The sequence below is a fragment of the Pinus tabuliformis genome, chromosome J (assembly GCF_031772625.1).
Source record: "Pinus tabuliformis cultivar Carrire ecotype Pingquan chromosome J, CPIR1, whole genome shotgun sequence".
Classification (NCBI taxonomy): Eukaryota; Viridiplantae; Streptophyta; class Pinopsida; order Pinales; family Pinaceae; genus Pinus; species Pinus tabuliformis.
The window spans coordinates 898,856,792-899,000,970 of NC_142295.1; the positions used below are offsets into that span (position 1 = coordinate 898,856,792).

Genomic DNA, 144,179 nt, shown 5'->3' on the forward strand with positions numbered 1-144,179 from the left:
CATAAATATCTGGATTCCTTATAGATTATTTAAGTAGAGAAATATTACAAACATTTTGTCTCGTTACATAAAGTAGTAGATCCACAATTGTATCAGTTAAAAAAAAAAAGACCTTGGTAAATTTAGATATTTTTTCTTAATTGCCTTACAACTAGCTTTATCGCCCTTGTTTCAAACATGTTGTTTCCAACTTCTTTTTTTTGTTTATCTTTTTCTTCATTTCATTCTTATTTTCTTATTCTGAGCATTTTTTTTATCTTGCTCATTCTCATGCTTTCTCTTCTTACCTTGAGTAGTTTCATTTGTAGTTTTCTCTTCTTCAATTTCCTTGCCCCTATCCCTACTTCATTTTTCTCAACTTTTTGGACAACTTTTTCTTCTACAACATTTCTCTCTTCTTCTATTATTCCTTCACTTCAAGCTTTGCTTCTATTTTGGTGTTGTTTCTTTCACCTCTTTCTCTTCCTTCTCCTCCTTGTCCACCTTATTTTCCTCAATCCTTGTTTATTTAAAGTCTTGTTCACATTTTTCTTATGTGATTTCTCCACCATTGTTGAGCAAAAGCAGGTTGAGTGGGGTGCTTAGGAGGGTCCGTTTAAATCAAAACCTCCATTATGTGTTGGAATTATGTTATTTCTCATTTGAAAGAGACACAAGTATACTAGAAATCTCCTTTCTCAGTTTTGAGTAACAAGTAGACTAGAAATCTCCTTTCTCAGTTTTGAGTAAGTTGTTAAGAAAAACTAGACAAGTATACGGTAAAGCCTCATTTTCAATTTTGAATAAAATGTTTAAGATAATTTTTTATTTATTTTCTATATTTATTTTATTTGATTTGAAAATCTAATTTCAAAAATAATTTAATTTTTTCAAATATATATCAATATAATTTATGATTCTCATATAATTTATATGATTTTTTATTATATATATATATATATATATATAACTTTATTTCTTTGTTTTTAAATAATTTTTTTTTTATTTGTTCAGATTATTTAATATTTTAAAATATATATCAATAATGTGAGAATGATCATTCTCGTTGTCCCTTATAATAAATTTGGCTAATAAAAAAATATTATTTTTTTAAATTAATAAACTTCTAAAAATATTTAAAATTTATATGTAAAATATAAATATTAAAAGAATATTAAAATGTAGAAGTGTTTCAATTTAACTAGTTGCTTCCATCCCTTTCGCTTATTAGTGACTTGGAAGAGGGCATGGTAAATTCAATGCTACAAAGGGAATTGATTGCAATCAATCAATTTATATTATATAAATAATTAAATATAAAATTAGAGAAAACTAAATATTATATTAACATATAAAGGAAAAATAAATAAAATTAATTTTCCAAATTTTTATTTATTTTATATTTTAAAATTAAATTAATATTATGTATTTCATTAAGGTTTTGGAAACAAAATAACATTATTCTATTATGCCAGTGTTCTGTGCAAGTTACAGTAGTTTGCAGGAGTTCGCAGGTGGTTGCAGTAATTTTTGCCGAATCCAAGCCGCAAAGCCATGTGAGATGTCATCATCCTCCATTCTAGTCACCTCATGAGCAACCCACAATAGGGGGAAGGGTTCTCCTCCTAGCGCCATATAGTTAATGAATCAAATAATGGAACGAGAGGAGCTTCTAGCTCAACCACTAGAGGAAAGGAAAATGAGGAGTCACCTATGATGGGGGCTTTCGAAAGCCACCCAAAATAAAAATAAAAATTGATTTTGAAACCCCATTTGGAAAAGACTTGAAAATTCATGAAATACCATGTCCTCATTTGTAAGCTCATGGGAATCTGGCCGAAATAATAGTAAATTATTCAATGGATCCAAACAAAATGGAACCCCAATGGGCCAATCAAGCTTCGGTTAAGAGAATAAGGTTTTTTTACAGTGATTTTCATATATCTAATAGATTGGAAAAGAGTCTTTGATAACGTGCCCTATTTCATGAACAATGTGGTGCTATTCATTTTTTTATGAGAAGAATGTTATAATTCATAGAACGAGCATTTCCTGGTGGCCACGGTATGGGTGTGTCTCTTCTCATTTCTAGAATACTTCTGGGAACTCGATATTTTAAAGGAGATTGGTAATTTTATAGGAGAATTTATGAATATCTTGAAGATTACAAAGAGAAGGAGACATGCATGATACACCCAGATCTATGTCCATGTGAACATTTCACAACCCTTGCTAGATTCAATTGAATTGGAATATAATGACACAATTTGGACCCAGCCTTTGGATTATGAACATGTGTTGTTCAAAGGTAAAGGAGAAGAAAGACAAGGAATACTTTCAATCAATCGACCCAAGAGGGGGTACATTAGCTAGAAATCAATAAACCCAATAGGATAATAAATCAGCTCAAACTTCTACGAATATGTCTATTCAAAATGCATCTCAAGGTCAACCTCAGAAGACCTCAGATACCAATACGTTTTCCGTTCTAGAGAACATGGATAAAATTTATAATGTAGAAAGCTTGGAAAAACAATTGGCAATTCAAATTATGGAGGCTGATGAACCGAAAGGCAAGGGTTAGGAGAAGATCACCCCCAAAAGGAAATCACCTAAAGACATGGAAGAGGACCACAAACTAAAGGAAATTTTAATCCAAACCAAAAAAATATTGGAAATTGAAGAGAAACACAATAGACTAAATGCAGATGAAAAGACAATGCTGGAATTATTTTGAGTGTTTGTTAAGGGAGACATTAAAGACATCCCATCAAATTAGCTAGCCCATTTTCAACCATGGTCAACCATATTTATTTTAGGGTTTATAATATTCATGCTAGGGTTTATATACCTTGGGTTTATAATTTTTATCCCTTAGGTTTATTATTCCCTTGGGTTTATAATATCAATCCCTTGGGTTTATAGATGTAAGCGTTCATATTCCTAGCATTAAATATTATTCAACAATGGTCAACCATAATTAACAATGTTCAACCATGGTCAATTATGGTTCAATGTCGCATTGTGACAAGGATTGTCTCAATATGAAAATCAATCATGCTAGACCATGTTTATTTTAGTATTTTTAATATTTATCTTAGGGTTTTTATACCTTGGCTTTATAATCTTAGTTGCTTGGGTTTAATATTATTCCCTTAGGTTCATAATCCCTTGGTGTTTTAGTATTAATCCCTTGGGTTTATTATTGCTTTGGGTTTATAATATAAATCGCTTGGGTTTATTATTCCCCGGTTAACCATGGTTTATTATGATGTCAACCATGATCCAACATTGAATTGTGATAATGATTGTCTCAATATGAAAATCAACGATGGTCAATCATGTTTATTTTAGTGTTTATAATATTTATCTTAGGGTTTATATATGTCGAGTTTATAATATTAGTCCCTTGGGTTTAATATTATTGCCTTGGGGTTTTAGTATTAATCCATTGGGTTTATAATATTAATCATTGTCAACCATGGTCGAAAAACGATTGATGTGGAAATCAACCATGGTCAACCATGGTCTAGCCTTGCGTTCTGACAAATATTATCTTAATATGAAAATCAATCATGGTCAACCATGGTTAACCATGGTCCAATGTTGCATTGTGACAAGGATTGTCTCTGTATGGAAATCAACCATGGTCAACCATGTTTATTTTAGGATTTATAATATTGATGTTAGGGTTTATATACCTTGGTTTTATAATTGCTATCCCTTAGGTTTATTATTCCCTTGGGTCTATAATAAAAATCCCTTGGGTTTATTGATCTAAGGGTTCATATTCCTAGGGTTTAATATTATTCAATAATGGTTAACCATGGTCAACAATGGTCCAATGTTGCATTGTGACAAGGATTGTCTCAATATGAAAATCAATCTTGCTCAACCATGTTTATTTTAGTATTTTTAATATTTATCTTAGGGTTTTATACCTTGGGTTTATAATATTAGTACCTTCGGTTTAGTATTATTCCCTTGGGTTCATATCCCTTGGGGTTTTAGTATTAATCCCTTGGGGGTTTATAATATCAATCCCTTGGGTAGGTTTATAATATCAATCATGGTACCATGGTCCCATTGGGTTTATTATTCCCTTGGGTTCATAATATCAATCCCTTGGGTTTATTATTAACTTGGTTTTATAATATCAATCATGGTCAACCCTCATCAACCATAACTAACCATGGTCAACGATGGTCATGGCATGGTTGATGATGGTCAACCATGTTTTATAGAATCAAACATTGTCAACCATGGTCAATCGTGGACAACCATGGTCAATCTTTAGTTTTTTGTATTAATCTCAATCGTTTGTTATTCATTTGGGTCAAACATGGTGAATCGTAGTCAACCATGGTCAACCATGTTCAAATTTCGCTCTGTGACAAAGATTGTCTCAATGTGAAATTCAACCATGGCCAACCATGATCAACCATGGTCCAACATCACATTGTGACAAAGAATTAATTATTATTATTATTATTTAATTAATTGATAATCATATTATTATTATTATTATTATTATTATTATTATTATAAAATAAAATAAAATAAAAATATTTATATTTTTTCTATAAACAATATTAAAATTTATTTTTTTTTAATAAAATAAGCAATTATTTAGTTACATTTTATAAAAAATGAGTAATAAATTATTATTATTATTGTTATTTTTATGATATATTTATCAATTGTTTCTTTCATAGATAGAAATGAAGCCTTATGGGTATATCAACCACATTTACTAAAATAATTATTGTTATTAAGAGTGACACATGTCTCCCTTGTGACCTGCTCCCCAAGTATAGGCTCACTGATGAACGATATGCCACCCCTACAACTGATCACATCATCCCCCAACCTGTGGTTGTCAACTCGTGCACCAAGCCAATGCCGCCACTAAGAAGTCTTTCCCCCTAGTGCATTGAGTGTCATCCCAATATCTCGGGTGAGGTCACTGTCCCCAGCTACTCGTACCCAGAGTGTCAAAGGAAAAAATACAAATTGTTTGTGCTTGTAAGTGATGTATAAGAGGTAGAGACATGTGAGTCCCCATGGATACCATCGAGTATCCCTCATCTGCGTCCCCGTCGATCTTGGGTGAAGTAGACCCAAAGGTATGCCCGGTGTCTCCGCCCATAAGTCTCCTTGGAGGCAACCCTCCAAGACCTCGTTGTACAACACCATATGCCCCTGCATCCCATCGAGTATCCATGTAGTCCTCGACCTGACACTGTACCCTACAGCCTATCCCTGTACACCACTAGATATCCCATGCTACTGTTATACCATCCTGTATTGTTTCGTATCCTGCCTATGTCACTCTATCTGGCTATCCCCACGTATACTCGATGTGATGTGAGTCGCTCAATGAAAACCAACATGCTACATCAAGCAACCATGCATCTCCATGCTCCTCTGCAAGCCACTACCCATCACTACATACCTCTATACAAAAATGGATGCTAGGTTCTAAAATTGGGTTTGTATGCATTAGGTCGCATCCCTCTACATAAGACTGTACTCTGCGGCATATCCTTGTGCACCCCTGGGCACCAATGCCTACTGTCGTACCACCCTATATCATATGCCATCATGCATGTGTCAATGCATCCACCACTCTGCTAGTAATCATTCCATGATGTGGGCTACATCTCCCCATCTTCCTTGAAATACCTTGGGGGTTTGACTCCTCACATGCCAATGGGAATGCCACTATTGTGTCTATCCTCAGTAGATTTAGTGTCCAATATACCAATGAGAGAGCACCGTCTCCATGTAATGCCCTATTCGATGGTCTATCGATGCCACCTCCTCCTACCAGCTTCTGCCAGAGTAGGCTAATCAGCCTGTGACTCCATGTACAATCAATATGCCATGACAACTCATCAAATTTGCCTAATCCTCTGCCAATCCATCTTGTCACTAGTGTTGTCAGGAACTCTAAAGGGGATATGAAAAGGTGTGTGCAAACAACTACTCAATCCATCACGTAGCTGCTACCATGACCTACCGACTCCACGATGTGATGTAGAATCCCACTTGGATCCCAACAACAGTCTAGCCCTCAAGCCCCTCTGGTAATCCATAGCCTCCCCTGAGATGTGGCCATGGATGCATCTAACTTCCTAGCCAACTCCACCAGATACCAACTCAATATCTCTCGCCATCCAACCCCAATGGAATGATCGAGAGCATAAACTCCCGTACATGGAACTGACCTTCCATCCTACCAAGGATGCCCCTTGCGCAACTCATGTTGCCTCATCTAACCATCCTGGCCAACACATAAAATATGTAGAGGTGACTCTCCCTCTCCCTCTCCAATGTGTAGTGGTAACCTACTAGTGTTACCGGCCTGTAATGTCTAAGTATGGTTGCCCCATTGCTATAATGTGCACTCCAACTAAACCATTAGGGAACCCAACCGTTCCCTAATGCGAGTCAGTTTGGCCGTTGACTTAGCACAAACCACTCTCATGCCCTCCAAATCTTCATTTTTTTGTAGAATGGCCTCTTTCACTATCGTGACCTTCTTTCTCAATGCTAGAAGGCTAGCTCGGAGCTGATGAAACTATGGAGGGTGACTATCCTCTATAAACTCGGTCACTACTCTAAACCCCTCTATCTCTTTTGGTACCTCCTCAATGACAAATATGCCTCTAGACACCTCATCAACCTGCTATGGGTGGTCATCGTCTAGAAACTAGGTCATAGGACTGGGTACCTCATCAACTATTGGCTTCTCATCAATAGATGGCCCTCCGAGTGTATGCTCTTCTCCCTCAACTGAGGTGTCGGATGGAGCTACCAAATAGGCCTCCAACAATGGTGATTCCTGCGCCACACCAGGAATATTGATGTGCCCCTCATCATCCTATGTGTCCTCCTACTCAACCTCCTCCTTAAGCTTCTAACATCTAAAGCTTGGTCTCCACTAGTAGAAATGCCTCCTGGTCTCATCCTCTAGCTTTCCTCATCCTATGCACTCCCTTTGAGGGGGTCTAGTGTCCTTTCATTCAAAACTATCCACAAGCCTCTGTGTGAACTCATTGTAGGATGTGATACGTACATGACCCAAAGGGATTAGCCCTTGGTACCACCATTCCATAGCATCTCCATCCAAGTGTAAAGTGGTATGTCTAATAGCATCTGCCTCCCTCATGGGGTTTAGCCAGAAATATGTGTCCAATTCTTGTACCCATTTTCTGACAGAACTCCTATTTGAGCCACCAAAGTGGGCGAGGGTCATTTTTCCCTCAATGATACTCACTCTCCCTTGAGCCATGGGTTTGTCTATAGTTCACACATCACGGTGCATACATGGCCAAATATCTCATGATCTTACTGGCTACTCCACAACAGAACAAGATCATGCTCTGATACCATTATAATGATCCCAAATAGGAATACAAGTGACAAACAAGCAAATAATATATGCAACAAATTACAAAAATGAAATATTCAACAAACACCCATATAAAAGTTGCAAAGCGGAGAACTTCTAAGCCATTTTATTTAATTTCTGCAAGCCAAATACAATAGATGATGGAATGGTTCACCTGGGCTTTTCACAACGGACAAGAAGGACCAAACCAAGGTAGGAAATGGTTGAGCTGAAGGTGCCCAGCTGCTGCACCAGTTTGCACTGCGTTGCCGAGAAAACTACTTCTCTATTGAAGTTCGAATGGCTCGAAAGTGCACTAAAACTGCCCAAATATGTGTTTAAGCCCGGACTCCTTCGACAAAACCCAGAAAAACCCAGAAGGGATTTTAGCTGGTTTTGAATTATGATTTTCGACCCCCTTGGAGCCTCCCCTCAACTGTAGCTGCAAAACTCGGCCTGCAAGAAACTGCCTGTAAATCCACTTGAAAACTCCTTCAAAATGTTGATTTCACCCCTGCTATCCAATCCTTAACTTCCCGGATGATCTCTTGGCCCAAATCAGCTGCTCCCAAGCACCACGAAAATTTGTTGAGTGGCCTTTGTGCTGTCCCTCAGCTCAACAGTATGACTTGCTAGAATGTTGGCTCAACTGGTTGTAAAACCTAGCAAGAATGCTAGTTTAATGTTGCAACCTCAGCTCCCCAACTCCCGGACAAGAAATCAGATCTCTGCTTGCCTCAATCTTCCTCTGCGTGTTTCGTAGCTGCCCAGAAATATGTACTCCTTGCTCTGCGCTAGCTACTGGTGTATGTCACTACTATGGAACTCCTGAAAACTCTTGTGGAACAGCCTCCCTAGGGCGGGCATGGATGGTCCCCTGAAGTAGAGGTTGAATCTCCCACTTGACAGATTTGTGGCTAAACAATGGTAGACTCGCTAAACAAGAGAGTGAATGGATGAGTAGTTGTTTGCAAATGTTAAAGGTACCAAATGGAAGCCTCTAAGCTCTATTTATAATTGTTAGTCCTCTCCCTTGGTGGTCCCCACCTTCCACTAATAAAATATTACTTTTCTGCCATTATTCATTAAAATAATAATTTCCACTTTTCTCCCACAAAATAATATTTTCTCCCTTTTATTTAATATCACCAAAAATTGGCAAAAATCCTTAGTGAATTTTGCACTCACAAAAATTGGAAACATTACAATAAACAACCATGTTCAACCATGGTCCAACGTCGCATTGTGACAAGGATTGTCTCAATATGAAAATCAACCATGTTTATTTTAGTATTTTTAATATTTATCTAAGGGTTTTTATACCCTGGGTTTATGATATTACTCCCTTGGGTTTATTATTCCTTTGGTTTTATAATATCAATCCCTTGGGTTTATTATTCCCTTAGGTTCATAATATCAATCATGGTTAACCATTTTCAATCATAGCCAACCATGGTTGATGTCACATTGTGACAAGGATTGTCTTACCATGAAAATAAACCATGTCTATTTTAGTGTTTATAATATTTATATTTGGGTTTACTAATGTTGGGTTTATAATATTAGTCCCTTGGGTTTAATATTATTCCCTTTGGTTCATAATCCCTTGGGATTGGTATTAATCCCTTTGGTTCATAATATCTATCCCTTGGGTTTATTATTAACTTGGGTTTATAATATCAATCATGGTCAATCATGGTCAACCATGGTCAATTATGGTCGGATCTCGCATTATGACAAAAATTGTCTACATATAAAAAGCATGGACAATCATGGTCAACCATGGTCAGCCATGGTTGATGATGGTCAACCATGTATTATAGAATCAAACATGGTCAACCATGGTCAATCATGGTCAAACATGTTTGAATGTTGTGTTGTGACAAAAATTGTCTTGATATGAAAATCAACCATGGTCGAATGTTGCATTGTGACAAAGATTGTCTGGATATGAAAATTAACCATAGTCAAGCATGCTCCAACATGGCATTGTGATAAGGATTGTCTCAATATGAAAATCAACAATGATCAACCATGGTCCAACGTTGCATTTTGACAAAGATTGTATGGATATGAAAATTAAACATGGTCAACCACGGTCCAACGTGGCATTGTGATAAGGATTGTCTCAATATGAAAATCAACCATGGTCAATCATGTTTATTTTAGTGTTTATAATATTTATCTTAGGTTCTATATACGTTGGGTTTATAATATTAGTCCCTTGGGTTTAATCTTATTCCCTTGGGGTTTTAGTATACCTTGGGTTTGTTATTCCCTTGTGTTTATAATATAAATCCATTGGGTTTATAATATTAATCATGGCAAACCATGGTCAATCATAGCCAACCATGTTCAACCATGGTCAAACCATATGGATATGGAAATCAACCATGGTCAACCATGGTCCAACGTTGTGTTCTAAGAAAGATTATCTCGATATGAAAATCAATCATGATCAACCATGGTCCAACGTTGCATTGTGACAAGAATAGTCTCTATATGGATATCAACCATGGGAACCATGGTCAACCATGTTTATTTAGGGTTTATAATATTTGTGTTAGGGTATATATACCTTGGGTTTATAATTTTTATCTCTTAGGTTTATTATTCCCTTGGGTTTATAATATCAAGCCCTTTAGTTTATTGATGTAAGAGTTCATATTCATAGGCTTTAATATTATTTAACAATGGTCAACCATAATCAACCATGTTCAACCATGGTCAACCATGGTCCAATGTCAAATTGCGACAAGGATTGTCTCAATATGAAAAGCAACCATGCTCAACCATGTTTATTCTAGTATTTTTAATATTTATCTTAGGGTTTTTATACCTTGGGTTTATAATATTAGTCGTTTAGGTTTAATAATATTCCCTTAGATTCATAATCCCTTGGGGTTTTAGTATTAATTCCTTGGGTTTATTGTTCCTTTGGGTTTATAATATCAATCACTTGGTTTTATTATTCCCTGGTCAACCACGGTTTATTATGATGTCAACCATGGTCCAACATCGAATTGTGATAAGGATTGTCTCAATATGTTCAAAATCAATGATGGCCAATCATGTTTATTTTAGTGTTTATAATATTTATCTTAGGGTTTATATATGTTGGGTTTATAATAATAGTCCATAGGGTTTAATATTATTCCTTTGGGTTCATAATCCCTTGGGGCTTTAGTATTTATCCCTTGGGTTTATAATATCAATCATTAGGTTTATAATATTAATCACTGTCAACCATGGTCAATCATAACCAACCATGCTCAACAATGCTCATACAACGATGGATATGGAAATCAACCATGGTCTAATGTTGCGTTCTCACAAATATTGTTTTAATATGAAAATGAATCATGGTCAACCATGGTTAACCATGGTCCAATGTTACATTGTGACAAGGATTGTCTCTATATGGAAATCAACCATGTTTATTTTAGGGTTTATAATATTGATGGTAGCATTGATATACATTGGTTTTATAATTGTTATCCCTTAGGTTTATTATTCCATTGGGTTTATAATATAAATCCCTTGGGTTTATTGATCTAAGCGTTCATATTCCTAGGGTTTAATATTATTCAATAATGTTCAACCATGGTCAATCATGGGGTTTTAGTATTAATCCATTGGGTTTATTTTTCCCTTGGGTTCATAATATCAATCCCTTGGGTTTATTATTAACTTGGTTTTATAATATCAATCATGGTCAACCATGGACAACCATAACCAACCATGGTCATGGCATGGTTGATCATGGCCAACCATGTTTTATAGAATCAAACATGGTCAACCATGGTCAATCGTGGACAACCATGGTCAATTTTTGGTTTTTTGTATTAATCCCAATCGTTTGTTATTCATTTGGGTCAAACATGGTGAATCATAGTCAACCATGGTCAACCATGCTCAAATGTCGCTTTGTGACAAAGATTGTCTCAATATGAAATTCAATCATGGCGAACCATGGTCCAACATCACATTGTGACAAAGAATTAATTATTATTATTGTTATTTAATTAATTTATATTCATATTATTATTATTATTTACCAATATTTAATTAAAAAATATTATTATTATTTAACAATAATTAACTATTTAACTATTATTTATTAATTATTATTATGAAATAAAATAAAATACAAATATTTATATTTTTTCTAAAAACAATAGTAATTTTTTTTAATAAAATAAATAGTTATTTATTTACATTTTATAAAAAAATAAGTAATAAATAATAATAATAATAATAATAATAATTATTATTATTATTATAATAATATATTTATAAATTATTCTGTAATAAATAGAAATGAAGCAAATAGAATGCTACATCCATAACAAAAAAAAAACAACATTAAACATTTCCATTTACCTATAACATTAAACATAAAGCAAATAGAATGCTACATCCATAATATAGGGATTTTGATAAACTTTTTGATCTTTTCCATTTACATATAACATTAAACATAAGGCAAATAGACTGCTACATCCATAATATAGGGATTTTGATGGGGATTTTGATAGGGATTCTGTAACGATAAATCAATGGTCAACTCTAGATCGCAACCATAAAAATGATTGGTCACTTAATTATTCTCATAACGATTCTCATTGTGATCTTAGGCTATGATTGATAAACAATTTGTTTTTAACGTAAAATGAAATTTAATTTGCCTTAACGAAGGGGGGAAAAGCAAAAACACGTTGGCAACCATGAATTTCATAGCCGGCTTGAGAAAGAGAAAAAAAGAAAAGAAATTTGTTATAACAGCCGCTGATCAGCAAGCGCATGCGTTACTACACCGTGAACAGAACACCACGCACCTTGATTCGAATAACTTATCCTACGCAACTGGTTCTAACGGGATAGATTAATTAATTGCCGTATTTTGTGAAAGTGTTAAACCGTCCCCTTCCACGTAAAACAGCTGCATTGATCTGGCACTGTCAAAAACCATTCTCCTGCAATTGTCCGGCACGTCTTTTGTGTTCAGGAATTCACATTTCAAATCTGCGAGGGCGTTTTCCATGAGACTATAAATATGTTCGAGAGCTTCTTCCTCTGACAATTCGGGATGGTCTTTCATGTAACACTGTATGGCAGAAGCCACCTCTCCCCGACCTCTCTCCGCCTGCACATAATTAGCAACCGTTCAAATAAATTACAAGCGCCTAGGGACAGAGACCCTACATTGGATTAGAAGAGATTGAGTAGCCTGCCTGGTAACTTTTGGTATCGTTTACCAAACGCCCTGTCAAGCACATGAGATATACCAATTTGGATCGGTAACCAACTTGGGAGAGTATGTGGTCTGTAAGAACCTCTCCAGTGAAAAGAACACCAATCAGAATGACAGTTGCCAGTGCTATTGACACATTAGCGGTCTCTATGTATTCATCGAAGGACGGCACATATTCAGCTTCAGACCATCCTGCTTCTTTCGTGTATGCTTCAAGCTGGATCTCCCACTGCCATATATTATATGACCCATAAATCCATAATCAGTATTTAATTGTATCTTTGTAGAAAATAAAAATTTGTGTAACATAATAAGTACGTACTAAGTGCCGAATGTAGCCTAGCACGTCATGCCCCTGTCTCTTGCAGCCTTCTTCCGCTATTTCATTTACCAGATTGTACAGACCCAGGAAGCATATTTTAATGTGTTCTGGCATTCGGTCTAACAGAGAGTGATCCCATCTATAACAAAGACGAAGAATAGGCATGAATACATAGTTTAGCAGCCACAATAATTGCAGAAACTTTCATCTATTTTCAGATCAAAAGAGATTTAAATCTCCACCTTTTAACTGCTTCTGTCAACAGCCTAATGTCTTCTATAGATCCATGAGCGTCATATAGGTCGTCTAAAATGATAGCGCACGCGGTAGATTTGGTAAAAGCGGCTCTGCACGAAGCTAGCACTGGTTGAAACATAGAAGAGGAGATTGATGAAACATTGAATTGAAGTTTGATGCCGATGCCGGTGAGCAGAGGAATGAACCATCCTTGCATTGAAGTTTGATGATTTTGTGCCACTCTACTATTTCTTGCAGGCCTTCCAGATAATACGAGAATATTGTTGGAACCGTATAGAGAAAATCAGTAGGAATCCTGATCCAAACACCACAACGAACAGCGGCTGAGAGTGCTAACCTTCTTCGATGACAGTATAGAATCAATAATATCATCCTTCCAAACTGCCGGAGGGAATTGTGGTGTCGCTAGTGTCTGAGCAGAAAGCGAATCTGAAGGTATCCCATAAATATGAAAAAAATAATAGTGCAATTAATCACTTGGCAGGATGTTGTGAACATTTAAATTATTTTCTGCCCAGGGCATGAAAATAAGGGCACCAGTATTCTTTTTATCGGAGTGATTGGAAAGGGAAGTTGAGTCTTCGCCAACACAAGCAATGATCTTGCTTGAGCCTGCATATTCAATAATACGAGATAAATATACAAATAAACGCGAGATAAATATATAAAGAAGCTTAGGTAGATGCTTCTGTGCGTACCCGATCGTAGGTAGATGCTTCTGTGCTTTCTGGCAGGCTTCTGTTATTAAACGTGCTGAAGAGACCTGGAATGCATTGTGTATTCACATGGGCGTCAAGAGTGAGATGATGAGGTCCACCCAGTGTCGCAGTAACGAGAATATGGGATGACAATGAAGACAAGAGCATTGCCATTTTGCCAAATGCGCCACTGGATTACCAGAGGTAGAGAAGGAGCTTAATTACATGGAATGTCAAATTGGAGGAGATCACTATCAAGAACCAAGGTCAAGGAGAACTTCTGTGACCAAAACCAAAATTTCGTATCCGCGTTGAAAATAGATCTCCTCTCGACAACACTAGAGATGCCGAAATTTGTCTATTGCCCATAAATTTTCGTTGGCATATGACGGATCTATTAGTACTAATTGATGAAGTTGAATAATTTAATAAGGCAAAGATTTTTTCAATGTCTTTTTCATAATTTCATTTTCAAAACGTAATGGACAGCAAGGTTTTAATGTACAATGTAAAAACCTAGTGGACTTTCAATTCAAAGTAACAGGTTTGATAGATCAATGTATTCGTACAAACAGGTCAAAAATTTATTTCAATTCAAACTATTGGTGAGACATTAATCTCTAACTCTCATTCTTGTCGGCTAGATGCCATATCTAGTTCGAGTTAATTGACTTTCAATTCAAAATATTGTTGAGAGCATTAATCCCCGCTGTCATTTTTGTCTATGGGGTGTCATACTCGGTTTGAGTTCAATTTCCTTAATTGAGTTATATTGTTGACAGCATTAATCTCTCATTCTCATTTTTGTCTATGGGCGGTCATACTTAGTTTGTTTTCAATTCAGTTAGTTGAGTTGTAGTTGAGTCTATTCGATTGATTTATTGCTAGTTAGTTGAGTTGTAGTTGAGTCTTAGTCCATTGATTTATTGCTATTGTTACTTTGTTCCTTTCTCTGTCAGGTAATTTATTTAGATGTTACTCAATGATGAAAAGAGTTAGAGCTAGTTCACTCTATTTCTATGTTCATGTTTTCAACTTTGCAATCTTTATCATGGTATCAAAGTTCCAAGTTACATAAAATTCCTTGAGAGCATTTGAAAACACAGAGAACAAGGAGAACCAAGAAGCAAGCCAAAGCCAAGGTGAGATGGAACCATCACTATGCGAAAAGTCATGTGTTTTTGGCTTAAAAAATTGTGAGGAGCCATAGGGGATACCAATTGTTGTGTGCCCTCCCTTCCACATCATCAAAGTGCATGCATTCGTTCACATGGACCGTACAATAGGTGTCATACATGGAAGGTGAGGTGTCACCAACCTTTCAGCATTGCTCACAATCATTTTTGAGGTTGTTTAGGGTTTGTTCTTGCTCAAATGTAGGTGGTATTATGTCCTTGCTTATGTTTCTCATGCGTGATGTGTGGGCGTTATGCTGCCTCGAATCCGATGATAGAAGCCTTCATTTCCTGGCCTCTAATGGTTGTCATTTTCTTCATGTGAGGTTGTTTCGATGAGATTGTGGGGGCTTTGCCATTTACATGGTTGTTGAACGCCATTTATCCCTTGGCGGATTGTTGTAAGTTGCCCATGGTGCACGAGATCATGGTAAATTTGTCCCTGCACAGACTTATTGCAAATTTCATTAGCTCGAATTGTTGATATGGAGGTTTCATGCTTGACTCCTATCTCATGAAGGCAACCCTTCAAATTCTGCAATTGTTTTTACATGGATTTCTCTTGGGTTTTCTTAGAGTGTAACACCATTGTCTTTTAGTTATAGGAGTTTGATATAAGTAAGATTTGTTCAGTTGTTCGAGTCTTCATCATTGTTGCAACGGTGTGCGGGCATGGCTCACAATTTTTTTTTTTAAACACATTCCTGCTAGAAATTGTAGTCAAGTGTTATGGCTCTGTTTTTTTTGGTTTTGTGGAGGTAAATTGATGTTATGGCTTTGATTTTGGTTTTGGTTTTGTGGAGGGTAAATTATTGCTATGGCCATTATCACTACTACACGAAGGGCACTTTTAAGACATTTTTTTAAGACAAAAGAAATCTTTTGTCTCAAAAAATTACTTTTTATTTTAGTTATTTTACATTAAAATCTAATATCAATTGAATTGTCTTAAATATAAACTTTAAGACAAAAACATATTTTAAGACAAAACATTATATTTAAGACAAAAATAGTTTAAGACAAAAATATTTTAAGACAAAATCAGTTTGAGACAAAAAATATTTTAAAACAATACTTTATATTTAAGACAAAAATAATTTAAGACGAAAATATTTTGAGACAAAACTTTATATTTAAGACAAAAGTAGTTTGAGACAAACATTTAAAGACAGAACTTTATATTTAAGAGAAAATCAATTTAAGACAAAATTATTTTAAGACAAAACTTTATATTTAAGACAAAAACAGTTTGAGACAAAAATATTTTAAGACAAAACTTTATATTTAAGACAATGGCCACTTTATATGAAACCTATTTAATACAATTAACAATTAATACACAAACATATCAATTTAAGACAATATTATCTAACAACTACGAAATTGACTCTGAGAGTGCGCCCTAAGTCCGCCAGCTTGCAGGAAACTAATGTATTGCGCCTATACCGAGCTTGTTATTTTACTTACCATTCACATTATCTTATATAAAGACAACGAGTTTTTGGGCTCTTTGTTTTGTGGTGGTAGTCGACTAAGAAGAACGCGACAACTTTTATTGACAAGATTTCTCGGACATCAATTCCCCTTTTGTCCCTTTCGTATCTGCTGATATGATTAGAGATAACTTGTCTATCATTGCATTCAAAACTGCTACACGGAGGGGGCTTTTAAGACAATTTTTTAAGAGAAAATAAATATTTTGTCTTCAAATTTTCAATACAAGGCACTAGTAAAAAAGGTAAAGGTAAAGGATTAAGGGTCCTTCTACTAGCATTCACAAAGTGGTTGGTTTACCATGGTTGTGAAGTGATATTCAACAAAGGAAAAGCATTCCTGAGACACATAGCCACGGGACAGGTGAAACAGATCAGGGTTCATGTGAAGAACCTGTATAAGCTAGATGTGGAAGACTATGCTGCATTAAGCACTAAGGCAGAGAAAGTGCAGGTCGCGATGTCGATGAACTTTGGCACAAAATACTTGGTCATTTGCACCATGGTACCTCGAATATTATACAACAAATAACCACTAGCCTCCCTAAAGGAGCACTTCAGCAGTAGGACGTATGGAAAGGATGTACATTGCGGAAGTACATAAAATCCACAAATTTCCATGATTGGGACAACAAAGCACATGCAGTCCTAGAAAGGATCCACTATGATGTTTATGGACATTTTTGGACAACCTACACTGTCAAACACAAATATTTTGTCAGTTTTATTGATGACTATTCACCGAAGTGTTGGATCTTCTTCATGTGGAAGAAAGATGAGACATTCTTCAAGTTCATAGAATTCAAGACACTGGTTGAAAAAGAAGCTAGCAAGAAGGTGAAGGTTCTGTTGTAGTTGCTGCAACACCCTCCAAAATTTTGGACTGCACTTAAATTTCACAGCCTACTATGGATATTGTGAGTGATCGTTCCTTAGTCACTTATTGGTAAGTTGATGATCTCAAGCTCCCCTTTTCAATCTGAAGAGTCGTTCATGCTTTTATCTTTACATAGAATGTGTCATCTTTGGGCATAAGGGTTATCCATTATCATGAAAAGGGAGGTTTGTTTTGCTTCAAGGGGAAATATTTATGAGAATGGATTGTCCTCACCACATAGACATGTTTCACACTCATTTCACACACTCTTACACAAATGTCGCCTTTATCCTCCCAAAGTCTATCATCGGAGCCGCACTTGCCATAAGCTGCCACAAAGGTTGTTGCATTAAACGAAGTATGTGTTATATGTTATGGATGGTCTATGTTGTATTGCTAAGTTTTCAAGTGTGTGATCATAGTCAAGTTTTATCACTATTCACATCAGTTCCATTGATCCCATACTTAGCCAAATTTCAGAGTTTCCTTAGCAACCTAGCCTCATCCAACTTTCCTAAACTACGCACTTCACATATGTAACCCTCAAGATTTTCCCTTGCCTATTGGAACTGTGCAATGCGTAGAAATCCCAACCTCCCTTAGCATTCAAAAAAGTGCAGTGGTTTCCTCCAATGTCCTTCCCTTAGCCAAAATGCATTGTCTCCAGAAATTGTGCAGTTTTGTCCCTTGACTACTCAGTCTGCCTTGCATCCTAAAATTGCGTAGATGTGTCCTCCCAGAGCCTCATCCCATAGCAGTGCCTTGCATCCTAAAACTGTGTAAATGTGTCCTCCCAGGGCCTCATCCCACAACAATCATTCCCCACTGAAAGTACACAATTATGTCTCTCAGGGACCATGAAGAAAGATGACATGATAGATGAATCTCAAGGAGCTGAGGAGAAAAATAAGCAGACCAAGGAACCGAAGGTATGATAGAATATCGGGACTACATGAAGACTCCATCTGATACACAACTCTTTGGAGTATAGGTATGGAAAACAAAGAACATCTTTTGAAATACACCTCTTACTATAGCTTAAAAGTTTGCTCATCGTTGTCGTATCATTCTGTCTTTAATGACATGCATGGTTGAAAGAACTGAAAGTCATTCCATGTGTTTCCTCTACGTGTCTTTCTCCCTTTTACTTGTTTATTGCATAACTTAGAAGATGAAGAGTATTACCACTTGTTTATTTAAGCTACGTAGGTTGTGACCAACATGAACTTATGACTAACCAGGCACGATGCAAGGCATCCTAAGTGGGATGAAAGATGTTTGATGATATGTATATAGTCAATACACTTCTTTTCATTAATCCTTGCTTTGTAACTTGCATGTACCCTCACTGCTTGTCAGATTTGACTACCTGTTGCCAGTAGTCTCTTAGCTATTTCCTGAAAAAGCAGGGGAAGGAATTTCCTTCAACCTGATTTCTTCGAGGCTCTTCATAGAAATTATATACCTAAGAGAAGGAGATGTGGAATCTCATTATCAAACTCTTGAAAATAGTTTGCATGTTCGAATATATCCAGACGATTAAGCTACCACTCAACAACATTGTCAATCTTGGAAGACTCAATAAAGATCACATCTCTATATATTATAAACTTCATATTCACTTCATCATAGAGATGGTATTCTTTGGTGGTATGAGTACACAAAGAAGATACATTTGTGACTCCTTGCACTGAGTTTTTTTATCTGTTCCTTAGGTATCAAGGCTTAACAGGAGGAACTAAAAACCCTGAGATGCCTCACCGAAGGAATGTGGCCATACCACATTTCATAGGGAGTCCTGTTTCTAATAGCAAGATATGGACACCTATTCTTAATATACACAACACATATAACCACATAAGCCCAAAACCTTATGAACTTAACATGTGAACTATGCCAAGTTCATAGTGAAAGTAATACATTCCAGTGAACTGTGTGTTGAAAAATGCAGCAAGAAATTCTCAATTTGATTTTTCCTTGATTAAATTGAAAAAAATTGAATTTCCACAGACAACTTGGGTGATGTTAACTTGTGTGAAATGGCTTATGTCACCTAGTTTACTTAGTAAATTCGAGTTGGAGGAGTTAGAGTTCAGTTCTGCATATGCGATTGAATTTGTAGCAATAAAGGTCAATTATCTCAAGTTGTTGTGAGTTAAACTAGTTCTAACTTTTGGAGGAACTATTGGAAGGTCATTTAAGCAGTTGGACTTCAATCAATCTCAATGATCATCCAGTTAACTAATCAATCAACCAAAAATAGATGGGTTGTGTAGAGAAGTTAAGTTCCCTAAGATTGGTGGAGATTCCAAGGAAGTTTTAATTTCTTGTAGCTCACACAGTTGCAAGAACTTACTATAACCATAGTGGAGGAGGTAGCTTGAGTAGGAGCTTCTTTTGAAATTGGAGGGGGAATGATTTCTGGTAGCATTAATATCTTACCAACAATTTGTTTTGCACCACACTTCAATGTTTTGGGTAGGGTTTTTGAGGGTGGATAATTTTTTCTGATGCTTTTTCGTCATGCACGTCCTCACTAAGTATCTTGGGAGGTTTGTAATAGTTCCTTGCATGCATGTCCTCACTAAATATGTTTTGGGATGTTTGTACTTGTTCCTTGCAAATTTCCATTTGTCAAGGCTTAACTGCTTATGATCTTAGGTTCTCACAACAGTTTAACAGTTTATGTCACTCTCCAAATCACCATTCCCGAAAGGACCCCACAAAATGACTTGAGAGGAAGATGAGAAGGGCACACTCTTATTGGAACTAGCCTAGAACTAGTGGAATTGGTTGGTCCCAATGGTTTCAGAGTTGTACTTGTCTAGTTTGGTGGTTCAAATTGGCTAAGGTTGGTCTTGTATTGAACTGACCTTAAAACACCAAAGCGACTAGTTCTCTACTAAACCGACCAATTCTGAAGAATGTAGTGCAACATAGCTAATGGCCACAAAATATTAATTTTTTAATAAAAAATACGTAAAAGGAAAAAAAATATATCTTAACCCTAGGGCCCTACAAAACCTAACCCTAGTGATTAATGGTAATATTTAATTTTTAAAGTTAAAGTAAAAGTTGACATTCTCCTTATCTTTCCTTTTTGAAGAGGAAAGACAAGGATAATGTCAAATTTTACTTATTAACATTAATTGTTTCAGGTTGTTTCACAATGGTTCCAACTTCATGCAATTTTGAGAAAGTCAAATTTTAGATCCCATTCAAAACTTAGTGGTGATTGTTTGAGCGGCTTCTTTGTAATGAGTCCTAGACTTTGACTTCCAATTTTTCATGTGCATTTATTGCATAATCATATTCGTCGTAAGACTTTGTAGCAAAATTTGATCTTTAATCCATTGCAAGCACTTGACCTAGCTTAGGGAACCATCAACTACCCCTCCCAAGTTGCTCCTCAACATTGAAATTTTCTTTGGAAGCAGGCATTCATTTTATCCATTAGATCATTTTTCCACTGTGACAGTGCAACAACACCCCTGCCAGCATATGCTTGACAATCCTATCTTATAAACACTCTTAAATCTTGTGTCTCCAATATAAAAGAGGAAGAACCAAAAAGGGCCTTCTTGGCCCTCTTCTCAACCCACAATATGTTTAGCTTCTCTCTTGTGCTTACACTCTAGTCTTCTCGCAACTTCACAATGGAAAATCTTAAACACAATCTCATGATGTGCATTTAGGGAGGCATAATTCACCCTTTCTTTGCATCAAATTACCTCCCTAACATTCCCTTTGCCTTTACATGCAAGCATATATTTTCCTTGTGGAGGACTGGTAAACTTCCCACCCCTATTTCGCCTCTCTCTCCTACCCTCATGAACCTGATAAGCTGATTTTAACCAATCCCACTGTATCTGAGATAAACAACCCATCCAACAAGGTAGATTGAGTTAAGACCCTTTTAGAAACTCCACAATGATATGTCCCTCTCCAACAACATCATCATGTTGTCTTCGAGATCTATCATTCCCATGATCACCATAAATTTCCCATTCATTCACTTACATCTTTAGTAACATCATCATTCAGATCACTTATACTTTGTTGTATTGTTGCTTTTGTTATGATTTCCTTTAATGGAAATATCTCCCTAGTAGGCAAGAGTAACCAAAATCAAGTTCTTATTGAACTCTTGTGTTAACATACTTAATTTTCATTTTGACCTATTCAGTTTCAAATTCTAGTGTGGTTGGTTTACTGGTTGACTACTAGCATTCACCAAGTGGTTATTGATGATCATAGTTAGTTTAGAGTGAACGTTGGACTTTGCCTTGAAAACCAAGCCCCAAGAATATGAAATTATCATGGAACATTTCAGAGCTCATACTTTTCTACAAAGGAATACACTATTTTCATTCATCAAGAAAAGTTATATGAGAAAGAACCAAGTGGTTATGCTTTTCAACATTTTCACCTACATTTCCTATCTATCGTTTTCTTATTGAATGGGAAAGTTGGGTTTTTGGGATTTTCAAATTAAAGTTCTACGCTGGTGGTGTTCATCTCGCATTTTGGTCTCCTTCTAAAATCTTGTTTGGTATGTGCAAAACAAGCATTGGTGCAACTTTTAGTGGTGAAATTTTTAAAGATATGCAAATTCTATATTGATTTAAGACATGCAATGTTCAATATCTACATGATACCTTTTCTTGACATTCCATTCATAAATTTGAAATTTGTAACAAGTATAAATTTTACTAATTAATTATTATATTGATTATTACAAAATTGAAGACAAAGGAAGAATAATATATAATGTAGGTTTATGTGAATGGAAAATGTTAAGACAAAGGAATAATTATATAATGATAGGTGGACCATAGGGGTTGGGTTCCTTACCATCAATGTATTCTATATAAGGAGGGAGAAGAAGGAGAAGATGGCATCACTTTTGCTTGTGTAATTGAGGACAAGGCTAAGAAGAGACAACATAGTAATGGATTGATGGCTCATGCGTGACTTGTTTTTGAAATATCTAGAGCAATAAGTTCTATGGCTAGGTGAAGAGTAGAACTCCAAATATTTTTTGCAATAATCAATCTTGAGTGAATAGAATGTCATATCTACATAGACCTTTGTGAGAGTACTCTATTCTAGGTGACAATAGAGTACATCATTTCCTTATTGGAGGTAATTAAACTTTTATCATGGTATAATTTAATTATAAATATGTAAAATACTAGATGTTTACAATCAATTTTATAAAGGGTTCGGGGCTTCTTAATTTTTTTGCTCTAATTTTAAATATTGAGATAGAAATTTGTAACGAGAATATAATGACCTCAATTCCTTGTGAATGCTATAAGTATATACCATGTGTATTTTCTTCATATCGAATAGAAATATGATCAACTTTGTTTTTGCTAACGAAAAAACACACAAATATATTCTATTATATAAGATTTTTTGTTATTGTTAACAAAATTATTATCAACCATGTGTTATTTAGAAAATAAAATATATTAAACTATATAATGAATTATTAAATTGATAACTATTTAATATGGGTTGACTTTTAGTGATGTTTCTATGGATCATCTTGATGTTGTGGACTATTTAGAAGTTACGTCACTATTAAGTCAAGTTTTCATGTATCCTTCTCATGTTTATACAAAATAAAGTAGAGAATGGATGGGAATATTTAATTCATGATACTAAAAATGGGATCCAAATTATCTTAAGTTTACACACAATATATTGACAACTTATCCATGTGAGAAGTACTGGAGTAGAGGGATTGGATAAACCAAGCCTTTTCAATATATGAAAATACTAGGCTTCAAGAGTTCATGTGTTGTAGTGATGGATGCATTAAAGAGGGACAATCAAATTAACTCAAACTACTAGAATGGGATATTGATGGGTGGAGGTTAAGTTGTACCTATTATGGGAGCCTCATCTTTAGTATCTCCTTCATCTATATGTTCTCCTTAGGTGATGGAAATTTTTCACAAAACTATTTTGAGCGTTAACATTTGTTGATTACATAGTCATCTTGTTTCATTAATACAATTATATCTCTTGATAAAAACAAGTAGAAAAAATCCTATTGGTGTGTTAGGATTCAAAGTAATTTTTCCTTCCCCTAATATTATTTTTTAACTTGAGGAGGTGGAGGATTTTGAGGATGGCATATTATGTTCTTCTAAGCAATGTGAGTAGGCCTCGACAAAATTTAGGGCCTCAATCGAGAAACCTGGTGAAAGAGATAGTTGTTCGGTAAAATCTGTTGATATTGCTGTCAGGATCTCAGATGGCGCCTCCTACCTAACCTAGTCACAGTAAAACAAATTAAACTTTGAAGTTCCACTTTAATTCTTCCCACTAAGTTTTTACCACAATCTTAAGGGACCTTGGTAAAATAAGTTCGCTGATGATTATTTGTGACATTCTAGTGTAATAATAATGGTACATACCATAGAGTACATAAATCTGTATCAACAACTAACCTTTTGTATCTATGTGGATGATATTTTGGTTATGGATGACATAGTATCTTGGTGGAAAGATGTTTGGATCCATATGACCATGGTGATAATATTCAACAAAATCCTCATGTCTATTCATCAATTTCATGTGTGATTAGCCGAGACCCAACATGCAAATTGTACCTAGGATATAAGATTATGTAATCCTTTCTTGGATGGATTCATTGTCAACATTGAAGGAAACATTTATACTTGATAGTTGGATTTTTGGATGCATTGCTTGGATGAATTCATTCTTAGTGTGGAGTGTAGTACTTGTACATGGGGCCTTGGTTTATGGATGATCCCTTTATGGACAAACTTCTTGGACTACTTCACTCTTAGGGTTGGGGGCAATGCCCATACACAGGAAGTTGGCTTATGGAGATACATCACAAATACAAAATTTAAGAGCAATGTGTTTCAAAGGGGATGAAATGGTGGGATCCCCCCTAGTGATGTAATAGGGTCCATAATGGATAATAATGTTATAAGTATGGTGGTCATTTAATGTAATGTATACAAAGTATGTTATGTTAGTTATTATTAAATAATTCATACTAGGTAGTTTTCATGCGATAAATGTAATATGGCCTATTCATTAGCATAGTCACCAATAGTGGTTAAAATTTAGGTTTTATAAATGAATAATATTTGAGTCCTCCTTATTGGATTTGTTAAGTATAATGATTGTATTTGAGCATTAGTTAATTGGGAGGTTTCCCTTGAAGAGGAAAATGAACAAGAGTTTATCTTTCCATAAAATGATTACCATAGTTAACTTACCTTACCTTGATGGTTTTGGATTCAATGAAGTAAATTTTTTTTTTTTTTTATCATATTCTTAGAGACATTACCCCACAGTGAATTCATGCACTGGAAAATTATGGAGACCTTTTATAATCCTTACACCTGTCTTTATCTCGGGAGTTGGATCTCATCAACGGTCCAGGACGCAGATGCCCATCCGACGGTGAAGGTTTTCTTGAGCTTGGTCATGGTAACTACCCGCCCGATCCATGCTAGCCAAGGTTCATTCACATTGTTTTTGGAAGGGTTTCCAAACATCTTATCCCTCGCAGGTTCCATAGGTTTGGCAAGGTAACCTCTACACCCTTCCCTGTGAAATTTTACAACTGGTTTCCATAATGACGATGTAAGGTTTGCTAACGAACCTAATACTATTTCTGTGCTAAGTTTTCAGCTTTCATTTTTTTTTTACTTGGGGTTCTGATACTGATATGCAACCAGAAAAAGTGGCTTGGTTCCAATTGACGTGGGCGATGGCTCCAGCAAAAAGTGTTCGAAATCAGGTATTCACTGTTAACCCTCACTGGGTTACCCAATACTCCATTATGGTTCGGTATTATCTATGAAATTGATGGAATGGTTATGATATGTTACCTATAGTAAAATCCCTCACTTTTTAAATGCTTTTGGGTCTACGCATGTGTTCCACCTCTCATTTCTCTTATGGTCAACAAATTTCTAGTAGTCATGCTCAAGATTATATTACTCTGCGTTTTCCAAGTATTTCATAGACTTATAGTGACATGAACAATGAGGGTTTGCTTGTCTTGTTTCCTTAAAAGTGTAAATGGTCGTAATGGCCACTTGAGCCTGAGAGGCTATTCCAGTTTTTGGTCTCCATTGACACATATATTATACTTGGTTAATAATTTTGGGTCTGTAATGTAATTTCCTTAAATTTCGCTCCTTCTCAGCTAGTTAGGGTTTTAGAAGGAAAATTAACTTAGGTCAAAACCTTTTTTTCAATATAATTGTGCCAGAATTTGGCGTTATCGCTTCAACACAATTAGAGTGTCTCTATATGGTTAAGAGTACTACAATCCTAATTGTTTAATGGTTAAAGTAGTTTCTATATTGTGAATGATGCTACCACAATAATCATTAGAGGGATTGAAACTGAGAATTTGATTGACTGTCCTTTGCTAAGATTATGAATGTGTTTCTTATTATTATTTGTTACCTCTTGCAATTGTCTCATTCTTTATAGTATCGTAGAATTGTTCCTCCTGAATTTCTGGGCCATATCACCTCTCCAATCCCCAAGACTCTTGAGCCATATTTCCAGTTCGTTTCGGTTCCCATTTGTTGTTCAATTTTTTTTTTATCTCTAGTAACATAGGCAACTCCAACATTTCTCTGTCAAGTAATGGGAATAACCTACATATTAATATGAACATAACCTTTCATTTTACCCAAATAGATGGCATGAAACTCCATATTCTGAAGATAAAGTATACTACGTCTATTAAGAACATACTACATTTGCAGTCTATATTTGTCGCTTAAGACAACCATAAGAGAACGTGGTCATATTAATTGTGTTCAAAATTGGTTACATCTATTTGCAGCTTTGCAAGCACAGAATGATCCTCATATGAAGGGAAAGGAGTCCATCTCGCTTTTGTCATAAGCTATATGGACTTGTTTTAGGAGATGCCATGGCACTCCCATGTTGTATGGACACTGGATATTATAGATATTATTGTTAAGCCATAGGTGTGTTTTATAGGGTGGTGAGGAATTTTGATTTTTTAATAATTGAATGGATAAAATTTGATTCCACAACAACAACTAATCAATATTCCACATCTCAAACACCCTGACAAGATCTAAACAACAACAAACCCACCAGAAAAGTATGAGTTCAAAAGAAATGAGAAAAATTTCAAATCCAAACCACAACACCTAGACAAGATCCTACTTCAAAGCACTCGGACCAAATCTCAAAAATCATGCATCTACCTGAAAACATCTATTAAAAAATAGCAAGCAACAAATAAATGAGGCAAGAATCCAAATCCAAATCACAACATATAAGCAAGATCCCATTTTAAAAACTCTGGGCCATATCACCTCTCCAATCCCCAAGACTCTTGAGCCATATTTCCAGTTCGTTTCGGTTCCCATTTGTCGTTCAGTTTTTTTTTTTTTAATCTCTAGTAACATAGGCAACTCCAACGTTTCTTTGTCAGGTAGTGGGAATGACCTACATCTTAATATGAACATAGCCTTTCATTTTACCCAAATAGATGGCATGAAACTCCATATTCTAAAGATAAAGTATACTACCGTTTGCTGAGAACATACTACATTTGCAATCTATATTTGTCACTTAAGACAACCATCAGAGAATGTGGTCACATTAATTGTGTTCAAAATTAGTTACATCTATTTGCAGCTTTGCAAGGACATAATGATCCTCGTATGAAGGGAAAGGAGTCCATCTCGCTTTTGCCATAAGCTATATGGATTTGTTTTAGGAGATGCCATGGCACTCCCATGTTGTATGGACACTAGATATTATAGATATTATTATTAAGCCATAGGTGTGTTTTATAGGGCGGTGAGGAATTTTGTTTTTTTTAATAATTGAATGGATAAAATTTGATTCCACAACAACAGCTAATCAATATTCCACATCTCAAACACCCTGACAAGATCTAAACAACAACAAACCCACCAGAAAAATGCCAGTTCAAAAGAAATGAGAACAAATTTCAAATCCAAACCACAACACCTAGACAAGATCCTACTTCAAAGCACCCTGACCAAATCTCAAAAATCACGCATCTACCTGAAAAAAATCTATTAAAAAATAGCAAGAGACAAATAAATGATGCAAGAATCCAAATCCAAATCACAACATATAAGCAAGATCCCATTTCAAAAACTCTAGACAAGATCTCAACATCCCCACCATGCCCACCTGAAAACATCTATTAAAAAAAAACATAATGTTTATGAAAAAGCACAGAGAGCATGGCTATGACATTGATTGTTGAAATTGGACATTGCTATGACATGCATGACCCAATCCACCATATGTTGCATGAGTTTTAATGTAACGGGGCTAGGTATAGGGAATGGGGACTTCTGGCAAATAGAAATGGATCATACACAACAATATAATCAAGGGATTGGTATGCCTGAGAAATCAAGTATGTACAAGAAATGGTTGTAGGGCATTAGAAATATTTACTTGGTTTATAAAGGAGAAAGACATGACAAAACTTGGGTGGCCAGTTGCACAACCCAAGTTCATTAGACGTCCCTCTACAAGAACAATGATGCCACTGTTAGTGTCAGGGAACACCCACCTATTAGTCTGAGGTTTGATGGTAATCTTCTTAACGACAGGGAAAGTTTCAAGGCATTGAATATCAATCTCGTTTTCGAAGTGACCAATGTTACAAACAATGTCATCATTCTTAATTTTCCTCATGTGATCTACCATGATGATGTCCTTGTTGCCAGTGGTTGTCACAAAGATATCAGCAATGCTAACTACATCCTCAAGGGTGAGAAATGGAAGGCCTTCCATAAGCACTATCAGGGCACAGATAGGATCAATCTCTGTAACAATGACCGTCGCTCCAATGACTTTCAAGGCTACATCACAACCCTTGCCAACATCTCCAAACCCACAAACAACAACAACCTTACCAACAATCATGGCATCTGTGGATATCATAAGACCATCTCAGAGAGAGTGCCTACATCCATACAAGTTGTCAAACTGAAAAACAAGAAAGAGAATCAGGATCAACACAAACTGCATCTCAAATAGAAAAATTTTGAAAAAAAAAAGATCTAAGAAATCTGGCCCTGGATCTATAATTCACAATAATTTGAGACTTCAATAGAAGTCCAATCAACTTTCAAAACCTTAGCTAATATTAAACCATCATAACCAGATAATTGAATATATGTAAAGGTCCTTGATTTTAAATATGAAGATGCTTCTACACCCACCATGAACTCACATTGATTCAGCACCCTAAAAATTGATTTTTTTAACGTAGTGGAAACTAGTGAATCCTAAAATGTAATGCAATGCAAGCTAACTATACGAAAAGAATCATGATGTGATCTCAATGACATCGAAGAATAAAGGCAACTAACAAGAGCAGTGCAACTCATAACATCATGAATGAGACCAAAATGCCCCCAAGGCCATATCAGATCCAACTTCAGGACGCTGGTATCACATGATTAAGATTAGCATTAAGATTAATATACTTCTTAATTCTCTAAACATATATAAGATAATACTATCGAAACTGATAAATAGCAGTCTGAAATTTACCATATTATACTATAAATTATGTATAATAGTTTGATGATGAGATCCTAACTGCTTTAAAACAACCACAAAACTCATTACTAGAACCAAAAACACAATAGCTAATCAATATTCCACATATCAAACACCTTGACAAGATCTAAACAACAATAAACCCACCATAAAAGTGTGAGTTCAAAAGAAATTTGAACAAATTTCAAATCCAAACCATAACACCTAGACAGGGTCCTACTTCAAAGCACCCTGACCAGATCTCAAAAATCACGCATCTACCTAAAAACACTATTAAAAAATAGCAAGTGAGGACAAAGAAATGAGGCAAGAATCCAAATCCAAGTCACAACATATAAGCAAGATTCCATTTCAAAAACTCTAGATGAGATCTCAACATCCCCACCACACCCACTTGAAAACATCTATTAAAAAACAACAGAATGTTTATGAAAAGGCACAGAGAGCATGGCTATGACATTAATTGGTGAAATTGGACATTGTTATGACATGCATGGCCCACTCCACCATATGTTGCATGAGTTTTAATGTAATAAGGCTAGGTACATGGAATGGGGATTTCTCGTAAATAGCAATGCATCATACACAACAAAATAATCAAGGGATTGGTATGCCTGAGAAATTTAGTATGTACAAGCAATGGTTGCAGAGCATTAGAAATATTTACCTGGTTTGTAAAGGAGAAAGACATGACAAAACTTGGGTGTCCAGTTGCACAACCCAAGTTCATTAGACATCCCTCTGCAAGAACAATGATGCCACTGTTGATGTCAAGGAACACCTGCCTATCAGTCTGAGGTTTGTTATTAGGAATAAATAATAATTTTAGGGAAAAAATAATGTTAGCTCAAGAATAAAGAAATTTCTAAAATTTAAATAGAACTCACATTTGTTTAGGGGTTGAACAAATAAAGGGAGGTTGCATCAATAGAGTGGTGACCGACCACCTGAGTGAGTTAAGCATGAAGATGTGTGCAATTGGGCATGGTTTGATGGGAGCCACATGTAACATATCCCCATAAAAAGAACTTTATTTTGACAATAATTTACTGATATTATAAGTATTACGATAACTCATAGCGATGTCACTTACCATTTCACATAAATATACATATATCACTTACCATTTAACATAAATATACAAATATCACATAATATTTTGTTTTAAAGTCATGGTTCGAAATATTATTTGCATCACGATGAAGTTCATAATATTGTTGGCTTATGATCTAACCCTCACCCAGCCAACCTTGGGTTTCTGTAACCCAGGCTCCGCGAACGTTCTAGGCTCCCTTGAGTGCTGGTCACCTGGCTTGCTCTCCTATGAAGGATCAACAACAAACTTATGCCATCCGATCACCTTGGGATTACCCTTCAATCGACGACTGCAGTGTTTTGGGTCTCCATCATCGGCTGAGGAGGTTTGTAGGTCGGTAGAGAGTAATTACCCTCGGTGGTTGTGTGAACCAAACCCTCATTCTACCAATTCACATATTGCTCCACCCCGCTCTGCAACTCTGAGGAGGTTTGTGGGTTGGTAGAGAGTAATTACACTCGGCGCCTGTGCCAACCAAACCCTCATTCTATGAATTCGCATCTTGCTCCACCCCGCTCTGCAACTCTGGCTAGTTTGTGGTTTTGTTTGCTGGTTTGCTGGGTAGAGTGTATCACTATGGTGTTTTGGGTCTCCATCATTGGCTGAGGAGGTTTGTAGGTTGGTAGAGATTAATTACCCTCAACGACTGTGCGAACCAAGCCCTCATTCTACCAATTCACATCTTGCTCCACCCCGCTCTGCAACTCTGAGGAGGTTTGTGGGTCGGTAGAGAGTAATTACCCTCAGCAGCTGTGTGAACCAAAACTTCATTCTACAAATTGGCATCTTGCTCCAACCCACTCTGCAACTCTGGTTAGTTTGTGGTTTTATCTACTGGTTTAATAGGTAGAGTGTATCACTGTTACCTTCTGACATCCACAACATGCTAGGCAATGCCCAGATTCACACTCTCCCTCCAGAAATGCCTCGGTACAACCTTGTTCTCAGAATTTTTAGTTAGCATTACATCATTTAGGCTTAGTTTAATTACTCCACATATTTTATTAACTTATTTTGTGTACATATGCAAGGTAATTCCATTGTGGAGGTCTCTATCAACGGAAAACCATCAGAGTCAGGGTACCCATTTTCCCCTTTCAACAATCAGTCAACGACGTGGCTTGTAATGTTTCTCTTCCTATTTCAAGGTAACTGTCATGATTTTTTTTTTCTTTCTTGCATCACTACTAATTCCCTATTTTTGTTTATTACCCATTTCTCTCTCGTGTTGCAGGGAACCCATTGTGCATTTCAACCCTTCATGGGAGCCATTTCGCCGAGGTTCCTTCGAATGCGTTGGCTCTAGTTTCCAAGTTTTAGTTCTATTAAAAAATTAAACTCCACAAGGGTAATGTTAAACCTTTATTAGCACGAGGAAGAGGTATTGATGCAAGTTGAGGGTTTCTCCTCCAAGTTGAATCCCTGGAAGTTTTGTATAGTTTATGAGCAAAAAAAAAACTTACTTATCTCGCTACAGGAGGGTATGTGTTAAGTTATGGTTTGAAGCTATTTGTTTTTCCAGCATTGTGTTTACTGATGCTGAGTGTGGTTTTAACCCTCCTCCTTGATTTTACTATTAAAGGCTTGAGATTTGAGCATTTCAGTTGTCGACTGTGATAATGGCTTAACTTATTTTCTTTATACTAGAATTTTCAACCTATGGGGTGTATCTTGTACAATGACGGATCCAAACAACGATTTAATGAAGTACATGATTTGTGTTGATTTCTGTAGGTTTTGATGATGATACTCTAAACTAATGAAATGAAGGTTCCTTTCTTCTATGTCAATGGTTATGTTTCTAGCGTTTTATTTTAGTTCTCTTGATTGTTCTTTTTATTAAATAAACTACCCATGAAATTCCTGGGTTATCTATGGATAGACTCTGTCTTTACAGGATGAACTCGAGACTATTCGTCAGGTATTTAAACTTCAGGTAAATTAACGTAACTCTTAAGTATGATGGACAAAATAATTTAACATGTACAAGGGTAGTGGTTCAGGGCTTCTTTAGCGAGTTGAGCTAAAAAAATTAGCTGACTTCAGCTTGTCATTTCCATTTTTTCTTAATCCCATCAAGAAAAGTTAATTTCTGTGCAAGGTTACAAGACTTGTGGGTGTGGCAGCCCCGTCCTGAATTTAGGAATCAAGGTAATTTTAGGATATATATATATATATATTGGAAATTTGGTAAAAAATTCAGGAAATTGAGAATTGTACATTTTTTCTAGATATGATTAAATGATGTCACATTCTAAAAGAAAGAAAATTTTAGTTATTGGAAGTTAGAAACTATTCAACTAATATATATTTTCTGAAGTATTCTTCATGTTAACAACATCAAAATGACTTTCTTTTTCTCTACATATATTTTTCTTTTGATCATCTCTATTAGCAGCATTTAATTATTTTCTTGTGGTTTCATTACCAAGAGGCTTTATTAATTTCCTGTTTGAGAAGGTATGTATTAAAAATATTTTACAAGTACCATTTCTGGTGTATTCTATTTTCTTTTTTTCTTTTCCTTATAACATGGCATCCATCTCTGACAACGACAGAACATATGTATGTATCAAAAATAATTTCCAAGTATTTTTCTTTTGATCATCTCTATTAGCAACAATTAATTATTTTGTTGCAATTTCATTACCAAGAGGCTTTATTGTTTTCCTGTTTGAGAAGGTATGTATAAAAAATAATTTACAAGTACCATTTCCGATGTATTCAATTCTCTTTTTTACTTTTTCTTAGAACATGGCATCCATCTCTGAAAATGGCAGAACATCTCTATGTATCAAAAATAATTTCCAAGTACCATTTTTGATGTATTCTCTTTGTTTTTTTTTTTGCTTGGAGCATGGCATCCAACTCTGACAACAAGTAGAAACTGTGTTTTTTGGTTAGAAGTGACTCTCTCAAATATATTACCTTAAGTCAAATATGTGTTCTTAACATGCATATAAGCTTTGGCAATGTGATTATGTGTTTGTTTTTATGCCTATAAATTTGTTGAGGGCATTCATTAGTTGGCCCAGGGAACTAACTCAGCTTCCCTGTATCACTATACAAATTCGAATTTGTTAATTAAATATGAAATTCCTATGCCAATTTCATAGCTAGTTCGTCTTTCTAAATGGGTCTAAATTCTATTCAATTTGTTATGTAGGAAATGTATGATTATAGAGACTTTTCAAGTATATACTTTCCAATTTGTATTCCTGTTTATGTGCTCTTGTTACTATTCAATGCTACAACAGTAATTATCGACACAATAAAAGGGTTGCAATATTGTTTCCTTGCGAATGCATAGATTATAATGCTACTTATATTGATGTAGTGAAGAGCCTTCTATATGGAATGGGTAGAATTGGAAAGAAAGATACGGTATGTGTGCCTGTTTAATTATTTTTACATTTAGATCATAAACATTCAAGAGCCTTCTATATGGAATGGGTAGAATTGGAAAGAAATATATGGTATGTGTGCCTGTTTAATTATTTTTACATTTAGATGTTAAATATTCAAGTTTAGTACAACTTATTACATTTAGATCTTAAATATTCAAGTTTAGTACAACTTGTTTTAGAAATGAAGCCAATGAATTTTCGTCATAAATTTTTCATAATTTCAGTCATAATCTTTTTATAATTTTAATGTTTGTAGTGGAGCTACCATGTCAAAATAACACGTTTTTAGAAAAGCTCTATAGGAGAAGATTAATTTTGCAAACCATATTGCAAATGATGTAAAAAGTAGTATAAATTAACACATTTTTATTTTGACAAGTTTTTAGAAAAGCTTTATAGGAGAAGATTAATTTTGCAAACCATATTGCAAACCATGTAAAAGTAGTATAAATTAACACGTTTTTAGAAAAGCTCTATAGGAGAAGCTTAATTTTGCAAACCATGTAAAAGTAGTTTAAATCAACCATTCTGTCAATACTTATGTTGTGAATAGTTATGGTGTGTTATGCTCTATAGAAAAATTTAAATTCTCTGCATATGCATCTTCAGAGTTGTGAAATTGTATTTACACCAAAAAGGAAAAAGTAATGTAATTGTCATTTCAAAATTGTAGCACTGTCATATACCAGCATGGCATTTATTAATCAACCATTTTGTGAATAGTTATGGTGTGTTATGCTTTATAGAAAAATTTGAACTCCCTGCATGAACATCTTTAAAGTTCTAAAATTGTATTTACCAAAAAAAGAAAAAAAATAATGTAATTGTCATTTCAAAACTGTAGGACTGTAATATACCAGCATGGCATGTGGTCATATACTCCCATTACATGTTTCATATTTCATTGATGTCACCCATGGCTTTGTAAGTTCGCTATATCTAGAAACCCCCTTCGTGTCTGTTGACATAATTTGCGGGTTTGTAAGTTGGCTATATCTAGAAACTAGAAACCCCCTTCCTGTCTATTGACATAATATGCGGGTTGGCCATATCCAGAAACCCCCTTCTTGTCTGTTGAAATAATCTTTGGGTTTGTAAGTTGGATATATCTAGAAAGCCCCTTCCTCTCTGTTGATATAATCTACGAGTTGGCCATATCTAGAAAGTCATTTCCTCTCTATCGACATAATATGGGGTTTACAACACGGGTGGGACTACTTGCAAATCCAAAACAAGAATTTTGTTGATTTCAGGGGTTTAGAGCATTTCCAGAAGCATTTTGTTGATCTTGAGACTATTAAATCGATTTCAAACACCAAAACTTAGAGACATTTAGTTGATTTTGGGGTTTAGAGCATTTTGTGGATTTTGCCTGGCTGAGTAATTTTTCAGAGGCGGTTGTCGAAATTTTCACCACTAAGTTGCAGTCATCTACTCCACATATATGTGAAATGTGCAGAAGACCTAGACCTAGCAGGGAACTGACCATAAAATCATCACATAATATCCATACCGTTTGATCCCCAATACTCTTCTTAGACTCAACTGAATCCATTAAACTGCCCTGCAAGACATTTAACAGTCATGAATTTCTACTAATATTATGTCATTTTTCACCTTTTATGGTTGGGATTTAACCTTATCCACTCTCTTTTTTCTTATTGTTGGGGATTTAACCTTAACCACTTTTTTTAATGGTTGGGATTTAACTTTAGCCAAATATTCTATTTGGTTTTTTTTTGTTCTTTTTAAATTAAATAATATTAGTTTCTTATGCTCTTCCTCAGAGCACTTCCTTGGAGCATGTGTGCTTCTTCATGTGTTTATTTTTAAGCGCGCACGCACACACACACACACACATATATGATTAAATTATAAAAAAAATGGAGATTAAATTATATATAAAAAATGTTAAATTAACCAAATACCTTTTTATGGTTGGGATTTAACTTTAACCAAATATTTTCTCTTTTCATTTTTCTTTAATTTTTCATTTTTCCCATTTTTAATTTCTAATTTTTCACTTTTTAATTTTTCACCTTTTTATGGTGGTTTGTGTTGAAAATATTCTTCCAATTTCCTTCCATAATAAGAAGATATGGAATGATCCGAGAATTGCTGCACACGTAGATCTCCTTCCTTGCTTACTGCCATTCCCCCAGAGAAAGAGGGAGGTCAATTAGATATCCTTCCTTGCTTACTGCCATTCCACCAGAGAAAGAGGGAGGTCACGCATTTAACTTCAACCAAATATTTTTTTTCTTTCTTTCTTATTTTTAATTAAATTAGTCTCTTATTCTCTTCCTAAAAAAACATGTGCATCTCTTTTTCTCTTCCTGAAAAAACATGTGTGCTTCCTCTCACAACATTGTATGTTTTTTATTTTTCAATTAAATTAGTCTCTTATCCTCTACATGAAAATTAGTCTGTTTTTCTATTCTTTCTTTACTAGTCCCACTTTTTATTCCTTAACCACATTTTTTTTTTACTAGCCCCCTTTTCATGATTGTTGGTAAGGTAAGGTTGCTGTTGTTTGTGGGTTTGGAGATATTGGAAAGGGTTGTGCTACACCCTTGAAAGTCACTGGAGCTAGGGTCATTGTTACAAATTGATCCTATATGTGCCTTGCAAGCGCTTCTAGAAGGCCATTCTATTCTCACCCTTGAGGATGTAGTTAGCACTTCTGATATCTTTGTGACAACTAGTGGCAACAAGGGAATCATCATGGTAGATCACATGAGGAAAATGAGCAATGCCATTGTTTGTAACATCGGTCACTTTGACAATGAGATTGATATGCAAGGCCTTGAAATTTTCCCAGGTGTTAAGAAGACTACCATCAAGCCTTAGACTTATAGGTGGGTGTTAATTACCATCAAGCCTCAGACTGATAGGTGGGTATTCCCTGACACCAACAGTGGCATCATTGTTCTTGCAGAGGGACGTCTGATGAACTTGGGTTGTGCAACTGGCCACCCAAGTTTTTTCATGTCTTTCTCCTTTACAAACTAGGGAAATATTTCTAATGCCCTACAACCATTGCTTGTACATACTAGATTTCTCAAACATACCAATCCCTTGATTATATTGTTATGTATGATCCATTGCTACATAGGTGGATGTTCCATTGATGGTGCATAATCTCTACTTTTTACTGCAGGTCATTGCTCAGTTAGAGCTCTAGAATGAGAAGAATTCAGGGAAGTATGAGAATAAGGTCTATGCGCTGCCTAAGCATCTAGATGAGAAGGTGGCTGCTCTGCACTTGCCCAAGTTGGGTGCCAATCTAACAAAGCTTTCTCCTGACCAGGCTGAGTATATCAATGTGCCTGTTGAGGGACCTTACAAGCCTTCTCACTACCGACACTAAAAATATCTGACATTTGGGATGGCTTGTTGGATGAGTAGCATATGTCCTCTTTTTTTTGCAAATAAAAGAAACTCTAGCATTTATTTTTGGCATCTCTGTTGTTTTAAGGGACCTTACAAGCCTCCTGACTACATACTGAAGAGATGACATTTTGGGTGAGACCTGGTCGGTGAGTATCAAGTAGCAATGCTCCTTGACATATAAAGATTTGGCCCATCTTTGTCGACATTTCCATTATTCGAGTAGAATTATAATAAAATTTTTTCATAACTCTTCATTTAATTCTTTAAAGTGTGCTAGCTCAATGGAAGAGTGCCTGCCTTACAAGCAGGAGGTTGTTGGTTCGATTCCACTATGCGCTAACATGAATTAATCAACTATTTTTGTAGTTTATTTTTAATTAAATGTTTTTTATATTGATTTATTTCAATGGTGAGATATTTCTGGATTCATTGTTTTATATTGTCTCTAGAGAGACAAAATGGATCTTTAAATGAAAATTTTAGTGTCTTTAGAGAGACAATATCTAGTATTAAAGACATATTGTCTCTAATCCGAGTGTTGTCTCTAGAGAGACAAAAATGAAATTGTCTCAAGAGAGACAAAAATGAAATTGTCTCCTAAGAGACAATAATGTTTGTGTTATATATTATCTTTATAGAGAATTTTTTAAGACAATAATCTTTAAGACAATAATTTTTGAGAGACATGCTTAAAGACAATATTTAAGACAATACACAAGTTTTTTTTTGTCTCAAATTAAGACAATTTAACCAAAAATTGTCTCAAATATTGTCTTAAAACCCCCTTTATTTAGTAGTGCATGGCTATGATTTTAGCGTTATAGCTCTCATTTTAGGGTTATATGTGGTGAGTTATGGCTCTGATTTTAAGGTTGAACAAGTAATTTATTAAATATTGATTAATTTGACTTGAGAGTAATGTGTTCAAGTAGGAAAAAAGCTAACCTTGCCTAATTTTTAAAATTTGACTCAATTCTGGGAATTTCAAGTCTTTAGCGTTAGGGTTTTATATGGGGTTGGGGTTTTTGAAGCACCAATTGGGAAGGTCTCTGTGTGATTCTTATTTTATTCTATCGCCTCATAATTTTTGTGGATTTTAACACTTTCTATCATACTATACTACTAGGAATTCACATTACATATTTTACAAGGAGATTTAAACCTTTGCGCACTATATACAGATTTAAACCTTTGTAATACATTAAAACAATCAAATGTTATAAGAATTTGGTCATTGCTTGGGGAACTTTAAAATTTAAAGACGTGATATGAACTCCATTTCACATTATTAAAAAACTTTTCATATTGGCAATACAATAGTCCATCTCCCATGGTTCAAAAACTTTAAAACTTGCAATATAGTTGCTCATGTCCTCCATCCAAACTTGTTTACATTACAGAGAGCCTAGATGATTATATTACACTTTTGACCTTTGTCCAAACTTTGCATCGCAAAGAGCCTGGGTGATGGTATTACAACTTCATTTGCACTCACACCATGGGTATCTTATTTAGAAGTTGTTGGTCGGTCATTTATGGGTATAAACTATAATAATTTTCTTTTATTCATTATATTTTTTAAGTATTCATATTTATAAAATATTTCAAAATATACAATAGAAATAGGAATTTCAAATAGGGAGTCATAACATTAAAGACAAGATAAAAACCCTGCCTTTCCAATACTTATATGCATCTTAAAATCTATGCTACCATCTTTACAAAAGCCATTAAAAAGGGTATTGTGTGTGACAGTATCCACAGGTTTTCCCATATTCTATGGTGTTCTTATGAACCATAAGTTACCATCATGACGAAGTTGTTAACTTTAGATAATTGTAATGTAGATGCAACGTTGGGTCCCTATAATACTAGTGATTACCCCATTACTATTGCAGTTATACCCCTTATTAATATTTTTGTGCCCCTATTGCCCCCATATTGTTATTATTGTGCCCCATAGAATTCCTCTATTGTTATTTTTGTGGCTTTATATTATTATTGTTAGGTCGGCTGGATTATATTGTGACTCCTTAGACTCCTATATATAGAAAGGAGGTTTTGTCATTTGAATCATCCAAGAATTGTTCATTTATGTAATGTAAAGGAGGTTGCCCCCTCGAAGAGGCTGAATTCTAAGGCGTTGATCTATATTTTCTATCTTTTCTTGAGCTGGTTTCATAACATTTGGTATCAGAGCTTTGGATTCTAGGGTTTCGCTGCTCCAAACAAGTCATCGTGGCATTTTCGCTATAACTTTTTTTCTGCGACGTTTCAGAAGTTGCAAAAAAACCCATTTGATAAGAAATTTCTCTAAACCTTAGGTCCGAATTTCAGAGCTTTTCACAATATATTTGCGGAGATATGATTTGAGGAAGTTGGTCTTTTTGCAGACTCCTAAATTACATTCCAAACAGGTGACCTGGGGAAAATAGTCATAACTTTCTCTTTGGGCATCAGATTGAAATTTCGTAAGAAGTTACAGAAAGAGGACGAACTGTAGTTTCTTGAATGCATTTTTCAGATCCAAAGGTCGAAACAGTAACTCCTGGCACGTCGCACAAGTTTGCTCTACTGAACTAGTCTATAATCAAGTCACTATGGGAGACTTCGCATAACTCTTCCTTGGAGAATCCAATTTGGGTAAGAATTGTGGCATTGGAAAGAGGACACAGAGAGCTAATACAGATCACAAATTCAAAACTAGATGATTGAAAAGTATAGAGATACATCAGAGGCAATATCGAGCTCCTACAAAGTGAAAAAAGTTGTGTAGATTTTTTTTAATTTTTGCTTAAGCTTGGTTTGAAAATTTATTATGAAGGAATTTGATCTAGATTTAAACAGGAACACAATAAAATATAGAGACAACCATAAAGATAGATATGCAGTGGAAATAATACTTCATTTCATTACTGTAAAATACTGGAATATGCCTACAAATAGAGATAGAAATAACCCAGCTAGGGCGATGGTAGCTTATCTCTGAGAAGAGATGTGTCGGCTACATGCCTCTGAACTGTCCTACAATGAGGCTCGAAGGCCTATTTATTGTTGAGAAACAATGGAAAACCCTTCATTCCAAAACCTAACCCTAGAAGATGAAACGCCAAATTGTGGGCCCCGTTTTTGGGTAAGTTGGTACATCAACTTCTCGGGGTCACGAATTGGTCGTATTATCTCCGTTTGACATGCATGATAGACCGTTGGAAAGATCTCTCCAAGGGCTACAACAAAAAAGATGATTTCTATCAGAAAAATCGCTGACGGTGGATTTCCCAAAAAACGTCGTTTAGGGCCTCAAAACGGCTCCAGAAGTTTAGGACCCGAAAAACTGCTAAAAATAGTAAACTGTGCTACAATTAAGGAAACTGAAAACGCTGAGAGAAACAATGGTAGGGGTCCAGGTGGACTTGGTAGGTGGCCACCAATATCCACCTGGATCATTCCTCCCCCCTTAGGAAGCAATGGTCCCCATTGCGTTGAGTTCCTCCATGAGATGGGGAAACTTTTGCTGAACTTGGTCCCTGGTGAAGGAGTTGGCCTACTTTGACAACTCGATACAATTGGATATTCTGTTGGCGATTGTTCTTGATCTGTGTGTCCACGATCCGATCAGTTGTAGCTTGTTCTGGATTTAATTCTGTGGGTGTGAGTTGTTCTGCAATGTTGGATGTGTCTAGCAATGGTGGAAAGTATGGCCAAAGGCTGTCCACATTGAACACTGGGTGCAGGCCAAGGAATGGGGGAATGCTGAGCTCAAATGCATTGTCTCCCACAGCCTTAGTAATGGTGTAAGGACCATTTCGGAGTGGTCTAATTTTCCGATAGGCTCCAGTAAGGCGTTCCTTTTGCAAATGCAACCAAACTTTGTCGCCCACCTGAAACTTGTGTGGCACACGATGTTGATCATGTCGCTGCTTGTACTTGGCATTTGATTTCTCTAGAATGTCATGGACTTGCTCGCGAATATGTTGGATGTGTTCAATGAAGCTAGTTTCCTTGTCTGTTTCGGACTGGACATGAGCTGAATCTGTGTGAGTAGCTGCAAGTGGCATGGCCACATCAATGGGGCATAGTGGCTGGAATCCCAAGCCCACCTGAAAAGGGCTGTGGCCAGTCGGGCTATGAAGAACTTGGTTGTAGCTGTGCTGAACATAAGTGAGGCTCTCGTCCCATGTGCGTGGATTCTTTGAGTTGTACATGCGCAGAATGTGTACAATCATCCTATTGACAACCTCTGTCTGGCCATCATTTTGAGGATGGAAGGCTGTGGACTTAGTGAGTTTGGTGTCTAGCATTGACCAGAGACTGGACCAAAATGTACTGAGGAACCGACTGTCCCGATCTGAGATTATAGACTGTGGGATGCCAAAGTGCACCCATACTTGTTCAAAGAAGAGTTTAGCAGTGGCTTCTGCTGTGATATTCTTCTTGTAGGCTGCCATAATGGCCATCTTCGAGAACCTGTCGACGACCACAAAAACATAGTCATTTCCATGCTTAGTGGAAGGAAGGCCTGACATGTAATCCATGGAGATGGATTCCCAAGGTCGACTAGGGGTAGGCAGCGGGTTATAGAGGCCTTGCTTCTTGATGGTCGGTTTGGCAATGACACAGGCAATACATGATCTGATATACTTCCCGACATCTTGTCGAAGATTCGGCCAATAGAAATACGTTTTCAGTACTGCCACCATTTTCTCGACCCCGAAATGCCCAGCAGTTCGACTATAGTGTGCTTCCTAAATCATCTTGGCATGCTCGCTTGAAGGAACAAAAAGGTGACCCAGGTGGCATAACAGGGCATCCTGGAGGTGAAAGTCTTGAACATGCCGACCCTCCAAGAGTGTCTGGTATGTGTGGCCAAATTCTGGGTCGCTTTTGTAGAGAAGTGGCCAATTAGAAGTCTCGTGCCCACAAGAGTTGAGCACAGTGGTTAACGCCATGATCGGTGGTCGACTGAGGCAATCTGCAACATTATTGGTGCTACCCTTCTTATATTTGATATTCAAATGAAACTGCTGCAGGTATGTAGACCACTTCTGATGGTGATTGTTCTGTAATTTCCCTTGGGTTTGTATGAACTACAGGGGTCGGTGGTCTGTGTGGATGACCGTTTCCTTCCCCAAAATGTAATGCTTCCATTGTCGGCATGCCTGCACAATGGAATACATCTCTTTATCATAAGTGGGATACTTCCGGACTGTGTCTGAAAGTGTTTCACTGTGATATGCCACTGGATGCCCATGTTGAGTAAGGACTAGCCCAATAGCATAGTCAGAGGCATCTGTCTCGACCTCAAATGGTTGTTGTAAATCTGGTAATGCGAGCACTGGTGCCGTGCAGAGGCGATCTTTCAACTCTATGACTTCCTTCTATTGAGATTCAGTCCAAAAGAACTTTGCTTTCTCTCCTCCCTTGGTGACTTGACTCAAGGGCCAAGTGATATGAGAGAACCCCAACGCGAATCTGCGATAGAAGTTGGCAAGACCTAGAAAGCTGCAGAGCTCTGTCAGAGTGGTTGGAGATGGCCAATCCCGAATGACTTTGATCTTGGATGGATCCACATGCACCCCCTGTTCATCAATAATGTATCCCAGATACTGAACCTGGGTCATGCCAAAAGTGCATTTCTCCAAATTGGCACATAGCTTGTGTTGCCGCAGTGTTTGGAGAACCTATCGGATGTGGTGGAGGTGCTCTTCCCAACTCTGGCTGAAGATCAGAATGTCATCCAAGTATACCTCTAAAAATGAGTTGGTGAATGGCCGCAAGATGTCATCCATTAGCCTCATGAAGGTTGCAGGAGCATTCGTCAATCCAAAAGACATAACCAACCATTCAAAGAGGTCCTCCTTGGCTTTGAAGGCAGTCTTCCACACATCAGAGGGTTTGATTGGTACCTGGTGATATCCTAACTTTAGATCGATCTTGCTAAAATATTTTGCCCCCTTTAGTTTGTCCAGGAGGTCATCAATCCTTGGGATCGGGTACCTATTACGGACAGTGATCTTGTTCAGCGCCCGATAGTCAATACAGAGTCTCCAAGTCCCATCCTTCTTCTGTACCAACACGATCGGGCTCCCACAAGGTGATGAACTCGGATGGATGTGACCTTTCTGAAGAAGCTCCTGAATCTGCCTCTTGATTTCATCGTTCTCTAGAACGGAGCGGCGATAAATTGGTCCATTGGGTAGCGGTGCACCTGGGGTCAGATTGATGGAGTGCTTGACCTGACAGTGCAGAGGGACCCTTGCAGGGGAGGTCAAGATGTCCTCGTATTCCTCCATGACCTTGTCCATCTATAGTTGTCTTGCAGAAGGGCCCTGTCTGGAGGCTGTGGCCACCGTCTTCTTCTTTCCTTGAGGGCGTATCATCAGGAAAACAAATTTCCCGGTTTTGGAAATGAGCTTACTGCATTGTTTTGCAGTAATCAAAGAGATGGCGGTAGATGGTGCTACCTCTAGTATCCTGTACAACTTGTTTCCCAATGTAATAATAACAGCACGAGGCCTTGATTCATACATAGCATGTCACTTCCACAAGTATGGTTGCCCTAATAATACATCACAAACTTCAAGGGGAGCAATGTCACACAATACCTCATCCGTGAAGGGCTTGATGTTGTATGGAAGGCGACACTGCTGGCCCAACCGATTGTCCCGATCCGAGATGATAGACTGTGGGATCCCAAAGTGCACCCATACTTGTTCAAAGAAGAGTTTAGCAGTGGCTTCTGCTGTGATATTCTTCTTGCAAGCTGCCATAATGGCCATCTTCGAGAACCTATCGACGACCACAAAAGCACAGTCATTTCCATGCTTAGTGGAAGGAAGGCCTGACATGTAATCCATGGAGATGGATTCCCAAGGTCGACTAGGGGTAGGCAGCGGGTTATAGAGGCCTTGCTTCTTGATGGTCGGTTTGGCAATGGCACAGGCAGTACATGATCTGATATACTTCCTGACATCTTGTCGAAGATTCAGCCAATAGAAATACGTTTGTAGTACTGCCACCGTTTTCTCGACCCCGAAATGCCCAGCAGTTCGACTATAGTGTGCTTCCTAAATCATCTTGGCACGCTCGCTTGAAGGAACACAAAGGTGACACAGGCAGCATAACAGGGCATCCTGGAGGTGAAAATCTGGAACATGCCGACCCTCCAAGAGTGTCTGGTATGTGTGGCCAAATTATGGGTCGCTTTTGTAGAGAAGTGGCCAATCAGAAGTCTCGTGCCCACAAGAGTTGAGCACAGTGGTTAACGCCATGATCGGTGGTCGACTGAGGTAATCTGCAACATTATTGGTGCTACCCTTCTTATATTTGATATTCAAATGAAACTGCTGCAGGTATGTAGACCACTTCTGATGGCGATCATTTTGAAATTTCCCTTGGGTCTGTATGAACTAGAGGGGTCGGTGGTCTGTGTGGATGACCGTTTCCTTGCCCAAAATGTAATGCTTCCATTGTCGGCATGCCTGCACAATGGAATACATCTCTTTATCATAAGTGGGATACTTTCGGACTGTGTCTGAAAGTGTTTCACTGTGATATGCCACTGGATGCCCATGTTGAGTAAGGACTAGCCCAATAGCATAGTCAGAGGCATCTGTCTCGACCTCAAATGGTTGTTGTAAATCTGGTAACGCGAGCACTGGTGCCATGCAGAGGCGATCTTTCAACTCTATGAATGCCTTCTATTGAGATTCAGACCAAAAGAACTTTGCTTTCATTCCTCCCTTGGTGACTTGACTTAAGGGCCAAGTGATATGAGAGAACCCTAACACGAATCTGCGATAGAAGTTGGCAAGACCTAGAAAGCTGCGGAGCTCTGTCAGAGTGGTTGGAGATGGCTAATCCCAAATGACTTGGATCTTGGTTGGATCCACATGCACCCCCTGTTCATCAATAATGTATCCCAGATACTGAACCTGGGTCATGCCAAAAGTGCATTTCTCCAAATTGGCACATAGCTTGTGTTGCTGCAGTGTTTGGAGAACCTGTCGGATGTGGTGGAGGTGCTCTTCCCAACTCTGGCTGAAGATCAGAATGTCATCCAAGTATACCACTACAAATGAGCTGGTGAATGGCCGCAAGATGTCATCCATTAGCCTCATGAAGGTTGCAGGAGGATTCGTCAATCCAAAAGGCATAACCAACCATTCGAAAAGGCCCTCCTTGCCTTTGAAGGCAGTCTTCCACACATCAGAGGGTTCGATTGGTACCTGGTGATATCCTGACTTTAGATTGATCTTGCTAAAATATTTTTCCCCCTTTAGTTGGTCCAGGAGGTCATCAATCCGTGGGATCGGGTACCTATTACGGACAGTGATCTTGTTCAGCGCCCGATAGTCAATACAGAGTCTCCAAGTCCCATCCTTCTTCTGTACCAACACGATCGGGCTCCCACAAGGCGATGAACGCGGACGGATGTGACCTTTCTGAAGCAGCTCCTGAATCTGCCTCTTGATTTCATCGTTCTTTAGAACGGAGCACCGATAAATTGGTCCATTGGGTAGCGGCGCACCTGGGGTCAGATCGATGGAGTGCTTGACCTGACAGTGCAGAGGGACCCTTGCGGAGGAGGTCAAGATGTCCTCATATTCCTCCACGACCTTGTCCATCTGAAGTTGTCTTGTAGAAGGGCCCTGTCTGGATGCTGTGGCCACCGCCTTCTTCTTTCCTTGAGGGCGTATCATCAGGAAAACAAATTTCTCGGTTTTGGAAATGAGCTTACTCCATTGTTTTGCAGTAATCAAAGAGATGGCGGTAGATGGTGCTACCTCTGGTATCCTGTACAACTTGTTTCCCAATGTAATAATAACAGCACGGGGCCTTGATTCATACACAGCATGTCGCTTCCACAAGTATGGTTGCCCTAATAATACATCACAAACTTCAAGGGGAGCAATGTCACACAATACCTCATACGTGAAGGGCTTGATGTTGTATGGAAGGCGACACTGCTGGCTCACACGAAGATCCCGTCCTTGGTGAAGCCACCCGATGGTGTACGGTTGTGGATGTGCTGTGGTTGGTAAGCCCAACCGCTTCACGACCTCTACCGAAATGAGGTTATTTTGGCTCCCGCTATCGACAATGAACTGTAGCGGGGAGCCCTTTACCCACATCTGGGAGTGGAAGAGACGCTCCTCCTCCTCTGGATCTTCGGGTTCATTTTTCTGGACCTTAGCGGTAGAAACAGTGGCGTTGGGATCTGCATCAATGATCTGCTTCCCTTTTTCATTCCCCTTGTCAGGTTCTGACTCGGAGTCGGAACATGCATCTGATTCTGAAACCTTTAGCTCAACCACCAGTGACTGCTTGGCCTGACACTCACTTGTGTTGTGAGTGGAGCTCTTATGGAACTCACACCATTTTCCCGTGTCCTTTTTCGGCTTCGCAGCACTATTCTTTGCTTGCAGCTTTGGCGGGTTGTCTTGGGCTGCCCCGCCTTGGCTTTGTCCTCTGTTCTATCGTTTAGGGGCACCTTTCCCTTACTTCTGATTCGCAGATCCAAAGTCTCGCTTCCTTTGTTTAAACTTCTGCTCGACCTTGACGGCATACCGATATGCTGTGCCAAGCGAGGAGATGTTCAGAAATTCTATTTCTTCCTGGATGTATTTATGCAGGCAGCCGTGGTATTTGAGTATCAAATGCTGCTCCGTATCCTTGATTCCCAACTTTGTGTGAAGGGTATGGAAAATATTGGTGAACTCCGGCACGTCTTGGTCCCTTCCCTGCCGCAGCGTGGTCCACTTTATGTATTCATCCTCATAGCTTCCGATAGGGTAGTACTACTCCTTGATGGCATCCCGGAATGAATTCCAGGTGGGTGCGGCTGAAAATAGTGAGCCGGTATTTTCATCCTTCTGCTCGCAGTAGGTTTCCCACTAGTCTTTGACGTGGGGGGCTGATTTGAGAAGAGCAAAAACAATCTTTTCCCGATTCGAAAATTCATGAACAGAAAACAAACCCTCTAGTAGATTTAACCATTTATCTACGGCATTCGTGTCTATCTGACCCTCGAATATGGGGATTTCAAAATTAACTTGTACCTTAAAGGGCGTGGCATTTCCAGAGTAGCTGCTGGAAGCCGATGCGTCACCTCTAGGTAGCCGTTGAAGGATCTGGGCAAAACTATCCATCATCGCGTTCCGTTGTCGCTCGAGGGCTTCTTCGAGCAAGATTTTGGTAGGATCTCCTGCCCCCTCATCTTTCTTCTCATCCGCCATGGGAGGTCGTCGGGATTTGCGAGGCTGGTCTCGTAAACGTTCGACCAGTTCAAGCCCTAACTCCTTATATCCCGACCTCGTTGGGGACATGCAAAGAAAAACAGAGAAAAAAACAGACCGCTCTGATACCACTGATCCGGATTTAAACAGGAACGCAATAAAATAAAGAGACAACCATAAAGACAGATATGCAGTGGAAATAATACTTCATTTCATTACTCTAAAATACTGGAATATGCTTACAAATAGAGATAGAAATAACCCAGCTAGGGCGATGGTAGCTTATCTCTGAGAAGAGATGTGTCGGCTACATGCCTCTGAACTGTCGTACAATGAGGCTCGAACGCCTATTTATTGTTGAGAAACAATGGAAAACCCTTCACATTCCAAAACCTAACCCTAGAAGATGAAACGCCAAATTGTGGGCCCCGTTTTTGGGTAAGTTGGTACATCAACTTCCCGGGGTCGCGAAATGGTCGTATTATCTCCGTTTGATGCGCATGATAGCCCATTGGAAAGATCTCTCCGAGGACTACAATGGAAAAGATGATTTTTAGCAAAAAAATTGCTGGCAGTGGATTTCCAAAAAAATGTATTTTAGGGCCTCAAAACGGCTCCGGAAGTTTAGGACCCGAAAAACTGCTAAAAATAGTAAATTGTGCTACAATTAAGGAAACTGAAAACGCTGAGAGAAACAATGGTGGGGGTCCAGGTGGACTTGGTAGGTGGCCACCAATATCCACCTGGATCAGAATTCAAAGGGCATAGTAGAGCATTATTATCGGTAACTGATGTGCCGAGGAAAGAAAATGCAAACACCTAGTAAGGAACCTGAAAGCTCTAGCATGACTCATGAAGAATAGGAAGAAATGCTACATGATATATCAAAATTACAAGAAGAAGTGCAAAAAATGTCACGCTCACAAAAGTTAACAGAAGCTAAGATAAATGGCATGGAAGCTAAGATGAATGGCATGGAAGCTAAGATGGACAATTTGAAGATAGATTTGAACACAAATTTGAAGACAGGCATGGCAGATTTGAAGACAAATTTGACAAATTTTCTACAAGAAATACTTACTAATGGTGAAAAGGTAGTAAAGTAAACTCATGACGAGAACAAAAGAAATGTTAATCATGATTCCTTTAGACGCTAATGTTGGATCGAAGACTCACCCTATTCCAAAAATCGATATGAGGAAGTTTGATGGCAAGGATCCCGCCACATGGATATTACAGATGGAGCAATTCTTCGATCTCTATAATGTGCAAAACACACAAGAGGTACGTATGGAAACTTTATATTTGGAACCAAATCAGTTTGTATGGTATCAATGGCTTTGCTCTCATAAACAATTTATCACTTGGGCAATTTTTACGGAAGAATTGGTAGCACATTATGAGGATACAAAAAGCAACAATTCTTTTAGCCAATTGATAAGTCTCAAACAAAAGGGTTCAATAATGGAGCACATTGAGGAGTTCCAAAAATTGAACATAAGGGTAAAAGATATTCCAGAGGAGCATAGGATTGATGTGTTCATAGGGTCTTTAAAGGATAATATCCAACATGATGTTCACCTTTGGGAACCTGATTCATTAGAGAAGGCATTCAGGTTAGCAAGAAAAATGGAAAGAAAAATTATGGCAACCAGGAAGCATACCACTCACAACTATAAAGACGGAAGTGTTGTTGCCTCTAGTCTTCCACAACCTATAAGGTTGACACCACAACAATTGGAAGAAAAAAGAGCAAAAGGGCTTTGTTACATTTGTGATAGTAAATACACTAAAGGTCATAAGTGTGATGAGAAGAAATTATTCTACATAGATTGTGAAGAGGAAGAAGAAAAGGAGCAAGAAAGGTCAAAAGAAGAGGATATACTCCAGGAACAAAGCCTAGATGAAGAACAAATAAATATGACCATATCTTGTAATGCATTGGCGGGAATTACCACTCCTCAAACCATCAAGATAGAAGGACAAATCAAGAAGAAAAGGGTAATAGTGTTGATTGATTCAGGAAGCACCCACAATTTTATTCATTGTAAGGTAGCAAAAGAATTGAATTGCTTCTTATATCCAGCACCAGAGTGTCAAGTGATGATTGCAAATGGAGGAACAATAAATTGCTCTGGAAAGTGCCATAATATCAAGCTATCCATGGGAGAATATGTATTGACTAGCTCAATGCTTTCCATTCCAATGGGAGGTGCTGATGTTGTACTAGGAGTCCAATGGCTACAATCCTTGGGTACAATAGCTTTTAATTTTCAAGAACTTTTCGTCAAATTTCCTACGGAAGGAAAGGAAGGTTAATTAAGGGGTATTGCAGGGAAACCGGGAAAGATAATCAGCTCTAATGGTATGACAAAGCTTCTAAAAAAGGAGCAAAGAGGTGTAATTGCACAATTATGCTCGCTAGATGTTTCCACATCGGAATCATCTATTTCTCCAGATCTCCAAAAAGTCCTGGACAAGAATTCCAAGGTATTTGAGACTCCCAAAGGTCTCCCACCTATGCGTGATCATGATCATGCTATTCATCTGATTCCAGGAAGTGTTCCTCCAAACATCAGGTCGTACAAATATCCCTATGTCCAAAAGAGTGAAATTGAACGTATGGTTGCAGAAATGCTAGAGGCTGGTATAATTCAACCAAGTCAAAGTTCTTTCTTTGCTCCAATAGTATTGGTGCACAAGAAGGATGGATCATGGTGCATGTGTCCGGATTATAGGGAGCTCAACAAGCTCACTATTAAAGATAAGTTCCCCATTCTTGTCATTGATGAATTACTGGATGAATTGCATGGATCAATTTACTTCACCAAGTTGGATCTTCGTTTAGGATATCATCAAATTAGAATGAAGACTGAAGACATTCCGAAAACAACATTTAGAACTCATGAGGGTCATTATGAATTTTTGGTCATGCCTTTTGGCCTTACCAATGCACCTTCAACATTTCAAGGTTTGATGAATTCATTTTTCAAACCATTTCTTAGAAAATTTGTGTTAGTATTTTTTGATGATATACTAATCTACAGCAAGTCTTGGAAGGATCATGTTGAACATGTTGACAGGGTGCTACAACTATTGGAGGAGAAACAATTATATGCAAAAAGATCCAAATGTTTCTTTGGAGTCCAGGAGGTGGAATATTTGGGTCATATTGTATCTCATGAAGGAGTTAAGGTAGACCCTAGCAAAATTAAAAACATTAAGGAATGGAAAATCCCCACATCCATAAAGCATCTGCGAGGATTTCTTGGGTTGACAGGGTATTATCGCAAGTTTGTTAAGAATTATGGGAGAATAGCAGCACCTCTAACAACATTATTGAAGAAAGATGCATTTTCATGGACTCTGGAAGCAACAAAGGCCTTTGAACATCTTAAAGAGGCAATGTGCCAAGCACCGGTCTTAGCTACACCGGACTTCACAAAAACCTTTATTGTGGAATGTGATGCTTCAGGAAATGGAATTGGTGTTGTTCTAATGCAAGATGAAAGACCCATTGCTTTTGAAAGTCGTCCAATCAAGGGAAAGTTTTTAAGCAAAGCTATTTATGAGAAGGAAATGTTGGCAATACTCCATGCACTTAAGAAATGGCGACCCTACCTAATGGGAAGACACTTCAAGGTAAAAACGGATCATGATAGCCTTAAATACTTTTTAGAACAAAGATTATCCTCTGAAGAGCAACAAAAGTGGGTCACAAAGATGTTGGGTTATGACTTTGAAATCATCTACAAAAAAGGGAAGCAAAATGTGGTGGCAGATGCACTCTCAAGAAAGGATGAGGATGTGGAAGCATTGTTGTGCGCCATTTCTATTATCCAACCAGATTGGATAAACGAAGCAAGGGAGGAATGGAAGAATGACGAAGAAGTGTGGGCACTTATTCAAAAGTTACAACAAGATTCCAGTATGTCTGATACATTTAGTTGGCAAAATGATTCGTTATGGTACAAAGATCGCTTATACCTCTGTAAGAATTCCCAGCTAAAACAAAAGATTCTTATGGAATTGCACACTTCTCCCTTAGGAGGGCACTCAGGATTTTTAAAAACTTACCACAGGGTTAAGAAGGAATTTTTTTGGGATGGCCTTAAATCAGATATTCAAAATTTTGTGGCGGAATGTTTGGTTTGCCAACAAAATAAAGTTGAAACAATTAAGACACCGGGTCTATTACAACCTTTATCCATTCCAAGCCAATGTTGGGAGGAGGTTTCAATGGATTTTATCACAGGTTTACCCAAGTCTGAGGGAAAGAGTGTCATCATGGTGGTAGTTGACAGACTTACCAAGTATGCACACTTTTGTGCATTATCACATCCATTTAAAGCCAGTACACTTTCTACTGCATTTATGGAAACAATTCAAAAGCTACATGGAAACCCAAAGATTATTGTAAGTGACAGAGATCCCATTTTCACTGGAAATTTTTGGACAGAATTATTTTCTTGTCTTGGTACTCAGTTAGCTCATAGCTCATCTTATCATCCTCAATCTGATGGGCAAACTGAGATAGTAAACAAATGTTTGGAAGGATATCTTCGTTGCTTTGTATCTAATAAATAGACATAATGGGTCAAATGGTTGCCTCTGGCTGAATGGTGGTATAACACTTCCTTCCATACAGCAACAAAAATGACCCCATTTATGGCACTTTATGGGTATCAACCACCATCCATCACATCATATTTAAGAGAAAATTCTAAGGTTCAGGCAATGGAACATCACATCGAACATCAACAACAAGTCCTCCAACTCTTAAAGGATAACCTCGTGTTGGCACAGAATAGAATGAAACAACAGGCAGATCAACATCGCAGTGAAAGAAGTTTTGATGTAGATGATTGGGTATTCCTACGGCTACAACCATATAAGCAAATGTCCCTCAAGCAAGCTAAGAAGGATAATAAATTATCACCAAAGTATTATGGTCCGTACAAGGTGTTGCAAAAGATTGGTACTATGGCATACAAATTGGAGCTTCCTGCAGCTTCTCGATTGCACCCAGTTTTCCATGTTTCATGTTTAAAGAAGGTTATAGGTGACAAGCTCCCAGTTCAAACAATATTGCCAGAACTTGACGAGGAAGGAAAAATTATATTGGAACCGGAAGCAGTCACAGAAACAAGAACTCGACAGCTACGAAATCGATCAATTTGAGAGTATCTTATCAAGTGGAAGAACTTATCTGCTGAAGATTCCACATGAGAGGATGAGAATTTTATGTAGAAGTACCCAGAACTACTCAAGCATTGAGGAAAACACTTTTTTGAAGGAGAGGGGCATGTTGGGTCCCTATAATACTAGTGATTACCCCATTACTATTGCAGTTATACCCCTTATTAATATTGTTGTGCCCCTATTGCCCCCATATTGTTATTATTGTGCCCCATAGAATCCCTCTGTTGTTATTTTTGTGGCTTTATATTATTATTGTTAGGTCGGCTGGATTATATTGTGACTCCTTAGACTCCTATATATAGAAAGGAGGTTTTGTCATTTGAATCATCCAATAATTTTTCATTTATGTAATGTAAAGGAGGTTGCCCCCTCGAAGAGGCTGAATTCTAAGGCGTTGATCTATATTTTCTATCTTTTCTTGAGCTGGTTTCATAACATGCAACTCCTTAAGTTTATGGCAAATTCCATTCCAAAACTTATATACATCTTGAATTGTACTCTACCATCTTTATAAATCCCATCAAGAAGGGTATTGTGTGTGACATTATCAAGTCCATGACTTTTACCATATTCCAGGATTTTCTTATGCACCATATGTTACTACCATCATGACGAAGTTGTTAACTTTAGATAGGTGTAACATAGATAAAAATGCTTCACTTTATGGCATAGACCATTGAAACATAAGGGTAGCATGAGACATCTATCATAAAAAGACAAATTGATTCCAGAAACAATGTGCACATTATATAGCAATACACCACCCATGGTGAGTATCAGGGAAGTCGAGATGATTTTTTGAAATGAATTTTATTAAAATTAAAAAACATTAGCTGTATTGTCAAACCTTTTTTATTTAGAGTTATGCTAAGTATAAGAAGCTAGATAGAATAGATCCGAACAAAGAATACTTGACTACGTTGGTCTTGCAATGGTGAATTGCAAACATTGCAATGAACATGTCTGCTACATTTCCAAACGTGGAAGTTTATGAATGGAACCACACCATCTTCGAATAAAATTAATACATTAGTGTCAATAAATTATGTGATGAGAGTATATTATTCTTTATAAAGTTTATCTGTGATGAGAGTAGTTTTTTTCTTTATAAAGTTTATCTGTGAAGAGAGTATATTTAAGATATATTTTTCATGTGATCTATGATGAAATTGCAGGGTTTTTTTTTTTGTTTATTATAATCCGTTGTCAGTGCTGGAAATCCGTCAACTAAGGGGGTCTCCCTGATGTGAAGTCACAATTAGACCTCACACTATACGGAGTAGGAGCCCCATCCAGAGTAGCAACCTAACTACCATGTATGTTGTAGATTTTACTTGGCTCGAAAGTTTATCACAAGAGAGTAATATACATGTATCTTAGCAAGTGAGTATGCCTTGTGAAATGTTGAACTGCGGAAAGTATCAAGGTACTTCTACCGAAATGGGAGAGAAAAGTGGGACCTTCAAAGACAAGTAATAATACAAATATAGAAAAGGAATAGAAGCACATACATACGAATGAATTGTTGATCAACTAGCAAAATATTTCACAAGGAAGAAACAATTATTAAAGCAAATATAACACACTTTTAACAAGATAAGTACCAAAGCAACTGAAATAGTTAAATTTCCTTAGTACATATGAGAAACAACATCCATTGTAAACATTCAAAGAACAATCTTACAATATTCATGACATATCCATGAAAGTGCGTCATCTCAACGAGCTTCTGAATTAAGTAAAAGTTCCAAGATACATCAAAAAATGGAGCATTATAGAAATCACTTGCTCCTCCAAAATAACTATCTTCCTCTTTAATGCTTGGTAGGAGGAGCCAAGGTGAAAATCCCTTTGCATGTACAATGTGGGTGTATATATAAAAACTGGGGTGATCATTCACCTCCCATGTAACTCTTGGACTACCCTCATGACTGTTTGACTTCTCTATGACCTTTCAACTCCCACATGACTTTTCACATTACATAGATGACTCTTGGATTTCCATTTTACGTTACATTTTCCAATATAGTATTTGCATAATGCACAAATGATGTGGCACATGATGACTCTTAACATGACATGACACTAATGACATGGCAATGTCAAGCCACTCTTTACTACTGCTTTGTCTTCAATAAGAGATGTGCAATAATTCATCTTCATGAGAGATATGCTTTGTTCTTCATATTCACCCTCCAAAGGGTTGTGAATCAGATGGAGCCTTCATGCAGTCTTGATCTTTGATCTTCTATTGCAATTTGGTGTTCCTTGGTCTTCTCGCATGATGATCATCTTATATCTTTAGCATCAAATCATTTGATTGCAAGGTTGAGGTCACAAAAGCATCAAATCACTCACTTTTCATGACTAGGATAGAAGAAGAAAGACTAATGAAGCTACAATGAACCTCTGCTCATGCACAAAACTTTTTGGACAATTCTCACTATGATGAAGGTACACTTTCATCAAGTCTTTTATGGCATGCTTGATTTGGACATTTGAACTATGACAACCTTCATTTGTTGAAGAAAACTGGTATTACTAGTTAGCCTACAATTCCTAGGAAACTTAAGCAATGTGATGCTTGTATCTTAGCAAAGCACAAAAAATAGTCTTTTCATGATTCTCATTCTAGAGCACATAGAAATCTTGAACTTATAATTCATTCTATTTTATGAGGACCAATGCCCGTTCCTTCTACAAATGGTAGTAAATATATGATGACATTTATTGATGACTACAACAGAATGTGTTGGGTTTATTTATTGAAGAACAAATCTGGAGCTTTTGAAACATACAAGAACATTCATATATGGATTGAAAATGATGCACAATCTCATATTGTTTGTATTTGTACTAATAATGGAAAAGAATATACTTCAAATGAATTTGAAAACTATCTTCGCCAGCATGGGATCAAACATCAAACAACTATGCCTTATAATCCCCAACATAATGAAGTAGTTGAAAGAATGAACAAGATAGTCTTAAATATGGTACGTTCGATGGTGTTTTTCAAGAATGTTAAGCTGATGTTTTGGGATGATGTGGTTATATGTTTTGTGTATATAAAGAATAAGTGTCCATCTCATGATATAAAAAACAAGACTCCCTATGAAATGTGGTATGGGCACATTTCTTCGGTGAGGCATCTTAGGGTTTTTGGTTCCACCTATTATGCCTTGATGCCTGAGGAACAACGAAACAAACTCAGAGCAAGAATTTGAAAATGTTTCTTGTTGGGGTACTCAAATACCTCCAAAGTGTATTATCTCTATAACGAAGTTAATACGGAGTTTATAATATCTAGAGATGTGATCTTTCTTGAATCTTCCAAGACTGACAATGTTGTTGAGCAACAATTTGATCACTCTGATAAATTCGAACATGAAAAATCTTTTTAATAGTTTGATAATGAGATTCCACATCTTGAAACAGGGATCCCTATACTGGATCAATCTATGGAATCTCCTTCTGAAGTACTCTCTCACCCACATGAACCTCCATCCACTTATCAAGATGACACTTTGAGTGATGTGATTGACATAATTGGGAGGTGAAATATGGATTCATCCCCATCTTAGTCAACTGAGTAGCACAGGTCATCTCAGAAAGGTTCTCCAAAATGGTGGACAAAAACACTTGAAAGTGTTCTTCCTGATGAGGTTGGAAGGACAGGAACAAGGAGCTATGTTAGAAAAAATGGATGTGATGTAGATAATCCTGATTCACCTATTGATATGGATGTCTCATATGATTGAGAACCAAATTTGTCTACATATTTTGAACCAACATCCTTCAAAGAAGTCGCTTCTCATGATGAATGGAAATAAGAGATGCAAAAAGAATATGATGCTTTGGTAAAGAATGGCACCTAGAATTTGGTTGATCCTCCACTAGGAACCAAACCAATAGGTTGCAAGTGGGTTTTCGAGAATAATTATAAAGTAGGTGGCTCACTTGACAAGCACAAAGCGAGGCTTATGGAAAAAGGTTTTTCATGGAAGGAAGGGATTGATTATGAGGATAATTTGCCCCCCACAGTAAAATGGTCTACCCTTGGGACACTCTTTTCCTTAACAGCTTAGAATAGTTGGAAAGTCCATCAAATGGATGTAAAAACTAATTTCTTGAATGGAGATATGAAAGATAATGTTTTTATATCCCAACTAGAAGGATTTGTTGTGAAGGGCCAGGAACACAAAGTATGCAAGCTTATAAAATCCTTGTATGACCTCATGTAAGCATCGTGAGCCTAGTATGAGAAGTTAACTGAGCAACTTCTGATGACACAAAACAATGAGAACTACATTGCATCCATAAAGAAAGAACTAAGGAAAGGATTTGAAATGACAAATTTGGGCTATGTTCACTACTATCTTGGTATTGAAGTAACCCAACATCCAAAGTTTATATTCCTCTCTCAGAAGAAGTACATTCGAGATTTGTTGAATAGGTTTGGCATGGCATAGTGAAATCCTTTGACTACTCCAATGGAACAGAATTTAAAGCTCACATCCACCGAAGGAAAATAATTTGAGGATGCAACAAAGTATAGACAACTCAGAGGAAGTCTGCACTAACTAACTACTACTAGGCTAGAAATTTCATTTACTGTTGGAATCCTCTCTAGGTTTATGCAAAAGCTTTGTGAGGGTCATTGGTTTCCTGTAAAAAGAGTTCTAAAGTAGTTGAAGTGAACTCAAGACTTTGACTCAAGTATACACAGGTGGGTGACTTCAGCTTGATTATATACTCTAATTCACATTTTGAATGAGATAACAAAACTGCAGTTTCTACTTCAGATTTTGTTATGAGTATTGGATCAGGAGCTGTCTCATGGAGGTCATGCAAACAATCAGTTCCAAAAGAAAACACAACTGAGGAAGAATATGTGGTAGAAGTTGAAGCAAAGAAGGAAATTGTGTGGCTCAGTAAAATTATGGAAGATTTGTTAGAGAAACAAGTGCATTAAACTCCTTTCTTGATTGACAAAATTTCTGCAATAAACTTGGCCAAGAACCCAAAATTCCATGATCAAACGAAGCACATCGATACAAAATACCATGTGATTCGAGATCATGTTGAGGCCAAAACAATCCACCCATGACATTTTTCAACAAATGAGAAGATTGCAGACATCTTCATCAAAGTGCTTAGAATGGGAAAATTTGAAAGATTCAGAATGAGTGCTTGGACTCACCAACATCCCTTAAGATTAAGGGGCGAATGTTGACACCTAACCTTTGGGATTTGGAAAACCTATGTAAATATTGTAAATAGAAAAATAAAGGAGGTTGGAAGATGAAGAGACATTAGGAGATGAAACCAAATAGTCTCCCATTCCTTGTATATATCCATGATATATCTTAATGCAAAAAAGCAATTAAATTCATGGAGTTACTCCTCGCAGACAAGTTTAAGGAAAATATTGATCTCCTCAATGATTTGCAGGAGGCTGAGCCATCATTTGACTAAGGGAATGCAATTTAAAGAAGAAATTTTGCAATATGGAGTCCTCAATGCAATTTCTTTGTGAAGAAGAAAGACTTCTTTAAGTAGAGAACAATAGATTGTTGGATAAATATCAAATTCCTAAACAAGATTATGATGCCTTGTCACAATAACTGATTGGAAAAGATGAGGTCAATCAATACTTGCAAGAGTTCAAGTAGCACCTTGACTTGGAAGTCAGGTTCCTTCAAACTGATGAGAAGGAGAATATTATTATTAAATTATCATGGTCACATGCTAATGTTGATAATGGTGCCTTTTGTTTCACATAGCTTTGAAAAATACACCATTGGTATTGGATCTCTATTGCTAAGAAAAATGAAACATACCCCATAGCTTTGAAAAATACACCATTGGTATTGGATCTCTATTGCTAAGCAAAATGAAACATACTGGAGGAGGACTTGGAAAGAGTGGACAAGGCATCATTTTTCCTATTAACTCTATAGTGTGGACATTAAGAGCGGGACTTGGATTTAATCTTGTTGTTTCCTCATTACCTTTATCTAGCTCTCTTGAGAAAAGAGAGGTGTTGTTTGTTGTCAAAAGGAATTCAGACTAAGGTATTGGAAGAACATGCTCCTAGAAATTATGATAAGAAAATTGATGACATGGATACTAATGTCATTCTTGAATCTTGTTGTTTCTTCATTACCTATATCTAGCTCTCTTGAGAAAAGAGAGGTGTTGTTTGTTGTCAAAAGGAATTCAGACTAAGGTATTGGAAGAACATGCTCCTAACAATTATGATAAGAAAATTGATGACATGGATACTAATGTCATTCTTGGTGAAAGTAATGTTGTACCCAACTTTGAGTCTGTAGGATTAAAATATGAGCCATATCAACATCCTCATTAGAGGAAATGACCCAAGCATCAACATTCTTTGTAACATAGTAGCCCTACATTTAGAACATTGTAGAAGGGATGTGGAAGGATGAATTGTGGACCAATGTTGACCATCATTATTTCTTGTGGTTGGATCAATGGATGGTCATGACATCATTTGAATAAATGTTTGCAAAATTCATGTAAATTTCATGGCTTGACATTATTCAAGGCAACCATTGATATTAGCGTGCCAAATCATTAGTAGATTTAGGCATGTCACCTTTATTCTGTTTTAAATGTTATGAAAAAACTCAAGATAGTGTACTCTTTACATTGAGAAAGAAAGAAAAACACATTGAATGCTTTGTTAATATAACCCTTTGAAAATCTTCTGAAATCAATAAATTTTCCAAAATGCAATAAGTTATCTATATATTTCCATATTTGAATGCATTTCATAATTATGTGCTATGTACGACATGTCTTTGTCTCCATGAGTTATGAATTTCTCTTCTTCTTTAGTTCATATTGTTTTTCAATTACAATTTATTTCTCAATATATTTACAACATAGATAAATTTAAGAGAGAGGCAAAATATGGAGGAATTGAGCAACTCTCAAGTGAGCCAAGCTCAACCTGAAAAGTGCCTACACAGAACTTCATATCATTCACCAAATAATTTGTACAAAAATAAGATTAGAAATATGTTGAGGAAATTGAACAAATTCCTCAAAATAGGATCTAATCTACCTAATCACAACCAATAGCTAATAATAAAATAATTTGTAGAATTCTACATTTCTCCATTATTCCAAGTATCCCCCTTAATGGAGAAATTCACCCATAGTCATGTTTTTCTTTCCTTTTAGTGTGAGATGATAAAATACCATAAACCTTGTGATCTAGTTTGTCCTCATCACAATATGGTTTACCATGATCGCTGGTAGTTGATAACACTTTAGAGGGTGCAAGCTTGGTAGGAGCATCTTTCCTCCTTTTAGTGTCCAACATTTGAGCACCAAATTCTTTGTGCCCATAGATAATTTTATTTGCATCCATTTGCTCCTTGTGAGTCACCTCACGAGGGCTCATTCCCATGATTGTTGAGGATGTGCAATATGAACTGCTTTGTCCTCCATAGGTTACTTTGGAGCTTTGAGATGATGATTGCCTTAAATAAGAATTGTTAGCTTACTTGAACACATCTTGGTTTCATTTCTTGTTTTGCTATGTTTTTATTCTTGTATTGCCTCGGTCATCATCTATATTTTCAATAATAAGTTCCTTAGACCTTTCCTCATGATTAACTAGTCTTCAACCCTAACATCCTATGGAGGAGACTGCAACTCATGATACTTATGGCCATCAATAAAATTGTTTTGTTTACCATATAATTCTTCCGGCTAAAAAATGCCACCGGGATAAAAAAAAATGTTGCCAAATGGCATCATGAAAAAATACTAGTATGCATAACACTTTTTTTTATCACTTGGAACCTTGTTATCTTGTTGTTTAAACAAGGATATGCAATAATAGCTGATTAATACATTAACCCGATGAGAATCAAAGTGAAACCCAAATTGTCAGGCTTCAATACAGGAAATACATAAATATGTTTGAAATATGATAGTTATATGTCCACATAGCGGCTATTATTATTTTATGCTTCAAACTTGCTTACTATTTTTAACACTCCATACTGCATGAATCAAATCCTATTATAATGCGATTAATCATCCGTTCCTTCAAACTTATTTGCCTATTTTTAATAGTCCATACTGCATGAATCAAATCCACTATAATGCGATTAATCATCCATTCGTTCTTGAAGATGATGTAGACGGATCGGAAAGCCTTTAGTCAAGTGAGAAACAGGAAAGTAGGAGATCTTATCATCCTCCAGTGCCTCCCAACTGCAAACATTAGGTACACGTAAAACACAATTTTAGCGCAGTAAACGAATATGACACTGTGTACATGCAGAGCGTAAATGAGTTCATAAACCATGTTGCCACACTATGTTGCGTAAGTGACTTAGAAGAGGGCATGCTAAAATCAATCCTAGAGAGGAATTGATTGTAATCAATCACTTTTATAATATTAGAATTATTCAATTATAAAATGAAAGAAAAGTAAATACTATATTATTATTAGTATTATTAATAGTATTATTAATAAAGGGAAAAAAATATTTTCAAATTTTTATTTATTTTAAATTTTAAAATGAAATTAATATTATATATTTTACTTAAATTTATTTTTTATATTTTTTTTCTGATTAGGGTGATGAACAATGTTGGGGCAAGCTCACCACACAACCATCTCACATAAAATTTATGAGGGGTGGAGTGGCCATCCTCCCACATACAGATTGATGTGAACTCTTCTTATTTAAGTTATGCATATATCAAGATTTTATTTTGAAGTTAGCTCCATATACATAACACTCCTAATGTGAGTTATATGTTGTAAATTAGTCCCTACCCTGGTGCAGGTGGGATTTCCTCTGCAACAATGTCGCATCAAGGGGCTTTTGTACACTAATTCACTTTCCTTCTCTGAGAATTTCCTTGTATTTTTTCTAGAATTGGACATGCATGCTCAAGACAATTGAGCTGTAGTGGTTTGGATCTATCCACAATTTGCATTAGGAAATTACTATTGCTCAACTAAGCAATTAAGGAGAGAGTGTAATGGTAATTTACTGGGCACATGTCGTTGTGTTGTTGAATTTCTCCTTAAGAGGTTGTGGCTTCCTTTGCAGCTAGGTTTTCCTCTAGTTGTGGATTCTACACCATATTTCATCATCCACCATTTGAAGGTTGGGTCATCACGGGTTGTGATATTTGGGATACTCACTGTGACTCTTAGCTTTGTTCATTTTTCCTTTGCCCATATCTTTGTTGGTTGTAGCTCAAATTGGTATTCTATAGTTGTTGGATTTTGGATTGGAGAATTATGGTGGGATGTGGTTCAATCTATTGTCATGTTAGATGTCCTCTTCGTCCTCTCTTTCCTATCTCCCTTCTATTTCTATTCAAGCCTCCTTCCTATTCTTGCCTTTTCATTTTGCTGGATATCCTCTACCTTTGATTCCCTTCCCTTGGAATTATGATCCCCAATATTTTCACACGGCATTCCTTTTTTTCAAGGTGCATGCCTCGGAAGCACATGCATAACCACCAAGGAGATGGTTTGGGGCGGGGGGCGGGGGGATAGAGGGGTGCCATGGACCTAAGGGGTAGAAATTAAGCCCATAAATAGGCTTAGGAGGATGCAACCATCTACCAATCTTGTCCCCTCTAATGTCTGCGGTGATATCCCTCATATTAATTCCATTTTTATTGATGATTTTCAAAATTTATCTAACTCTAACATCCTTGAGGAGGTATCCCATCAGGTTCCTCACCCTGGTGACACTAGAGGAAGGTTGAAAAGGTGTCTCAACTCTATTACTCTTCATTAGTAGTTATGAAGGAGAACCAAGAGGAGGAATATGGCATATTTTCTACCTTGAATGATATCAATTGTCCCCAGAAATTCCAACGATCATGCTTAGAGACTTTGAATTCTCATAATTGACCTGCAAACCCATCTCTTGTGTGAGGTAAAACTTCCATCTCTACGCTCCAGTGCTAAAGATCCTTCTCTAGTGACTTATTGGGACACTTGATTTTCTACTATATACCTCAACGACATTTCTCTTTATAGTTTCATACTTGATAGACATTTTTCCATATAATAAAGATCCTTCTCTAGTGACTTCTTGGGACACTTTGATTTTCTATTATGTACCTCAATGACATTTCTCTTTACGGTTTTATAGTTGATAGACATTTTTCCTTATAGTAAATGTTTTTGTCTTAGTATGACTTTCTCCTCTTATTTCTTTTATGGGAAATTAAAACCACCTATAATAATGTAAGAAATAACATGGACAATTGATAATTATATTTTGATGTTTTGAGGTAATACAAATTTAAATTATATATATATATATATATATATATATATATATATATATATATATATATATATATAGATATATATATTTAAATTTGTATTAATAATATTTTATATTTAATTTAAAATAATTTATTTGTAATATCTATTATTATTACAAATTTATATTTTATGAGTATATTTTATCTCATTTTATATAAATACATATTACTTTTAAAATATATTAATATATAAATATTAATGTATAAAAAGTGAGTGGATTTTTAATAAGAAAAATATATTGTTTATATTTTCGAGAGAAATAACATAGAGAACAAAGGGTCTACGTTATTTTTTTGGAAAATATAAACATTATATCATGACTCACAGAAGCATAAAATCTGAGAAAAAATTTATAGATAAATATTATTAATGTTACACTATAATGAATTGATGAAATAATTTTTTTAGGAATTTGAAAATATAATTTCAAGCAAGATTGTGATTTCTTACTGTTAAATTACAATTTTAAATACATAAACAGATTTATCACTCAGGTATTTAATTAAACTAAACAATTATTATTATATATATATATATATATATATATATATATATATATATATATATATAGATATATATATATATATATATTTTATATTATTATATATTTGATATAATATAATATTTAATAATATAAAATTCACTCTACTTCTTTCTCTTTAAACATATGAACATATTTTACTATAAAATTCACAATATAAATATCTAAGTTTATTATATTATAAAATTGACAACATAAATATTTGAATTCCTTCATCTAAGTATCGAAATATTACAAATATATTTGCATTAAAAAAAGTATTACAAACATTTTGTCTAGTTACATGAAGTAGTAGATCCATATCAGTTAAAAAAAAAGAAAAGACCTTGGTAGATTTAGATATTTTTTCTTAATTACCTTATAACTAGCTTTATCACCCTTGTTTCAAACATGTTTCCAACTTCTCTTTTCGTTTATCTTTTTTTTCACTTCATTTTTATTTTTTATTCAGAGCATTTTCTTTATCTTGCTCATTGTCACGCTTTCTCTCCTTACCTTGAGTAGCCCCATTTGCAGTTTTTTCTTCTTCAATCTTCTTGCCTCTATTTGTACTTCTTTTTTCTCAATTTTTTTGGACAATTTTTTCTTCTACATCATTTCTCTCTTCCTCCACTGTTTTCTTTTCTTTTGTTCCTTCACTTCAAGCTTGGCTTCTATTTTGGTGTTGTTTCTTTCACTTCTTTCTCTTCCTTCTCCTCCTTGTCCACCTTATTTTCCTCAATCCTTGTTTATTTAAATTATTCTTCACCTTATTCTTATGTGATTTTTCCACCATTGTTGAGCAAAAGCAAGTTGAGTGGGGTCCTTAGGAGAGTCCGTTTAAATCTGAACCTCCATTATGTGTTAGAATTATGTTATTTCTTATCTTAAAGAAAAAGCAGGTTGAGTGGGGTCATTAGGAGAGTCTGTTTAAATCAGAACCTCCATTATGTGTTGGAATTATGTTATTTCTTATCTTAAAAGGGATACAAGTAGACTAGAAATATCCTTTCTCCTTTTGAATAACAAGTAACTAGAAATTTCCTTTCTCGTTTTGAGTAACAAGTAATTAGAAATCTCATTTCTCAATTTTAGGTAATTTATTAGGAAAAACTAAACAAATATATGGTAAAGTCTCATTTTCAACTAAACAAATATATGGTAAAGTCTCATTTTCAATTTTAAGTAAGATGTTTAAAATATTTTTATTTTTATATTTATTTTATTTATTTGAAAATCTAATTTCAAAAATAATTAATTTTTTCAAATATATATCAATATAATTTATGATCGTCATCTAATTCATATGTTTTTTTATAGTAATATATATATCTTTCTTTTAAAATAATTTTTTAAAAATATTTAAAATTTACATGTAAAATATAAATATTAAAAGAGTATTAAAATGAAAAAGTGTTTCAAAATATAAATCAACAATGGGAGAATGATCATTCTCGTTATCCTTTATAATAAATTTGGCTAGTAACAAAATATTAAAATTTTAAATTAATAAACTTTTAAAAATATTTAAAAGTTATATGTAAAATATAAATATTAAAATGTAGAAGTGTTTCAATTTAACTAGTTGTTTCATCTCCTTCATTTATTAGTGACTTGGTAGTTGCTTTCATCTCCTTCGTTTATTAGTGACTTGGAAGAAGGCATGGTAATATCAATGCTACAAAGGGAATTGATTGCAATCAATCACTACTTTATATTACAAAAAAAAATAATTATAAAACTGGAAAAAACTAAATATTATATTAATGTACAAAAGGATTTTTTTTTTCCAAATTTTGATTTATTTTATATTTTAAAATTGAATTAATATTATGTATTTTATTAAGGTTTGGGAAACAAAATAACATTATTCTGTTCAGCTAGTGTTTTGTGTTTTGTAGAAGTTATAGTAGTTTGTAGAAGTTGGCAGGTGGTTGTAGTAATTTTTGCCAAATCTAAGCTACAAAACCATGTGAGATGTCATCATCCTCTATTCTAGTCACTTCATGAGCGACCCACGACAGGGGGAGGGTTCTTGTCAAGCCCACGAGTTGCGGATGTGATGTGCGACGAGTTGCGTGAGCGCTCTTAGTTAAACATGACGATCCAGGTGAGCAACGAGTTGGCGGGTGCAACGAGTCGGCAAGCGGGCGCGTTGGTTGCGATGTTTCATTGAGACGATTGGATGAGTTAGAGGAGAGCGACGAGCTAGGGTGGTCGGTTAAAGTCGCTTGAGGCATGAGTGCGACGAGCCAACGAAGAAGTCGAACAATTGAATGTTGAGAATTTGGCTAAGTATGACAACTTTGCAAAGGCGAACTTATATCGTGTGAAGTTGGGCATGTGGACCTGGTGGGACGATGGTGTAGGCGAGCCGACGTGAAGGGTGGTCGAACTGACATGAGATGTGGGTGAGTTAGCCAAATTGACAGGTTGACTTGAACCATCCATGACGAAGCATATATATTGGCAGATGTTTTGATGGAGAAATAAATCAAGTTTGATCATCATAAGTTCAATAAGTGGAAGCCAAGGGTGAAGGGCGAGCTAGAGGGTTGGGCACATAAGGCAAGGCGAGGTGCAAGTGGTGGTCTAGCCGAAGCACCAGGATGGGACAAATAGAAACACGGAGTTTGGCTGAGCGAGCCACAGGTTGGGTAGGCGACCGATGAAGGGTGCGCTACATGACGGGCGAACCAGCGAGTCGGGTAAGGCGGGCGACCCGCGAGAGGGCACATTGTATGCTGACAAGTTGGGCTAAATGAGTGGTCTGCGGTCCGGTGGTGACAGGTCGGTGGGCGAGTCTGCAGTTAGAACTATGGGAGAGCGAACTGTAACCGGATAGGCACACGATAGTGCAGGCGAGTGTTGCGGTAGAGCAGGGCAAGGGTACACAAAGTGCAGGCGAGTGTTGAGCGAAGGGCCAAGTAGCGAGTGAGCGTTGAGTGGGCGACACGCCGTGGGCAGGCCTGAATGAACAGGCAAGTTTGCTGAATGTGATGGGCGATAGACTAGTTGCAACGACGAGTGGTGCAGAGGATAGCCCGAGGGTGGGTACCTCTGCCCGATGATTTGGGCGACCTGACCCGGTGAGGGTGGGTGCTCCTGAACGAAGGTTCGGGTAGGCTGCACAGTGTGGGCCGAAAATGTGTATTTTGGTAAATTTTCCGAGAAAGAAGTTGGGGTTCCTCTCCAAGGACTGTAATTGTATATTTTGAAGAATTATCATTATTATTGTGGGCATACTCATATTCAAGGAGTTGCCCCTCTTGTTAAATATTGTATCCGTTGTGCATATGTCTAAAATGACAATGATGATGAAAGATGTTTAATTGAATGTTTCTGTTGTGTTATGAATGTTAATACTTAGAAAGTGAAAAATAAACTAAGTATGGAATGTTAGGTGCAGTCCACACTTGAAAGTATTGTTGAAAAGAAATTGGGTGGTGGTGCCGAACCTCCTATGAGTGGTTGAAAGACTATCGTCAGGATAGGGGCATGATAGTTTTCCTCCTAGTGCCATACAGTTAATGAATCAAATAATGGAACGAGAGGAGCGTATAACTCAGCCACTGGAGGAAAGGAAAATCAAATAATGGAACGAGAGGAGCTTCTAGCTAAGCAACTGGAGGAAAGGAAAATGAAGAGTCACCTATGATAAGGGCTTTGTGGCAAGCAAGAAACTGAGTGTGTTTCTTGCAGAAAACCACCCAAAATAAAAAAAATTGTGATTCCAAAAAACCATTTAGAAAAGACCTAACAATTCATGAAATTTCATGTCCTCATTTGTAAAATCATGGGAATGTTACCCAAAGAACAAGAAATTATTCAATCGATCCAAACAAAATGGAACCCCAATGGGCCAATCAAGCTTAGGTTAAGAGAATAAGGTTTTCTTATAGTTCTTTTCATAGATCTAACATATTGGAAAAGGGTATTTGATAACACACCCTATTTCATGAACAATATTCCTTTTTTAATGAGAAGTATGTTATAATTCGGAGAACGAGCACAACCCCAGTATGGGTGTGTTTCCTCATTTCCAAAAGACTTCTAGATACTCGATATTTTAAAAGAAATTGGTAATTTTATAGGAAAATTTATGAATATCTTGAATATTACAAAGAGAAGGAGACATGCATGCTACACCCGGATTTTTCCCCATGTGAACATTTCACAACCCTTGCTAAAATCAATTGACTTGAAATATAATGACACAATTTGGACCTAGCCTTTGGATTATCAACATGTGTCATTCAAATTTCGTTGATGCCATGAATATGTCCATTTGTTTAGAGATTTTCCATTCATAGTAGCGTAAGCGAAAAAGATAAAAGAGAAGAAAGACGAAGAATACTTGTATCTGTGTTTTGCCGGGAAGGATTGAATATTTGTATCTGTGTTTTGTCCCTCACAAGATTCGATGTCATCGGATTTCGTTGACGTTCAATGTGATCACATTTCATTAACTTTTCGTTGCCATCAGGAAAGTCTCTACCCAAAGTTTTTAATTTTTTTTGGAGGTAAGAAAATTTATAATAATTTAATGGTCTAATTTTATAATTTAATTCTCAAATCAGCAATAAAGATAATAATATTGAGTTGTTATTTATTAATGTAACAACTCATTCAAAATTAACTCAATTTGAATTTCTTCTTAAATATTATAATATAAAATTTGAAATAAATTTTACAATTTTTCAAATTTAAAAATAATAATCATCAATTATTTATCTCCATATAAATATTATATATATATATATATATATATATATATATATATATATATATATTATATAAATATATATATATTTTAAAACATTACCAATTTCAAACAATGTCCTCAATCCATATATTTGGACATTGAATTTACAAGTTCAAAATGTTTTCACCTATCTTACCCCATATCAATGGGCTTGGCACTTTTGTTTTTAAACTATTTTCACAAGAAATCCATATATTTGGACATTAAATTTACAAGTTCAAATTGTTTTCACATTTCATTATTAACCGTTTCCAAATATTTATATTCATGGTTAAATATTAAAAAAAATAAAATTAATTTTGTTGTTTCAAACTTTACCTCGAAAATTGTCAATGTTACAATTAATTTAAGACATTATTAAACATGTGTAATATGCACCATTGTTGTCTAGTAACTGCCTCTTATAACATTATTAAACATGTGTTATATGCTAATGCAACATTGTTGTTTAATAACTACTTCTTATACACAAACTATCTTAATAACTGCTTTTTATAAAAAAAAAATGATAATTAAATTAAACAAATATAATTGAGTAAAATTATTCCTCATTTCTTTTTTTTAAATGATAACAATTGAACAATAAAAATTAGTAATAATTACTTAAAATTTATAACTTCTTTAATATAAGTGAATATTAAATTTATAAAAATTTATAATAGAGAGATTATCACCTAACACTTAGTAATTAATATCTATACAATTAATTGCAATATCTATATATATATATATATATATATATAAATAAAATTAAAAAGTTACGATAAGCTAATGCCATAATTACATGAGTTTAACCAGATAGAAGGAAAAAAAAAAATAATAATAATTCAATGAAAATGGAAAGTTCATATACTCACTCTCCCACTTCCACTATAAATAAAGTTGTTTTTTTCTTACTCGGACTTTTCAAAATAGTGCATTTCTTTTGGGAAGAAATTAATTCATCTATAAATAAAGTTGTTTTTGTCTTACTCGGACTTTTCAAAATAGTGCATTTCTTTTGGGAAGAAATTAATTCAATAAAAATGAAAAGTTTATATAATGATTCTCTCACTTCTATTGATTTTGTTATACTTGGACTTTTCAAAGTAATATATATTTTTTTGGAGGGAACATTTGTTTAAATAATTTAAAAAAAACTCTCAAAATTACACTGATATTACTAAGTTTTTTATATAAAATAAGATGTTTTTTATATAAAATAAGATTCTACTTTAAATTTTTACAATTTAATATGTAAATTGTATAAAAACTTACTATATTATTATATTTTAGGGTTAAAATTAGAATGGAAACATTACCAAAATCTAAATTCTAAAGCTGGAATGTAGAATCATGTTTATCAAATAAAAGAAAACTCATGAACCTTTAGCCTTTGCATTGTTGTCAGCGTCTCATTTAAAAAAATTTAAATTTCAGTAACTAGTCATGAATGGTGACTTACAAACTTGATATTTTGACATGATTAGGAGAATTACCTTCATTGTTTAATTATTTTTTATTGAGTTTAAATTCCAACTTGTTTCTCCATTCACACACTTATTTTTTGACTTTGAATTCCAATTTGTTTCTCCATTCACACACTTTGATAAGATGTTTAGGAGACATGAGACCTTATAAAAATTAGAGTTAAATGCTTATTTGATTTATAAATCGGTTATGCATGTCACTTTTCCAATTTTCCAATTTGCCAATAAAGTTGATGCCGTGAATGTTACTTTTCCAATTTGCCAATAAAGTATGCCATGAATATTACTGGAAAGTTTATATTGGTAGAACACCCTAATCACCAAAGTCAAATCATTAACCTATTATTGAAAAGCACTTGATTTTGCAAAAATAAAAACAACAACCAATACTATTTCCAAATCTCATTCTTATGCGTATATTTAACTATGAAGGTATTATTCAAATATCAGGGATTTTTTTTCATGCCATTAAAATAATATTGAAAAGTTATTAATTTTGTTTATCATTTATTTACCTTATTTTATAAGGTTGATTTAACTATAAAGATATTATTCAAATATCAGAGTTTTTTTTCATGTCATTAAAATAATATTGATAAGTTATTAACTTTGTTTATCATCTATTTACCTTTGTTTATCATCTATTTACCTTATTTTATAAGGATGATTTGATGAATGTATTAAAATTTCATAAATATTGAGACATGATATGATGTGTACTACTATGACATTTGGTGATATATAATTTTTATTTTTATTTTTTTAATAAATTTAATTTCTTACAAATTCTCTTTATAACCCATAAAACTAGTTTTTTTTTGTCTATATGAAGTAATGAAAAAATAGAAATTTAAATTTTCAAATTTTATTTTTAATTTGCAAAATATTCACTTTAATATTTGTTTTTTCAAAAACTTTAATAAACATTATAAAATTTATTTTAAATTTTCAAACTAATTGAAAATCAAGCATTTTGACTAAAATTGATTACAATATAACGTGCCTATGTGCTGGTATAATAACCTACAACATTATTAAAAGGTGATAACATGGAAGAATTCAATGTTTTGTTTCATCAACACATCACATTATCAGTTTTGTCAATAATAGTGGACACAGTCCATGTTGCTAAGGGCTATCAATATTTTTGGAGCTATAGCTCCATGAATGCATTGGGGTAGTATATGCCAACCTTAAGATTTAGGCAAGTACAAAATCTAAGGGTTGGCATATAATGCCCCTGTGCATTAATGGAGTTATAGCTCCAAAAATATTAGTTTTCGTTGCTAAGATTAATGGTGATTTGGAACTGTGTCAGATCATCATCCACTAACACCCTTTGATGATGACTCCAAATGGAGATACTAGGTACAATGGGTAGAGTTATAAGATTTGAAAAGGGGAGGACTTGGGGACTGTTTAGTTTAAGAAGAATATAGGGTGGTTGGTTGTAAACAAATCATATATTAGGTAGAGTTATAAAATGCGAAAAGGGAGGAATTGGGACTATTTATTTTAAGAAGGATATAGGGTGGTTGGTTGGAAACAACTTAGGATTCGCAGTGATAGGTGAATGGAGCTCGACATGTGTTCTTGTTTGATGCAGGAAATCAAGTGCAATTATAGATGAAGAGCAGATGAAATGGGTGTGAGGCAAGAAGATCGACCAAGATCATAATTAGTGTTTTATTATCGTCATGATATATCTTCCCTGCTTTTCTGCGGTTTTGGGGCTTAAGAACTTTTGATTTTTCGGGTTCACTATATTTTGCGTAATGAAATCTAAAGCATATGGTAGGTGTTATGAGTTTAAGATAAGGGTCAGGTGTTATTGTTGTATATGCATTATCTTTATCTTTATCATTATATCTTTTGCATAATTAGGGATTCATTTCTAGAAACATGGCTACAGGGTTGGTACTAAAGGGCGTTGATACCTTAGCAAGTATAAGTTCCTCTTTTATATAAGAGACATTGTATAGGAGGAAAATTTCTAAATCATATTTCCCACTTCCTAAGCCCAGGGTTTCTGACAAACCTTAGCACAATAGTGCAAATGGGGCTTGGGGTTTCTGATAACCCCCAATATGGGGTTTGGGCTAGTTAGGGGTAGGTATCTCGGAGTCCCAACCAAAATAGGCAAGTGTTTCTTTTAAAGACACGAGGGACATTGGTGAGGAACAAAAGGTTCCGTAAAGGTATAAAAACCCGTGAAGTGAAGCACACACTCACCGTGGGAAGAGATGTTGACATGAGAAGGGTTACCAGTCTGATGTCTAGAGTATTGGTGGCTAAATTATTTTACATGGCTCATAGCAAGGCACAAATCCAAAATTTAGTAACACAACACTGGAAACCTTTGATCAGCTATACCCCTAGTGTCAGTCTCCTTGCTGAATAACTAACTCCATTTCCATTTTTAGGACAAAGGAGACCTAGACATGATTTTCAAGAAGAATTGGGTTATTGGTCGTGGTTACCATTGGCTACAAAGATGGCATGAGTGTTTAAATCCATTTTTGGAGAAACCTGACTCTCAAAACCTTTGGGTTAATATGCTTGGTTTTCCTTGGATATCTAGACCCGTCAGATAATTATTAAGCTAGCCAAAAAATTCGAAGGGTTTGTGTATTTTGATTACGTGTCTTTGGTTTCTTTTGACAAAAGGGTCCTATGTTTCTTGCTGGAGTTGGATGTTTCTTATGGACTTTTAGTTGAGTTGGAGATTATTCTAGGGGAAATGTTTTTCAGTCAATGGTTAGACTACTGGAATGTTTTGTTTATATGCCTATGATGCCATCAACCTGGTCACCTTAAAGCAACATGTCGTTCCAAGATTAGGAAGTGCTCCAAGTACTGAGTTGCTCTTAAACCTGGACTATGCCATGTTTCTCTAAGTGGTTTAGAATATTTGACTAGTTTTAATGAGATGGGGCTTAAAATCCCTAGTCTGGGGGAGAGGATATCTATTTTTCCTTAGTTTGGAGTAGTTTAGTCTATTAGTTTTCAGGACCAATAGGTCTACTGCAATGGGGGGGTTAGTCATTCCCTTGTAGTGGCTTCTAATATGTTAGTAGATGATTTGGGTGCCCTTAATATGCTCCCTAAGGGAAATTTTACTGAGGAGATATTGGTTAACAAGGCTTGAGGTACTATACATGTTGTGGATGAGGTGTTTGTGTCTCTGGCCATTGTATCCTCTTGCCCCGGTTTTGTGGAGGGGGGACTCCCTTAATCTTCTAGTGTTGTTGGGTCTACAAAATTAAAGAGGATCCTATCGTTAGTATGTGGGGTGAACTTGCTCACTCTAGTGACCTATCTTTTGATGGTTCTCATCCATTTACTAGGCATGCTTCTTTGGTGGCCCCTTCTACCATAGTAACATGAAAAATTTCCTACTCTGAGTAGGAATCCCTCTCTTCCTACTAAACAGTTTCACCCTCACGACTATGTTATTTCTCAAAACCCTCTTTTAAGAACTTCTGGCACCCCTTATACTTCTTTGTTTACCTTCGGTCTTTTCAATCAGTGTAAATTTTTTTAGCCCCTCAAAAATGTGTCATGAACACCCTCTTCCCTCTGTACAACCTCTTCCTCCCCTGAATCCTCAACATTCTTTTTACCTTGAGAAGGGGGTCTCTTCTATATCTGGTTCGTACTCCTTTAACCCCTTGACCCCGAGAGGTTGCAATCTAAAGAGGGATCTTTAAGGAGGTCACAAATACTTATGTTAACCATAGGGAAATTAGAGTGGAGAATCCCTCTAATGAGTGTTCATAATGATCATGATTTACTATAACATCTAGGGAGTTGGGTGCCTTTCCAATAAACATGCTCTTCATAGACTAGTTGGTCTCCACAAACCCTTTGTGATATATATTCAAGAAACTATGGTGTGAAGCTATAAAGCTAGGGAGGACTTTCATAAGATTTGTCCTGGGTGGTATATATGCTTTGTTGATGATGTGGGACACTCTGTGGGTCTACTTGACATGTGGAACACATATGATATTGTTCTTAGACCCTTATTTTCCAAGGCTGGTATAATTTTGGATGGTCATATTAGAGGATTGGAGAGACTTGTCTTGCTTGTCAATTGTTATGGGTCATATGAGGATATAGAGGTGTTTTGGAGATAGATTAAGGAAAGTGGTTTAATGTATGAAAACTCACTCATTTAGCTAGGGACTTGAACTTCATCACTTCTGCTAGTGAAGTTTTGGGGGTTAATGCTCAGACTGAACCTCTTTCCCCAATTTTCTTTCAACTAATTCAGGATTCCGACCTTATTTATGTCTGTCCAATACCTCTAGCCCCTACCTAGATGAATAGGAAGCTGGAGAATCATGCGATTGCTTAAATGTTGGACCATTTTCTAATAGTTTAACCCTCGACTACTAGGATGGGAAATTTTTGGTCCTAGATCTATTCGAAGGGCATATATAATCATTTTCTTGTCTTTGTACAACTAGTTTTTAATGCTTCCCCCATCAGGTTTCCTTTCATGTTCGACCGCTCCTAGATAAAAGATGATTCCTTCATCTATTTGGTTAGTTCCTATTGGAAGGATTTTTCATTTGGGCCCTCACATTTTCTATGGAATCTTGGGTTTCCAAAATGAAGGAACTTAAAAAAAAGGTAAAAATTTATGCTAAGAATAAAAAAATTAAGCGATAGAGGGAGTTGGGCTCTATTGAATTAGAGTACACGACCACCTTTCAAGTCTATACCTCCTCAAATTTTCCTAATGAAGTGAAAGTGTATATATGTAATATAGAAGATCGAAAAGTCCCGTTACTTAAAGATATCAAGGAGGAGTGGCAATTGAAAATCAGAGCTATCTGGGTTAAGGAAGGAGGTGGAAACGCCAATTTTTTCCATAAATTTGCAAACTTTAAGAGAGTTACAAACTCTATTTGAGACATAAAGGATGTTGACATAAATACTTGTAGCTCATGAGTGGAATTGGAGGAGGTTTCAAAGACTCACCTTTGTATCCTTTCGAAAGATTTAGGAAAAAAAATCAATTTCATCATAGTGTCATGTTATACATCACTTTCCTCGCTTCTTCTGAGAGTAGGACTTAACTACTCATGTAGATTTGGCTCATGTCTAGCCCGAAGCTGATAGAGCTACCATCTTCATCGAACACATTCAACACATCCACCAGCAGGTGCATGAAATATTTGAAATATCAAATGCTAAGTACAAACAATGTCATGATCAACATCAGGTGCCACACAAGTTCTAGGTGGGTGACAATGTTAGGTTACATTTGCAGAAGGAGTGCCTCACTGGGGCCCACCACAGGCTTCATGCACTTTGAAATTGGCCTTACACCATCACTAAGGTTGTAGGAGACAACGCTTTTGAGCTCAACAATCCATCATTCCTTCGCATGCACCTAGTATTCAATGTGGACCTGTTGCAACCATACTTTCCCCCATTACTGAACACATCTGACGTTGGTGAATAGCTAACACCAACAGATCTCAACCCAAGTTATATCGAATAGGACACGACTAATAGGATCATGGACAAAAAGTAAAAGACACTCGCCAATAGAGGATCTATCTATATCGATTTGTCAAATCAAGACAAGTCCTTCACCAGGGCAAATGGTTCACCAGGGACCAGGTTCAATAGAAATTTACTCACCTCATGGAGGCTCTGCATGCAATGGGGTCCATTACTTCCTAAGGGGGGAGGACTGATCCATGTGGATATTAGTGGCCACCTGCCTATTCTACTTGAACATGGTGGATATTGGTGCGCATCCTAAACCCATGAATGAACTTCATTTTTGCTTCGACAGTTTACCTTGTCCCCTTAATGATCTTTCTCTCTTATTTGAGCGCACGAGCACACCTTGAAGGCCTATTGTTAGCCTTGATCTCCCTACATGCTCTGACAATGTGCCCTCCATGTTTTGATGCATATTAATTGCATATACAAGTAACAATATCCCGTCTTTAATAGGCTTATACTCTTAGATACATTTGCTATCTTTTGAATATGATCTTCTAAATTATTTCTTGTGATAGATAAAAGATTTTGTAAAGCTAATCTTTGTTGCCATGAGTGTGCTTCCACAAATAGGTGTTCCACCTACTAGTCTCATTACTCTCTCATCATCTGTTGGAATGATGCCTCACACTACCCGTCGATTGGCCTCAAAAGAAGCTTCAGAAGCATGCACTAAAGAAGCAATGGAATTTATAAAGCCCACCATTCCTATTCTTACAGATACACCGTGTTTCTTAGACAAATATATCGAGGTCACGTGGAGAGATATTAAAGACACATTCATGCAAAAGCAGTTCCCTAAATATTTGGAAGATAAGGAAGTATACATCAACATTAAACGGTCTAGGATACACATGATTGCATGCAAGTTCCCAGTCATATCTTTTGTAGATGTAATTGAGTGGATTCTATCACATATGCATGATTCATATCTGGTGCTTCATAGTGAAAGTGGTGGTCAACTTACCACCCACTATGGGGAGGACATGAAAACTTATTACAAGATGTTGAAGCCCACAGAGTATGCCACCAACAACTTCTACACTAGATGGGTCGATCTTGATACAAGTGACATCATCAAGTCTTGATGTCAAGAGCTCGCCAAATTCTGACACCACCTGAGTTTAGTCTACCCGACTAGGATTCTTAGGGAGATGTACCAGTACCTTGTTTCCATGTGTTGTAGGTTTCATAGGTAGAATAGCATTGATGTATTTGAAGAGAATTGGATATTTATGCTTAACTTGGTTGTTCCCATGGAAAAATATTCAATTGGGAATATATACTTTCTTTTGAGTTGTAGTGTCATGTTGGGAAAACTAAAGCATCTATATGGTCAAACCAGGCATGAGAGTTTTTTATTTCATCATTTCTATTAGATGGGATCTATGCACGATATGCATTCCCATTGATGTATTGGAACTGGACCCCACAGGATATGTTTCTAGTTTACTTCCATTGCATGGTGTTGTCAGATTTGAGTTTAAGAGGGGCATATGACAGATTACCAGAGAATTTCTTCATAGTCATATTTAAGATGATATACGAGATTGATCCTCCTTGCATTACCAACTAGGTGAAGGAGTCAATACATGATGTCATGGATTGGTTTGCTATAACACCATAAGGTACATATATAAGATGCTTTGGATGTCAATTTTCTCCTCATATTATGCTGCAATATGTAACTAACAATGTGGTCTTACAAGAAGTTGCTTATCAATTGAATAAAGGGTTATCAAGAGTTATTCATAGAAGGAAGAAGGCCCCTTGGCCCACTTACCCTTTGAGGATCATGATGTATGATTTGAAAACCCACAAGGAAAAAGATGCATAAATACAAGAGCTAGACCTCTTGCACTTTGCAGTGAAGGAATTTCATGCGTATGACTCCTGCAGAGTGTGCACACAACATTGTGACGGGATTGGTTTTTCTTGGGGGTATACATCAATAACTACTAGAGAAGATGAAAAGGTGAAGAACTAGTAAAGTGCACTAAGAAAGACATCCAGGAATTGAAATTGGTTTCCCCCAAGTTCCACCAGCTCAAGATGTACAGGTATAGGAGGCACCACAAGTAAATGCTCAAGTAAGGAGTGTATCTCCCTAGAAAAGGATCAAGCATGATCCAATGACAGAAAGTAGCAGGAAATGGAAAGTTGATCCATTGAATAAGGGAGATATTGAAGCTAAATAGGAAAAGAGAGAATTAAAGTCAAAGATGCAATAGGAAGAAGAGGAGAAGAGGAAGCAAGATGAATTTCGTAGAAAGAAACATGAAGAAGGATGACAAAGGTAGTCACATGAGGAGGAAGCAACATAGAGGCTGGAAGAAGAACAAATGACACACGAAATAGAAGAATAATTGGAGGAAGATTGATTCAGGTGGATATTGGTGGCCACCCACCTATTCCATTTGGACCCCCACCATTGTTTCTTTCATTTTTTTCAATTTCATTAATTGTAGCATAGTTTACTATTTTCAACAGTTTTTTGGGTCTTGAACTTTCGAAGTTGTTTTGAGGCCCTAAACGATATTTTTTTGGAAAATCATCAATGGTGAATATGGGATTTTAACTTGATATTCACTATCAACAGTTATATTCTTCGGATAGATATTTCTAACGAGGTATCGTGTGCGTCAAATGAAGATCATATGCCAAAGTTACAACTCCGGGAAGTTGATGTACCCATTTATCCCAACGGGGCCCATATTTTGGTGTTTCATCTCCTAAGGTTAGGGATTTGTATTTTTTTGGGTTTTCCATTATTTTGAATAATAAATAGGCCATTAAGCCTCATTGTAACATATTTGAGAGGCATGTAGATGCCACACCTCTTCTCAGAGATAAGCTATCATCGACTAAGCTAGCTTATTTCCATTATGTATGTAAGCATATTTAAGTTCTATGATATTAATGAAATTAAGTTTTATTCCTACTGCCTCTCTTTGTTTATGGTTAAATCTGTAATTTTTTGTGTTCCAGTTTAAATTTGGATGAGTGGTATCAAAGCGATCTTCTCTTTCTCGATCCTTCTTTGCATGTCCCCAACGAAGTCAGGGTATAGGGAATTAGGGCTCGATCTAGTTGAACCTTTGCAAGATCAGCCTCGCAAACCCCGACAATCGCCCATGGGGGAAGAAAAGAAAGATGAGGGAGCATGAGATCTTATCAAAATATTGCTTGAGGAGGCCCTCGAGAAGCAAAGAAACACGATCATGGATAACTTTGCCTGAATCCTTCAACGTTTACCCATCGATGGCACATCCACATCCAACAACCACTCTTCAGGCACCACCCCTTTTAAGGTACAAGAAAAATTTGACATCCCCATATTTTAGGGCCAAATAGATGTAGACGCCATAGATAAATGGTTAAATCTGCTAGAAGGATATTTTTCTCTTCATGATTTTTCCAGTTGGCAAAATATTACTTTTTCTCTTCTCAAAGCCACCCCCCACGAAAAGGATTGGTGGGAAACCTACTGTGAGCAGAAGGATGAAAGTAAGCCCTCACTATTTTCAGTTGTACCCACTTGGAATTCATTCCGGGATGCCATCAAGGAGCAGTACTACTCTATCAGGAGCTATGAGGATAAATACATAAAGTGGACCATGCTGCGGTAGGGAAGGGACCAAGGCGTGCCAGATTTTACCAATTTTTTCCATACCCTTCGTACAAAGTTGGGTATCAAGAATTCTGAGAAACATTTGGTACTCAAGTACCACGACTGCCTACATAGTTACATCCATGATGAGATGGAGTTCCTAGACATCTCCTTGCTACGACGTACCAATATGCTATCAAGATCGAGTAGAAGCTTAAACAGAAAAAGAGAGAATTTGGATCTACGAATCCGAAGCAAGGGAGAGGTGCCCCCAAACCACAGAAAAAAGGACAAAGCCAAGGCGGGGTGACCCAAGATAGCCTTCCAAAGCTGCAAGCAAAGAATAGGATCACGAAGTTGAAGAAGGACAAGGGAAAGTGGTGTGAGTACTTGTTGTAGCGGCTGTAACCACCCTCCAAAATTTTTCCTTATCTCTTTTTTGGAGCCTCCCTACCAACCATCCTTAGCAGCATGTATTGCACTATCAAGTACATGAGCTTCATTGGTTTCCTAGCAGCTTGCCAGCCTGTGCATGATAGTTTGCTTCACTCCCCTCAAAAGCTGCTACTCCGGACTTCGTCCAGATGCTGACTAAGCAGCTCCCTCAGGAAATTGTGCAATTTTGGAGGGGAACCAGTCTTCCCTCAATAAATTGTGCAAATCTGATTAGCAGCCTGCTGGACTTAGAAACTGCACAATCCTGTTAGAAAACTTCCAAGTGAAAACTGCGGAATCTGGCATAGTAGGACAACTTAGCCCAAAAATTGTGCAATTCTGGGTAGCAATTAGCTGCTCCTCCCAGAAATTGCGCAATATCTCTAGATAGGCAGCCCAACTTCCTCCTAGAAATTGCGCAAAAATTCCCCTCAGTTAAGCAGGTTGTTACATGTGCCCTCAGTTTGACTGGTTCCACCTGGGATCGAGAAAACTTGACTTGCATACATGGGCTTCTTTTTCCCGAAATAGAAAAGAGCAACATGAAAAAAGAATCCGTAGATTTTAGGGAGCTATTTTTAGCAGTTGGAGGTTACATGCAAAGATCATTTTAAAAGCTTTCCTCCAAGTGTCGCATTTTCCTAGATTTGTGGCATGCGTGTCATGAGCCTCAAACTTATTTATTTGACGCTTTAGCTCATTCTTCACATCGATCTTGGAGCTCTGATATCCCACAACACATCCAGGAGTCTTCGACACATCCGACTCAACTATTTCCGTGTAAATTCGCTTTACTTCTCTTTTGCAACATTTTTGTTGCTTTTGTGTTTTGGCTTATGTGAATGTTGTTTGCTTGATTTCTATGAATGCTTGCTATCTTTTGCATGCATATTAGCTTGTACAAGCACCGTTTCAGTTTTTGTTAGCATCTCACTGTTGTTGCATGTATGACACTATTTTGCACAAACGGTCATCGATTCAGTGACTTGTTTCACACATATGCATGTTGTTCCATTTTCTGAATCTTGCATTCACTGTTTGCACGCATGATAATTCACTCTTTCTTACACTAAGTATCACCATGAATTCACATCTTCATTTGCTTTCAATTGCCCGTCGGCGGGTCTAGGCAACCTTGGCCCAGAGTCTGCCTCACCAAGACAACATTGTGCAATTCTGAGAGGGAAGGCTCTACCTTCCTCCCAGAAAATGCGCATTTATGGCCAGTGATTGTCCTCCGGTCTTGCCTTGTGCAATTCTGAGAGGTAGTGACTCCTAGCTCAAAAAATTGCGCAATGCAGTCCATTGGCCTGCATCACTTGCCAGCTGCAATTACACATTACATAATCCCAGCACCCAATAGGCCAGTCTGGATTGCGTATTTCGCAATTCCAGTAGTCAACTAGCCTCCCGATAGTCTGGATTTCGTTTTTCGCAACTCAACAGTTAGTCTCCTAGCCTCCTAGTGAAAATTGTGCAATCCTTGCCAGTCAATCCACAGGTATGTTGCATGGCGTTCTTCATGTTTGCTTTGGTTTTAGCTAATAGATTTCTTACCATGCATGTCACCATGTCTCCATATATAGCAGGTGTTCATCCATCTCTCAGCAATTCAGGATCAATGGCCTCCAAGAGAGCATGATCAGAGGACATCGACAGAAGCGCAACTCGAGCAGCAGTTGGGCAAGTGTATTCAAGTTTTCTGATCTATGAAGACACTAAGATGATCATAGACAAGGACATCAAGCTAAAGTGGCAAGAGGTCAATGATGCATTCTTAGGAACATTTGGGGAAGACCTCGAAGACCGCCAAGTCTATGTGAACATTCACAAGTCCGTCTTGTACTGGATTGCATGAAGGTATCTCGCATTCCCATGCATGGACATGATACATTGGACCGTCTCGCACACTGATCCTAAGACGATGACATTGAGCAGTTTTAGCATGACAAAGATTGCGACCTTCAAGGCACATAATTATCAGAATATGTACAATTTTTTTAAGCCAGTGATCACCATGGAGACACCCTTCTGCATACCTAGCAGGAATTCCAACTCCAGGGATATCTTGAAGAACGGGGTGAAGGAGCTAGCCAAATTTAGGATGACACCCTAATATATTTATAGGATCAAGATACTAGATAAGGCATATCAATACTTGGTCATCTTTGCATGTCACAAGTATGGCTAAGAGAGCACAGAGACCTTCCCGCACAATTGGGTGATCGTGTTGGACCAACTAACCAATGAAGGCAAAGCATGCAACTGGTCCAACACGTTGGCTCACAAGCTGAAGGAATAGGTAACAGGAGCTCGACAGCTGCCCAGAGGTCGACAACTAGAAATATACATGTTCGCTTACCTCTTGGATGCAATCTATGCCCGTTAGGAGTTCTCGGGCTTGAAGTGGGCATGGACATCAACGGAAAACTCTGTCAATACTTATTCTAAACTATTTTCTGAATGCAACTTTAGAGGAGTTATCACACAATTGTCAGATCATTTTGTCACCCCAGTGTACAAGATGATATTTGATCATGATCCACCTTGCATGTCAAAGGAAAACAATGGAGGCACTGATCGACATAGCGAATTGGTATGCCTCACCATCCGACACCTTCATATGGATGTACAACACAGATAAGCCTCCACATGTTTTGCTGAAATTTTCCATGGACAATCTCGTCATGCAAGAAATATCATACCACATCTCGGCAGGACTGTCAGCTAGGCTGCAGCAGAAGAAGAAGGAACCTTGGCCCACTCTTCCTTTGTGGATCAGGTTGTACGAGATACAGAACCTCAAGCATGCAGATGTCGAAATAGAGGAGATCAAGACATATCCTTTCGATGTTCGAATTTTTAATCCGTATGACCCGCATTGTATTGTGAAAGATCATTGTGCGAGAGTATAGTTTCAATTGATCCACGGGGCATGTAATTGGGCGGAGGAAGACCCATGGAGATATTGTTACAACTTCTCTAGGCCTAATGAACCGATCGACATCGCTATGGAATGGTAAGCGAAGCAACATCTAGGAGAGAACCACCAATAGTAGCAGCAGAGGTAAACATATTGTTTTTCAGTTATAATTTATTTCTCAATATATTTACAACACATAGATAAATTTAAGAGAGAGGAAAAATATGGAGGAAATGAGCAACTCTCAGGTGAGCCGAGCTCAACCTGAAGAGTGCCTGCACAAAACTTCATATCATTCACCAAATAATTTGTACATAAATAAGATCAGAAATATGTTGAGGAAATTGAACAAATTCCTCAAAATAGGATTTAATCTACCTAATCACAACCAATAGCTAATAATAAAATAATCTATAGAATTCTACATTTCTCCATTATTCCAAGTATCCCCCTTAATGGAGAAATTCACCCATAGTCATGTTTTTCCTTCCTTTTAGTGTGAGATGATAAAACACCATAAACCTTGTGATCTAGTTTGTCTTCATCACAATATGGTTTGCCTTGATCGCTGGAAGTTGATAACACTTTAGAGGGTGCAAGCTTGGTAGGAGCATTTTTCCTGCTTTCAGTGTCCAACATTTGAGCACCAAATTCTTTGTGCCCATAGATAATTTTATTTGCTTCCATTTGCTCCTTGTGAGTCACCTCATGAGGGATCATTCCCATGATTGTTGAGGATGTGTGATATGAATTGCTTTGTCCTCCATAGGTTACTTTGGAGCTTTGAGATGATGATTGTCTTCAATAAGAATTGTTAGCTTGCTTGAACAAATCTTGGTTTCGTTTTTGCTTTTGTTGTGTTTTGATTCTTGTATTGCCTTGGTCATCATCTATATTTTCAATAGTAGGTTCCTTAGACCTTTCCTCATGATTAACTGGTAGCTCTTCAATCGCAACATCCTGTGGAGTAGATTGGAACTCATGATACTGATGGCCATCAATAAAATTGTTTTGTTTACCATAGAATTCTTCCGGCTAAAAAATGCCACCGGAATAAAAACTATTTCCAAATGGCATCATGAAAAATGATCATCAAAAGGGTCATAGTAAAAAAGGTCTAAAAATATAGACATATCGTTTGTGCATCACTTTACCTCTGTGACATAACAAAATATGCAACAAACAAGGCACTTTGGAGGTCTAACTACGCTCCCACACCAAGCTATGATACCAAAATAAATTCAAGAGAGACACAAAATATGGAGGAAATGATCAATTAAAAGTGTACATGACTTCATATCATTCATCAAATAATTTTTACATAAATAAGAATAAAAATTCATTGAGGAAATTAAACAAATTCCTCAAAAATATTATCTAATCTAACTAATCACAACCAATAACTAATAATAAAATAATCTAGAAAATTCTCCATTATTCCAAGTCACATTTTTATAATATATTCTATTAATTTTAAAAACTTGCTTATTTCACTACCACTCCCAATTTGACCAAAAAAACACACATTTAATTTGTACAACTATATTTATCTCTACTTTTTAATATTTTTCTAGTAAACCATACTATTATGCAGACCACTTTTTTTGTCACTTGGAACCTTGTTGTTTAGATAAGATATGCAATAATAGCTGAATAATACATTAACCCGATGAGAATCAAAATGAAATCCAATTTGTCAGGCTTCAATACAGGAAATACATAAATATGTTTGAAATATGATAGTTATATGTCCACAGAGCGGCTATTATTGTTTTATGCTTCAAACTTGCTTACTATTTTTAACACTCCATACTACATGAATCAAATCGTACTATAATGCGATTAGTCATCCATTCGTTATTGAAAATGATGTAGACGGATCGGAAAGCCTTTAGTCAGGTGAGAAACAGGAAAGTAGGAGATCTTATCATCCTCCAGTGCCTCCCATCTACAAACATTAGGTACACGTAAAACACAATTTTAGCGCAGTCAATGAATATGACACTGTGTACATGCAGAGCGTAAATAAGTTCATAAACCATGTTGCCACACAATTTTGTATTGTTTTCTTTTCTTTTCTCCTGGAGGATGATATTAATTAGGAGCGATGCTTCAAGTAAAATTGATGTCTTATTTCTTTTACCTGAATTTGGTGACGAAGTTATGAAGAAAAAGGGCCAGCTCAAGTTTTTCCAGATGCATTCCTGGATAGAGCCTGCCCCCCCTTCCAAAAGGTATAAAAGAGGGGTTCTTTAAGAGCTCCTGCAATATAAAGTCCTAAAGATTACTAACAGAAAGATTAATAAGAGATTTGGGTTTCCACAGAACATGAAGTGAACGATTTCATGCTAATTATTACATCATTTTCGTGCTGCCATTGCCATTGCCAATGCCATGGGTCAAATGTGAGTGCAGAAGAATGGTACTTTTTATCCAGATGCAAGCTGTTCAGAAGTAGCATGACTGTCGAGCCTCTTGGAATCACAAAGCCTCCTGAGAACACAAGTTTGCCATGACCTGAATGCCGAGGTCAATCGCGTGCCAGTATTGTAAACATTCTACCTTTTTCTATCAGATTTGTGCCCAAAAAATTAAAAGAAATGCTGGAATTGGAAGTATCAATTGAAATTTTATACATTCCAAATCTTACAGAAAAATTGTATATGTAAAATTATAAGCCTTTAATTTTAATGTCTTCTTTTGCTTCTCTGAAAAGCGCTGAAGCGACATTGGCCAGACGAAGTGTTTCATTTATTACCTGGAAATTGAACAAATACAAACACGATCAATCATCTCGACATTATATAATTATTTTTTATCAAAGTTTAGAATAACTACTCATCATTTTACTTTACTATAAGGGGTTAGATATTTAACTAATAAAACATTATACAATCAAGTTTTTCTCTATAATAGTTTTTTTGGTTTGAATAATGGTTAAAAAAATTAGTTTTTTAAAATTTCCTTTTCACAAATAGCTAACAAATGATCTATTTTCTATTTTCAAGTCTTTTAACTGACTACAAATGTCTTTATCGGCCAGACACTCCGTGATAAAGTGTTATTAAGTTTCAACTACTTTTTCCTCACAAAAAACACAAGTTCTTTCTTCCCACTTTTTCTTGGGAACTACCCAACTGCCTGTATCCTTATAGGGAGGGCATTCCATGATAAAGTGCCATTAGGTTTCAACAACTCCTTATTCATTAAAAAAACACAAGTTCTTTCTTCTCACTCTTTATTGGAAACTACTCAACTACATGTTTAACATATAAGATGATGCAATATGATCCTTAATTTTACTATTAATTGTGTTATTAAGATATTAACCTTTCCCTTGAGTCACTCAAATAGGTCTTTAAAGAATTTTTAATTAATGCATAGCTTTTTTGAAATATAAACATGGTGCTTAGTGTTAAAAATATTTGGGAAATTTAATTTTCGCGGAGGGTCGCGAAGCTAGGTTCGCGGAGCTGATTTCACGCACCTATCTTCAGGCACCCTGAACTTGATTTTGCGCACTTGGATTTTGCGCAGCGCGGACTATTCCCGAGACGTAATGAGCGCGGACTATTCCCGAGACGTAATGAATACTCACAGCAAAAATAACAAGATAGGTTTGGAGCAACACAATAAAAACTTAGTATTGAATTCTAAAACATTAAATACATTTACATGAGACCACCACTCATTCACCAAGTAAAATGAAAGTTTTACAGTGATTTAAACTTACGCGGAATAACACAAAATAAAACATAGTAACTGTTGTTTTCAAGTGCCCACCACAAATTGCTCCACCATTTTCTCCACAGAGACTTGCGCTCTTTTTCTTACCTCTTACTCTCTAACCTCTCTACTCAGTCAAAATGAGTTTTACATTCATATTTAACTCAACATACAATTTTTACAGCAAAATAATTAATATGATGTTGTTGTTGAGTACATACAATTTTTACATTTAATTCATGACAGAGCAAAATAATTAATATGATGTTGTTGTTGAGTGTGTTCAGAATCACGTAGGTGTTTCTTGAGTGTGAGCAAAGGTTACTGAATGAATGCTTGCCCATATTTGTTTACCAAAGTACATAACTTCTTTAAATGCCTTTGTTGAGTTTCTGAATGGTTCGCGTCTGGCTTTAGTCCTTCTATCTTCAAGCAGAGACGCAACTTACAAAAATATGTCTTACAAGTATGGTTTTGTCAGGTTGTTTATTGTGGTGGTTGGGATTATTATTTCCAACACTCCCCCTTAATGACAACTGCCGCCATTAACAATTCCCAAACAATTTCTGAGATAAACAAAAATTTCACCTGCCAATGGCATTGTGAAAATATCAGCAAAATGTTTCCTGTGACCTACAGTGTTGCAACACAATTTCATCATTGTTAATCAACTCTCTAATAAAATGATATTTAGCATCAATATGCTTGGTCCTCTTGTGGAAAACAGAATTCTTTGACAATGCAATTGCTGAGGTGTTGTCGTAGAAAATAGTTGTTGCGCCCTCTTGGTCATGATGAAGATCCCTCAACATCTTTCTCATGCAAATTACCTGACATGTTGCTACTGTTGCTGTGACATATTCAGCTTCTGCTGTTGAAAACGACACTATTGGCTGCTTCTTGGAGGCCCATGAAATGGCTCCAGAACCCAAATGAAAAACATATCCTGACGTGCTATTTCAGTCATTGACACTGCCTGCCCAATCACTGTCAATGTAACCAACCAGCCAGAAATCACTTGTTGTTGTGTGCAAAATGCCATACTTTTTTGTCCAATTGACATACCTTAGAATCCTTTTCGCTGCTTGCCAATGTGTCTCCTTGGGTGTCTCCATGAACCATGACACCAAACTTAATGCATACATTATATCTGACCTAGTGGCAGTCAAATGCATCAGGTTGCCTATCATGCTTTTGTATAATGTTGGATTGACATTGCTGCTGCAATCTTCTTTGCTCAACTTCAACCCTATGACAGTTGGAGTTGGTGCAGACTTGTTGTTCTGCATTTTAAACCTCTCCAAAATTTTTGCCACATACTTTGCTTGAGAGATAAAAATGCCATTTTCTGTTTTCTTCAATTCTATGCCCAAAAAATATCTTAACAATCCCAAGTCAAGCATTTCAAATTCACTCTTCATGACTTGTTTGAAATTAGCAATGAGGAAATCATCACTACCTATAAAAATAAAATCATCTACATATAAGACGACAATGAGAATCTTACCTTCGCTCTTTTTGATGTAGAGAGTAGGCTCACCATCACATTTGTTGAAACCATTGTCCAACAAGTAAGCATCTATCCTGTTGTAATATGTGCGTGGTGCTTACTTCAACCCATAAAGAGCTTTCTTTAACCAATATACTTTGTCTTCTTGGCCTTCAATCTCATAACTAGGCAGTTGCATGACATACACTTCCTCTTTCAACACTCCATTCAAGAACGCTGACTTTACATCCATCTGATACATTGTCCATTTATGCTGCATGACAATCACCACAACTACACACACTGTCTCCATCCGCGTGACTGGCACGAACGTCTCCGCGTAATCTCTTCCATGTTGCTACTTGTATTCTTTGACAACTAGCCTTGCTTTGTGCCTTCCAATCTTTCCCTCAATGTTTCTTTTGGTCTTATAGACCCACTTCACTCCAATAACATGTTTTCCTTTCGGAAGGCTCACTATCTCCCATGTGTCATTCCTTTCTATTGCTTCTATTTCTTCCTCCATTGCCGCAACCCATTTTTCTTCTTTGGCTGTATCTTCAAAGAGGATTGGGTCATCTACATGACAAAATAATGAAAATAAGGAATTCAGACCTATGCTACTATCAACTTCATCTTGCTCATAAATTTCATTTAAATTTCTGAATTTTGGCCTTCTTGTGCTTGCTGAAGATGGGCTTCACATGTCACTTGGTGTTGCGCTTCATGGTGTGCTTGGAGAAGCACTTGCTTGGCTGCACGAAACTGTCCTATTATTTGTCGATGGCATCGCTTGCTGCCTACTTTGCTGCGCTTGAATAGGAGTAGAGGGAGTCACTGTTGAGGAATTACTTGATGCTATTAATTCCTTTTTGTCCTGATTTGGTATGCAGGCTTTGACATTAACTGTCTTTTCTAAACTTCCATCCCATGCTTCCTCTTCTATGAACTGCACATCTCTACTGATTATGACTTTCTTGGTTAATGGATTGTAGAGTTTGTATGCCTTAGATTCATCACTGTATCCAACAAATATGCATTTCTCCCCCTTGCTATCCAACTTTTTTCTCAACTCTTCCGGGACATGTGCATAAGCCACACATCCAAAAACTCTCATGTGAGTGACATTTTGTTTTCTTCCACTCCATGCCTCTTCAGGAACAATGTTCTGGATGCTTTTGGTTGGACATCTATTCAAGGTATATGCTGTACAAGTGACAACTTCAACCCAATAGTCATTTGGCAAATGCTTTGCCTTCAACATACTCCTTGCCATCTCCATAATGGTCCTATTCTTCCTTTCTTCCACACCATTTTGCTGCGGTGTATATCTTGTTGTAAATTGCTTGTGAATTCCATGCTCCCTGCAAAATTTAAGGAAGTCATTTGAGATGTATTCTTCACCTTGCTCAGTCCTAAGGACTTTGATGTAGTGTCCACTTTGCTTCTTAACAAGAGCCTTGTATTGGTGAAAGAGCTCAAACACTTCACTTTTCTGTTTTAGGAGAAAGACCCATGTCTTCCTTGTGTAGTCATCTATGAAGGTCAGTACATAGTGACTCCCACCAATTGATGGTGTCTGCATTGGTCCACATAAGTCTGAGTGGACAATCTCCAAAGGTTCCTTTTCCCTCACTGAATTTTCTACTAGAAATGTCTCTCTATGTTTCTTCCCCAAGATACATCCTTCACATATGCTGTCTGGTTTTTCTATGAGTGGTAAACCCTTCACCATGTCTTTCCTATGTAGCAAATTCAAACCTTCAAAGTTGAGATGTCCAAATCTCAAGTGCCATAACCAGTTTTCATCTTTTACCTCTGCTTGAAAGTTTACTTGTGTGACAGTTGCCTGTTTTCTTCCATCCTCTTGTGAGTTCGTTGATAGTTGTGCTTGTGCACCTTCTTTCAAATCTGATCTTATCTTTAGGGGAAACATTTTATTGTTTGTCATCTGAACCTTTGCAATCAGCTATCTGCTTGGAGGCCTATCCAAAATTGTGCACACATCATTTTTGAAGAAGACATTGTAGCCTTTTTGCATGAGCTGTCCAACACTCATGAGATTATGTTTTAGACTGGGGAAAAAATAAACATCAGAGATGTATTTCTTATCCCCCTTCTTTGTTAGGATATTAACTCTTCCTTTTCCCATGACAGAGACTTTGCTATCAGTCCCTAATGTCACTTTAGATTTCACACTTTCATCTAGATCATAAAACATTTCTATGTTTCTTGACATGTGGTTGCTACACCCTAAATCTAGATGCCATATATCACTCTGTTTTTCTTGTGCTACATTAGAAGCTAAAAACATGCTATCATGGTTATGATTTTCTCTTGTGAAATTTACACTTAGTTTGTTACTAATATCATATTGCTTCTTTCTACATTCATTTGCATAATGACCATACTTCTTACAGTAATGACATTGAACTTGAGATTTAACATACCTCTGACCTTGTGCTTGATTTTGGCTTGGGCCTTGACTTGGATTTTGATTGCCGCCTCTTCCATTTGAGCTTGAAAGGCTACTTCTTCCACCTCTGTGTGGGCTTCTTCCTCTTCCTCTAGCATATGATCTTCCTCTGCCTTGACCTTGACCAAATGATACTTGTGTCTTGAAGGCATGCTCCAATGAAGAGCTTGCTACTCTGTTTAGTCTATGTTCATCAGAAATCAGTGATGCATTAAGCTCATCCACTGAAAACTGCGAGAGATCCTTTGTCTCTTCTATGGCCACAACAATAGCCTCAAACCTTGCTGGAAAATTTCTCAAAACTTTCTCAACTATTCTTCTTTCCTAAGTGTCTCACCATGAGACCTGATTTGAGAAACAAACCCACTTACATGTGTAAAAAATGAGTCTATATTATCAGACTCTTTCATACAAAGTGTTTCAAAATCTCTCCTCAACATTTGCAGCTTTGTTGTCTTGACTTTTTCCATGCCTTGGTAGGTTTTCTGGAGGGTGTCCCATGCTTTCTTGGACTTCATTGCTACTGCAACCCTTGGGAAAATACATTCATGAACTACTTCAAAGATATAAAATAGGGCTTTTGAATCCTTCTTCCTGTTGTCCCTTAACACATCTCTTTCTTGTTGAGATAAGGCATTGTATGCTGCTGCATCTGCTGGTTCTTGAAAACCATTCTCCACCAAATCCCAAATGTCTTGAGAAGAAAACAGAACCTTCATTGTAATAGCCCAATTATCATAATTTTTTCCATTAAACTGAGGTATTTGAGGATTAGTCAAGCTTGTGCTTGATTTTGTCATTTCTGAGCGTAAAAAAGCTTTCTACCTACTGGTAAATATGCTAAAAAATAATGTGCGCTCAAAACAATTTTCACAGTTAGTAAAAACACTTGTTTTTACACTAACAAAGTTTAACCTGCTCTGATACCATGTTAAAAATATTTGGGAAATTTAATTTTCGTGGAGGGGCAGAGGTATTTTGACTTTCGCGAAGCTAGGTTCGTGCACCACGGAGCTGATTCACGCATGTGAAGTTGATTTCATGCACTTGGATTTCGAGCAGTTCGAAACTATTCCAGAGACTTAATGAATACTCACAGCAAAAATAACAAGATAGGTTTTGGAGAAACACAATAAAAACTTAGTATTGAATTCTAAAACATTAAATACATTTACATGAGACTGCCCCTCATTCACCAAGTAAAATAAAAGTTTTACAGTGATTTAAACTTACGCGGAATAACACAGTAAAAAAATGTAACTATTGTTTTCACGCACCCACCAAAAATTGCTCCACCATTCTCTCCACAAAGACTTGCGCTCTTTTTCTTACCTCTTACTCTCTAACCTCTCTACTCAGTGCAAATGAGTTTTACATTCATATTTAACTCAATATACAATTTCTACATTTAATTCATGATAGATCAAAATAATTAATATGATGTTGTTGTTGAGTGTGTTTAGAATCACGCAAGTGTTTCTGGAGTGTGGGCAAAGGTTACTGAATGAATGCTTGCCCATATCTGTTTACCAAAGTACATAGCTTCTTTAAATGCCTTCGCTGAGTTTCTGAATGGTTCGCATCTAGCTTCAGTCCTTCTATCTTCAAGTGGAGATGCAACCTGAAAAAATACATCTGACAGGTATGGCTGCTATCAGGCTATTTATTGTGGTGGTTGGGATTATTATTTACAACACTCACCTGATGGCACTCCTCATGAAGATGGATATCCCTCCTGGCTTGCCATTGGGCGAAGGTGGTGTGCATAAGATTCTGTATGTCCTCCATGAAGTGCATGTGCAACTTCTTGAACCCCAAGAAATTTACGGTCGTTCCATGGAGATTCTTCTGGAGCTCTCCGTGCACTAAAAGCAAAGCGAATTTGCCGATGGGATTTTGAAAAGGTCTCAGATAATTGGATTGAAACAACCTGCCTTCATTTTGCAGAATATGTTTGTTGAATTCTGGATCCACAGACACAATCATTTGAGATCTTCTAAACAAATTTGATCTGAATATCTCACCATACTTGCGTAATTCGCCCTCACATATATAATTCACATCTTGTATTTGATATTTGATAAAATACGCGGGAATGTTAAAATTAAGACAGCACCTCAACTCTAGATGTTGAACATTAAAATTAGCATAGTACCTTAGCTCTTGATCTTGAATGAATCGGCGTGGTTGTGAACCCGCATTAATCACTCGCATCAAGCCCAAGAATTCTCCAATCAATGGCCACCCTCTGGAATTGGGAGGCAAATTGTAGCCTCGACTGTCCACTATTCTGTACAACTGAAGTAGTATCATCGCCAGAATGAAACAGACAAAGCCCACCAGCCATGAATATGTAACACTAGTCTCCACCATGATCCCCAATTCCATGCTTTCCTTAGAGCACAACTATCCCCAATCTCTTATTGTTAGAACATTAATCACGACTGCACAAATGGCGCCGCCCACTATTCACACGTCAACAAGCTTAATGTGATCAGTCGAACATCATTTCAAGATGGCAGAGATCAGTGGAGATCATTATTGATTCTCTTTCCTATGTATTTATAAATAATTAGACTCAGTAATGAAATATTAAGCTCTTTTGAAGAGTCTTCAATGTTTTTGTCATGGTATTGGAGCTCAGGTGAGCTTGAGGAGGAAGAACTGGCTGTGAGGAGAGGCCGAGTGGTATTAGCTGCAGGAGGCCAATTGTTGTGCTCTTGCTGAACGATCATGCAAGGAGCATGAGATAGCATGAAGGACTTGTTGTGCGTAGAGCAACGTGAGGGAGTGTTGCTGTCCTACTGGGCGAAGAGGCGTTGTTGAACCTGCACTCTGTGGAGACTAGTGGAACGCCCAGGAATTATTGTGTGTTAAGCATTGATTTTGACATGTGGAGCTTTGCCTCTTTTCTTGTGATTTCTCCTCACCGGTTTTGCGTGTGGAGGGATGTTGGTATGAGCTGTGGGTATTCTTGATCAACGGAGTGAAGTGTTTTGTTGACGGTGGAGTGTTCTCCTCTGGCTGTGAGTGGAGATGCCTAGAGCAGTGTGGAGCTGTGTTTTGAATATAGAGAGTCCGTTGTGGAATAAAGCCAAGGGCCGAGTCTGTTAGTTATATGGTTGTTGTTAGTCGAAAGGGGCCAGCCAGGGGCATTGGATTGTGAAGTGCGGTGAGCCTTGTGCTGTTTGATGTTAATCCTGGAGATTTTGTTATTTCTGCCGAGTGGTGTGAAGAGCCTTTGAAGAGCTAGTCCTCTATTTTTGAGTTTGTTGTGTATTTGGAGATGCTGTGAAGGTGGGGTTCAAGTGTGATAGTGCACTACCCAGCGTGAAGGACCCTGAAGGTCGAGGAGTGGAGACACATGTGAAGGTCTCAGGAAGCGATTTATGTGTGAAGAGTGGTGGATTGTGTGCCACCTGCGAGCGCTATGAAGCTGTCTGATCCCTTTGAAGAAATTGTTGGAAAACACTAATCAGAAGAGTTTAAGGAAAATTTGAGCCTAGCTAAGAGTTGTGTGGGAGCGTTGTTAGATCTCCAACGTGTCTTATTTGCTGGATTATTTTCTCTGTGGCAGAGGTAAAGTGGAGCCTAGCTGATATGTCTATCTTTTTAGATTTTTTTGACAATGACCCTTTCGATGATCATTTTCTCAGGAACCCATTTGGAAACATTTTTGGGTCTGGCAATATTTTTGAGTTCGAAGAAATCTTTGACAAACAATGTGATGCTATTGAGGATTATGTTATTGATGATCACGAGCTAAAATCTATTCCACATGATTTTGCAATCACTCAAGGTAAAAATTGCTTCTCTCCTAAACCAATTATTAGAAGTTTTATTGGATCTACTTTCAAGATGACTGCGACTGTGGAGGATACTACCATGGATGTTGTTAGGAAGCCGCTCGTGTTCGAAGACGAGTGCATTTTGGTGGCTCCTCATGGAAAGTGGGGGGAACATGAATTAGATGACCTTGTTCGGGATCTTGTATTGCATCCCAATCCAGAAGAGGTTGTTGATGTTAAGTACATAAGTAAGGAGTAGAAGAAGTTCATAAGGAAAGCCAAAAAGGTGAAGATGAAACTGGGCCAGCAAATGAACAAGTATGGACCCTTTTGCAATAAGGAAAAAATGAAATGTTTTGTTGTAAACCTAACTGAGAGTTAGACCAGCAGGAAAGTTAAATTTTAGGTCGTCGTGATTAAGGGGAGGTGTTAGAACATTAATCACGACTGCACAAACGGTGCCACCCACTATTCACACGTTAGCAAGCTTAATGTGATCAATCGAACATCATTTCAAGACATCAGAGATCAGCGGAGGTCATTATTGATTCTCCTTCCTATGTATCTATAAATAATTATACTCAGTAATGAAATATTAAGCTCTTCTGAAGGGTCTTCAGTGTTTTTGTCACTTACTAATTTGAATTCTTATCAATCAATCTATGCTATGCCTCGATTATCCCTGGCTTAAATTGGTATCGATTACCCCCCTACGATTCCAAATTTTTTGTCCACTTCCGATGCCATGCTACTTTCATTGGATTCTCTTTTTTGTTGTGTCCGCCGGATAATTCATAACTAGTACACCTTCACGTCATTGAATTACCTTGTGCTCTTGATGTCAGTTTGAGTAAGTACATGTTGCATGGTCTTGATGCTAGTTTGAGTAAGTACATGTTTGGTCAATTTAAATTTAAATAAATTTATAGTTTCGAAGTTAGCTCCAAATACATAACACTCCTAATGTGAGTTATATGTTGTAAATTAGTCCCTGCCCTGGTGTAGGTGGGATTTCCTCTGCAACCTTGCTGCATCAAGGGGCTTTTTGTACCCTAATTCACTTTCCTTCTCCGAGAATTACCTTGTATTTTTCTAGAATTGGACATGTATGCTCGAGACAATGGAGCTAATTTGCATTAGGAAATGACTATTTCTCAACTGAGCAATTAAGGAGAGAGTGTAATGGTGATTTACTAGGTGTGGGTGGTTGTGTTGTTGAATTTATGCTTAAGACGTTATGGCTTCCTTTATAGCTCGGTTTTCCTCTAGTTGTATATTATGCACCATCTTTCGTCATCCATTTGAAGGTTGGGTCATCATGGGTTGTGCTATTTGGGATACTTATTGTGACTCTTAGCTTTATTTATTTTTCCTTTGCCCATATCTTTGTTGGTTGTAGCTCCTATTGGTAATCTATAGTTGTTGGATTTTGGATTTGAGAATTATGGTGGGATGTGGTTCAATCTATTGTCATGTTAGATGTCCTCTTCCTCCTCTCTTTCCTCTCTCCCTTATCTTTCTATTCAAGCCTCCTTCCTATTCTTGCCTTTGCATTTTGCTTGATATCCTCTACCTTTGCTTCTCTTCCCTTGGAATTATGATCCCGAATCTCTTCACACGACGTTCCTTTTTTTCAAGGGCCATACCTCGGAATCACATGTATAACCACTAAGGAGATGGTGGGGGTTGGGAGAGCCATGGAACTAAGGGGTAGAACTTATGCCCATAAATAGGCTCAAGAGGATGCAACCATCTACCAATCTTGTCCCCTCTAATGTTTGTGGTGAGATCCTTCATATTAATTCCATTTTTATTGTTGATTTTCAAAATTGATCAAACTCTAACATCCTTGAGGAGGTATCCCATCGGGTTCCTCACCCTGGTGACACTAAAGGAAGGTTGAAAAGGTGTCTCAACTCTATTACTGTTCATTAATAGTTATGAAGGAGAACTAAGAGGAGGAGTATGGCATATTTTCTACCTTAAATGATATCAATTGTCCCTAGTAGTTCCAACACTCCTGCTTAGAGACTTTGAATGCTCATAATCGACCTCGAGACCCATCTCTCATGCTAGGTAAAACTTCCATCTATAGGCTCCAGTGCTAAAGATCTTTCTCTAGTGACTTCTTGGGACACTTGATTTTCTACTATGTACCTCAACAACATTTCTCTTTATAGTTTCATAGTTGATAGACATTTTTCCTTATAGTAAATGTTTTTGTCTTAGTATGACTTTCTCCTCTTATTTCCTTTATGGGAAATTGAGACCACCTATAATAACCTATGGAATAACATGGACAATTGGTAATTATATTTTGATGTTTTGAGGTAATACAAATTTAAATTTTATATATATATATATATATATATATTAAATTTGTATTAATAATATTTTATATTTAATTTAAAATAATTTATTTGTAATATTTATTATTATTACAATTTTTTATTTTATGAGTATATTTTTATGTCATTTTATATAAATACATATTACTTTTGAAATATATTAATATATTAATATTTATGTATAAAAAGTGAGTGGATTTTTAATTAAAAAATTATATATAAATATTATTAATGTTGCACTATAATTAACTGGTGTAATAATTTTTTTTAGAAATTTTACAATATAATTTCAAACAAGATTATGATTTCTTGTTACTTAAATTACAATTTTAAATACATAAATAAATTCATCCCTCAATTATTTAATTAAACAATATATATATATATATATATATATATATATATATATATATATATATATATATATATATATATATATATATATATATAAAAATCTTTTTATTATTTATTATAACTAACTTAATATAAAATAATATTTAAGAATATAAAATTCATTGTACTTCCTCTTTAAACATATGAATATATTTTACTATAAAATTCACAATATAAATATCTAAATTTATTATATTATAAAATTGACAATATAAATATATGAATTCATCCTTATAGATTATTTAAATATCAAAATATTAAAATATATTTGCGTTCAAAAAAATATTACAAACATTTTGTCCATTTTGGCCGTTACATGAAGTAGTACATCCACAATTGTATTAGTGAAAAAAAGAAAAGACCTTGGTAAATTTAGATATTTTTGCTTAATTACCTTACAACTAGCTTTATCACCCTTGTTTCAAACATGTTGTTTCCAACTTTTCTTTTTGTTTATCTTTTTCTTCACTTCATGCTTATTTTCTTATTCTGAGCATTTTTTTTATCTTGCTCATTCTCATGTATTCTCTTCTTAATACCTTGAAACTATAACTCTTCTTAATATCTTGAGTAGTTTCATTTGTAGTTTTTTCTTCTTCAATCTCCTTGCCCCTATCCCTACTTCTTTTTTCTCAATGTTTTGGACAACTTTTTCTTCTACAACATTTCTTTCTTCTTCTACTATTTTCTTTTCTTCCATTCCTTCACTTCATGCTTTGCTTCTATTTTGGTGTTGTTTCTTTCACCTCTTTCTCTTCGTTCTCCTCCTTGTCTACCTTACTTTCCTCAATCCTTGTTTATTTAAAGCCTTGTTCACCTTATTCTTATGTGATTTTTCACCATTGTTGAGCAAAAGAAGGTTGAGTGGGGTGCTTAGGAGGGCCTGTTTAAATTAAAACCTCCATTATGTGTTGGAATTATGTGACAAATAGACTAAAAATTTCCTTTCTCAGTTTTGAGTAAGTTGTTAAGAAAAACTAGACAAGTATACTGTAAAGCCTCATTTTCAATTTTGAATAAGATGTTTAAGATTAATTTTTATTTATTTTTTTATATTTATTTTATTTGATTTGAAAATATAATTTCAAAAATTGTTTTATTTTTTCAAATATATATCAATATAATTTATGATTTTCATATAATATATATATATATATATATATATATATATATATATATATATATATATATATATATATATTTCTTTGTTTTTAAATAATTATTTTATTATTATTTTAAATTATTTAATATTTCAAAATAAAAATCAATAATGGGAAAATGGTCATTCTTGTTGTCCCCTATAATAAATTTGGCTAATAACAAAATATTAATTTTTTAAATTAATAAACTTCTAAAAATATTTAAAATTTATATGTAAAATATAAATATTAAAAGAATATTAAAATGTGGAAGTGTTTCAATTTAACTAGTTGCTTTCATCTCGTTCATTTATTAGTAACTTGGTAGTTGCTTTCATATCCTTTGCTTATTAGTTACTTGGAAGAGGGCATGGTAAATTTAATTAGTGACTTGCAAGAGGGCATGGTAAATTCAATGCTACAAGGGAATTGATTGCAATCAATCCTTCGTTTATATTATAGAAATATTTAAATATGAAATTGGAGAAAACTAAATATTACTTAATGTATAAAAGAAAATAATTTATTTATTCAAATTTTTATTTATTTTATATTTTAAAATTAAAGTAATATTATGTATTTCATTGAGGTCTTGGAAACAAAATAACATTATTCTATTCTACTAGTGTTTTGTGTTAGTTATAGTAGTTTGTTGGAGTTCACATTAATTTTTTCCGAATCCTAGTCGCAGAGCCATGTGAGATGTCATCATCCTCCATTCTAGTCACCTTATGAGCAACCCCATAATAGGGGGAAGGGTTTTCTCCATAGCGCCATACAGTTAATGAATAAAAAAATGGAACAAGAGGAGCTTCTAGCTCAACCACTAGAGGAAAGGAAAATGGGGAGTCACCTATGATGGGGGCTTTGTGGCAAGCGAGAAATTGTGTGTTTCTTGCCGAAAGCCACCCAAAATAAAAAATAAAAAATTGATTCCAAACAACCGTTTGGAAAAGACCCGAAAATTCATGAAATACCATGTCCTCATTTGTAAGCTCATGGGAATCTAGCCGAAGGAATAGGAAATTATTCAATGGATCCAAACAAAATGGAACCCCAGTGGGTCAATCAAGCTTAGGTTAAGACAATAAGGTTTCTTTTACAGTGATTTTCATAGATCTAATAGATTAGAAAAGGGTCTTTAATAACAGGCCCTATTTCATGAACAATGTGGTGCTATTCATTTTTTTATGGGAAGAATGTTATAATTCCGGGAACAACCACTTCCTGGCGTCCCCAGTATGGGTGTGTCTCTTCTCATTTCCAGAATACTTCAGGAACTCAATATTTTAAAGGAGATTGGTAATTTTATAGGAAAAGTTATGAATATCTTGAAGATTACAAAGAGAAGGAGACATGCAGGCTACACCTGGATTTGTGTCCATGTGAATATTTCACAACCCTTGCTAGATTCAATTGACTTGGAATATAATGACACAATTTGGACCCATCCTTTGGATTATGAATATGTGTTGTTCAAATTTCATTGCCATGAATATGTCCATTTCTTCAGAGATTTTCCATTCATAGTAGTGTAAGAGAACAGGGTAAAGGAGAAGAAAGACAAGGAATACTTTCAATCAATTTACCCAAGAAGGGGTACATTAGCTAGAAATCAATAGACCCAATAGGGTAATAGATAGGCTCAAACTTCTACGACTATTTCTAGTCAAAATGCATCTCAAGGTCAACCCTAGAAGACCACAGATACCAATACGTTTTCCATTCTAGAAAACATGGATAAAATTTATAATGTAGAAAGCTCGGAAAAACAATTGGCAATTCAAGTTATGGAGGTTGATGAATCAAAAGGCAAGGGTTGGGATAAGATCACCCCCAAAAGGAAATCACCTAAAGACATGGAAGAGGACCACAAACTCAAGGAAATTTTAATACATACTAGGAAAATATTGGAAATTGAAGAGAAACACAAGACTAAATGCAGATGAAAAGACTATGTTAGAATTATTTTGAGTGTGTGTTAAGGGAGACATTAAATACATCCCATCAATTTAGCTAGCCCATTTTCAACCATGGTCAACCATGTTTATTTTAAGGTTTATAATATTCATGTTAGGGTTTATATACCTTGGGCTTATATTTTTTATCCCTCAGGTTTATTATTCCCTTGGGTTTATAATATCAATCCCTTGGGTTTACTAATGTAAGCATTCATATTCCTAGGGTTAACTATTATTCAACAATGGTCAACCATAATCAACCATGTTCAACCATGGTCAACCATGGTCCAATGTCGCATTGTGACAAGGATTGTCTCAATATGAAAATCAATTGTGCTCAACCATGTTTATTTTAGTATTTTTAATATTTATCGTAGGGTTTTTATGCCTTAGGTTTATAATCTTAGTCTCTTGGGTTTAATATTATTCCCTTAGGTTCATAATCCCTTGGGGTTTTAGTATTAATCCCTTGGATTTATTATTCCTTTTGGTTTATAATATAAATCGCTTGGGTTTATTATTCCCCGACCAACCATGGTTTATTATGATGTCAACCATGGTCAACCATGGTCCAACATCAAATTGTGATAATGATTGTCTCAATATGAAAATCAACAATGGTCAATCATGTTTATTTTAGTATTTATAATATTTATCTTAGGGTTTATATATGTTAGGTTTATAATATTAGTCCCTTAGGTTTAATATTATTCTCTTGGGTTCATAATCCCTTGCGGTTTTAGTATTAATCCCTTGGGTTTATAATATCAATTCATTGGGTTTATAATATTAATCATTGTCAACCATGTTTAATCATAACCAACCATGTTCAACCATGCTCAACCATGGTCAAACAACGATGGATATGGAAATCAACCGTGGTCTAACGTTGCTTTCTCACAAAGATTGTCTTAATATGAAAGTCAATCATCGACAACCATGGTTAACCATAGTCCAATGTTGCATTGTGACAAGGATTGTCTCTATATGGAAATCAACCATGGTCAGCCATGTTTATTTTAGGGTTTATAATATTGATGTTAGGGTATATATACCTTGGTTTTATAATTTTTATCCCTTATGTCTATTATTCCCTTGGGTTTATAATATAAATCCCTTGGGTTTATTGATCTAAGGGTTCATATTCCTAGGGTTTAATATTATTCAATAATGGTTAACCATGGTCAACCATAGTCCAATGTTGCATTGTCACAAGGATTGTCTCAATATGAAAATCAATTGTGCTCAACCATGTTTATTTTAGTATTTTTAATATTTATCTTAGGGTTTTATACCTTGGGTTTATAATATTAGTCCCTTCGGTTTAGTATTATTCCCTTGGATTCATAATCCCTTGGGGTTTTAGTATTAATCCCTTGGGTTTATATTTCCTTTGGGTTTATAATATCAATCCCTTGGGTTTATTATTCCCTTAGGTTTATAATATCAATCATGGTAAACCATTGTCACCCATGGTCAATCATGGGGTTTTAGTATTAATCCATTGGGTTTATTTTTCCCTTGGGTTCATAATATCAATCCCTTGGGTTTATTATTAACTTGGTTTTATAATATCAATCATGGTCAACCATGATCAACCATTACCAACCATAGTCAACCATGGTCATGGCATGGTTGATCATGGTCAACCATGGTCAATTGTGGAAAACCATGGTCAATCTTCAGTTTTTTGTATTAATGCCAATCATTTGTTATTCATTTGGGTCAAACATGGTGAATCATAGTCAACCATGCTAAAATGTCACTTTGTGACAAAGATTGTCTCAATATGAAATCCAGCCATGGCCAACCACAGTCAACCATGGTCCAACATCACATTGTGACAAAGAATTAATTATTATTATTATTATTATTATTTAATTAGTTAATATTCCTATTATTATTATTTACCAATATTTAATTAAAAAATATTATTATTATTATTTAACAATAATTAACTATTTAACTATTATTATTATTATTATTATTATTATTATTATTATTATTATAAAATAAAAATATTTGTATTTTTTCTAAAATCAATAGTAATTTTTTTTAATAAAATAAATAATTATATATTTACATTTTATCAAAAATGAGTAATAATTTATTATTATTATTGTTATTATATATTTATCAATTGTCTTTGTCATAAATAGAAATGAAGCCTTACAGGTATATCAACCACATTTACTAAAATAATTATTGTTATTAAGAATATTATTGTTAATTAGTATTACTAATATTATTATCAATTAATATTATTATTATTATTATTATTATTATTATTATTATATAATATTATTATAATAATATAATAATATTATTATTATCATAATATTATTATTGGCTATTATTATTATTAATTAATATTAATAGTATTATTATTATAATATTAATATAATAATCATAAATATATAAATATATAAGAATATGGTTGTTACTATTTATATAGTTATTAATAATTATAAATAGTTGGTTTTAAAAAAAATACACATCATAATTATTAATGTGATTTATATATACCTATCCGCTTATATTAACTACATTGAAAAATGTAATTATATATATATATGCTTATCCGCTTATATCGACTACATTGAAAAATGTAATTATATATATACTTTATATATATCTATGTATATCAACCATATTGATAAATATAATTATAATTATACCAATATATATCATCGATAAACTTTTTGATCTTTCAACTGGTTACTTTTCCATTTACCTATCACATTAAACATAAAGAAAATAGACTGCTAAATCGATAATATATACCACCAACTTTTTGATAGGGACTCTGTAAAATGAATCTGGTTCCCTATATTATTTTTTGGTTTTAAAATCTGTGTACCTCATCGAAACGATATATCAATGGTCAACTCTATATTGCAACCATAAAAATGATTGGTCACCTAATTATTTAGAAACAACATTTTTCCATAACGATTCTCATCATGATCTTCGACTATGATTGATAAACAATTTGTCTTTAACATAAAATAAAATTTAATTTGCTTTAACGAATGGGGGGAAAGCAAAAACACATCGGCAACCATGAATTTCATCGCCTACTTGAGAAAGAGGAAAATAAATTGTTATGACAGCCGTTGATTGGCAAGCGCATGCGTTACTACACCATGAACAGAACACCATGCACCTTTATTTGAATAATTTATTCTACGCAACTGGTTCGAACATGATCTTTCTGACATGTTCTTTAATTTCCGTATTTTGTGAAAGTGTTAAACCGTCCTCTTCCACGTAAAACAACTGCATTGATCTGGCACTATCAAAAACCATTCTCCTGCAATTGTCCGGCATGTCTTTTGTGTTCATGAATTCACACTTCAAATCTGCGAGGGAATTTTCCACGAGACTATAAATATGTTTGAGAGCTTCTTCCTCTGACAATTCGGGATGGTCCTTCATGTAACACTATATGGAGAAATCCACCTATCCTCGACCTCTCTCTGCCTGCACATAATTAGCAACCGTTCAAATAATTTAACACTATATGGAGAAATCCACCTATCCTCGACCTCTCTCTGCCTGCACATAATTAGCAACCGTTCAAATAATTTACAAGCGCCTAAGGACAGAGACCCTACATTGGATTACAAGAGATTGAGTACCCTGCGTCGTAACTTTTGATATCGTTCATCAAACGCCATGTCAAGCATATGAGATATACAAATTTGGATCGGTAACCAATTTGGGAGAGTATGTGACCTGTAAGAACCACTCTAGTGAAAAGAACACCAATCAGAATGACAGTTGCTAGTGGTATTGACACATTAGCAGTCTCTATGTATTCATCGAAGGACGACACATATTCAACTTCAGACCATTCTGCTTCTTTCGTGTATCCTTCAAGCTGGATCTCCCATAATCAATCCATAATCAATATTTAATTGTATCTTTGTAGAAAATAAAAAACTTGTGTAACATCAAAATTGTAAACATAGTACGTACTAAGTGCCAAATGTAGCCTAGCATGTCACACCCCTGTCTCTTGCAACCTTCTTTCGCTATTTCATTTACTAAATTATACAGACCTAGGAAGCATATTTTAATGTGTTCTGGCATTCGGTCTAACAGACAGTGATCCCATCTATAATAAAGACGACGAATAGGCATGAATACATAGTTTAGCAGCCACAATAATTGCAGAAACTTTCATCTATTTTTAGATCAAAAGAGATTTAGTATGTTAAATCTCCACCTTTTAACTGCTCCTGTGAGCAACGTGATGTCTTCTATAGTCCATGAGCGTCATATAGGTCGCCCAAAATGATAGGGCAGGTGGTAGATTTGTTAAAGGCGGCTCTACACGAAGCTAGCTCGGGTTCAAACATATAAGAGGAGATTGAGAAAAATATTTCAGCCACACGATCGCGTGTGAAATTGAGCTCTGCGAAACCCGATGATTTCCACCACCTTTGAACAATTGGAGATACACTAGCTTAGCTTATACTTACATGAATGAAACATTGAATTAAACAATAGTAGGCTTAAATCATTGAAACATCGAATTAAACAATACTAGCACCTTCGAAGCTCACGAAGCTCCTTTTGGTGTATAGACTGCACATTATTGAAGTCCAGTTTGGCCAGTTCCAAATATTTGTCATTGTTAATATATGGCATCCTGCTCCCATCAATTATACATTAAAATACAAATGGTTTACTATTTAGCATGCTGAAACCAATATTGGGTTCAACGGTATTATATTAGAAACAAATATTATAAATTTTACCCGTAATGTTTAATGCAGCTTATGGCCTCCAGCCTCGGCAGACTCCTAAGCCATGGATATTTGAGCGTGTACTCCACCTCCAAATAAAATTATATATATATATATACTCATTGATGTCAAGTTGAGTTAGCAGCAAGACTGAAATGTTAAAAGAGCCGGAAAATACTATATACCTCTCCCCTAAATTTCTCATCCACATTTTCCAAAGCACTCGAAAGACATCTTTGGGTGGAGAGCTTTTCTTCTTCCATGACCGTTTCTCCCGGAAATGCAACGTGTGAGAAACGATTGACGTTTAACATGTCTTTTAATCCTCTCTCTGTTTGACCCGAGAAGCGAAAGAACTCACCATTCTCATCTCTAAAAGTTTTTAAAACATGTGCCAAGAATGATGGTTGCAGATGATTCAACAGAATGAAAGAATTCAAATCCTTGGCTGTTGGCACAGTTTACAGCTAAAACTTGGCTCTTCGTGTCAACATTTTAATTTACCTGAGGATACATTGTATCCATGCAGTCTCAAGATTCGAAGTCCCATGGCCGTAACATAAATATCAGCAACAGGATTCTCCCTAGCCCATCCAATGCCTCCTTCGTCCCAATGGCTGCGCATCAATTTCAAATATTACTAGTATAGATTTATTTTAAACACCTATCTAATATGAATTTAGAAAGATTCAATTTCTTCACCCTCAAATTTTTTTATGAGTGGATAATATTTAAATGTTTTGTATAGTTGTTTTTTTTTTTTCTTTTTCTTTTGTTTTTCTGTTTTGTTCTTTTTTTTTATTTTTGGATTTAAAAATAAATAAAATTTAACAGTCATAAGCAAAATTTCAACTAACAGAATTACATACATTATACTAAACTGTAGAATAAGCCTCTAAAAATTAAATTACATCATATTCAGCAGTAAAATAAACCTCTAAGCTCAATTAAATCGAGACACTAATGAGCTGATGAAGAAGTGAATAGTATAGAATGCTACAAATTATGAGATTTTATAGTTTCTCTCAAAACTAATAAACTAAATAAAAACAAATAAGCATACCTTGCCAAATTTACAACCTATAAATAAACAAATGACATCATATTATTTGACAGAAATTTGACTATGAGGATATAAAATTGTGACTTCTTTGACATTAGCAAATTTGATGATAATGTGAGTATCTGATGACTGTGGCTTTTCCTCCAACCCATAAGTATTTTTATCCTGTTGACTTTTTCTAAGCTTATTCATCAATCTTAATTGGTCATTTTCCTAATGAAGTTGTCGGTTTCTATGCCCTACATAGGGAACATTAATAGTATAATGTTGCTCCCAATAAATACTTTGAGTGAATACATCATTATCAGCCTTGTGTTGACAATGGCTATCACAATTATCATCATCCTTATGAGTTGGAGTATTATCATAAAAAAATTAAAAATTATGATTTGGTTGGGGCTTAGTTTTCTTCGACATGGGCTTGTCTAGAGACTTGACATCAACATGGACTTATTTAGTAGGGACTTTATTTCCACTATTTCGTTGTGCTCTAGATATTCCCTCGGTTGTTGGGAAAAATACTGATAGGGGGTGGTGGGGTGAATCAATATTTAAACTTTTACAATAATAATTTTTCCTTTTCAAACTGTATATGGGATTTTTCAGAAATCAAATAGAGTATGTCCGCGACTATAATGAATGAAACCAGCGTATATATAATAAACTTGTAAAACAGCTAATTCATTGTTTGTTGAACTTAAATTAGAGTGTGATGCATTTACTAAGTAGTAAACACATGCAGCAAGAACAGAATAAATCAACACACATAAGTAGCACACATGAACACTATGATTTTTCAAGTGGAAACCCAATGTGGGAAAAAACCACCGTTGTTGTCATCTGAGTCTTCAATCTTATTATTATAAAAAGTGTTTACAATTTTTGTACTAGGGTAGAATTTTTCTAGTACGCAGGCATCTACCTGCTAAAGGCTACAACCTTGACTCGTTTTCCATCTTTTACTAGAAGGGAGCTCCAACCCCCTAGCTCTTATATTGGCTGATATCTTTACCAGTACATAGGCACCGACTTACAGAAGGCTACAACCTTTACTCGTTTTCCAACTGCTACTCGAAGGGAGCTACAACCCCCTAGATCTTGTACTGGTGTAAACTTGTACCAGTTTATAAGTGCCAGCCTATAGAAGGCTACCCCCTCCACTCTTCCTCCATGGACCATGTTTCATAAATTTTTAGATTCGATACTCCTCGTACACATCAACACAATATGTACGCCACGTTTCATCAAATGTTCATACTAGACCCATCAATAACATTGAAGATCAAAATCAATCACCACAACTGGAATACAATCATCGAATACAATCGCATCAACTAATCATTGAAACCCATCAACTCTAAAGAAAAACACAATTAATCGATCTAAACAGTGAAACCATTCTCACCATAACACAGAGCTGAACCTAGAACACTACATCAACAACCAAAAACAACTGCAACCTCAAAAATCATATGTCAAAATGTATACGCTAATTCAATGAGGACAATTTGCTTGTATACACTACTTTCTGTAATCCAACCTACGTATACCTCTAAAGATATTGAATCATAAAACTTCTGAACCAAAAACTGTACTACCCAAAGACATTATGAAGATCTACTAACATATTACAGCTTTTTAAACAGATAGCATCAAATATCACCCTTCTTACTCAATCAATCAGACAGCGAGACTCAATCGCCTTATACAATCACTTTTACATCAGATAAGATAAATCAATCATTTCTGAACAACAAGCCCTTCCTCTGCATACGCTACTTGGAAGTGTCGAACCTACATGCATATGTGCCTTCACCAAGGCAAACCTGCGTATAGATCTGCAAATATGACTTATAACTTCACAAATTTTCAAGACTTTAGATATACCCACATCATAGCATTTAAATGATAAAACATGCGTTAGCACTTAGATCTAGCCTATCCATTATTAGATCATACAATGATAAGTCATTTCAGGTCTCATGAACCTGATCCAACATTGTATCCAAGGGTGCACAAGATGTTTTAGATCATAACCATAACCATTACAACAAAAAATATACTTCACATAGAAGTATTCATGAAAAACCCTTTCACTTGCACATTTAGCCCTTTGATCTTCTCCTTCTTATATACTTAGAGCCTTTGTCAATACCATGCACCAAAACAACACTTAGAACCTATGGTATTCTTAGACAAGATCAAGTAACCGTTATTCCGCTCACGATTGTGGGCTAATACCATGGTATAGACCCTTGGTGTTCTTTAACCTTAATTTTCCATCGCATACGTGCTTTTCCTTCTGTGAAACTGTGTGCATACACATACGCTCCTTTTATTCTATCTACCCGTGTGTATATGCTACTTGGACTAGGTTAAACATTGTATATAACCTAATACATTATCTTTCCTCAATTTCTTGACTTTGATCTGTAATCCTTTGTTCCATCATCTTTTTCTTCTATACCATTACTTTGTTACCTCTGAATAGACCTATTACAATGTGAGTTTCCCTTTATCATTTTTGAACTGACCGGTATGTGGGTTTCCATCAAGGATAACATATGTACCATAATGCCAACATGGGTTATATGTTTTTTTCTTAATTCTAGATTGAGATTGAGGACCTGGCTAATTATTTTCTTCTTTCGATGTAGAATTAGAATGGAGATAATGGTCTAAGAGGGTTGGCTTGAGAGGGTTGACTCAACCTCATCTTTGAATTCGAGTTACATTTTGATGTGTTGAAACTTCATTCTCTTTACCATGCTTCACATTAGACAAGAAGGTGTCGAAATGATATTGTTGAACGTATTTTCATCACATTAATACTACATATCTAAATGGGATAAATTGGAAAAATTATCAGGGCCAAAATCATCAATGTTATCAGACTCAGTAGGTTCTGAGTTCATTTTTCTTGTCTATCATTAACGTGAAGTTTTTTGAAATCATTCTTACATGGGAAGGATTCCAAGGAATCCCTAGATTTAGCCAAATAACATTTAACCAACATTCAAATTAATCCGTGATAAAATAAGGATCACTCAATGTTCTTGCAACAAACTTTTAATTAAATAAAATGGAAGATTTAGATTAAAGTGAAGAAACGCCATTAACAGGTGGAAATGATACAGAAAAAGTGCCTAATAAAATAAAGAAAATATTGGAATTTGGGTTTAATAGACTGAACATGCATACCTTTCACGTTATAACTGTAGTTAACAAAGAATCCTCATTAAAGTTTGTTCCTTTTTTTTTGCAATTCATTATACAATTTTTCCTTGTAAATCCATCCATATTTCAGCATTATCAATTAATGTGAATCACCATTGAAGTGCGTTCCTTTTCTTTTTGTGATCCATCATGCAATCCTTCCTCATTAATCACAAAATATCTCTTTCTAAAACTGAAAACATCTAAAATAGGAAGGAAGCCTAATGGAATCCCCTAGTTCCATATAAACTTGATTCTAAGTCTGGTGTCAAGAATGATGATCTTCTATGAACCTATTTACCATCGAAATAATGATGAATCATCATTAATGTGAATCATATCAATTAATGTGAATCACCATTAAATTCAGTGCCTTTTCTTTTTGTGATCCATCACACAATCCTTCCTCATTAATCACAAAATATCTCTTTCTAAAACTCAAAACATCTAAAATAGGAAGGAAGCCTAATGGAATCCCCTGGTTCCATATAAACTTGATTCTAAGTTTGGTGTCAAGAATGATGATCTTCTATGAATCTATTTACCATCAAAAGAATGATGATCTTCTATGAACCTATTTACCATCAAAAGTATCATAACCTTTTTTTCTTATTAGACTACTTTGGAATAACCTTATTACTATAATTTACAAAATTCATGTTGAACGTGCTTTTTTCATGTATTTTCATTTTTTTATATGGGTCTACTCAAAAGTAGGCAAAGTGGGTATTAGATGGATGCAGAATTCAAGGTGTCTACACTGGAAATTTGAGTAAACCTATAAAGAGATAAATAAAAAATACAATTAAACAAAATAGTTTTCTTCTTTTCCCTCCAACATATTTACCATTGGATATCACATCACCATATTGAATCTTATTGGTTATTTTAAAGTTCATTTTGTTAGTACATTTTTTGTTTTGAGGCCCATTTTTTACCTCAAAATTCCCCTAATGACATATCTTGCAAATGCTTTGTTTTTTGTAATGTGTCACTTGAACATGAAGCTGTTCTTCATGAGACATATCACATCTTATGAAATATATTATGTTTATGACAAGACAACACTTCAAATATACATCTTTCCAAACGAATTGGCTAAAATTTCATTCTCATGTCTTCCAAAATTATTCCTCTATGATTTTCATGCACATCTCGTTTTTACTAGCAAAAAATCACATGAGATCAATTTTTCCTTCTTCATGTGGTATGAGAGTTGTAAGCAAAGTAGGTTGAGTTAGTCAATGACCCTTTCAAGTGTAAGAGGTAAACAATTGGACCATATGATCACACCCATGTTTAGTCTTCTAAGTTTTTAAGCTCTATTACACCAAAAGAGGCCAACTATTTCATTCTAGTTAGGACAACATATTTGTTAGTCCTATTCACAACTTTATGTCCAAGGTAACATGGGGAACTCTTATAATGCTAATACCATGACAACGAATGTGAGTATTTGGGATTGCATCTATGAAAGAATGTTGAAGGAATCCATGTAACCTTCTATAAATATACTACAGGAAGGATTTTCTATGTATTTTATGAAATTCATGTTTGCATTCTATATTGTTGCATGAATCGAATTTGAGGGCACTAGAAGAGGGGAGGATTGTGCATAATCACATGATTACAAATGGGTTTTATGCCCAAACTTGTATTGGATAATAAAATCATTTACATGTGTGATAAATGCGTATGCATGTAGGAAGAACATTAAGTTTTTGACAAGATTTTGCTTCTTGGAACTATTTAATTAGTGGGCTTCCTAGGAGGCCTTGGAGAAGAGGTGATTTATTTCTTTGGTATATATGAAAGATGAAAGGATAACAATGAATATCAGCACTTTTCAAGGACTTCTTTTAGCATGCTATTGATAGAGTTTAGTGGATTGGAGTATTGGGTCTTGTGAAATAGTGGAGAAAGAATGTAAGAGGCATGTTGCAAAGCTTTTATACTTTTTGATGTGTCGCCTGAACATAAATCTCTTCTTCGTGGAACATATCATATCTCACCAAAGATATTATTTTCACAAGAGAGCACATAAAATATATAATTTTTCCATAAAACTTGGCCATAATTTCATTTACTTGTCTTCCAAAATTTATTCATCTATGTTGTTTCATGTCCATCATGTTTTTACTAACAAAACATCACATCACCTCAATTTTCCTTTCTTCATGCAGTAGCAGGATTCCAAGAATTTTCCATATCTATGATATAATGCATCGCTTGAAACGTTATCTTTGTGTGCTACATCTCATCACTATAATTTTTCTCTTTTTGAGATGGAAATTTCCCTTTGCTACAACAAAGACAAATTTCCTTTTTTTGTCTACAACAACTTTTCCTTTATAGCACCTTTCAAAAAAATGCTTTCTTGCACCACTAGCATTCAAAAATATTTCACTTGTTAAACATTGGATGAAAATGAAGATATTTTTGTTGTGATACATTACATCTCTTTAAAAATATTTGCTTCATGACATTTTGCATGAACCAAACACTTTTCTCCTTTTTGGTGTGCCATACACATGGATATTTTCCACATGATACAACACCCTCGTAAAAAAAAAAGTGTTTCCATGCAATAGCATTGTAGTAACACATTGCATTCTCCTAAGCTTTTAACTCCACAACGAACTCTTCATTTCATATTGCACAAAATATCTTTTTCTTGTAATATGGTGCATTTTACCCATAATTTGAAAAATAGTGCAACACATATTATACTGAACCTTTCCTCATGACACACAATGTTTCACACTAAAAGATAATTTTATCAATAAGTATTACATCATATCTTTTTAAAACTTTGCTTCATTGCTGCAAATGAAAAAATCCTAAATTTTTCATGATACAATCAAGTAATCTAATACAATCATGTAATATATAATAGGATTTGTCTAATCATGTTAAATTCTGGAATTTTTGGCTAAAATGTGGGGAAATTGTTTTCCCCAAATCTCAATTTTTTTATATTTAAAACGGGTTTTTGACTACGTACATGGATTCAACACCTTTAAAAAACCCTTAAAACAATTTGATTGTGAAGAGTTTACAACTCAAACTTGTAACTCCAATAATTCCTTATAAAATTATAAACAAATTAAAGCAGAATATATACCACAAAACTTTTAAAAACATAAAGCAAATGTACTACTACATCAATGATATATACCACCAATAAAATTTTGATCTTTTACGTGGTTACTTTTCGATTTACCTATCACATTTAATGTTACGATAATTCTACATATTAAAATGATATGGATTGTGTAAAATGAATCTGGTTCACTATATTAATTTTTAGTTTAAAAATATGTGTACCTCATCGGCACAATATATCAATGGTCAACTCTAGATTGTAATATAATTATTATAATAATTCTTATGTATGTATAAAATAATAATTATTATACTATTAATATATTAATGTATTGATATTAATGTATTTATGCTTTAAAAATTATTTATTGTTTATAATGTAGTGATATAAATGTGTTCTTGTTAATGTGTTGATGATTTATCATGTTTTAATGTTTTATAGTGTATTATTATTAATGCATTCATATTATTATTTTTTACTCGTGTCTTAATGGTTTACAATATGGTTCTTATATTGATTATGGTTTATATTTATTATTATTATTTTGTATTATAACATTATTTACATTTATAATACTGATACCATCGATTTAGGGCTTAGGGGTTTTACAATATTTAATATGACATATATTCTCTCATTTTCAAAACCCATCATTGTGGGCGTTGTCAAACATTGCATTATAACAAAGATTGTCTTCAAATGAAAACCATAATCAACCATGGTGAATCATGGTCAACCATGGTCCAACGCTGCATTGTAACAAATATTGTTTCAATATGAAAATCAACGATGGTTAAGCATGGTCATTGATATTTATATTTCGATTTATAATATTTATCGCGAGGTTTAAACAACTTGGGTTTACAATACTAATCCATTGGGGTTAAAATATCAATCCTTTCTGTTTTTAATATTGATCCCTTGCATTTTTTAATCCCTTAGGTTTATACTATTTTTCTCTTAGGTTTATAATATTAAACTCTTGGGTTTATTTGTTCTCTGAGTTTATAATATTAATAATTCCTTTGGTTTATCATTTTATCCCTTGGGTTTATTAATCCTTTGACTTTAAAATATTAATTGCTAGGGTTTATTAATCATTTAGGTTTTTAGAATTAGTTTGTTGGGTTTATTTATTCCTTGGGTTTATTAATAATTTGTTTTTATAATATTAATGAATTAGGTTTATAATATTAATAATGCATCAGGTTTATTCATCCCTTGTATTTATAATATTAATAATCCCTTGGATTTATAATAATAATAATCCTTGAAATTAAGTGTTTAATTTGTTGGGTTTATAATGTTTATCCCTTTAGTTTATTTATTCTTTTGGTTTATAATACTAACAATCTCTAAGGTGTATTGTTCGCTTGGGTTTATAATATTAATAATCATGTGAGTTTATCAATCCTTTATTTTTAGAATATTAATTCCTATGCTTTATTAATCTCTTGTATTTGTAATATCAATCCCTTGTGCTTCTTGATCCCTTAGGTTTTTAATATTTATCCCTTGGGTTCAGTAATTCTTTGGGTTTATAATATTAAATTGTTGGTTTTATTAGTTCCTTGGGTTTATAATATTAATAATCCCTTTGGTTTATTAATCCATTGAGTTTAAAATATTAAGTCTTAGGGTTTATTAATCTCTTCAATTTTATGTTAGTTTGTTGGGTTAATTAATTCCTCGGGTTTATTAATCACTTGGATTTATTAATCCTTTGTGTTTATAATATTATTTTGTTGGGTTTACTATTTCCTTGGGTTTATAATATTAAAGGCTTAGGTTTATATGTTCTTTAAGTTTATAATATTAATAATTCCTTGGGTTTATCATTTAATCCCTTGGGTTTATTAATCCCCAATATTAAGGTTTAAATAATAGTCCTAAGGTTTAATATTAATCCCTTAGGTTTACAATGTTTGTCCCTTCAGTTTATTAACCTGTTGGGTTTATAATATTAACAATCCTTAGGGTTTATTGATCCATTGGGTTTACAATATTCATAGTCATGTCGTTTATCAATCCTTTGGATTTAAAATATTAATTCCTAGGCTTTATTAATCTCTTCTATTTTCCCCTTGGGTTTAGTAATTCCTTGCATTTATAATATCAAATTATTGGGTTTTTTCATTTTTCAAGTTTATAATATTAATAATTCCTTTGGTTTTATTGATTCCTTGGGTATATTGATCCCTTGCATTTATTAATCACTTTTGTTTTATAAGATTAATGCCATGGGTTTGTAATATTAATAATGCCTTGAGTTTACTGCTCTCTTATATCTATAATATTAATAATCCCTTGGTTTTAAAAAACCCCAATATTAAGAGTTAAATATTTGTCCAACTATTTATGATTATGTCAATATCACAATAGATTAATCTAATATGGAAATCAACCATCATCAACCATGGTCATCCATATTTATTTTATGGTTTATAATAGTCATGCTAGGGTTTATATGTGTTGGATTTATAATTTTTATCCCTTAGGTTTAGTATTCTCTTGGGTTTATAATATCAATCCCTTGGGTTTATTGATCTAAGTGTTGATATTCCTAGGGTTTAATATTATTCAACAATGGTCAACAATAAATGTAATGATCCTAAATAGGAATACAAGTGATAGCAAGAAAATAATATATGCAACAATTTACAAAAACGAAATATTCAACAAACACCCATATAAAAGTTGCAAATGGAGAACTTCTGAGCCATTTTATTTAATTTCTGCAAGCCAAATACAATATATGATGGAATGGTGCACTTGGGCTTGTCACAATGGATAAGTAGGACCAAACCCAGGTAGGAAAATGGTTGAACTTGCTGGAATGTTGGCTCAACGGGTTGTAAAACCAACAAGAATGTTGGTCTAGATAATGTTGCTACCTCAACTCCCCAACTCCTGGACAAGCAATTAGATCTCTGCTTGCCTCAAACTCCCTCTGCATGTTTCCTAGCTGCCGAGTAATATGCACTCCTTGCTCTGCGCTAGCTACTAGTGTATGTCACTACTCTGGAACTCTTGAAAACTCTTGCGGAACAACCTCCCTAGGGCGGGCACGGATGGTCCCTCGAAGTAGAGGTATAATCTCCCACTTGAGAGACTTGTGGCTAAACCACTGGTAGACTCGCTAAATAGTAGAGTGAACATATGAGTGGTTGTTTGCAAATGTCAAAGATACCAAATGGAGGCCTCTAAGCTCTATTTATAATTGCTAGTCCTCTCCCTTGGTGGTCTTCACCTTCCACTAATAAAATATTACTTTTTCGCCATTACTCATTAAAACAATAATTTCCACTTTTCTACCACAAAATAATATTTTCTCCCTTTTATTTAATATCACAAAAAATTGGCAAAACCCCTTAGTGAATTTTTCACTCACAAAAATTGGGAACATTACAATAAACAACCATGTTCAACCATGGTCCAATGTCACATTGTCACAAGGATTGTCTCAATATGAAAATCAACCATGTTCAACCAAGTTTATTTTAGAATTTTTAATATTTATCTAAGGGTTTTTATACCTTGGGTTTATAATATTACTCCCTTGGGTTTATTATTCCTTTGGTTTTACAATATTAATCCCTTGGGCTTATTATTCCCTTAGGTTCATAATATCAATCATGGTTAATCATTGTCAATCATAGCCAACCATGATCAACCATGGTTAAATGTCGCATTGTGACAAGGATTGTCTCACCATGAAAATAAACCATGTTTATTTCAGTGTTTATAATATTTATATTAGGGTTTACCAATTTTGGGTTTATAATATTACTCCCTTGGGTTTAATATTATTCCCTTCGGTTCATAATCCCTTGGGGTTGGTATTAATCCCTTGGGTTCATAATATCATTCCTTTGGGTTTATTATTAACTTGGGTATATAATATCAATCATGGTCAACCATAACCAACCATGTTCAACCGTGGTCAATCATGGTCAGATTTCGCATTATGACAAAAATTGTCAACATATAAAAAGCATGGACAATCATGGTCAACCATGGTTAGCCATGGTTGATGATGGTAAACCATGTATTATAGAATTAAACATGATCAACCATGGTCAATCATGGTCAAACATGTTTGAACATCGCGTTATGACAAAAATTGTCTCGATATGAAAATCAACCATGATCTAATGTCGCATTGTGAAAAAGATTGTCTGGATATGAAAATTAACCATAGTCAACCATGCTCCAACATGGCATTGTGGTAAGGTTGTCTCAATATGAAAATCAACGATGATCAACCATGGTCCAACGTTGTATTTTTACAAAGATTTTATGGATATGAAAATTAACCATGGTCAACCACAGTCCAACATGGAATTGTGATAAGGATTGTCTCAATATGAAAATCAACCATGGTCAATCATGTTTATTTTAGTGTTTATAATATTTATCTTAGGTTCTATATATGTTGGGTTTATAATATTAGTCCCTTGGGTTTAACCTTATTCCCTTGGGTTCATAATCCCTTGGGGTTTTAGTATTAATACGTTGGGTTTGTTATTCCCTTGGGAAAATTAACCATGGTCAATCATAGCCAACCATGTTCAACCATGGTCAAACCATATGGATATGGAAATCAACCATGGTCAACCATGGTCCAACATTCTGTTCTGACAAAGATTATCTCGATATGAAAATCAATCATGGTTAACCATGGTTGACCATGGTCCAACGTTGCATTGTGACAAGGATTGTCTCTATATGGAAATAAACCATGGTCAGCCATGTTTATTTTAGGGTTTATAATATTCGTGTTAAGGTTTATATACCTTGGGTTTATAATTTTTATCTCTTATGTTCATTATTCCCTTGGGTTTATAATATCAATCCCTTTGGTTTATTGATGTAAGTGTTCATATTCCTAGGTTTTAATATTATTCAACAATGGTCAACCATAATCAACAATGGTCAACCATGGTCCAATGTCACATTGTGACAAGGATTGTCTCAATATGAAAAGCAATCGTGCTCAACAATGTTTATTCTAGTATTGTTAGTATCTATCTTAGGGTTTTTATACCTGGGGTTTATAATATTAGTCGCTTGGGTTTAATATTAATCTCTTAGGTTCATAATCCCTTCGGGTTTTAGTATTAATCCCTTGGTTATTGTTCCTTTGGGTTTATAATATCAATCACTTGGGTTTATTATTCCCCGGTCAACCATGGTTTATTATGATGTCAACCATGGTCAACCATGGTCCAACATCGAATTGTGATAAGGATTGTCTCAATATGTTCAAAATCAATGCTGGTCAATCATGTTTCTTTTAGTGTTTATAATATTTATCTTAAGGTTTATATATGTTGGGTTTATAATAATAGTCCCTTGGGTTTAATATTATTCCCTTATTTTCATAATCCCTTGGAGCTTTAGTATTTATCCCTTGGGTTCATAATCCCTTGGGTTTTTACTATTAATCCCTTGGGTTTATAATATCCATCCATTAGGTTTATAATATTAAACATTGTTAATCATCATCAATCATAACCAACCATGTTCAACCATGGACAAACAAGGCTTGATATGGAAATAAACCATGGTCAACCATGGTATAACGTTGTGTTGTGATAAAGATTTTCTCAACATGAAAATCAATCATGGTCAACCATGGTTAACCATGGTCTAACGTTTCATTGCGACAAGGATTGTATTTATATGGAAGTCAACCATGGTCAACCATGTTTATTTTAGGGTTTATAATATTGATGTTAGGGTTTATATACCTTGGGTTTATAATTGTTATCCCTCAGGTTTATTATTCCCTTGGGTTTATTGATCTAAGGGTTCATATTCCTAGGGTTTAATATTATTCAATAATGGTTAACCATAATCAGCCATGGTCAACCATTGTACAATGTCGCATTGTGACAATGATTGTCTCAATATGAAAATCAATTGTGCTCAACCATGTTTATTTTAGTATTTTTAATATTTATCTTAGGGTTTTTATACCTTGGGTTTATAATATTAGTCCCTTCTATTAATATTATCCCCTTGGGTTCATAATCCCTTGGGGTTTTATTATTAATCCCTTGGGTTTATTATTCCTTTGGGTTTATAAAATCAAAACCTTGGGTTTATTATTCCCTTAGGTTTATAATATCGATCATGGTTAATCATTGTCAACCATGGTCAATCATAGGGTTTTAGTATTAATCCCTTGGGTTTATTTTTCCCTTGGGTTCATAATACCAATCCATTAGGTTTATTATTAACTTGGTTTTGTAATATCAATCATGGTCAACCATGGTCAAACATAACCAACCATGGTCAACCATGTTTTATAGAATCAAACATGTTCAATTTTTGGTTTTTTGTATTAATCCCAATGGTTTGTTATTCCTTTGGGTCAAACATGGTGAATCATAGTCAACCATGGTCAACCATGCTCAAATGTCGCTTTGTGACAAAGATTGTCTCAATATGTCAACCATGGTCCAACGCCACATTGTGACAAAGAATTAATTATTATTATGTAAAAATGAATTAATTATTATGATTTTTATCTAATTAATTTATATTCATATTATTATTATTTACCAGTATTTTATTAAAAAAATATTGTGTATCCATACAAAGAGTCAGAGACAAAGCTACAAGAGGAAACTACAGGAGATGAAGTTCAAACTATGAACTGGGAAGAACAAATGCCAAAGACAGCTAAGAAAGAAGTGGAAGTTGTTTTGGAGAAAAGAGTATCCAAAAGAACTAGAGGACAGACTTATTTCCAATATCTAGTCAAATGGAAAGGACAACCAGTGGAGGATGCTAGCTGGTTGACAACAGCAGAATTGCAGAAGTATGGAGTAAGTCCTGAAAGTTTGAAGGACAATTCTTTTCTTCCCCGGGAGTCTGATGCAGGAGCATCTGGACTTAGCCAGCAATGTGAAAGTTTGTTCACATGTTGTGGCTAAACAAGTTGAATTTCATTGACCTAATTGGTCAAAAGTCAGTTTACTGAGAGGGTTGGATCTCTCAAGAAATGAGTTGTATTTCATTATTGTAATAGTTAGAAATTGTCTTATTTTAGGTTCTAAGATAAGTTGTTAGCATAGGTGTGTGGTAGATCTAGGAATTAAATATTTTTTGTTAGATTGATTAAAAATACGGATTGAGTTGTTAGGCACAAAATAGAGTGATATTCAATTGATAAAAAGAAGGGGAAAAAATGTAAGGGGAGAGGATTGAGTGGAGTGAGAGAAAGAATAGTGTGTGGATTGTATTTTGAAACAGAGGTCTTTTATTTGTGTAATCGGGCCAAGGCCGAGACTCTATAACTCTTTTATATTGATAAATTGATGTCGTGTGTGATCATACATCTAGCCTGTAGAAATTCCCATTTTGCTTTCATTCTTTGTATTCGGGGCAGAGTTGATTATCCCTTTGCTTGTTTATGTTTCACGATATAAATCACTGGATTAATAGAAAATAGAGGCCTTTTATATAAATAACATTGGTTGATTCCACTTTAAATCCCAGCCATTGGATCACCGATATCAGATCGGTGAAGTTATTTGACTTGGTTTTGGTCCTGCAGGGAAAAATCCAAGTTACACTAAGAACTAGGGAAAAACACTTAGCAGACCCGAAATCCGAATTTGAAATGTTATACATGGAACTTTTGTAACTTATCGGGTCCGTGAACCATTACCTATCACATCACAAGTTTGTTTAAGAGGAAGACGGACCCCAAGTCTTCACGAGTTGCGATCGTGCGATTCCATCATGACTGTTGAATTGCAAACAATCATGGCCATTGGATCGCGAAAGTGGTCTTGCAACAGGAAGTGGTATTTTGGGTAGTTCAAAATTTATAAGCTGTATTGAAGGGTAGTCACGTGATCCCACTTAATGTTTGACGCGTAGCACAAGAGTGGAGAGAGAAAACCGCTTTATTGGGCGGTTATTCTCTGTGCTTGTGTCTCACCCGAAATCTTTGACAGTCGTCAGATCAAACAGATCCAGATCAATGGTCACAAAGGGTCATGCAAATTTATTTATCGGGAAAAAGCATCAACCGTTGATCTGATGGAAGGATATCAATGGTGGAAATCGAACAGATTTGATCGATGATCGGATTTCGGGGGAAAATAATTGTTTTGGCCTTTTTCGAAAGGCATTCTGATTTAAAAAGGAAAAGGAAGAATTGTGAAGAAAGGGTGAATCACGGGGTGATTGTTGGGTTTCTTAAGCCACTGTTTCTGGCTGTGTCATTTGTGGTATCAGAGCAGAAGTTAAGGTTGATTGTAGCAAAAATGCCACCAAGGAGAGGAGCTGGCATTGGTCGAGGAAGACCTGAAGCAAATGCAGTTCTATTAGAGGAGATCTGAAGTCTGCATACGAGGATGGAAACAATTGAGACTTCCCAAAGAAGAGCACCTAATGAAGGAGATGATAGTGCTGCAGAAGAATATTCTAAGGCAGAAGGAGAAGAAGAAAATGAAACTAACAAAGTCATCAAGATGTTGGCGAAAGTAGGAGGAAAACCAAAGGTGAAAATTCCTACGTATGAAGGGAGTCTAAACGCAAAAGAGCTAATGGAATGGATCAGGTCCTTAGACAAATAATTTGACTATGAAGAGGTTGATGACAAGAAGATGGTGAAGTTTGCAGTTACCAGATTGAGGGGTCATTCATCTATCTGGTGGGATGAGCCACAGACATCAAGAACAAGGAAAGGAAAGTCCAAGGTCAAGCAATGGGACAAAATGGTAAGTAAAATGAAAGCTAAATTTATGGCTAAAGACTATTAGTTAAATATTTTTAAACAATTGCAAAATTTAAGGCAAAAAGGAATGTCTGTTAAAGAATATAAAGAAGAGTTTTATAGATTGAATATTAGAGTAGGACATGTAGAAGATGACATGGAAAAGGTGGCTAGATATATCAATGGATTAAGGTATGACATCCAAGATGAGATCAGCTTGTTGATTCTAAAGACTATTGGAGATGCCTATCAAGCAAGTTTGAAGGCAGAAGAGAAGATATTGAGAAAATAGAATCAGAGGAATAGAGGAAGAAGCTGAGTAAGAGGTAGAGGAACTACTAGACCAAGGGGACAACAACATCAACATGAAGCAGAAAGCTCAAGTAGCAGACCACCAGAGAGAGGAGAATTTAACAGAGGAAGATTTGTGCCCAGAGGAAGAGGCTGAGGAAGGGATGTTTGGTGTTATACATGTGGAGAATGGGGACATGTGTCGTGGGACTATCCTCATAATAAACCAATAAGTTAGAGGAATGCGAATGTGGTTTAGGCAAAGACATAACCACCTCGACTTATGGAAAAGGAAGAATCCCCTGAAGTAGGAGAATCCCTGTTATTGAGAAGGACTTTGCTTAAGACAAAGAAGGATATTGAAGAACCAGCGTAAAGGAAGAATTTGTTTAGAATTACCTGTAAATACAAAGGTAAGTGTTGTAAAGTAATAATTAACAGTGGAAGCATTGACAACCTTGTTTCTATAGAGATGGTGGACAAGCTCGGACTAGCAAAGACAATACACCCTACTCCTTACAAAGTGTCGTGGTTACAAAAAGGACATCAGATTATTGTGACAAAACAATGCAAGGTTGAGATACAAATTGGTATGTATAAAGATGTGATATTATGTGATGTAACACCCATGGATGTATGCCATGTATTACTGGGAAGACCGTGGCAATTTGATCGGAAAGCTATTCATGATGGGAGGAGAAACACTTATACTCTGGAGAAGGATGGAACTAAACATACATTGCTGCCATTGAAGGATGACGCTGACAAAGGAACACCTGGAAGTAGTATTATGCTGATAAGCGGAAAGGAGCTGCTACAGGAGGTAGTGAAAAACGAGGAGTTGCATTTTGCTATTGTGGGAAGACCAAAGGTAATTTTAACTTCCACAAACTTGGATGATTTGCCTGAAGGAGTTAAAATTCTATTAGATGATTTTGCTGATATTATTGTGGATGAGTTGCCAAATGCGTTACCACCGATCAGGAGTATTAGTCATCATATTGATCTAATACCAGGAGCAAGTTTTCCAAATAAAGCAGCATACAGATTAACTCCTCAAGAGAACGTAGAAGTTGGAAGACAAGTGTAGGAGCTGATGGATAAGGGGCTAATCAGAGAAAGTCTTAGTCCATGTGCTGTACCAACAGTACTCAGTCCAAAGAAAGGAGGAGAATGGCGTATGTGCTGGTATAGATTTCCTTTTCCACGCATGGATGATTTAATGGATTGTTTGAGTGGATCAAAATATTTTACTAAAATAGATTTGAAGATTGGATATCATCAAATAAGAATTCGAGAAGGCGATGAATGGAAGACTACATTTAAAATAGACAGTGGGTTGTATGAGTGGTTAGTGATGCCTTTTGGACTCACTAATGCACCTAGCACGTTCATGAGATTAATGAATGAAGTCTTGAAGGAATATGCAGGCAAGTTTCTTATTATTTACCTTGATGATATTCTAGTTTTTAGTAAAAGAAAAGAAGAACATCTAGAGCATCTTAAATTGGTTCTAAGAACTCTACAGAAAGAGAAACTACTGAAAAATCTGAAGAAATGTAGTTTCATGAACAAAGAATTGATTTACTTGGGATTTGTAGTTTCTAAAGAAGGATTTAAAATGGATCAAGATAAAGTCCAAATAATTTGGAATTGGCCTATTCCTAGAAATATATTTGAGGTAAGGAGCTTCCATGGTCTTACAAAGTTTATCAAAGGCTTTAGTTAGATTTGTGCACCAATTCTTGAAACAATTAAGGAGATCAATCAGTTGTTCAAGTGGACAGAAGCACCAGATAGAAATTTTAAATTGTTGAAGAAGAAAATCACAAAGGAACCAATTTTAGCTTTGCTTGATTTTGAAAAGGTAATTCAAGTTGAAGCATATGTTAGTGGAGTTGCAGTTGGCGCAGTTCTGAGTCAAGAACAAAGACTGATAACGTACTTTAGTGAGAAATTGAATGAAGCAAGGAAGAAATATTCTTCTTACGATAAAGAGTTTTACGCTATTGTACAAGCCTTTAAAAATGGACACATTATTTGCTGCCAAACGAATTCATATTGTATTTGGACAATCATGCCTTATAGTTCATCAATAACCAACCGAAGTTGAACCAGAAACATGCCAAGTGGGTAGAATTTTTGCAAAGTTTTACTTTTGTGATAAAACACAAGAGTGGTAAGTCAAATAAAGTCAATGATGCATTGAGTAGGGTAAGTTTTATTGTGCAAGAATTCAAAGTGGGTGTTGTAGGAATTGAGGAAAAGATTGAAATGTACAAAGATGATGCAGATTTCAAAGATATCTATATAGCAGTTCAGAATCCAATAGTTCATACCAAAAGTCAGTGGTTGGACTATCTCATTCAAGGAGGCTTATTGTTTAAAAGCAACAATTTGTGTATTCCCAAATGTTCTATGAGGAAAAACATAATAAAGGAGAAACATAGTGGAGGATTATCTGGTCACTTTGGACAAGATAAAACCTTTGCTCAGGTGAATGCTTTTTATTATTGGCCAAAAATGTAGACTGATGTTAAGAAATTTGTTGATAAGTGCATGATATGTCAGCATGCTAAAGGAAGGAGCCAGAATACAGGATTGTATCAGCCATTGCCAATACCAGACCGACTGTGGGATGCAGTTAGCATGGATTTTGTTTTGGGATTAACAAAAACCCAGAGAGGGAATGATTCCATTTATGTTGTAATAGATAGATTTTCCAAGATGGCACATTTCATTGCTTGTAAGACAACTAGTGATGCAACACACATAGCTAATCTATTCTTTTCAAAAAGTGTACGATTACATGGGTTACCTATAAGTATTGTGTCTGATCGAGATACAAAGTTTGTAGGGCATTTCTGGAGAACTCTTTGGAAGAAACTAGGAACTAACCTCAGTTTTAGTTCAGCATACAATCCTCAAACATATGGACAAACCAAAGTAGTAAATAGGAGCCTGGGAAACATATTGGGAAGTTTAGTGTATCAAAATCCTAAGCAGTGGGATTTAGCACTAGCTCGGGCTGAGTTTGGTTATAATGACACTCCAAACTAAAGTACTAGAATGAGTCCATTTATATTGTTATTGGAATGAATCCAAGAGGTGTGTATGAGCTCAGGAATTTGGGTAAATAGGAGACAAGAAGTGCAAAAGCTGAAGACTTTGTAGAACAGATGTACAGACTACAAGAAGATGTCAAAGGCAGATTGCAGGAAAGAAACAACAAATACAAACAGAGGGTAGATAGGAAAAGAAGAGAGAAAGAATTCCAAGTGGGAGATTTAGTGATGGTGTATTTCAGAAAAGAAAGATTTCCTACTAAGACTTACAATAAACTGAAAATGAAAAAGACAGGACCATGTAGAATTCTAAGAAAGTTTTCAGCTAATTCATATGAAATTGAGTTGCCAAAAGGGATTGGAATATCACCTATCTTCAACGTTGCAGATTTGCATCCATATAAAGAGGCAGAGACAAAGCTACAAGAGGAAACTACAAAAGACGAAGTTCAAACTATGAACTGGGAAGACCAAATGCCAAAGATAACTAAGAAAGAAGAGGAAGTTGTTTTGTAGAAAAGAGTATCCAAAAGATCCAGAGGACAGACCTGTTGCCAATATCTAGTCAAATGGAAAGGATAGCCAGTGTAGGATGCTAGCTGGTTTACAACAACAGAATTGCAGAAGTATGGAGTAAGTCCTGAAAGTTTGAAAGACGATTCTTTTCTTCCCCGGGAGTCTGATGCAGGAGCATCTAGACTTAGCCAACAATGTGAAAGTTTGTTCACGTGTTGTGGCTAAACAAGTTGAATTTCATTAACCTGACTGGTCAAAAGTCAGTTTACTGAGAGGGTTGGATCTCTCAAGAAATGAGTTGTATTTCATTATTGTAATATTTAGAAATTGTCTTATTTTAGTTTCTAAGATAAGTTGTTAGCATAGGTGTGTGGTAGATTTAGGAATTAGAGATTTGTTGTTAGATTGATTAAAAATAGGGATTGATTTGTTAGGCACAGAATAGAGTGATATTCGATTGATAAAAGGAAGGGAAAAAAAATGTAAGGGGAGAGGATTGAGTGGAGCGAGAGCAAGAATAGTGTGTGGATTGTATTTTGAAAAAAGGTCTTTTATTTGTGTAATCGAGCCAAGGCCAAGGCTCTGTAACTCTTTTATATTGATAAATTGATGCCGTGTGTGATCATACATCTAGCCTGTAGAAATTCCCATTTTTCTTTTGTTCTTTGTATTCGGGGCCGGGTTGATTATCCCTTTTCTTTTTTATGTTTCACGGTATAAATCACCGGATTAATAGAAGACAGAGGCCTTTTATATAAATAACATTGGTTGATGCCACTTTAAATCCCAGCCGTTGGATCACCGATATCGGATCGGTGAAGTTATTTGACATGGTTTTGGTCCTACAGGCGAAAATCCAAGTTACACTAAGAATTAGCGCAAAACACTTAGCGGATCCGAAATTTGGATTTGAAATGTTATACACGGAAATTTTGTAACTTATGAGGTCTATGAACCATTACCTATCACATCGCAATTTTGTTTAAGAGGAAGGAAGACCCCAAGTCTTCACGAGTTGCGATTGTGTGATTCATTGCAACCGTTGGATCGCAAACAATCGTGGTCGTTGGATCGCGAAAGTGGGCTCACAACAGGAAGTGGTATTTCGAGTGGTTCAAAAGCTGTACGTTGTATTGAAGGGTAGTCACCCGATCCCACTAAATGTTCGACACGTAGCACAAGAGTGGAGGGAGAAAACCACTTTATCGGGTCGTTATTCTCCGTGCTTGTGTCTCACTCTAAATCTTTGATAGTCGTCAGATCAAACAAATCCAGATCAATGGTCACAAAGGGTCATGGAAGTTTATTTATCGGGAAAAAGCATCAACCATTGATTTGATGGAAGGAGATCAACGATGGAAATCGAACGGATTTGATTGGTGATCGGATTTTAGGGGAAAATCATTGTTTTGGCCTTTTTGCAAAGGCATTCCGATTTAAAAAGGAAAAGGCAAAATTGTGAATAAAGGGTGAACCGCGGGGTGATTGTTGGGTTTCTTAAGCGACTGTTTCCATTTGCGTCATTCTGGGATTATCGAATCCATGATTATTTAAATCGACGTTTTGAGCCATCCACTGTGGCTCATCATCAGGATCAAAAAGTTGATCTATCCTAATGATGAGCCATAGTGGATGGCTTGAAACGTCGATTTAAATAATCATGGATGCGATAATCCCAAAAGAAGAAAAACACTACAAAAGAGGCTAATCATAGAAGCCTCAAAACAATAAAAATTTATTATTATTATTTAACAATAATTAACTATTTAACTATTATTATTATTATTATTATAAAATAAAATAAAATAAAAACATTTATATTTTTTCTGAAAACAATAGTAATTTTTTTATTTATTTTTTATAAAATAAGTAATTATTTATTTACATTTTATAAAAATGAGTAATTGTTATTATTATTATTATTATTATCAATTGTTTCAGTGATAGAGAAATAAAGCCTTATAGGTATATCAACTACATTTACTAAAATAATTATTGTTGTTAGATCTAAGACTTTTGTGATCTATAATGTAGAAATAAGTCTTTCGGATTAATGACATTGTTAGGATTTGGCCGACGTTTCGAACCAACTAATGTGATTCATCCTCGGGACAAGGTGAGAAACCCATTGATCAAAAGGAATAAATAGTAAGGATGCAACATTGCCGAGAGTTAGCCGTTAAAAATTAGTTGTTGGTGGATTAGTTAGTAGGTAAAGAAATTAATTTTTGGGATTAGAGGTAAGAAAAAATATTCTATATTTAGTTAAAAATAGTTGTTAAATAAAAATAGAAATTCAATATTATGGATTGATGTAGAAAACATCTTGTTTGTTATTGCTTGACTTATTCATATTAGAAAACTAGTTGTTAGGAAAATATATTTAATCTGAAATAATTCATTAATAATTATTAATAACATTAATTTCAGATTATTTAATAATAATATCATGTTTAAATTATCTGATAGAGGGGTGCTTAAATCCCTCAAAAAGGAATTCAAAATAAATTAAAACAAATCAGAGTCAAAGGAAAACTGAAAATTTTGTGATGTGAAAAAGAAAAATAGATAGAAAATAAAAGAATAGAAAAATATAAAAATTTTGATAATAATAAAAATAAAATAGGGGATTAAGACAAAAAAATTTGATAATAATAAAAAAAGTAGGGGATCAAATATATATATATATATATAAACAAATAAATAAAAAGATAGAAAATAAAAGAATAGAAAAATTTTGATAATAAAAATAAAAACTGGGGAGAAATTAATAATAAATAAATGAATAACAAATAAATAAATACATAAATAAATAAATAAAAATTGATAAAAATAAAAATAGGGGAACCAGGCAGAAACAAAAGAAAATAAACCAGAAAGAAAAGAAGAGGAGAAAGGATAAAAAAGAATGATGAGTTATGATGAGAGAGTTGGAATTCAGCTCTTACTCAATTTCCAACCATCATCCCTGTTAAGATTTCTGGCATGCCTTTCGATCTTGATCGCCTCCCTAAGATTCCTCTGGTGGAAATGATCTATCTTAGAGATAACTTTGGATTCTTCAATGCAAACATGGTGCTTCAATTTTTCTGCATGCTCAGCTAAGGCTGATGAGCGGGAGCGATTGTGTTTAATGTCTGTTGCATGCTCATTGATCCTCTATTTAATAGATCTACCTGTTTCTCCAATGTAGGGGATACCACAGGAGCAGGGAACAAGGTAGACCCCTTTCGAGTCCTTAGGGTCAATAGGGTCTTTAACATATCTAAGAGAATTTTTAATGGTATTGAGAGGCTTGAATGAAGAAGATACATTAATATTCTTGAGGATATGGGCAATCCTATCAGTGGTTCCTTGGATATATGGAAGATGAACCTTAGAGATATGATCGTCACGAGTAGATTTAACTCTAGGAATTTTACATGCCTTGTGACAGGCCTTGAGGCTTTGAGATCTGTTATACCATTATTTCTGAAAACTTCAAGAAGATGGGATTTCTCCTATTTGAGGTGGTTATCATCAGAAACTCTTAGAGCACGGGTAGCAAGAGTGCTGAGAACCTCGAATTTCTGAGCCAGGAAATGATGGGAACTGGCATGGAGATAGTATTCTGTGTTAGTCTTTTTCCGAAAGACTTGGTGACAAATGGAACCATCATCCATCCTCGAAAGGAGAATGTTGAGAAAGGGAAGGAACCCATCCACCTCAACCTCCATCGTGAAGTTGATGGAGTAAGATAGGGAATTAAGGTGGACCATGAGGCCAGATGACATAGGGATCATCAACAAACCTATTCCACTCTCTAGGATGAAATTGAGTAGTGACTAAGGCCCTGACCTCAAAATATTCCATAAACAAGTAAGCGACGATAGGGGAAAGAGGGGATCCCATCGCCACACCACAAGTTTGCTCATAAAACTCACCTTGGAAACTAAAGAAAGTCGAGGTGAGTCAGAGGCCAACCAACTTGGCAGTGTCTTTGTCAGTGCTACGATTTATGATATCAATGGCTTCTTGGATGGGTATTTTGGTGTATAAGGAAACAACATCAAAACTAACCAGTAAATCACCCGATTCCAATTTGATATCTCTCCATTCTTGAACAAAGGAAGCAGAAAGTCTTATTTTTATAATTATTGTTATTAAAAATATTATTTTTAATATTTTTAATATTATCAATTAATGTTATTATTATAATAATCATAAATATATAAGAATATGGTTGTTATTATTTATATAGTTATTAATTATTATAAATAGTTGGTTTTTAAAAAAATACACATAGTAATTATTAATGTGGTTGACATACGTCGATATGCTTATATCAATCACATTGGAAAATGTTGTTGTATATATACTTCATATACGTCTATTGGCTTATATCAACCACATTAGTAAATGTAATTGTGCTAATATATACCCCAATAAGCTTTTTGATTTTTAACCTAGTTACTTTTCCATTTACCTATCACATTAAACATAAAGCAAATAGACTGCTACATCCATAATATATACCACCAACAAAAATTTTCATATAGACTGTGTAAAATGAATCTGGTTCCCTATATTAATTTTTGGTTTTAAAATCTGTGTACCTCATCGACATGATATATTAATGGTCAACTCTAGATTGCTACATCCATAATATATACCACCAATAAACTTTATGGATTGTGTAAATGAATCTGGTTCTCTATATTAATTTTTGGTTTTAAAATTTGTGTACCTCATCGACACGATATATCAATTGTCAACTCTAAATTTCAATCATAAAAATGGTTGTTCACCTAATTATTTACAAATAACTTTTTTCCATAACGATTCTCATCATGATCTTCGACTATGATTGATAAACAAATTTTCTTTAACATACAATGAAATTTAATATGCTTTAACAAATGGGGGAAAAGCAAAAACACGTTGGCAACCATTAATTTCATCGCTGGAATGAGAAAGAGAAAAAAAGAAAAAGAATTTGGTTATAAGATTTGTTGATTAGCAAGCGCATGTATTACTACTGTTAGGCCCCTATACTACTAGTGTAACCCCTTATTGTTATTAGTACAACCCCCATATTATATTGTTGTACCCATGTAGTCCCCATATTGTTATTATTGTTCCCCATAGAAGCCCACTATTGTTATTATTGTGCCCTTACATTATTATTGTTATGTCGACTCTGATTATATTATGACCCCTTAGACTCCTATATATAGAAAGGAGGTCTTGTCATTTGTATCATCCAAGAATTGTTCATTTGTGTAATTTAAAGGAGGTTTTCCCCTCGAAGAGGCTTATTTCTAAGGCGTTGATATATCTTTTCTATCTTTTTGTGATCTGGTTTCATAGCATTTGGTATCAGAGCTTTGGATTCTAGGGTTTTTCTGCTCCAAATAGGTCATTCTTGTATTTTCGCTATACCTTTTTTCTGTGATGTTTCAGAAGCTTAAAAAAAACCCCATTTGAGAAGAAATCTCGTTGAACCACGCCTCCAAATTTCAGATCTTGTCTTGCTATATTTTTGGAGATATGATATGCGGAAGTTAGGGTTTTTGCAAGCTCCAGAATTTCATCTAAAATAAGTCATCGTGGTATTTTCGCTATAACCTTTTCGCTACAAAGTTTCATAAGCTAAATAAAAAACCCATTTGAGAAGAACTCATTTTGAATCTCTTGATCGAATTTCAGATCTTGTCTCACTATATTTTCGGATATATGATCTGAGGAATTTAGGGTTTTTTGCAGACTCCCGAATTACATCCTAAACAGGTGATCTTGGGAAAATCATCATAACTTTCTCTCTGTGCAACAAATTGAAATTTCATAAGAAGTTGCAGAAAGAGGACAAACTGTAGTTTTTTTTGCATAGTTTTCAGATCCGAATTTTGAAACAGTGACACGTGGCATGTCATACATGTTCGCTCTACTAAAACATTTAATAATCAGGTCATCTTAGGAGATTGGGCATAACTCTTTCTTGGAGAATCAAATTCTGATCAGACTTGTGGGATTAGAAAGAGGACTCAGAGGGCTACTGCAGGAGACAGTTTCAAAACTTTGAGATCTAAAAGTACATAGTTACAATAATTTCAAGATCAAGCTCTTGAAATCTGGAAAAGGAAATATGAGGAAGTTTGATGGAAAGGATCTAGTAAATTGGATACTACAGATGGAGCAATATTTTGATCTACATGGTGTACCATTGTTACAAAAGGTATGTATTACATCTTCATATTTAGAATCAGATAAATTTTTATGGTATAAAGGGCTTTGTTCTTGTAAACAACTTGTTACGTGGTCAATTTTCATGGAGGAAATGATAGCACATTATGAGGATACAAAGAGCAACACCTTCTTTAGAGCAACACCACAACAATTGGATGAAAAAGGAGAAAAAGGGATTTGTTACAAAGTGGAAAGAAAAATTATGGAAACAAGGAAGACTACCCCTCACAACTATAAAGATGGAAGTGTTTTTTCTCCTAGCCTTCCTCAACCTACAAGGTTACACCACGACAATTGGAAGAAACTAGAGAAGAAGGGCTTTGTTACAATTGTGACAACAAATACATTAAAGGTCATAAGTGTGTTGAGAAGAAATTATTTTACATTGATTGTGGAAAGGAGGAAGAAAAGGATCAAGAAACATCAAAATAAGAGTATATACATCAGGAACCAACCCCAGAGAAAGAAGAAATGAATCCGACCATATCTTTTAAAGCATTGGAAAGAATTACCACTCCTAAAACTCTCAAGATAGAAGGACATATCAAGAAGAAAAAGGTTCAAGAAGTGAAAGATCACATTGAGAAAGAAGAAATGAATCCGACCATATCTTGTAATGCATTCGACAGAATTACCATTCCTCAAACTATCAATATAGAAGGGCATATCAAGAAGAAAAATGTTCAAGAATTGAGAGATCACATCGAGTCTCAAGAAATCAATCCGACCATATCTTGTAATGCATTGGAAGAAATTACCACTCCTCAAACTATCAAGATAGAAGGACATATCAAGAAGAAAAAGGTAAGAGTGTTGATTGATTGGGGCAGTACCCATAATTTTATTGATTGTAAGATAGCCAAGGAATTGAATTGCTTCCTATATCCAGTACCGGAATGCCAAGTGATGATTGCAAGTGGAGGAACCATAAATTGCTCTAGAAAGTGCCATAATATCAAGCTATCCATGGGATATTATGTATTGAATAGCCCAATGCTTTCCATTCCAATGGGTGGTGCTGATGTTTTACTAGGAGTCCAATGGCTATAATCTTTGGGTACGATAGCTTTTAATTTTCAAGAACATTTCTTGAATTTTTTCTGGGAAGGAAAGGAATTTGAATTTAGGGGTATCGAAGGAAAACCTGAAAAGATAAACAACTCTAACAACATGACAAAGCTTCTAAATAAAGAACAGTGGGGTTTAATTGCACAATTATGTTCACTAGAGGATCCCACATAGAAATCATGTATTTCTCCAAATCTCCAAAATGTTTTGGACAATCATTTCAAGGTATTTGAGACTCCCAAAGGCCCCCCACCTATTCATGATCATGAACATGCTATTCATTTGATTCCATGAAGTGTTCCTCCAAACATCAGGCCTTACATATATCCATATTCCCAAAGGAGTGGGAACTCATTCAAAAGTTGCAGAAGATCCTAGTTCAAACAGTATTGTGAGAACTTGACAAGGAAGGAAAAATCATATTGGAACCTGAAGCAGTCATAGAACTGAGAAATCAAAAGCTACGAAATAGATCAATTTCATAGTATCTCATCAAGTGGAAGAACTTACCCGCTGAAGATTCCACATGAGAGGACAAGAATTTTATAGAGAAGCATCAAGAACTACTCAAGCGTTGAGGACAACAATTTCTGAAGGAGAGGGGCATGTCGGGCGCCTATACTACTAGTGTAACCCCTTATTGTTATTAATACAACCCCCTTATTATATTGTTGTACCCATGTAGTCCCCATATTGTTATTATTGTTCCCCATGGAAGCCCACTATTGTTATTATTGTGCCCTTACATCATTATTGTTATGTTAGCTATGATTATATTATGACCCCTTAGACTTGTATATATAGAAAGGAGGTCTTGTCATTTGTATCATCCAAGAATTGTTCATTTGTGTAATGTAAAGGAGGTTTCCCCCTCGAAGAGGCTTATTTCTAAGGCATTGATCTATCTTTTCTATCTTTTTGTGAGCTGGTTTCATAACAAGTAAATCAACATCGCAGTGAAAAATGTTTTGATGTAGGTGATTGGGTATTTTTACGGCACATCTCAAGCAACCTATTTATGAGAAGGAAATGTTGGCAATACTACATGCACATAAGAAATGGTGACCTTACCCAATGGGAAGACACTTCAAGGTAAAAATGGATCATGATAATATTAAATACTTTTTAGAACAAATATTATCCTTAGAAGAATAGAAAAAATGGGTCACAAATATGTTGGGTTATGAATTTGACATTATCTATAGAAAAGGGAAGAAAAATTTTGTTGTAGATGCACTCTCAAGAAAGGATGAGGATGTGGAAGCATTGTTTTGGGCTATTTCTATTATCCAACCAGATAGAACACCACGCACCTTTATTTGAATAATTTATTCTAGGCAACTCATTTGGAGAAGATCAATTTGACAAGTTCTTTAATACTCGTTTGTGAAAGTGTTAAACTGTCATCTTCCACATAAAACAGCTGCATTGATTTGGCATTGTCAAAAACCATTCTCCTACAATTGTTTGGCATGTCTTTTGTGTTCATGAATTCACACTTCAAATCTGCCAAAGCGTTTTCCATGAGACTATAAATATTTTCGAGAGCTTCTTCCTCTGAAAATTTGGGATGGTCCTTCATGTAACACTGTATGGCAGAAGCCACCTCTGCTCGACCTCTCTTCTCCTGCACATAATTAGAAACCGTTCAAATAAATTACAAGTGCCTAAGGACATAGACCCTACATTACATTACAAGAGATTGACTACCTTGCCTGGTAACTTTTGATATCGTTCACCAAACACCTTGTCAAGCACATGAGATATACAAATTTGGAGCGGTAACCAATTTGGGAGAGTATGTGATCTGTAAGAACCTCTCCAGTGAAAAGAACACCAATCAGAATGACAGTTGCTAGTGGTATTGACACATTACCAGTCTCTATGTATTCATCGAACGACAGCACATGTCCGCGACTATAGTGTTCATGTGTGCTACTTATGTGTGCTACTTATTAGACTACTTTGCAATAACCTTACTACAATAATTTATAAAATTCGTGTTGAACACGCTTTTTTCACGTATTTTCATTTTTTTAATATGGGTCTAATCAAAAGTATGCAAAGTGGGTATTAGTTGGATGCAAAATTCAAGGTGTCTACACTGGAAATTTGAGTAAACCTATAAGGAGATAAATAAAAAATACAAGTAAATAAAATAGTTTTCTTCTTTTCCCTCCAAAATATTTACCATTGGTTATCACATCACCATATTGAATCTTATTGGTTATTTTAAAGTTGATTTTGTTAGTACATTTTTTGTTTTGAGGCCCATTTTTTACCTCAAAATTCCTCTAATGGACATATCTTGCAAAGGTTTTATTTTTTGCAATGTGTCACTTGAACATGAAGCTCTTCTTCATGAGACATAACACATCTTATCAAATATATTATGTTTATGACAATAAACACTTCAAATACACAAATTTTCCAAAAGAATTGGCTAAAATTTCATTCTCATGTCTTCCAAAATTATTCCTCTATGATTTTCATGCCCATCTCATTTTTACTAGCAAAAAATCACATAAGATCAATTTTTCCTTCTTCATGTGGTATGAAATTTCCAAGAATTTTCCATCTTTATGATATATTGCATTGCTTGAAACTTAATTTTCAATAATCTACCTCACATCACCATAATTTTTCTTACTGTGGGATGGAAATTTCCTTTTGTCACAACAAAGACAATTTTTAGTTTCTTTCTATGGAAACTTTTCCTTTATTTCACCTTTCAAAAAAATTATTTCCTTCACCAATTTGAACTCAAAGTTTTTTTTCCATTATTTAGGCAACATAATAAGAGGAAAGTTTGATTATAGCGATGTAGAGAGTTGTAAGCACAAGCAGGTTGAGATAGTCAATGACCCTTTCAAGAGTAAGAGGTAAACAATTGGACAATATGATCACACCCATGTTTAATCTTCTAAGTTTTTAAGCTGTATGACTCCCAAAGAGGCCAACTATTTCATTGTAGTTAGGACAACATGTCTTTTAGTCCTATTCACAACTTTATGTCCAAGGCCAAATGGGGTACTCTTATAATGCTAATATTATGACAACCAATGTGAGGATTTGGGATTGCATCTATGAAAGAATGTTGAAGGAATCCATGTATCCTTCTATAAATATACTACAGGAAGGATTTTCTATGTATTTTATGAAATTCATGTTTGCATTCTATATTGTTGCATGAATCGAATTTGAGGGCACTAGAAGAGGGGAGGATTGTGCATGATCACATGATTATAAATGGGTTTTATGCCCAAACTTTTATTGAATAACAAAATCATTGACATGTGTGATAAATGTGTATGCATGTAGGAAGAACATTAAGTGTTTGACAAGATTTTTCTTCTTGGAACTGCTTAATTAGTTGGCTTCGTAGGAGGCCTTGGAGAAGAGGTAATTTATCAGTTTAGTGGATTGGAGTACTGGGTCTTGTGAAACAGTGGGGAAAGAATGTAAGAGGCATATTGCAAAGCTTTTAAACTTTTTTATGTGTCACCTAAACATAAATCTCTTCTTCATGGAACATATCATATCTTGCCAAAGATATTGTTTTCACGAGAGCGCACATAAAATATACAATTTTTCCATAAAACTTAGCCATAATTTCATTTACATGTCTTCCAAAAGTTATTCATTCTATGATGTTTCATGTCCATCATGTTTTTACTAACAAAACATCACATCACCTCAATTTTCCTTTCTTGATGTAGTATAAGGTTTCCAAGAAGTTTCCATATCTATTATATAATGCATCGCTAGAAACGTTATCTTTGTGTGCTACATCTCATCACTATAATTTTTCTTTTTTTGAGATGGAAATTTCCCTTTTCTACAACAAAGACAAATTTCCTTTTTTTTTGTCTACAAAAACTTTTCCTTTATAACATCTTTCAAAAAAACGCTTTCTTGCACCACTTAGCATTCAAATTTTTTTTCTCTTGTTAAACATTAGATGCCAATGAAGATATTTTTATTGTGACACATTACATCTCTTTAAAAATGTTTGCTTCACTACATTTTGCATGAATCAAACACTTTTCTCCTTTGTGGTGTGCCATACACATGGATATTTTCCACATGATAAAACACCCTCTTAAAAAAAAGTGTTTCCATGCAACAGCATTGTAGTAACACATTTCATTCTCCTAAGCCTTTATCTCCACAATGAACTCTTCATTTCATATTGCACAAATTTTTTTTTTCATTTAATATGGTGCATTTTACCCACAATTTGGAAAATAGTGCAACACATATTATATTGAATATTTCCTCATGACACACAATGTTTCACACTAAAAAATAATTTTATCAATAAGTATTACATCATATCCTTTTCAAACTTTGCTTCATTGTTGCAAATGAAAAAATCCTAAAGTTTTCATGATACAATCAAGTAATCTAATACAATCAAGTAATCTATAATAGGATTTGTGTAATCATGTTATATTTTGGAATTTTTGGCCATAATGTGGGGAAATTGCTTTCTCCAAATCTTCATTTTTGTTATTTAAAATGGGTTTTGGCTACATACATGGATTCAACACCTTAAAAAACCCCTTAAAACAATTTGATTGTGGAGAGTTTACAACTCAAACTTGTAATTTCAATAAATCCTTATAAAATTATAAACAAATTAAAGAAAAAAATATACCACAAAACTTAAAAAAAAATAAAGCTAATATACTACTATATCCATAATATATACCACCAATAAACTTTTGATCTTTTATGTGGTTACTTTTCGATTTACCTATCACATTAAACATAGAGAAAATAGACTACTACATCCATAATATATACCACCAATAATTTTTTGATATTTCACCTGGTTATTTTTTGATTGACCTATCACATTTAATGTTACAATGATTCTACATATTAAAATGATATGGATTGTGTAAAATGAATCTGGTTCCCTCTATTAATTTTTGGTTTTAAAATATGTGTACCTCATCGGCACAAAATATCAATAGTCAACTCTAGATTGCAATATAATTATTATATATTAGTATAATTATTATTATAATAATTATTATGTATCTATGCAATAATAATTATTATACTATTAATATATTCATGTATTGATATTAATGTATTTATGCTTTAAAAATTATTTATTGTTTGTAATGTAGTGATATAAATGTGTTATTATTAATGTGCTGATGATTTATCATGTTCTAATGTTTTATAGTGTATTATTATTAATGTATTCATATTAATTTTTTGTACGGATGTATTAATGGTTTACAATGTGGTTCTTATATTGATTATGGTTTATATTTATTATTATTATTTTGTATTATATCATTATTTACGTTTAAATATTGATGCCATGGAATTGGGGATTAGGGGTTTTACAATATTGAATATGACATATATTCTCTCATTTTCAAAACCAATCATCAAGAGCATTTTCGAACATTGCGTTATAACAAAGATTGTACTCAAATGAAAACCATAATCAACCATGGCGAATCATGGTCAACCATGGTCCAATGCCACATTGTAACAAATATTGTCTCAATATGAAAATCAACAATGGTTAAGCATGGGCATTGATATTTATATTTCGATTTATAATATTTATCGTGGGGTTTAAACAACTTGGGTTTATAATATTAACCCATTGGGGTTAAAATATCAATCATTTATGTTTTTAATATTGATCCCTTCCATTTTTTAATCCCTTAGGTTTATAATATTTTTCTCTTAGGTTTATAATATTAAACGCTTGAGTTTATTTGTTCTTTGAGTTTATAATCTTAATAATTCCTTTGGTTTATCATTTTATCCCTTGGGTTTATTAATCCCTTGACTTTAAAATATTAATTGCTAGGGTTTATTAGTCATTTAGGTATTTAGTATTAGTTTGTTGGGTTTATTTATTCCTTCGGTTTATTGATTGCTTGGATTTATTAATCATTTGTTTTTATAATATTAATGACTTGGATTTATAATAATAATAATCTCGTTAGTATATTAAACCCCGACATTAAGGATTTAATCCATTGGGTTTATAATGTTTATCCCTTTAGTTTATTTATTCTTTTGGTTTATAATGCTAACAATCTCTAAGGTTTATTGATCGCTTGGGTTTATAATATTAATAATCATGTGATTTTGTCAATCCTTTGTTTTTAGAATATTAATTCCTAGGCTTTATTAATCTCTTGCGTTTGTAATATCAATCCCTTGTGCTTCTTGATCCCTTAGGTTTTTAATATTTATCCCTTGGGTTCACTAATTCATTGGGTTTATAATATTAAACGGTTGGGTTTATTAGTTCCTTGGGTTTATAATATTAATAATCCCTTTGGTTTATTAATCCCTTGAGTTTAAAATATTAATTCTTAGGGTTTATTAATCTCTTTGATTTTTATATTAATTTGTTGGGTTTATTGATTCCTCGGGTTTATTGATTCCTCGGGTTTATTAATCGCTTGGATTTATTAATCCTTTTTGTTTATAATATTATTTTGTTGGGTTTACTATTTCCCTTGGGTTTACTATTTCCTTGGGTTTATAATATTAAATGCTTAGGTTTATTTGTTCTTTAAGTTTATAATATTAATAATTCCTTGGGTTTATCATTTAATCCCTTGGGTTTATTAATCCCCAATATTAAGGTTTAAATAATAGTCCTAAGGTTTAATATTAATCCCTTAGGTTTACAATGTTTATCCCTTCAGTTTATTAACATGTTGGGTTTATAATATTAACAATCCCTAGGGTTTATTGATCCATTGGGTTTATAATATTCATAGTCATGTCGGTTTATCAATTCTTTGGGTTTAAAATATTGATTCCTAGGATTTATTAATTTTTTCTATTTTTAATATTGATCGCTTGCAATTTTTCATCCCTTGGGTTTCTAATATTTTTCCATTGGGTTTACTAATTCCTTGGGTTTATAATATCAAATGATTGGGTTTTTTCGTTTTTCAAGTTTATAATATTAATAATTCCTTTGGTTTATCATTTTATCCCTTGGTTTTATTAATCCCCTGAGCTTAAAATATTAATTCTTAAGGTTTATTAATCGTTTGGGGTTTTAATATTAGTTTGTTGGGTTTATTGATTCCTTGGGTATATTGATCCATTGCATTTATCAATCATTTGTTTTTATAAGATTAATGCCATGGGTTTATAATATTAATAATGCCTTGGGTTTATATATGTCATGTATTTATAATATTAATAATCCCTTGGTTTTATAAAACCCCAATATTAAGAGTTAAATATTTGTCCAACTATTTATGATTATGTCATTATGACAATAGATTAATCTAATATGGAAATCAACCATGGTCAAGCATGGTCAACCATGTTTATTTTATGGTTTATAATAGTCATTCTAGGGTTTATATGTATTGGGTTTATAATTTGTATCCCTTAGATTTAGTATTCCCTTGGGTTCATAATATCAATCCCTTGGGTTTATTGATCTAAGGGTTCATATTCCTAGGGTTTAATATTATTCAACAATGGTCAATAATAAAATATCCTAAATAGGAATACAAGTGATAACAAGCAAGTAATATATGCAACAAAATTACAAAAACAAAATATTCAGCAAACACCCATATAAAAGTTGCAAATGGAGAACTTCTGAGCCATTTTATTTAATTCCTGCAAACCAAATACAATAAATGATGGAATGGTGCACCTCAGCTTGTCACAATGGATAAGTAGGACCAAACCCAGGTAGGAAAATGGCTGAGGTGAAGGCCACCAATCTGCTGCACCAATCTGCGCTACACTACCTAGAAAACTACTGCTCTACTGAAGTTTGAATGGCTTGAAAGTGAACTAAAATTGCCCAAAAATTTATATTTTCTTAACCCCGAACTCCTTGGACAAAACCCAGAAAAATACAGAAGGGATTTTAGCTGGTTTTGACTTTTGATTTTCGACCCCCTTGGAGCCTCCCCTCAACTATAGCTGTAAAACTTGGCCTGCTAGAAACTGCCTATAAATCTACCTAAAAAGTCCTCCAAAATGTTGAGTTCACCCTTTCTATCCAATCCCTGACTTGCTGGATGATCTCTTGGCCCAAATAAGTTGCTCCCAAGCACCACGAAAATCTCTTGAGTGGCCTCTGCACTATCCCTCAGCCTAGCAGTTCGACTTGCTGGAATGTTGGCGCAGCTGGTTATAAAACCCAGCAAGAACATTGGTCTAATGCTGCTACCTCAAATCCCCAACTCCAAGACAAGAAATCAGATATTTTCTTGCCTCAATATCCCTCTGTGTGTTTCCTAGCTGCCTAGAAATATGCATTCCTTGCTCTGCGTTGGCTACTAGTGTATGTCACTATTCTGGAATTGCTGAAAACTCTTGTGGAACAACCTCCCTAGGGCGGGCACAAATGGTCCCCCGAAGTAGAGGTTGAATGTCTCGCTTGAGAGACTCGTGGCTAAACAACCAGTAGACTCACTAAACAACAGAGTGAAAAGAGGAGCAATTGTTTGCAAATGTCAAAGATGCCAAATGGAGGCCTCCAAGATCTATTTATAATTGCTAGTCCTGCCCCTTTGTGGTCTCCACCTTCCACTAATAAAATATTACTTTGCTGCCATTATTCATTAAAATAATAATTTCCACTTTTCTCCCACAAAATAATATTTTCTCCTTTTTATTTAATATCACCAAAAATTGGCAAAACTCCTTAGTGAATTTTGCACTCCGCAAAAAATTTCTTGTCCTCAAACAATATCCTGCTACTCCAAACGTTGGCCTAGCCAATGCCAGGGTCCCAAATTTGCCACTAAACCATGCCTCATTGTTGAACATCCTACCATACTAGTGACGATCCACATGTCAACAGCGAATCACAAGATTCCAATGGAATATCTGAATGATCTCCCCCCGTAGAAAGAAGCTCACCCCTCATGGTAGATGAACCGCCAAATCTTGTTTTACCCGGATCTCATGCTAGTCCAATAAGGGTGCCACCATGTTGACTTTGCGACACTCTGACTATGACAAGCTTCCCATCATGCTCAAACTATATCCTGCCCTCCCAAAACCTGATGGTGGGATATCTGTGAAGGCCAAGCTTATCCTACCCATGCATCTCCATGATGTCAATGTCTACCCATCCACTATCAATCTCAATCTTGAGCAGCAACAGGATAAATCTACCTTGCCATACAATGGAGGTTTCAAAAATCTCCCATGTGTCACACCCAAGGTGAACTAGATGACTCTCTCCCGTGAACCTACTCATTAAATAATGGAGTGTCCTATCAATCAACTCAATCCTTGTATCCTATAGCCATACCTGTTGCGGGATAGCTCTAACAATTGCTGGAATCTCTTTGTTCCATGTCCCTAATCCCTACATGAAACTGACATATAGGCCCCATATATCATGAACTAATCTCATGCATGCTAAACTGCCATGTGCCTGCCACTGCGTAGTGTCAATGACTGTTGGAAGCCACATGTGCTAAATAACTACCCCTTGAAGGTAGCCAATAGATGGGTATCTAATACTCACAATCGACTTAGTGTATGCAGACCCATCATGTTCCTTTTAACAATCACCACTAAGTCTGCCATTCGCCCTCTCGATAATGTGACAATACAAAGTTTGGATATCAGACACATACTGGAAAGTTGCCTCAATCATACACAGTATCCTCTCCTCATGCATGGTCCTAAAAGGCCCTGTGGAAAGAGTGACACATGTCTCCCTCGTGACCTGATCCCCAAGCGTAGGCTCACTGATGAATGATATGCCACCCCTGTAGTGGATCACCTCATCCCCCAACCTGTGGTTGTCAACTCGTGCACCAACCTAATGCTACCACTGAGAAATATCTCCTGTAGTGGATTGGGTGTCATCCCAATATCTCGGGTGAGCTCCATGTCCTGAGTTGCTCGTGCCCAGAGTGTAAAAGGAAAAAAGCCAAATTGTTTGTGCCTGTAAGTGTTGTATAAGAGGTACAGACATGTGAGGCCCCATGGATACCATCGAGTATCGCTCATCTGCGTCCCCGTCAATCCTAGGTGAAGTACACCCAAAGGTATGCCCAGTGTCTCTGTCCATAAGTCTCCTTGGAAGCAACCCTCCAAGACCTCGATGTACAACACCATATGCCGCTACATCCCACCGAGTATCCCTGTAGTCCTAAACCTGACACTCTACCCTGCAACCTATCATTGTACACCACTAGATATCCCATGCTATTGTTGTACCATCCTGTATCATCTCATATCATCTATGTCATTGTATCTGGCTCTGTACATTGTATGCTCAACGCAAACCAACATGCTACATCAAGTAACCACACATCTCCATGCTCCTACGCAAGCCACTACCCATCACTGCATACCTCTATACAACACTGGATGAGAGGTTCTAAAATTGGGTCTGTATGCATCAGGTCGCATCCATCTACATAAGAGTGGACTCTGTGGCATATCCTTGTGCACCCCTGGGTACCACTACCTATTGTCATACCACCCTATATCATATGCTGTCCGGCATGTGCCAATTCATCCACCACTATGTTAGTAATCCCTCCATAATGTGGGCTACATCTCCCCATCTTCCCTGAAAGACCTTAGCAGTCTAACTCCTCACATGCCAATGGGAATGCCACTATTGTGTTTATCCTCAGTAGCTCTAGTGTCTAATATACCAATGAGAGAGCACTGTCTCCATGTAATGCCTTATCCGGTGGTCGGTCGATGCCACCTCCTCCTACCAGCTCCTGTGAGAGTAGGCTAATCAGCCTATGACTCCATGCACAATCAATATGCCAAGACAACTCATGAAATATGCATGTTCCTCTGCGAATCCATCCTGTCACTAGTGTTGTCAGGAACTCTGAAGGGGATATGAAAAGGTGTGTGTACACAAGCACCGAGTCCATCACATAGTGCCTACCATGACCTACCGACTCCATGATGTGATGGAGAATCCCACTTGGATCCCAACAACAGTCTGACCCTCGAGCCCCTTTGGTAATCCACAATCTCCGTTGAGCTGTGGCCATGGATGCATCTAACTTCCTAGCCAACTCCACCAGATACCAACTCAATATCTCTCGCTATCCAACCCCAAGGGAAGGATCAAGAGCATAAACTCCCATACATGTAACTAACCCTCCATCCTTCCAAGGATGCCCCATGTGCAACTCATGTTGCCTCATCTCACCATCCTGGTAAACACATAAAATATGTCGAGGTGACTCTGCCTCTCCCTCTCCAATGTGTAGTGGTAACATGCTAGTGTTACCAGCCTATAATGTCTTAGTAGGGTTGCCCAATCGCTCCAATGTGCACTCCAACTGAACCATTAGGGAACCCAACCATTCCCCATTGAGTCAGTTTGTCCGCTGACTCAACACAAACTACTCTCATGCCCTCCAAACCTCATTATGTTGTAGAGTGGCCTCTCATACTGTCATGACCTTCTTTCTTAATGCTAGAAGGCTAGCCCAGTTTTTATGAAACTATGGAGGGTGGCTATCCTCTGTAAACATGGTTACTGCTCTGGACCCTTCCATCTCTTCTGGTACCTCCTCAATGACAAGTATGCATCCAGGCACCTCATCAACCTACTGTGGGTGGTCATCGTATAGAAATTGGGTCATAGCACTAGGTACCTCACCAACCATTGGTGTCTCATCAACAGATGGCCCTTCGAGTGAATTCTCTACTCCCTCAACTGAGGTTTCAACTGGAGCTACCAAATAGGCCTCCAACAATGGTGACTCCTATGCCACACCAGGAATATCGATGTGCCCCTCACCATCTTGTGTGTCCTCCTGCTCAACCTCCTCCTTGAGCTTATGACATCTAAATCTCGCTCTCCACTAGTATAAATCCCTTCTGGTCTCATCCTCTAGCTTTCCTCATCCTATCCACTCCCTTTGAGGGGGTATGGTGTCCTTTCGGTCAAATCTCTCCACAAGCCTCTGTGTGAACTCTTTGTAGGATGTGATACATACATGACCCAAAGGGATCAGCCCTCGGTACCACCATTCCATAGTATTTCCATCCAAGTGCAAAGTGGCATGTCTAATAGCGTATGCCTCTCCCATGGAATTTAGCCCGAAATGTGTCCAATTTTTGTACACATTTTCTAATATAACTCCTAGTTGAACCATCAAAGTCGGTGAGGGTCATGTTTCCCTTAATAATACTCACACTCCCTTGAGCCATGGGATTGTCTATAGTTCACCCATCACAGTGCATACGTGCCCAAATCTCTCATGATCTTGCTGGCTACTGCACAATAGGCCAAGATCACGCTCTAATACCACTGTAATTATCCTAAATAGGAATACAAGTGACAAACAAGAAAATAATATATGCAAAAATTACAAAAACGAAATATTCAGCAAACACCCATATAAAAGTTGCAAATGGAGAACTTTTGAGCCATTTTATTTAATTTCTGCAAGCGAAATACAATAGATGTTGGAATGGTTCACCTGGGCTTGCCATAATGGTCAATCATGACCAAACCCAGGTAGGAAATGGCTGAGTTGAAGGTTGCCCAGGTGCTGCACCAACCTACACTGTGCTGCCAAGAAAACTACTTATCTACTGAAGTTCGAATGGCTTAAAAGTGCACTAAAACTGCACATAAATTTATATGCTTTTAAGCCCAGACTCCTTGCACAAAACCCAGAAGGAATTTTAGCTAGTTTTTACCTCTGATTTTCGACCCCCTTGGAGCCTCCCCTTAGCCGTAGTTGTAAAACTTGTCCTGTTCGAAACTGGCTGTAAATCCACCTGAAAAATCCTCCAAAATACTAAGCTCACCCTTGCTATCCAATCCCTAACTTCCCCGATGA

General features: G+C 35.6%; 1 protein-coding gene and 1 pseudogene across 1 annotated transcript; both read right to left on the reverse strand.

Moving 5' to 3' along the window:
* Nucleotides 1–12,260: 12,260 nt before the first annotated feature.
* On the reverse strand, nt 12,261–104,693 carry LOC149229583 (monofunctional isopimaradiene synthase, chloroplastic-like). Its single transcript, XM_089381073.1, is given in 9 exon segments — nt 12,261–12,521; nt 12,610–12,858; nt 12,952–13,090; nt 13,194–13,257; nt 103,609–103,760; nt 103,873–103,971; nt 104,063–104,157; nt 104,254–104,459; nt 104,573–104,693. Coding segments are annotated over 9 exon segments (1,386 nt in total).
* Nucleotides 27,602–35,716, reverse strand: LOC149229584 (adenosylhomocysteinase 2-like; annotated as a pseudogene).
* Nucleotides 104,694–144,179: the final 39,486 nt, after the last annotated feature.